This window comes from Poecilia reticulata, chromosome 13 (genome assembly GCF_904066995.2).
Source record: "Poecilia reticulata chromosome 13, P_reticulata-male-v2, whole genome shotgun sequence".
Classification (NCBI taxonomy): Eukaryota; Metazoa; Chordata; class Actinopteri; order Cyprinodontiformes; family Poeciliidae; genus Poecilia; species Poecilia reticulata.
This window is the reverse complement of record NC_088842.1, coordinates 12,979,544-13,121,073: the sequence shown is the minus strand read 5'-3', so window position 1 is coordinate 13,121,073 and position 141,530 is coordinate 12,979,544. Positions and strand designations below refer to the sequence as shown.

At 39.5% G+C, this 141,530-nt stretch overlaps 6 protein-coding genes across 21 annotated transcripts; 2 read left to right on the top strand and 4 right to left on the bottom strand.

Moving 5' to 3' along the window:
• Window positions 1-7,570: 7,570 nt before the first annotated feature.
• On the bottom strand, window positions 7,571-17,513 carry pde9ac (phosphodiesterase 9ac). 5 transcript variants are annotated; one of them, XM_081614492.1, is made up of 20 exons: window positions 17,374-17,513; window positions 17,087-17,212; window positions 16,662-16,838; window positions 15,063-15,133; window positions 14,500-14,577; window positions 13,886-13,929; window positions 13,752-13,806; window positions 13,500-13,570; window positions 13,334-13,421; window positions 13,166-13,247; window positions 13,003-13,077; window positions 12,296-12,382; window positions 12,090-12,194; window positions 11,769-11,851; window positions 11,326-11,482; window positions 10,889-11,002; window positions 10,530-10,634; window positions 10,312-10,440; window positions 10,140-10,235; window positions 7,571-8,009 (listed from the first exon to the last, which is right to left on the bottom strand). In XM_081614492.1, the coding sequence occupies exons 3-20, from the start codon at window positions 16,728-16,730 to the stop codon at window positions 7,962-7,964; spliced, it is 1,557 nt and encodes a 518-aa protein (XP_081470618.1). In that variant the 5' UTR covers window positions 16,731-16,838; window positions 17,087-17,212; window positions 17,374-17,513; the 3' UTR covers window positions 7,571-7,961. The 5 variants fall into 5 exon arrangements, with proteins under 5 accessions (XP_081470618.1, XP_081470619.1, XP_081470620.1 ...); XM_081614493.1 differs by lacking the exon at window positions 17,374-17,513 and having other exon boundaries at window positions 16,662-16,779; window positions 17,087-17,295; XM_081614494.1 differs by lacking the exon at window positions 17,374-17,513 and having other exon boundaries at window positions 16,662-16,765; window positions 17,087-17,295.
• Window positions 17,514-21,045: 3,532 nt separating this feature from the next.
• hepacama (hepatic and glial cell adhesion molecule a) lies at window positions 21,046-32,607 on the bottom strand. Of its 3 annotated transcripts, XM_081615048.1 has the most exons (8): window positions 32,339-32,433; window positions 31,481-31,795; window positions 29,380-29,727; window positions 27,978-28,259; window positions 25,301-25,391; window positions 25,004-25,071; window positions 23,226-23,311; window positions 21,046-22,567 (listed from the first exon to the last, which is right to left on the bottom strand). In XM_081615048.1, the coding sequence occupies exons 2-8, from the start codon at window positions 31,548-31,550 to the stop codon at window positions 22,193-22,195; spliced, it is 1,320 nt and encodes a 439-aa protein (XP_081471174.1). In that variant the 5' UTR covers window positions 31,551-31,795; window positions 32,339-32,433; the 3' UTR covers window positions 21,046-22,192. The 3 variants fall into 3 exon arrangements, with proteins under 3 accessions (XP_081471174.1, XP_081471173.1, XP_008423889.2); XM_081615047.1 differs by lacking the exon at window positions 31,481-31,795 and having other exon boundaries at window positions 32,339-32,607; XM_008425667.3 differs by lacking the exon at window positions 31,481-31,795 and having other exon boundaries at window positions 23,226-23,296; window positions 32,339-32,605.
• Window positions 32,608-37,506: 4,899 nt separating this feature from the next.
• nrgnb (neurogranin (protein kinase C substrate, RC3) b) lies at window positions 37,507-49,654 on the bottom strand. The gene is made up of 6 exons (XM_081614801.1): window positions 49,206-49,654; window positions 49,023-49,102; window positions 48,880-48,929; window positions 43,329-43,353; window positions 41,884-42,085; window positions 37,507-38,475 (listed from the first exon to the last, which is right to left on the bottom strand). The coding sequence occupies exons 1-6, from the start codon at window positions 49,357-49,359 to the stop codon at window positions 38,420-38,422; spliced, it is 567 nt and encodes a 188-aa protein (XP_081470927.1). The 5' UTR covers window positions 49,360-49,654; the 3' UTR covers window positions 37,507-38,419.
• An 888-nt stretch (window positions 49,655-50,542) lies between these two features.
• On the bottom strand, window positions 50,543-54,298 carry LOC145554728 (uncharacterized). 3 transcript variants are annotated; one of them, XM_081615049.1, is made up of 10 exons: window positions 53,861-54,298; window positions 53,470-53,775; window positions 53,334-53,387; window positions 53,196-53,231; window positions 52,982-53,098; window positions 52,847-52,871; window positions 52,716-52,756; window positions 52,583-52,633; window positions 52,392-52,495; window positions 50,543-51,433 (listed from the first exon to the last, which is right to left on the bottom strand). In XM_081615049.1, the coding sequence occupies exons 1-10, from the start codon at window positions 53,952-53,954 to the stop codon at window positions 51,302-51,304; spliced, it is 960 nt and encodes a 319-aa protein (XP_081471175.1). In that variant the 5' UTR covers window positions 53,955-54,298; the 3' UTR covers window positions 50,543-51,301. The 3 variants fall into 3 exon arrangements, 2 of the variants coding, with proteins under 2 accessions (XP_081471175.1, XP_081471176.1); XM_081615050.1 differs by having other exon boundaries at window positions 52,440-52,495; XR_014090714.1 differs by having other exon boundaries at window positions 51,345-51,433; window positions 51,791-52,495.
• Window positions 54,299-54,355: 57 nt separating this feature from the next.
• LOC103474721 (uncharacterized) lies at window positions 54,356-124,333 on the top strand. 4 transcript variants are annotated; one of them, XM_081615045.1, is made up of 103 exons: window positions 54,360-54,909; window positions 55,006-55,117; window positions 55,234-55,321; window positions 55,730-55,918; window positions 56,032-56,137; window positions 56,253-56,486; window positions 56,581-56,682; window positions 56,863-57,054; window positions 57,332-57,442; window positions 59,140-59,332; window positions 59,448-59,584; window positions 60,456-60,680; window positions 60,893-61,034; window positions 61,141-61,264; window positions 61,658-61,849; window positions 61,945-62,082; window positions 63,602-63,784; window positions 64,835-65,029; window positions 65,181-65,329; window positions 65,416-65,584; window positions 65,671-65,805; window positions 66,174-66,326; window positions 67,540-67,741; window positions 67,885-68,025; window positions 68,114-68,299; window positions 68,552-68,623; window positions 69,017-69,143; window positions 69,236-69,369; window positions 69,696-69,893; window positions 70,087-70,236; window positions 70,738-70,917; window positions 74,590-74,706; window positions 75,387-75,536; window positions 75,669-75,821; window positions 76,823-77,038; window positions 77,296-77,400; window positions 77,962-78,106; window positions 78,207-78,418; window positions 78,612-78,830; window positions 78,971-79,074; window positions 79,838-79,991; window positions 80,384-80,483; window positions 80,761-80,933; window positions 81,195-81,431; window positions 81,513-81,700; window positions 81,860-81,980; window positions 82,297-82,447; window positions 82,576-82,715; window positions 83,458-83,604; window positions 83,889-83,999; window positions 85,168-85,323; window positions 86,523-86,639; window positions 86,720-86,881; window positions 87,647-87,865; window positions 88,045-88,215; window positions 89,479-89,619; window positions 90,275-90,490; window positions 92,541-92,719; window positions 92,996-93,098; window positions 93,227-93,385; window positions 94,123-94,285; window positions 94,568-94,671; window positions 95,236-95,415; window positions 95,494-95,715; window positions 95,881-96,060; window positions 96,160-96,351; window positions 96,554-96,703; window positions 96,824-96,927; window positions 97,544-97,746; window positions 99,024-99,244; window positions 99,372-99,518; window positions 99,629-99,793; window positions 100,802-100,953; window positions 101,118-101,286; window positions 101,359-101,467; window positions 101,800-101,936; window positions 102,031-102,156; window positions 103,202-103,381; window positions 104,581-104,805; window positions 104,890-105,016; window positions 105,195-105,394; window positions 105,492-105,704; window positions 106,230-106,375; window positions 106,610-106,737; window positions 106,893-107,037; window positions 108,522-108,654; window positions 109,156-109,308; window positions 109,421-109,547; window positions 109,631-109,842; window positions 109,925-110,087; window positions 111,812-111,900; window positions 112,881-113,041; window positions 113,152-113,266; window positions 115,043-115,248; window positions 115,332-115,380; window positions 115,482-115,628; window positions 116,856-117,188; window positions 117,334-117,431; window positions 117,522-117,628; window positions 117,713-117,786; window positions 120,101-120,129; window positions 120,220-120,348; window positions 121,991-124,333. In XM_081615045.1, the coding sequence occupies exons 1-103, from the start codon at window positions 54,822-54,824 to the stop codon at window positions 122,309-122,311; spliced, it is 16,047 nt and encodes a 5,348-aa protein (XP_081471171.1). In that variant the 5' UTR covers window positions 54,360-54,821; the 3' UTR covers window positions 122,312-124,333. The 4 variants fall into 4 exon arrangements, with proteins under 4 accessions (XP_081471172.1, XP_081471171.1, XP_008424098.2 ...); XM_008425876.3 differs by having other exon boundaries at window positions 54,361-54,909; window positions 116,853-117,188; XM_081615044.1 differs by having other exon boundaries at window positions 54,660-54,909; window positions 115,046-115,248; window positions 116,853-117,188.
• Window positions 124,334-128,141: 3,808 nt separating this feature from the next.
• On the top strand, window positions 128,142-139,988 carry scn3b (sodium channel, voltage-gated, type III, beta). Of its 5 annotated transcripts, XM_081615051.1 has the most exons (8): window positions 128,159-128,391; window positions 128,467-128,774; window positions 128,872-129,015; window positions 130,796-130,968; window positions 131,082-131,301; window positions 134,972-135,110; window positions 137,748-137,831; window positions 139,081-139,988. In XM_081615051.1, exons 3-7 carry the CDS (start codon window positions 128,961-128,963, stop codon window positions 137,809-137,811), a joined length of 651 nt encoding a protein of 216 aa, XP_081471177.1. In that variant the 5' UTR covers window positions 128,159-128,391; window positions 128,467-128,774; window positions 128,872-128,960; the 3' UTR covers window positions 137,812-137,831; window positions 139,081-139,988. The 5 variants fall into 5 exon arrangements, with proteins under 5 accessions (XP_008423892.1, XP_081471179.1, XP_081471177.1 ...); XM_081615052.1 differs by having other exon boundaries at window positions 128,159-128,387; window positions 128,467-129,015; XM_008425669.3 differs by having other exon boundaries at window positions 128,467-129,015.
• The last annotated feature ends 1,542 nt before the right edge of the window (window positions 139,989-141,530 follow it).

Genomic DNA, 141,530 nt, shown 5'->3' with positions numbered 1-141,530 from the left:
CACTGATATATGTAGATGTGAAAGTGGTCGTAAAACTATTTCTAGTTCTTCTGATTGCAGTGACGGCAATTATCTACAAATTAAGAAAAAGTGGAACCTTCCCAGGATTGGTCGGGGAAATTTACTCAAAGATTGCACCAACAACTGATATAAAAGTCCTTAAAAGAATACAGAACAACAAGCAAAGAACTGCAGATCAATCAACAAAAAGAAAGAGAACGGACAAAAACGGCTTCCATGTTTTTAACGATGAAAACTATGCTTTTTCACCGGAGTGTATGCTGCCTATACAAACATTATTCAACAACTAAGAAAGTAAAATTCTAAATAATCTCTTGTTTTGGGATACATGGTGCAAATACTCCTAAAATTATTCATTTTGTAGGTTTTGTTTTTAAAACTGTTGCAAAAAATCCCCGTAATAATGCGAGTACAAGTCTCCCAGAGTAAAGTTGAGGGTTTCACGAGATTATGTGCAACAAATTAATTACAGCATGGCTGTTGGTGGTTTTGCCAACACCCAGCTGGCTTGTTGCATCATTTTGACATTCCTGTCTGGAACACAAGCACAGTCAGAGAAAAAGAAAAAACTCATAATGTCATGCAGTCCCCTTTGGGAATCCCAGAAACCCTGTTGGAGCCTCCCTGTGGTTTCCCCGAGGTTGTTTGGGTTTTTGTCTTATTGCTATGGTTTTCTGTCACAGTGTGCATGTATGTTGGCTGAGATGTAAATTATAATTTTACAATCTGGTAAGATGAGCATTTGTTCAAATGTTCCATCATTAGGCAGCGCCTCAATGTTTTTATGCCATAAATTGACCATATTTCTAATTTTCATGTTAGAACCAAAGTCATTAATGCTGTTTTAGCGCACACACTCTTCTAATAGTTTGACAAATCTTCCACCTTTTCCATTAAATACTACATAGCACAACCTTTGTGTTCATGTATGTTAATTCAGCCAAGAATATAGAAGATATACTTAATTTCTTTAAACAACAACAACAACAAAAAACCCCTAAAAAGTGCATTGATTGTTTGTAGAAGCAGGTTTGGTTGCATTTATAGATGCAAGTCTTTTTTTTTTGGCTATGTCTCCACCATTTTTGCAATCTATCGCCTGAAATGCTTACTTACTTACTTACTTACTGAGATCAAAATTGTACTTTTTTTTCTGCTTTGCAAAACAGTTTAAGCTCAACCAGACAGGATGGAGATCATCTGTGCACATAGGTTTTTGCTTTCACCTTCTTTCATATGTTCTTTGTTTCAACAGAGGCAAACTGTGCATGTGGTAGTTTAGTTTTATTGACTTCTTTTCTTGCCACTCTTTCTTAAAAGGCCAGTTGGAGTGTCAGCGAGATTATTACATTGACAGATGACTTTTGTTGAAAACTTGGGATTAAAACCTTAGCCTGCTTTGCGATTCTCAGCAACTGCTCTATGTTGTTTCGCCTTTACGAAGCGGCTTCTTCATTAATGCTGTCAAAGAAAACAAAACAAAAACCCTCTGAGGCCTAATATTAGATTACGCACAGGCACGCAAGTTTATTTAAGTAGGCGAGGTCCGAAGACGTTTGGTAACATTTGATTCCACTAAGGGAGGTGAAAGCAAATGCATGCCACACTTTTTAGATTTTTAATTTAAAAAATATGTAGAAAATCATGTAAAGTTACCCAACCACTTCACATTTCTGAACACATCTGAACTCTTCTATCATAAAAAAATGAACTGAGGTTTCACCTGAGGGTGAAAATATTTTTTTACACATCACTCCACACCATCCTCCAAGACTCTTTGTTCTCTCTCCTCCACCGGGTCTCGAAGTGCTGGTGCAAAAATGTAGAAACACTGTTTATCCTTTACTCTCCCTTGTGACCTTTGACGTTTTGCCATTATTAGCGGGGATGTAGCTGTCATCAGTAAATCCAGCTTGTGTCCTCGCAGTTTAATGATCAAACAAGGAGCTCGGCATTCTTGGGAGTGTGGGTGTCAGTTCCTGGATAGTTTAGCCATCCCTGCTGCTGCCCGCCTTTGTTTGCGTGATTTGCTTGGTCACGTGAAAACAGGCCAGTCTTGCCGTTGTCCTGTAACCAGAGAACGTTTTGGGTCTTTGGAGCCTAAAGTGTCGTATAAATACAGTAACAAGGAGTACATTTACTGGAGAATATGTTTATGAAAAAGTAATTGTATGTTTGTTGTTAAGTTATGGTGTTAAACTTTTTTTGTTTTGTAAATTTGACAAAATTTGGATAGAAAATATGGCATTCAAATTACAAGAGACCCTGCTTGGTATCGTTTGTTGGAATTTTTTTTAATCTCGTCTGTGTTACAAATAATCGAAAGTCACAACATGTCAATCACTGCATCATCATTTACAAGAAATTACCTGTGCTGTCACACAAAGTGGGTTTTTCCTTTTTCTTTTCAAACGACAAACATTTTATCAGTTTCAATCAGCATTCCTGACTGCGCGTTTCTCACATGCTCTTTAATCTGATAAAGTGTGAATGAAACCAGATAAAAAGGGATTAAGCGTGATCAAATTACGCCCGTGTTTCTTTTTCAAACTCTCTCCTGGCTTTGAGATCAGGATTTGTGAGACCACCAGTGCAGATTTAGAGCTCCATGAAAGTTGTGGGAGGTATGTGACATTTCGGCTCCGAACACTGAAGGTCTGTGGTTTAATTGCCAAATAAAAAAAATAAAAAAAACATGCACACATAAAGCAGCCTCTTAGCTCAGCATGAGGAAATATAAGAAGAAAAAAAAATAGGTGGAAATAAATAACCAGCGATATCAGAAAAAACAGGAAGAAATTAAACCAACAATAGGGATGTGTATATATATATATATATATATATATATATATATATATATATATATATATATATATATATATATATATATATATATGCAGCAAGAAGGTTCTGGGTTCGATTCCCGGCCGGGGGTCTTTCTGCATGGAGTTTGCATGTTCTCCCTGTGCGTGCGTGGGTTTTCTCCAGGTACTCCGGTTTCCTCCCACAGTCCAAAAACATGACTGTCAGGTTAATTGGCCTCTCCAAATTGCCCCTAGGTTTGAGTGTGTGTGTGCAAGGTTGTGTGTCTCTGTGTTGCCCTGCAACAGACTGGCGACCTGTCCAGGGTGACCCCGCCTCTCGCCCGGAACGTTAGCTGGAGATGGGCACCAGCACCTCCCGACCACACTAAGGGACAAGGGTGCAAGAAAATGGATGGATGGATATATATTTATAAACACTCAATTAAACTATTCCATTAAACTATTCCAGATATAATTAATGTATTTCCCTTCATATCCACAAACAGAGCAGCTGAAGTATTGCGGCAGTGTGCTGTTATGTGACGCCCTGCCTGCCTGCTGGCAAACAAAACAGCTACAGAGGTTTAAATATGAGCAGATTTAATTAGTGTTGATTTCATGAAAAACACCAGTCAACAAGTTAGAGACTGTTGTAAAAAAAAAGAGATTGAAAGCTGCTCGCATCTCACCAAAAAACCTCAAAAACATCTCTAACATAAACATGTTCCATCATCTATTTTTAATTAAGCATACCTTAGGCATTAATTATAGATGACTCATCTTATTTATCGGTAGCACTGCAATAAACAGGGCAGTAATACGATGAGATAAAACATAATTTGATTACGACATTCCTTACGTGATAAATCTCAACACTCTGTCACGCTATGTGGTGAAGGTGGTGGGTAATTACCTTTATTCAAGTCCCAAATAAGCTTTTTCTCCTCTTTCATCTGAGCAGCCACTGAAGCATGTGGTCTGCTGTTTTCTCTGTTGTTGCCTCAAGATTATCTCTTTAGTAGCTTAAGTCGGAATAACACTCAAACTGACAGGGAAATGAACACATTAATCAAAATAGATTGCGCGCTGATGGGCTGCAAATGCAGTTTAGTCATGCCACATAAATTACAAAAAATTCAGGCAAACCTTCCACCTAAAGCAGAGCACAAACGTTGTTGATCCGGTGTGTAGTCCTATAGTTTCATCAGATCTACACAGTTGGCATTTAGCGGATGTCAGATGTAGCCTAAGGGTGAAGTAATAACAGAGTAATTTACAACATGCTGCATAAAAAGGCATCCATAAAAACAGCATGAAGTACCCGGAGGAAAACCACCAACGTCCATGTGGCTAGCAGGGAATCTGTGGCAGGAAAAGTGGGTGTGGACCGTGGAGCGGGTTTCCATGAGTACACCTTTGGGTTGTCGTCACTTGGGAAAAAGTAGGGATGAGTTTGACTCATGAGAGGTGTATCAAGCGTTTGCCATAGAACAGCTGAACGAAACGCTCCGGGTAATGATGGTGGGGTGGGAACATGTAGAAGATTTTCTACGCTTTACACGAACATAAAAACCAGCCGTCAACTACGCTCCTATAACTTATTATGCTTTTGCCTGAACTTTTAAATCACTGAGAGCACATGAGTTGTGTATATGACTATTTTGAAGCTGTATTCTGTTGTAGACTGAGAATGTGTTCAGAGAGGGAAAGATGTGAGACATCAAAACATAGGTCTTGCTTTTCTGTCAACAAGACAGAGAAACTGGTGTCTGCTATTACCTTGAGAGGGTTACGTTACAGTGTCACAGTGTTTTTACAGGTAAAAACTAACTCCACCAATGCAGCTCATCCAAAATGTCACCATCAGAGTCCTGACCAATACCGCAAAAGTAGACACTATCAGGGGGCGCTGTGGTGACGCAGGGGCAGAGCACAACCCACATACTGAGGCCCTAGTCCTCGTGCTGGTGGTCACCGGCTCGACCCCCGGCCTGGCGACATTTACCGCATATCTTCCTCCTCTTTCCTGTCAAACTACTGTCAAATAAAGGCCACTACAAAAAACAAGGATACCATCACACCACCTCCTAAATCGACAAAAACTTAACAAGGTGAGGCAGCGTTTTGTTTCGGCTCTCGAAGACATGAGATGTGCAGAAATGGTTGAGTACTTTAAAGTAGGAATGATAACTAAAAATTTGCCAAAGTGACAGACCATGTCTAATATTTTTTGGTTATGTGGAGAAAGGTTTTTAATTAATCCAATTCACAGTAGATGTTTTGTTTATGCTGTATAAACATCGCATTTAAATCCGGTTCTCGAGGCTGGGTGTACCGCAACTTTTAGACGTGTTTCTGCTTCAGCACGCCTGAGTCGAATACTGAGGTCATTCGCTGGACTGTGGAGAGAACTTGACTGTATAATGAGTCATTTGATTCAGGTGTGTTGCGTCACAAAGCTGCAGGACACCGACCCTACTAAAACTTTCCTCTGGGGGGCAGGTCTGGAAGTTATCAGGCTGCTGTCCGGTGGAGCCAACTCCCAGTCTTTATCTATGAGCCAGACACCCTGTCTATTTTTAAGACTGAGCCTAAATCTATTTTATTTAATTTTTTTAGCTAAGTTTGGGTTGTCTTAGCTTAGGACCAGTTTTCACTTTTCACTTTGATTTTGTTCTCCATTAACAGTTGGGATTATTTTTGATCTACTTGCCGCTTCAGGTCTCATATTTTTGTTCCATGTATTTTCCTGCCTGCTTAGTTTTAAACTGGACAAGGCAAATTGCTGCTACTTGAGGTTTTTTTCCTATTAAAGGAGAGTTTATTTTGGCTCCACAGTCACCCCATGTTTTCTCAGGACAAAGGTGCAAATCAGAGTAAAGATTGGATGCGATCGGCTGGTTTCTCATTTTTTTTGTAAAAGCTGTTGACTCTCACTGCACTGCATTAAAACCGGATCAAATTTGCATTTGACATAACTTTATGGTAGTGTTGAAATTAACTAGATTAAACTTGAGATTAAGTCTGTTATGAAGTAAGAGAGTATTCAAAGTTGAGCTGATTTACATCTTAGAGCAGAGAATTATGGTCTGCAGGACCGACCCAACACTGTACAGTACATGATTTTAAGCAAAGTTCTCTAATTATGGTAAAACTAAACACTTTACCATAAATGGATGTTTATAAGAGCTTTAAAAACTTAAGTTTAATGTTTTAACAACAAAAAAAGAAAAAACAATTGAGGCTTTAACTCAACCAACAGAAATGACAAAATTAGAATAAAAATTTGAGTAAATGAATACAACTTTCAAGAATAAAGGTTTTCCTTATTTAGTGTGTGCAAATGCTGCTGTTGTAGCTCTTTACTGTGTAACATCTGGTGCAGCAGGAGGTCCTATAGAGTTGGAGCATTTTCTTATGTCTCCTATATACATTATATTGAACATAAGTACACAGGGCTTGGCAAGTCGCACTGTTTGTAACACACTTCATGCACTGTATTTCACTAAAAAGTAAATGCAAAAGGACAATTAATTAAAAGATGAAAGTATGACAGTAACGTTCTGCTGACCTCAACTCAGGACGTTGTGGGCCAGTGGGCAGAATACTTCGAAGACCTCCTCAATCGCACCAACATGCCTTCTGTTGAGGAAGCTGAGCCTGGGGACTCTGGGTTGGGCTCTCCAATCTCTGGGGACCAGGTCGCCGAGGTGGTCAAAAAGCTCCTCGGTGGCAGGGCCCCGGGGGTGGATGAGATCCACCCGGAGTTCCTTAAGGCTCTGGATGTTGTAGGGTTGTCTTGGATCACGCAACTCTGCAATATCGCATGGACATCGGGAGCAGTTCCCCTGGATTGGCAGACTGGGGTGGTGGTCCCCCTGTTCAAAAAGGGGGATCGGAGGGTGCGCTCCAATTACAGAGGGGTCACACTCTTAAGCCTCCCTGTTAAGGTCTATTCAGGGGTCCTGGAAAGGAGGGTCCGTCGGATAGTCGAACCTCGGATTCAGGAAGAGCAGTGTGGTTTCCGTCCTGGTCGTGGAACACTGGACCAGCTCTACACCCTCAGCAGGGTCCTGGAGGGTGCATGGGAGTTTGCCCAACCAGTCTACATGTGTTTTCTGGACTTGGAGAAGGTGTTCGACCGTGTCCCCAGGAGGGCCCTGTGGGGGGTTCTCCGGGAGTATGGGGTACCGGGCCCTTTGATACGGGCTGTCAGGTCCCTGTATGACCGGTGTCAGAGTCTGGTCGATCTACGTTCCCACCCTCATCTATGGTCATGTGCTTTGGGTCATGACCGAAAGAACGAGATCACGGATACAAGCGGCCGAAATGGGTTTCCTCCGCAGGGTGGCTGGGCTCTCCCTTAGAGATAGGGTGAGAAGCTCGGTCATCCGGGAGGGACTCAGAGTAGAGCCGCTGCTCCTCCACGTCGAGAGGAGCCAGTTGAGGTGGCTCGGGCATCTGGTCAGGATGCCTCCTGGACGCCTCCCTGGTGAGGTGTTTCGGGCACGTCCTACCAGGAGGAGGCCTCGGGACAGACCCAGGATACGCTGGAGGGACTATGTCTCTCGGCTGGCCTGGGAACGCCTTGGGTTCCCCCGGAGGAGCTGGAAGAAGTGGCTGGGGAGAGGGAAGTCTGGGCCTCCCTTCTGAAGCTGCTGCCCCCGTGACCCGACCCCGGATAAGCGGCAGAAAATGGATGGATGAATGGATGGATGGATTTCATTTTAAATGTGCCACTCTGGTCCATTTTATTTCATTCATTTATTTAAACAGCTAAAACTTTGGTAAACTAGAAAACTTGTTCTATAGATTGTGAAAGTACATAATAAATTAAAATAAATTACTTTCTGTTTGGAGAAAGCAACCCCCTCAGACTCTTTTGCCAAAAAAATAAAATAAAATAAAACGAAAATGCAAATGCAAATTTATAGAGGCTAATGCTTTCATGGCATAAATATGCACGGGAGGTCAGCACCTCCTTTCATCATCTGCTGAAAAAAATCAAAGTCAAAGTTCAAGAAATGCATTGCCTAATTTTAGTTCAGCATGCTGCAGAGCTGTGTCGCTTTTATCTAAGGCCCCTGCTTCAGCTGTCATCTTCAGTATGCAGCCCTGGATCTCTTCACCGGGGCCTCACTCACTTTTCAAGTCTTTCTTCAATCGGCTCATGAAAGACGACTCCTGCAATCAAAAAAGAACAGAATTTAGGCAGGCAGGAATTATTTTTGCCTCAAGGACAAAAGTTTATGTTAAGACTGGGTTTTAGATAAGTAGACACCCATTGCCCAGTTCAGATAGCGCAAGACCATTCAATATTGAAAAACCTTGATTGAGGGCCTTACAAAAGTTTTTTATTTTTTGCATTTCGTAACGTCACAACCACAAAGTTCAAGTTATTTGGAGGCACAAAAGCAAATTCTACATTGTGTTCAAAATGTTTAAAAAAGAAAAATTAATTTGAAAAGTGTGGCATCCCCCCTGATTCAAGACTTTGTTGCCATGTTTGCCTGAGGTTATGACTGCAGGTTTTGGGGGATATTTTTCTATCAGGTTTCCACATCAAGAGATAAAACCCCCCCCAAAACTAAATCTTTCCAAAATGGCCAGGTCTTAGTCAAATTTGATGAGGAGAATCTGTGAACAAACACATGAGAAACAGGAAGCCTTATGTGTTGGTCTGTCACATAACATCCAAGCAAAATACATAAACGGTTCTATAAATACTTCTGCAAGAGGCAAAGTTTTAGAGCCACATCGTTAGTGAGGAGTAAATTTATGAAATACATCAAAAAAGTTATGATTTCAGCTCCTCAGAAAAAAAATCATAACTTCAAGGGGGAAAAATAGAAAAGACTAAATACGCAACATTTTCACCAGCTTGTTTTCACCAAAGTCTTTTATATCACATCTGATCTCAAACATGTTTTGTTTCTGTCTTTCATGTGAGCCCTCTAAAACATTTTATGCTTGCTTTCAAAGTGAACAATTTAGATTTGCCAGGAAACTCAATTACATGGGATTATGGGAGCAAATTGATCTCTTAAAGCTGAAATGACAAATCAAATGTGGAGAAAGTGCAGCAACATTCCTGGTTATAAATGTCTCACCGCACTCACACTAAAACACACAAAACACAACTAAGAATTCAGCTGATTTTATTTCACATTTCACACATTCAAATTTTTTTCTACGTTTGCATGTGACGAGAGCGTGTGTTTGTGTGTGTGAACGTTTGAGTGACTTCATCCTGGTACAGAGCAAAACAGACTCTCTACATTATAGCTTCCCAATCAAATCCTCATGCTCTGATCTAATCTGTCAGCAGACTCTAGCTTTGATTTCTGCTGGTGTGTGTGAAGACTCAGAGTTTTTCACAGCCTTTTGTACGCAATCAGGGAAAAGTAGGAAAATGCTTATGGTGTTTTTTTATTTTATTATTATTATGTTGGCACTATGCAATCTTCCTTTTATGCACCATAACTGGTGGGCATGCTTTATTGTCAGAATTAGGAATTATAATTCAAGTTATAAAGTAATTATGTGTGTTTAATGCCAATGAACTTTGCAATCATGTATAACTTAAAAATGCTTGTAAACTCTTATCTTGATCACAACCTTTAATTAAAAGTGTGTGTTGTCAGTGTTGTGTGTTTAGACTTGATGTTAGATGTCACAAGAGTAAGAGCGACATTTTATTGTTTTATTGGATGTAAACAGTAACTGTTTTTGCTCATTTATTCTAGTGTTTACTGTAGCATCGAGGTTATAACTTGGATGCCCCGGAACAACATAGACACAATGACTCTGACTGCTACAAAACTCGAAGCAAATAAAAGCGCAGTTTGGGATGTGATGCAAATAGATGTCTCTGAAAGTTTCACACTGGAACTTTAAAGCAGGGGGAAAAATGTTCTCATTCGTTTTCTGGCAAAGAATGAGGGGAAATAGATTAGTTTTGTGGCTCGGGTTTGTTACAGATTATGTATTAAATATCGTCTGGCTGGAGGGCTGGAGGGAGAGTTGGATGTTTATGAGTGTTTTTTTTGCAAAAAATCACCCCTGCTGTTTCCTGCGTACCCACTAATGTTTGAATGTTGCTGGACTGAGTGAAATCTAGAACAAATGCATCTCAGGAAAAAGCAGTCAGTGCCCTGTGACTGCTTTGGAAAAATGTCAATAATTTGGTGATCATTGAGACTGACAACTGTATAACACAGTGTCTCTCGCACATTGCTTTTTTTTTGTAGCCAAATTGAACTAAATAAGGGGTGCAAAGCAAAAAAACAAAAACAAAACAAACTCAGATCCTACCTCTGTCATTGAGTCTTCAAGCTGCTTCAGTTCCTCATAATGGTCTCGAGAGTCTCTCAAAGGCTGAACCATGATTTCTTCAATCTGAGGGAATAGCTGGTCAAAATACACATGTAGAGTAAACAACTATTTTTGTAGAAAAGAGAGTGCTGTGTTCACATTTGTCCAGTACCTTCATGGCGGTCTCAAACATGGGGATGAGGACAAACTTGATGAATCCAATCTGAGCTGTGGGTTTGGTAACTTTGTCTCGATCCATGAAGGGAGCTACTGGAAGGCCCTCCGACTTCTCCCTGTCACTCTTCAAACCGAAGAGGTCACCGCATTAGCATTTTGCCACGAAGATTAGCTCGTTCTGATGAAAGGAAATTCCCGTGGAGCTTAAGTCACCTGCATGAAGTACTCCTCCAGTAAACAGTCCACCCATGGCTCAGCAACCTCAGTTGGCCTCACCTCGTTGGAAATATCGCAGCACTTGATCAACACCTTCTGCAACTGGAATAATAAACACAAAGCCTGTTCAAACTCAAATTCAACGTGTCCAAGAGCTGAGGACTAAAACAAGTGCAGCTGTGAAAATAATCTGCTTTGCTCATATTTCTAGTTTTAATTTCTCATTCATCAGAAAAGCGTTGTGTGCAACTTTGGCCTCGTTGCGATACGTTTCGTCACAAAAGGCTAGATCCATAAGGGTAGCAGTACAGTAAAATAAACAGATAGGGATTTTGTTGGTGGAAATGTTTACGTACACACATTACGTGCTCTTCGTTTGTAAAATCAAAGTTATCCAGTTTCTGCTTGAAGCCTTCGAGAATCTCGCCATGCCTGGCCATGTCTGTGGCCAGAATAAGGGTGATAATAGCCTGAAAACACGAAAGGAAAGTCAAAATCTTATCTATTTATATTTAGATCTGAAATCAACATACACTGGCATACAAACGTAGTCAAATTTTGTCACATGGATTTATTTTGACTAACTTTTTTGTTGCCAAATACTGAGTTTGTCAGAGAACCCATCATCATGCCACAGAAAAGTCTATAAAAGTTAAGATAAGTTTTTTTTTTTCATGAGTCTGGACAGAAATAAGAAGATTTTTGCTGATTTCTCACGAAACCAGAATCAGAATGATACACAGATTATCTGACAGCACTGTAAAAGATTTGAGTCAAATATCCAAAATTTCACCTGTCGGATCTTTTTAAATGCCTCTGGATCAACATTTGCAAAGATGTTGCACTCAGGAAGCGAAAGGATCTGAAAGGCCACAGCACAATGATGGTTCTCCAGCGGGGAGATGTCGTTGTAGCGCACCGCCAGCTCTGTGCGAGCGTTGATCTGGTATCTGATAAACGGAAGGCATAGTAAAATGGACTTGAGAAGGCTGGATAGTGGGTTCTCATGAAGCTTTTCTGATAAGGTTCTCACCTGCATGAAACTCAGACACAAACGTATCAACACGATTTGCTCGGTGGGAATGTTTTCATACCTGAATTCTCTCCAGGCTGAACTAGTTTCACAGCTCATCAACAACAACGTTGTGCAGAGTATATCAAAACATAACGAGGGTCAGTGGGTTTCTCCAGTGCTGCACATGTCAACAGCACCAAAGACGTAGGAGTGAGTCTTACGTGTTGTTGTAGCCAGGGTGGTCCAGGTCATGACACACTGCGGTTGTCATTAAAATTCCCAGATCTGTGAGGGTCAGCTTCCCCTGCAGGACAATGGATGATGAAACAAGCCTGTTGGCTGGAAATTCACTGGAAATATCGTCTTTAATCTGGTTTTAGTAAATAAGATTGAGATGTGTTCAGTGCTTCGTATCTCTTGAATATTTGTACGTTTTGCCACAATAAAACAAGCTTCAATATTGCATGCATCATACTTTGTTAAAGTTTAGGATGTGTGAATAATTTTGAAAGGCCCAGAATGAGCCCAAATGTCTACCGTACCTGCAGGTTGCAAAGGTGAATCATGCCGTACATCATCTGACTAACACAGAAGCAGTGACGAAAGTTGTGGAAAGGATTGTTGCGATAGTTTTCCTGTATTGCCAGCTGAAAAAGTAAAGAACACACACTGTTTGTATTGCAGAATATTACATTAATCTGTGTTTCGAACAGAAATACGTAGATTAACGGGTGTCTGCTTTATTTACCAGCCAGCGTTTGAGTATGATGGGGTTCATGTTAAACTCCTTCACCAGTCCCAAGTCATGGTACATGAACTCCAGACAACTCAGCATCTGTTGCCACAAACGGAGAAAGAAAAAAATAAAAGCTAATACTTTATTTGAAGGGGGGTGAATAAGACTGACATGACACTGTCATAAACATCACATAACTCCTGTCATGAACATGAATAAGCCTTCATGAATATTTATGACTGTTATCATAAAGCATCATTTGGTAAATCATGACACTTTTAATACAAAGTTGACATTATTCAAAATGTCTTTGTTATGATAACTTGACATTAACCAAGAAATTATTACTGATATAAATTTGTTCTAAAAGTATTACTGATTGCACTTTAAAAATTAGGTAACTTTATGTTATTAAAGGTAAAGTTTAAACAGTAATGATTTCTTGGTTAATGTCAAGTTGTCATAAAGACATTTTGAATAATGTCAACTTTGTATTAAAAGTGTCAAAATTTACCGAATCACACTTTATGACAACAGTCATAAATATTCACGAAGGCTTATTCATGTTCATGACAGGTGTTATGTCATGTTTATTAAAGTGTCATGTCAGTCTTATTCACCCCCCTTCAAATAAAGTGTTACCAAAAAAATATATATAGGCCTTCATTTTTGGAGGTGAGAGGGATAACACTGAAGTGTAATGATGGAAATCACCAAACCTCATTATGTTCCCAGTGCCAAACGTCAAACGTCGGCTTCTTCAGCGCTTCGATGGTCTCCTGAGAAAGTGTGTACTGAATGTGGCAGATTAACGAACACGGTCAGGAAATCCACACACACACCTTTTGTGAACTTCGGAGGATGTGTTGTGGAGAAAAATACCTTTGGGTAAGTGGGGACGTCTCTTCTAGGTGTGACCTTCTTCCCATCTTCTGAGAAATTGAATTTGCATGAACAGCTTACCCTGAGGTCAGAAGTAGACAGAGTACATAAATCTTCTATTGTTGGTGTTATAATGTACTCGGTGTGTTGCCACGTTTGAAGTCTCACCTACTTCCACCTCTTGAAGTCATCTCGTCCCGAAGTTTCTTCAGATCGTTCTTACATTTTTCAATTTCGACTACTTTCAAACCCTCCACTGAAACAGGCCAGGTGATAAATTTGAGTTCCCTATCAGAGTTTTCTAGATGCTTCTCTCTTTTTGTTGATCACTCACTTTCCACTCTCTTTTCCAACGCTGCCAACCTGTTGGTGACCTCAGACTTCAGCTCGCTGATGCGAAAGGCTCTGTGTCAGACAGATAAGAACAAATGAGAAATCAGCTTAGTACACAAGTGATCCAGTTTACCTCTGAGGGCAGCGGAATGGACTGTCGTGGAAGTGCTTCGGTTTCAAGAGCGTTACACAGGTATTTTGCGAAACGGAGACGGGAAAACTTCAGACATAACAAAAGATGAAGACGTGTTACCTGGTGAACTGCTCTGCCACCTGAGACAACACGCTCTGAAACATGTCCTCCCTGTCTGTGGCAGGAATACAAATCTGATGAGCCGTTGAACACCAGTTCAATAATTTCTCATACGATTTTCTTAAATTGTTTACCTCCTGGCTGATCGATAGATAGTGGGACAACTTTGTATAGAAAACTGTTAAGAAATCAGATGTGAACACTTTAGTTAGATTTGTCTCTCCCTTTTCATATCATCTGTCACTTTGAAGTTCATTTAGTGCTCAAAGAGCTGATGAATCCATCAAAGGATGTAACCACATCTTAAAAGGGCGGTATTATGTATTTCCCAGTAACATTGTGCTGTTTTATTGCACAATCAAGTAACTATTTTACCTTCAGTTGTTATTAAAAATGCTGCATGTATAAAACATGACTTAAAAGATTTTTGACTTCATAACTTGACACCTTGAAATTGGGCCTTTGTCTCTTTAAGAAGCTCCTGCTCTTTCCAACACTCTGCCTCCACATCGTCACAACAATGTTTGTTCATTTTATCCCATCTACAACTATTAGGAGTGTTGGACAGAGAAGTAGTTCACATGAAAAGCTCTGCAGACTTGCAATTCCACCAGATGTTTGCTAATTGTTGCTGCCGCTAGTCTGGAGGAGCTGACTGTTTTACGTAAAACCGCCCTTTTTAAGAACATGGAAAGTGAGGAAAATGAAACAAAGCTGTAATATTTCTACAGTATGTCTGGTAAGTTACTTCGGAGAGTTGGCGGGCATCGTGGCATCAATAGAGACCATGGCACCTTCTGGATTTATAACTTTAATGGCAGTGTTCCTGTTGAAAGAGCACAAGATTTGAAGAAAAATGTGAGCATTACATGCAAAAATGTTCAACACCCTTTTGTTTTACGTTTTGCTACATTAAAACCACAAACTTCAGTGTATTTCTTAACACAACCAATCTGAATAGTTTGGTGGGCATTTTTTTTTTCAGCCCCTCAAGTTTATGGTTGTAACATAAAACAATTCGAAAAACTTACATACATACATACATACATACATGCATGCATGTATGTATGTATGTATGTATGTATGTATGTATGTATGTATGTATGTATGTATGTATGTATGTATGTATGTATGTATGTATGTATGTATGTATGTATGTATGTATGTATGTATGTATGCATGCATGCATGCATGCATGCATGCATATGTAAGTTTTTCGAATTGTTTTATACATACATACATACATACATACATACATATGTATATTTACGTTCCTGATTTTGGAATGTGAAACCAAAACAAACAACAAACCTGGGAAGGTTGGATGAGGAACACAGAAGTTCCTTGATGTCACACGGACTGCAGTGTCGACTGAAAACCACCTGAAACGTCGTAACCCAACAGAGTCGGATCCAAGGTCAGACGGCAGAGAGCGTACGGCAAACGATTTGCATAAAAAGCGTTTATGTTACACAAATTCATAACATCGAGGTCATACAATTTATTGTATTTTTTTATTTAAATATCTAAAAACAGCATCTAAGAAAATGAAATGATTATTAGACTGTTTCAGGAATAAATCAGAATAAGCTAAAGGCAACGTTGCTGTGTGGGAACACTTTGATAGAAAACAACAGCTGGAGTGTGAGATTTTTCAGAGCCCTTATAGATGTCACATGCTAACAAATCAGTCTAGTTTACAAGAGTAAGTCAGCACTTGCAGGCTGTGTAATTGAAGGAATGAACAATGATTTAAAGCAACGTTCCAGAAAACTGTAGTTTTCATGGGAGCAGGGGCATTAGCTCCAGCTGTAAGGCAGAAAAACAAACCACATCGCTGTCCAGATCATGGGCTTGAAGCTCCTGTAGCAACGTGTGTCACAGCCAAGCCTCCAGTTAAACAGCGTTTTACATCACCAGATGAGGAGCGATCAGGACATGTCAATAACCTGAGCCAGAAACTTATAGAAGGCTGAACTGGATTTATTTAAACGTTATTCAAGATGTATTAACACTTAGAGCACTATGTTTTTCAAAAATGTATTTCTGGATGCAGGAAGAGACGTGAGCATTGTTAAGGCTCACTGTCATCCTTCAGTGTCTAATTTTAGATCCTCGTTATGGTTCTTGAATCCTCTGGGATACTACGGTTGCTTTTGAACAGGTAACTTATGTTTGGAAGTTTTTGTTTTTCTTAGTTTGTTTTACGGTTATGTTGCAGTAAACGCCCTTTCCGGACAGATTGCTGCTCTTTCTTTCATGTTATTGAGAGTGAACTCATTTAATTTGAAATGACTGAGCTACAATTTGCAAACAAACTCAAAGATAGGGCAAATATGAGAGAAAAAACAAACAAACAGCAATATTAATTTTGATTCTGCTTGTGTCAAAGTTATGTTGCTTATGTTAGCTAGCGCTAATAAATAAAAAAGGATCCTCTGATATATAACAGGTCAAATATATAATGATAAACGTGCATGAAAAACGATATAACAGACAAAAATATTTAAAAAATGTCATTTTTGTTGTTTATAGACATTTATTCTTATTTATTTTGTTTGTATTGGTTCTTGTTATTGCATTTGATGTTCAAGCTTTCTGTCTCTCTCTCTCTGGTGCTCATTGTCTTTTTGCAGGCATAACAAAACAATAAATCCATAAATGAGCTTGTGAACCGCAAAGGGTTTGAGTAACAAAGATTTAGTCTGTTCAGTAATGAAAGCATGCTCTTCCTGATGGTGACAATAACCTTTAATGCTCTTGAATGTGTTTTTTTTTCTATGCTCCTTGACAATTTCATTCATGCATAATCTAGTCTGTGCATATTTAAGTGTGGATCCATTTGATACATAATACTTATCAAGTTCAATACTTCAAACTCTTCATTTGAACATGCACAATTAGTCTCACCTTCTGCACCTTCCCATCAACATCCAGGTAAATGTTTCTGGGGAGGAAGGATGAGGAACTGGACCCCATGGCGCCTTTTTTTTTTGGTCTCCTCTGCTAAACACCTGAAGAGGTTTTGCTTTGGAGACCAAAATAACAACCCTGAAGAATCAAAATCCCTGTTCTGCGTCTCAGGATCTGCTGGAAATAGGTTGATGTTTTGGTATGATTTGCACAGGTAAATTAGCTATTCAAGCAATAAATACAAATCTGATAAAACAAACAAAAAAAAAACCTCAAGCAATAACAACAAACACTATCTCAACAACTTAACACTTAAGTTGCATTTGTAACTTTCAAGGAGACAATGGATGTAATAAATCGATAAAACACATGTAATAGATACAACGCTTGAGTAAAAACCCCAGTGCATGTACTGAACTCACGGTGTCAGCCGTCCTCCTTCTCACCCGTGGAGTCTGGAAACAAAGTCCCAGGTGCAGAAGATCCGGCTTACTCGCATCTCACATGAAGGCGGCGCGTTTAGACGCAAACAACCGCATGCAGGCCCACTGACATACAGTAAAAGAGGAGAGGGAGGCTGTGAGTGATGAGGCTGGTGACGCCTGGACATGTGAAAGCAGTGAATATAAGCAGCACTTGTTGCCATGGGGCTGTTACTATGGAGAAGAAGGAGACAATCATCAGGTCTGAAAGAGTAAGAGGTTTTTACCTGTATGGGTTCAGACGAGGCTGAAGATGTTCAACTATGTTTGCAAATGATTTAGCCTCAGCCAGTTCTTTGTTGCAAAATACCTCGAGCTGGATCGGGTTTTATGAAGAGTGCATTTGAAAAGAAAAAAACATCATCCCCCCCTGATACATAATACGGGAACCTGTTCTGCTGAGTTCAAAGGTCAATTGGAATAAAAACAAAAAATCAGCAATTTAAATAGCATTAAAATAGTATAACAGTGTTGTTAAGATAAGAGACAAAAAGCTATCAAATCAAAGTCAAATCAGTTTGTCTGTCATGCTGCTTTTGGTTAGTTATAATAAAAAAGGAACTATTTGCTTTTGCATTGTGATGAAAATTCAAAATATTTCTTGATGATAAAAAAAAAATTGAGAAAATTCAAAATACCTTTATGCTGCAAGTAAGGCTCCATCAGTCTACCATGATTTGAATAAAGTTATAAACATATTTCAAAAAAGATTTTAAAAAAATAAAATAGTCTTTCTGCAGGGAATTTCAGATTGACTGACTGGTGTCAACAAGGACATCTGCAGGGCGGCTCAAGCGGGCGGCGGGAGGTGATTAATTGGAACTGGAGAGCGTGGATCACCTCCTGTCAACTCCGAGGAAACCTTCCCTCCACACACCTGCAGACCCACAAACACACATCGTCTTTGTGCTCTGAAGTGATGCATTTCCCCCAGAGTCTAATTACACCCCTTCCCAGCTCTCCTGCCACACCAGGAGGAGAAGGTGGAACATGACAGGACAGACCGTGTGACCAGCGTTCAGTAAGTGAGATCACCAGAGATTAAAAGGAGCTCTCCAAAGCACAACACCACTAACCCACTCCTACCATCTGACGACGTTTCACGTCGCACGAGTGATTATTATGCACCACTTTTCTGCGTGTTTTTGTCTTTCTTTGCTGTCATGTGAGGACACCGTGCTGCATGCGTATTCATGAGTGCGAGCGCCAGTGAACAAACGGTGCGCCCATTAATACAAAGACAGCAATGAGCAGATCAAACCGAGCGGATCTGATGAGGTTATGCAACCACGGGACTCGCACCTACGGCGAGGGAAGATCCATTTCGGGATAAAAGCAATCGATAACATCGGGAGGATTTCCATTACAAAACATGTGCAGCTGGACTTCTGAGGAGAACGCTTTATCCTGATTATACTAATAGATCGGGCCTGTTTCAGTTTTTACACATCTAGTTCACATGTAAATACACCTCATTACCAATTTATTTTTTTGTTATTTTTGGCCTGTTTTTACATTTTATGCTATTTCAATGTTTCTTTGGGTACTTGGGAACATAAAGCAGGGGGAAATAAATCATAGAGTTGCTTAACTGCTCCTCTTATGCATGGACAGAGCTGTCATGTTGGGGCAACACCAGACGAAACGCAAGAATGAAGAACGAAGAAACTAAAGACAGAAGAAAGAACATAAGGAAATACTAATGAACTGAGCTTGGCAAGGCCTGTTGAGCAATAATAAAGTGACAAATGTGAACGAAACCCAAAATGCAAACACCCGAGGATATCTGCCTCAAAGGACATATTTGCATAGTGCAAGACTTGTAGCTTTCCAGATAACAGATTCTTTCTCTTGAGCTTTGGTTCTTGCAGCTCCTCTGGAGTTATAGGCCTCTTAGAAGATTGTTTTTCCTTTATGCTAGGTGGAGGAAAATGTCCTGGTAGGCTCTATTCCTGGTCTCTGCCCTTAATCTTCATCATGCAGTTGGTTTCCTAGCGCTCTCTAACAAACTTTAGAAGCTTTTATTGAAGAGGTGGATTCGTGAGATTCAATTACGCCCACTGTGAAGCATTTAGTGATCGGTTCAGGAGGGTTGAATACAATGTTAGATTTTTATAATACATTTGAAGCATGTATTAGCCTGTCCATTATCTATACTCGTTAGTCCTGTGGAAGCTAGTGGAGGAGCTGGTGTCTGACTCCAGAGGGGGAATAGTTAAAGCAGCATGAAAGCTTTTGCATGTTATTTTTACACCAATCAAGGGGCTCGCTGTGTGGGTCTTACATCTCACCGCCCAAGGCAACACAAACAAGCAAGTATTGTGAGCCTTGGAAAAAATAAGTTATCTGTCAGTTGCACCGCAAAGTTGCACCGAGTCACTTCATGTATTGCAGTAGGAGTCAAAACCAAACAACAGTTTGTTCAACGGGAAAACGATAATAAATCTTCTTGATATTGAGCTTTTAATAGCACAGTTGGTAAATTATTCTCTTTAACAATACTGAAGTTTGTGTCTGCTTTCCAATTCACAATCACATTTACTCAACTTCATCTCATTTATCATACGCCGAGTAGAGAATCTTTAAAACGCAACCTGAGATTTATGAAACCTGTTGAGACAGATGTGAAATGTACACATCTGTCTGTAAACTGGTAAAGCCTAGAGTGTTTTTCTTTTTCTATAATGAAAGCAGATGCTTCAAAACATCTTGTATGTTGTTTGGATGGATCACTTTGAAAGCACCAGATATCAAAAACGTCAAAATTAGCTTCGCAATTCTAGAACCTTCTAGTGAGTTTTTCCTGTGAAATGTAGTAAGAAGAGTGTTATTTCCTATGTTTGTTTATTTTACATGTATTTGAACTGGATTTCAAGCCTTTGGAGGCAAGTCAACAGATTTAGTTTTCTTGCTAGTGACTATTTTGAGGTGCGACTGGGTTGTTTATTCGGGGCAGAAAAAAAAATCTGCCGGTGTGACTGCTCACTGCTGCTCGACAGGGACTCACATGCACAAACATGCACACAAAAGGACCCGGGGGCCACAGCGCTAAAGACAAAAGCTCAATTTACAACAGAGTCGGTATACAGAACTCCCTCTTAACACAGCTGATGCAGACGGAGCTGCGAAGAATTGTCCTCTTGGGGATTTCTCCTGTTTTGTCTTTCTTTTTTTTTGGTCACATTTGTTATTTCAGATCATCAAACAAAAATGTAATTTGTAGCAAGATAACTCGCGTGAATTCAACATGGTGCTATCAAATTATTATAATTTTTGTTGGGGAAAAAAACTTACTTTTGAATAAAAAAAAGAGAAAAATGAAAGCTTGAAAGATAACACTGTCACTACGTACAACAAATCATGTCTCAATCTGAATAAACATGAAAATCAATCACTGACATCTATTAGGTATAAATTAGACTACCTGCTTAGAGTTCATGTTTAGTTGCGCTTCTCTCCTAGATGAAGCCACTAAAAGAGCTACTTGTGCTGTTACCTCTTCACTTTTTCTTTAATTAAACAAGTACAAGTACTTAAGGACCAGTTTTGTGGATTTCATTTATTCTTTCCTTTGTGTTTAATTTCTATTTTACTTCTTGTGTTCTTTTCCTCTTTGCATTTTGCTTTATTCTCTTGTAATTCAAGTTTGTTTTTCTCAGACAATCCTGTAAGAGTTGCTTTTCATGCAGCGTAGCCCAGTCGGTTGAAATGTTTTGGTGACACCTAATGGACTAAAGAGGTATTACAACAACATTACAAGCCAGCCAAATTACTTTCAAATTTCTCAGGATGACAAACGAAGGCAAAACGAAATTTAAGATGTTTTTAACAAACATGTCATTGTGTCATATGTTTGGTTGTTTAAAGCGAGCTTCAGAAAATAAAGCAGGAGATTTAACTTGCAGGAGCTGCGGGATTTATTGTCACAAAGTACATAAGAAGATACAACATATAACAATATTCTTTTTATCTTTATGTTATAAAGTGACCTAATGTGGAGAAAAAAATAGAATGTGTGTTTAATGCCTTGAAAGAAAAATAAACAACACAAAGAGCAAATAATTAAAAAACACAAAACTATTGACTACATTTTGTGTGGATGCCGCATTAAGTGTGGCACCCTATCTTGTTCTGCAGTTTTTTTTTTAAATTGACCTTTGATATGAGTGTGTACTTATTCAGTGCTAGGAAATACCTTAAGAAGCAATTGTTAACAAAATCACTAGTGCCAACCCAAACAACTGTCCTAAAATAAATCTAACTGGAGCCATTTTTTAAAATGTATTTATACTTGGAGAATCTTAAAGAAAGAAATAGTAGAAAAACACCTCCACTGTTATGTACGGTGGAGGATCTATGATGGCGTGGGACTATTTTTCTTCCGTAGCCCCTGAGAACTTTACTAGAGTGAATGGCATCACATTTAACATAGAGAAAAATATATTAAATAAAAATCTGGAGAACTTAAAATCTATGAGGTGGAAAAGACAGTTCAGGATTCTGGGTAATGTGCAAAAAGAACGAGCTAAATAATATCCCTCTTTATGTATGATCTGATCTATTCACATGCTATGAGATGAGACCGACAGCAGAGATGCCTGATAAATATGTATGACTGAAACAATTGTTTTGCAACATGGGATTTATTTTCCTGACTGAATAATTACACTCAGATTAATCATTTGGCTTAACTAAACTGCTTAATGTGAGACGAAAATGCAGCAATAACATAAAAATTTAATTTAAGGCTTTTATGGATGCCAATAAATATGGCTGGGACTCTGTTTTGTATATTTTTAAAATTAAAAACTTACCATCTTAAAACAAATAGATCTGCATTTACCAGAACACTGAACAGTATTTAAGAGAGAATCTTCATTTTTTTGTTTTTTGTGCATAGCGATAAAGAAGTGCGTCATAAATACCAACAAATGAGGGAAAAAAAAGAAGAAAAGAAGAGAACCCATTTGCTAACCTAGAGTGTGGAACCCAAACTAAACATGCATTTCACATATCTCAGGGTGAAAACTATTTTCCAGACGGCTGTCAGTGCGGTGAGGAGCTGAGAGTCTGATCGCTGGGCTCCGTGCAGTCCGCCTCCACGGGCAGGTGGCTGACTGGGATGCCCACTGGAGGACGGACCCTCCTCACCGGGCTGAAACTGCGGGGGGACGATCCCGGAGAGCTCGCCGGGGAGCGAGCCGGAGAGCAGACGGGACGCAGCAGGGGAGCAGGCAGGGGCTGAGGGAGAGGCTGTGCCAGCGGAGACGGGCTGCGGGGGTACCGGCGGGGCGTGGACCAGATCGGCCTCTCAGTTCTGTTGGTGGTCGGGGGGAGGACTGGAACATAGGTGGCAGGGATATTAATTTCTGATTGGACAGCAATGTTGCCAGAGGATTCTTCCAGATGCTCCAGAGTCTCCTGAGATAACAAAAGGAAAAAAACATACACGTGATAATTGTGTTTAACTCAGTTTTTTCGGTTAAAATTTAAATATTTTGCCTATTCTATTCTATTCTATTCTATTCTATTCTATTCTATTCTATTCTATTCAACAGTAAGGGACTGAATACAACCACAAAATAAAAGTTTCAGGTTGTCATAAAAAAATAAAAAACATCTATCTTTTGCCTTCAGTTTAACATTTTGTCACTTTGTGTATGTTCATCCTATAAAATCCCAATGGGTCTAACGTGAAAAAAAAAGTAAACTAGTTCAAATAGTTCAGATTAAAACTTTTATTAAACGAATTTAGTCCTAGTTTTCTTCTTATGACTCGGTCTGATGCGGTTTTTCCAAAGAATGTCTGAACAATCTGACAATTAAAATTCCTATGTAACTCTTCTTTTAAGTAAAACAAACAAACAAACAAACAAACAAACTTGCACATCTCTTAAAAAACAATGAGTAGAAATACGCAGCACTTTATGGGTTACACATTATGAATGTACATATTTAACTCAACAGGATGCTGCCACTGTGGGCATGGTTAGATTTTGCTTTATGCTTTCAGTCAGGTTCAGTCTCACAGAGATAACATGAAGACGTAGCAATCCTTGTAAATAAATGAGAGACTTACATCTTCGTTGAGAACATAAAGAGGCATGGGGCTCCTTCGGCCAAGCGTGGTTGGCTTTGGCACCACATCAACTGCAAAAGACAATCCTGTTACATGATTTAGGCATAATCAAGTAATGCTGTTATTTGGTACTTTAGTAGTTCTGGTCTGTAGTTTATCAATCAATCAATCAATCAAATTTTATTTGTATAGCACATTTCAGCAGCAAGGCATTTCAAAGTGCTTTACATAATTAAAATAAAAACAGAAATAATCAGTGTACATTTATCATGTACATTTATGATCTGTACTTTTAGTAGTTTATTTGGTAACACTTTGTTTGAAGGGGGTGAATAAGACTGACATGACACTGTCATGAACATGACATAACACCTGACATGAACATAAATAAGCCTTCATGAATATTTATGACTGTTGTCATAAAGTGTCACTTTTAATACAAAGTTGACATTATTCAAAATGTTTTTATGACAACTTGACATTAACCAAGATATCATGACTGTTTAAACTTTACCTTTAATAACATAAAGTTACCTAATTTTTAAAGTGCAATCAGTAATACTTTTAGAACAAATTTATATCAGTAATGATTTCTTGGTTAATGTCAAGTTGTCATAACAAAGACATTTTGAATAATGCCAACTTTGTATTAAAAGTTTCATAATTTACCGAATGACGCTTTATGACAACAGTCATAAATATTCATGAAGGCTTATTCATGTTCATGACAGGAGTTATGTGATGTTTATGACAGTGTCATGTCAGTCTTATTCACCCCCTTTCAAATAAAGTATTACCGTTTATTTAATTAGGACTTTGATCTTCCTCCTGCACGCCTGCCTGTATTCAGGTCTTCCAAACAAGGCAGCTTCATACCCAACTTGTTCAGCTACAAAATGAAGTTGTCTGTCACAGAACTTTGGTTCATACCTTGAGGAAGTTTTGTTGACTTGGCAAACTAATGATTTGCACGTGTCATGATAAAGTTTTCTTATTTTATACTTTTTGGAACATACTGGATTTGGAAATGTTGGCAACGTTTTTGGAAATGTCAGAGTTAAGGTAAGTGTCTGCGTTCTAGAAGGGGATACGACACAAAGTCGTGTTTGTAGCTGCTGACTGAGGTCATTGTGCTGATTGCTAACACAAGTTTAAACTTTGGCTGCTCCTTCACTCTCGCAGTTCAACGTTGTCTCTTTTCCTTGTATAAATAAATCATAGCCATTCATAGTAACAAGATTTATAATTTGAATTCTGTTGAATTCTGTCTGTAAGTAGAAATGGCTAAAAATTGGTTTTAGGAGGTCAAGGCTATACAAACACTGGAGACTGGATACTGGTCACAAATGTTTGATTGACACTCTTCTCATTTTAGCTATGCTATTTATTTCCTGAATTTATTTACCAGAATATAAAGTACTTATTCAGTTTTAAGATATGTATGAACAGAGCAGAATATAGCACCAACAACGCATACACATCTGCGTATTTACTGTGCAAACCAATTTAAGAATAACTGGGCTTAACTACAACCACTAGATGGCAGTAGAGTACTTCCACTAAGACCCTATTTATCTGTTAAATACGCACCAACAGTAATTACACCACACTGTGTTGTTAAAGGAGGACTCACTGCTTTAACTAACATAGACTCTAGTCTACAAGGAGTTGGGATTACACTGACTGGTTAGTGATGCTTGGATCAAACCTATTTCCAAATCGAGAATAACATGATTTAAATCTTCCTTACATCTTAAAAAAAGAATAAAGTTTCTCACCATCATGGCCATTTTCACTTTGCTCCATGTAGATAGGAGCTCTTTGGGGAACAGGTCGATGCTTCTTTCTGCAACAAACACCAAAGAAACATCCACTTACGCTAAAAAAAATAAATAACTTAAACTTTCTGATAAACTCAAGACACAGCAAATATCATGGCTTTTTTCCCCCACTTCACAGCTAAACTACTTGAAATTCTTGTCACATTATTGTTTGCTTTATCAAAGCCTCTCAGAGTAGAAGAAAAAATAGAGGCAGAGAGGAAAAGGGGGGAAAGATAAAAGAACAGCTCCTACTTGGAAGGTTTCCAGCAGGCACACACTGTCACCAGGGTGATTAGGAGGAATATGCCCCCGGTGGACAGGATGATGTATAACGAGCTCCGTCCTGAACCAGAGTGGTAGACAGAAAAAAGGAAAACGCAGAAAGAAAGAAAGGCATTAATAAAAGTGTAATTAAAGTTCTGCCTTTTAAATATACTGTAGCTGCTGTAATTAAACCTGAAACCTTTCTGGTCAGTTCTTTTGTTGCATTTCTTTTTGTCTTACTGGCATGGCTTGGACAAAAAGGGGAGTCACTCTGAGATCTTGTGTGGCGCTGCTGTGCATGCAGAGGAAGTGTGGGGCATGTCGGAGGGCCTGTAGCAATCTGCTCATGCATCACACAACAGCACAGCAATAATGAAGTCAGAATTACTGAGGCTCACTGAGGCAAAGCGCTCTCCCCACCTGCCTCCTTTCCCGTCTCCCTCCTCACAAATAGCTCTTCGTTCATTGGATTAGACGCTCCCCGCCCATCTCTCCCAGCCTCGGTTTGCAGTTCTGCCCCGGCGCCCCAGAACAGCCGCTCCGAGGCGTCGCTCTTACGGACACAGCCGTGATTTGCACTCGTCGTAAACAACATTGTCAGGGAGGCCGGCATGCATGTGTACTGGCTGCCGTGAGTTGATAATTGCTTTGATGGGCCCCTGAAAAAATGAATGGCTTGTAAACAAAGTACTGAAAGTCCTGAGACTCACTTCGATTTTGTATAGTTTGCTTCTGTTGTAGGAACACTTGTAAAGTAAGGTCTTTCTTCCAGCTTTCTGAATGTTTTATAAAGACCTTACTTGAACTAGGGCTGCTTTTCTACTCAGTCATGTATGTTTTTTGTTGTTGTTTTTTAAATTCAGAGATAATGAAAGGCTTCTGAAGACAGAACTACTTAACATCCATCCATCCATCCATCCATCCATCCATCCATCCATCCATCCATCCATCCATCCATCCATCCATCCATCCATCCATCCATCCATCCATCCATCCATCCATCCATCCTTCCTTCCATTTTCTTTACACCCTTGTCCCTAAGTGGGGTCAGGAGGGGTACTTAAGAACTACTTACCTAAAAATATACAACTCTGCAAACCTTTTCTTAAGCTAACTTAAAAATAAGTCTAAATATCAATATTTTATTTAGCTCAAACTCATTCCTAAGTTGTGATCACCCACAAGTGCTAGTGGTTTTAGCTAGAAGTTAATGAACCAGCATTTAGGAAACATCCTTAAAGTTCATTTATTTCTACAGCCAGTTTGAAAAAAAAACTCATGAGAGCTCACAGTCATGCAGAACTTGTTTGCTTTAAAACAAGTTTTAAAATATAAAACTTGTTTTATATTTTATATATAAAATATAACTTATTTTATATTTAAAATATAACTTTTGTTATACTGCTGTTGCTATAAACCCATTCAAATTAAGTGATTAATATACTCTTCATAAAAAAAAAAAAAAAAAGACAAAAGCTGCCACTTCTGTTCCATACATTTCTGCATCTGGGATTTTCATTTAACTGAACCAGGGAGAGTCAAACATTGATTCTGATCAATTTTGTTGTTGTTGAAAGTAATTTGTAAATATAATACCCAACCAGCAATTATTCTCTCCTGAGAAATACACTGCTCAAAAAAATAAAGGGAACACTTAAACAACACAATATAACTCCAAATAAATCCAACTTCTGTGAAATCAAACTGTCCACTTAAGAAGCAACACTGATTGACAACGGGGACCCTCGTCGGGTCAATCAGTGATGCTTCCTAAGTGGACAGTTTGATTTCACAAAAGTTTGATTCACTTGGAGTTATATTGTGTTGTTTAAGTGTTCCCTTTATTCTTTTGAGCAGTATATTAAAATTTGTTAGTATGAACAACATTGAAAGTGTTAAGCTTAAAATGTTAGACTTCTTATTATCCCTGATGTGTGAATGGGCAGATTTACATTGATAGGAACAAATACAATGTAAAATATTTTAGGGATTTCATCAAGTAACAATGGGTAGTTTCAAAAAGCATATTTTTCATTCGTGTAACATTTCCATTTCTTAGTATTTGCTTATAACCCTCCCGATCCCACTACGGACAAGGGTGTAAAGAAAATGGATGGATGGATGGATGGATGGATGGATGGATGGATGGATGGATGGATGGATGGATGGATGGATGGATGGATGGATGGATGGATGGATGGATGGATGGATGGATGGATGGATGGATGGATGGATGGTATTTGCTTTTGTCTTCTGTCTCACATTTATTCACTCTAATTGTTTTTATGTTGTCACAATTGGACACAAAGACTGTAAAGAAAATTTGTCAAAAACCAGTCACAAGTCAGCGGAAAACTTTAAAAGAAGCTGAAAAAGCCTATTAAAAGAACTATTGATTAAAACCAATATAAGAAATGAAAACAAATTGCATATAAATCAATATTCAGTGTTCAGTGCAACTGCTCAAAGGTGCTGCACTCAAGCACAATACTTCAGATATTTCCACTTTAAATATTTTAGAGCTGAAAAAATGCTTTGAGGCAAGACTTTGATGCGTTTTGGATAAATCACCCAGCTCAACGCAACAGGTTTTGATTGTCCATCATCTCATTCCTCTTGTGATCTTGCGTTAGTAAGGCTTCTGGCAGAGTAACATGTCACCTACTGTAGACGGTGAGGCGAACAGGGACGCTCTTCATGCTGCTGATGGGGTTCTCCACTGTGCAGGCATAGACGTCGTCATCGGACATCAGGACGCGTGAGATGGTCAACACCTTCTGGTCGTGTGAAAGCAGAAGGCGTGAGTCATTGGTCAGCACCTTCCCTCCTTTCAGCCAATTGTACGTGGGCTTTGTGCCGTTATCGTGGGAGCAGTGGAGGTGGAAGTGCTCGCTGTACTCCAGGACGGAAGAAGCCATCATCTGGATGTAAGGTTTTGACACAGGAACTGAGGAGGATAACAGGACCAAAGTACAAGTACAGCACAAAGACGCAGAACATGGTGAAACAGTTTTATATTTTTGGTCACTTATATACAGTATTTTTCAGACTATAAGCCGCTACTTTTTTTCCCACGTTTTGAACCATGCAGCTTACAGCCCGGTGCGGCTTTTCTGTGGATTTTTCTTCAACCACTGGGGGGCTCTATAGCAGGAAGTGAATCATTGGAAGTCAAAATTGGACATCAAAGAAGAAAGCACTAATTTTCATTTAGAACAAGCACATGCTAGCAGCAGGCACCACGGAGAAATTTCTTCAAACTCATATGATGCAGCTTTAAGTTGAAGAAGTTGAAGGCTATGAATGTGGCAGTACAGGAGGGAAGTAGAACTGCTGCACGTAACCATGGTTTGTTACAACCTTTTTACAGTACTTCTAAATATTACAGTGATCACCGTCTTTGTGATCCCAGTCTAATAAGATGTCTGTATAGTGTATTGCTAAATTAGCCAGATTTAGTAAAAATGTACAATTATTGTTACCTTGAAAAGCATGAAAGTTGGTACAGTTGTACATTTGTGGATCCTTTTGCATTTGTGAATCTTAGTCTGTGCATTTGTGAATTATGAGACCGTTTTAGCTCCATATGGCGGAGATATCAGCAGCTTATAGCCTGGGGCAGCTAATACGTTTCCAGTTTTTTTTTTCTTTTTTTTAACTTTGTGGCTGTGGCTTATAGTCAGGTGCGCTCTATAGACCGGAAAGTACGGTAAGTATTTTAAGCCTGTATTTCTTGCAATTTTGATGATTGTGTCTCACAGGGAATGTAGACTATCGTCTATATTATTAAGATCAACTAATCTATTCCACTGTGTAAAATAAGTGACAAAAAATATTAAATTTTTTTTATGATATTCTGTTTTGAGCTGCACTTGTATAGTGGGTTTGAGAGTTAATTTCTTATTATAGGAAAGTCTCTAACTCAACCCATAAACCCATATTGCATTCACACTGTTTTGACGCCGTTTTTTTTCATACACACATATACACATACATATATTATTTAAAAATAAATAGCATGGTATATTATTTAAAACCAATGTGGTGCACAAAGTTAGTCTGAATACCATCCACAGTCAGCTCAATGTCGTGCTCTCCGGTGAACGTGTCGTCTGTGATGGAGATTTCGACCTCATACGTCCCTTCATCTGATAGCTGCAGGTTGTGGAGTAGCAGGGAGCCATTCTCGAACACCTGGATTCGGTGGCGAAACTCAGGCCTCAGGTTTCCGATGATCCCTGTGCCGATTGACTGAACGACGGTGACGGGCTTTACTTTGTCCTTCTTGACCTGCCACTTGATGACAGGCTTGTCAGCGCTGCTGCTGGAGTAGCTGACCGACAAGAGGGCCTCTCTGCCCACCGTGCCCCTCACCACTTGGGTCTGGCTGGTCACGTTCACGCCAAGTGCCTCACCTGGAGGGCAGAGAGACAGTGGTGAGGTCATGAGCTGACGGAAAAATGTGCGGTTGAGAGAGTATTCAGACCTTGTTCACTTCTTAATATATTTTTTTTCACAATAAGGCTACAGAGTTATTCGTTTCATTGGCATTTTATGTGACAGGCAATCGCAACATGGTTCTTAATTGTGAAGAGGGGGATAGTAAACTTTTTTCATTTTACTCATATAATTCCGAAAAGTGTGTTTGTGTGTTTGTGCTGCGTTAAGTTTCATTAAATCAACACTTTGCTGAATCATCTCTATGCGGCTGCTGCTGCAGATCTTTTGAGATGTGTCTCTTATTTATTAAGTGACTGAAAGATTTGGGTTAGAAAATATCTGAAACTCATTCAGATCCAATGGACATTGTCTTTCATAATAATTTGCTATATGTCGTCACAGATTCTCAGTGAAATAATGTAAAAAATGAACATTGTTGGAACTACACCATTTCATTGCCAATATGGCTGAAATTTTCAGGATCATCATCCTGCAGGAATGTGAGCCTTCAGTTTTTCTTCACAAAATAAATCAGTTTTGCTTCAGGATTGCGCTGCATTTAGCTATATCCACGATCTTGTCATGCATGACAAGCCTGCCTGTCTCTGCAGAGGAAACGGATCACCAAAACACCATGTGAGTTCTGGATTTCTACAGCTCCTCCAGAGTCTCTGTAGACCTCCTGCTTACTTCTCTGATTAATGTTCTGTCAACTCTCGAGGAAAGTGACAGGCTTTAGCTGTCACTTGTTGATGAGTAGCACAAGAACCAGCTGTGAATAGTTGGGGGAATGTTGTGCAGCAGAGGAAGAATCTGATCATATTAACTGAGGGAAGGTCAGAAATAATAAAAAGAGAAATGAAAACAGACGGAGCTAAACAAGAATTAAACAGGGAGTTCTAAAGAGAATAAAAGAACAATTGGATTCCTCTGTACAAAAATAGCAGAACACAAGGAAGAGGTAAGAAAATCGGTACAAAGAAACTTTGAAGGGAGCATTCCTTTGGTATGGCTGTTTGTTTTTAATCTGTACAATAGAAACATTCATTTTTCTGAAATATTGTCCCTTTCTTTTGCCCCTGCTTGATTTCAGTGCGTCATATTGCGTTACAGACCCCGAAGCTGATCTGCAAAGTCCAACATGTACTCTAAAGATAGCTGCTGATGGTGCATGCTCCCACACTATCTGAAAGAGTCGCTCGCTGTTCGGTCTCTGTGTTGTTATCGACAGCAAATCATCTACATATTTCTTGCCTGGTGGCAAGTTTGGCACACCTACAACGATGAGCAACTGTCCTGAACTAATTAGTTTACCTCTCGTATCACAAACAACTTTTTTTCATTTTGGAAGGTGGCCAACGTGAGTGGTGTTGGAAACGAGTAATTAAAAAAAAAAGAGAGGATGAAAAGTTTGTGCAGGGGTGAGGAGGGAATGCCATTTAAAAAGATGTGAAACTTTTTAGAAGATCTCTCTTTTTTTGATTATAACAACCTCCTCTTCAGTGAGTGAGGCGAAGTTGCTCCAGAGTCTGACTTAATGACACGCATGCCTGTTTTTATTTGATCCTCTACATCTCAATCGCTAATCTGCTTCTCAGGAACTCGCTGCTGGAATTTCTCATGACCTCTCAGAGAGCGAGAACAAGGCTTGTGCTAATTTTGATTTGTGTTCCCCTGTTATCGCCCGCCTCCTGGGGGGGGGGCTTTATAATGTAAGTCACATTTTACCTTTACAGTGGAGCCCTGTCTGGGAAACCAAACAAAGCAAAGCTATTATGTTCACAGTGGAGGTAGCCATAACTCAGCCGTAGCCGGACACATGGCGGTCCAAACATTGGCTGCGAGCCTGATGGAGGGCATCCTACTGTTCGGCTCCAGTGATGGAGAGATCAGCCTGCGAGAGAGGGAGAGTCTGCGGCGCTCTTTTACAGAGAAGCAGTTAGCAGGGCATCGCCTCATTGCTGTGGTAACCGTTTGGTCCCCTTGACAAGAGTTGCCAAGGCAATAACACAAAGGGCACGATTGTTGCAATGAGTTTCCTCCCTTGAAAAGAGCGAGCGATAGAGAGAGAGAGAGAGAGAGAGAGAGAGAGAGAGAGAGAGAGAGAGAGAGAGGCTTACAGAGAGAAATTCTTTGTCACTGGTGAAGCTGGAGATAGACACAGGATCCAGTGATTCTAACCAAATCTGGCCTGCTTGGGTAAACTGGGCCCATGGTACTGTTGTGAAATGCATTTTACTCGGTTAGTCCTCTGGAACGAGCGCTTAAACATATTAACTGTTCTTTATCATCTCTCTTGACCTGGTATTGTCCTCTTCATATACTCTCTTAATGGCCACTTCAAGTTCCCTTTGGCCACAAAGTGGGAACTCAGCGAACCCATTCAGAGACAAAGCACACGAACACAAAAGGCAAAATCTCCTAGACTATTTTTAAACTTTCGCTTACTTCCATTTGAAGAATGACGATAGGGATAAAAAATGTAAAAAAAGTCAACACCCTTCACGTTTGCCAGGTGACAACTGTTTAAAATGTTCTGTTAGTTTGGTTAACTTTCTTGACTGGACGGCAAATATCGGTACCTACCCGTGAAGAGGAGGAGGAGGAGATAGAGGCCGAAGAGCGTCAACAGTGGAGGAATGTCCCTGAAGTTGCTGAGTTTAGAGGAGGGCTTCCTCTCTACCTTCATCTTGTGTCCTGGGCAGAGTGTTTCTCCCGCTCAGTGAGCATGGTTTATCCACCCCGGGCACGTCTCTGCGGCACAGCACTCTCTCCACTGCCTGCCTGCGACGCTGGCCTCTGCCTGGTCACACTGAGCCCCACTCTCCCCACAGCACCCCACTCACAGCCAACAACGGCCAACTGTGTGTGTGCGTGTGTGTTTGTGAGTGTTCATGTGTGTGTTCATGTGACACAGAGCAGTGTGGATAGAGTAGATCAGCCCTTCTTTTCTTCCTAACTTTGATCTTTAAAAGTAGGGGATGAAAGGAGAACGTGTTTTAAACAGGCCTTATTGTGTTTGTTAGCTTTTGAAGCTCTGTAATCTACAAACAGAATTAAATGTTAATGTGTTTTTGATTTGTGACTAGTTTAAATAAATCAGTAACTCTTATAGGAACATGCAAAGTGCCTTTTTTGGCTGCTTTTGTCTCACTATTCTGTGTTAATTCACGGTATAAAGCACACTGTATGTAAATATGCAGTTAAGCAAAGAAACCATGAAGGCTATTTTCTGCTCCAGCCTTTGACCAGGAACATCAGTGGTATATTACAGAGCCTCGCTAATGTCCTTTTTAATGTGTTTTATCAGATTTCAATCAAAAACATTAATGTATTTTACCATGATTTTCTTGTTTATTTATTTTTCTCCTTCTTTTTGCTGTGTAGCCTATGCGGGAGACACAGCAAAACGCTATGTGGTGTGCAAAACAAAAAGAGCACATAACCCTGAACACACCATCCCCTCTGTGAGACATGGTAGTGGCAGCATCATGCTGTGGGAAAAATATTCATTAGCATGGATGAGGAAGAGAGATTGAAGGATGGAGAAAATTACAGGCCAATTCTGAATAAAACCTGTTAGAGGCAGTAACAGACTTGATACTGGGGCAAAGGTCAACCTTTATCCACCAGGATAATGAACCTGGCCAGTATGATGGAATGGTTTGGATGAAATCATATGCGTGTGTCATAAAGCTTAAATCCATAGTTTGAAATTTACAGCTGCTCTCCAGCCACTTTTTCTGATCTTGAACTGTCTTGTAAAGAGTGGTCAAAAATTGCAGCTACAAATCTGGGAGAAACATCCTAAAAGACTTTTTGCTGTGATTGCAGTGAAAGCTGGTTCTCTGAAGTCTTTGCTCGGGTAATTTTGAATCCAGAGGTAAAAAAAACAACATCTTTTAGATTCTTATTTGATGAAAATGACGCTGAAAACCATAAATACTTCATACACACATATGTGAAAGTTCAAAGGGGATGCATACTTTTGCAAAGTACTGCGCCTGTTTAGTTATTTTATGACAAAATGAGCAGCAAATTACCAAACTACTACTTACTTTGTCCTCTAGGCGGAGTAGAGGCTGCATTAAGACAGCAACCTCTCATTTGAGAAACAAAGTGAGCAGCAGGGGGGGATGCATCAAAAGAACAGCCGAGGCCATGTTTTCACATTAAAGCTGTGCAAAACTGAAGGAAACACATCAAATGCACTGCTGGGGGAAAAAAAAGACCTAAGAAGCAGCAGATGAGGCAGAAAACTTTAATCAAAAGACTTTAACACCATACATCTTTTGCCCACAACCAGATAGGTTTTTTTTAGTTTGTTGCTTTATTTCAGTCCAGATATACAAGTCTCTGCATGTGGTCTGCTGAGTCAGCAGCCATTATAAGTGATCTATCTCTCCGACTTCCGGAAGCTCTCTTTTAATCTGGATTTTGTTGGAAACAACAGGTCGCCTCTCTCCAGAGTGGGAATCATGGTTGTTGAAGAGCTGCAGGACTGTGGGAGCAGATCCTGTTTTAGTCACCCAAACGTTCAGCCCCCTGTGTACCGTGCCATCAAAGTCGAACCTCTCCCCTTCACCTCTGCCCCCGCTAAAAAGCAGATCTCGCCACTCCTCTCATCCCCTAACGGTCTCTGAGTGAAGCGGGATGCTTCTTCTCAGACATGAAAGGCAGAAAGGGAAACAGACTGAGAGATTTTTAGCTTAAATGTTTCATGACTGAAGCCATTGTTGTTCTCACTAAAGTTATTCACCAGACGTTTCTGTAAAATTAACCAAATTGTCACCTATGAAATGTATCAAGGGTGTTTTTAAAAGATTTTCTGTTTTGCTGTTTTACTCAACATGTCTCTGTTGATATGGGCCACAGAGCAGCTAACGTGAGATCTGTTATATCTACGTTGTGATTTTTCCTCCTGCTTAGATTTATTTTCAAATTTCTTTCTTTATAGGTATTTAATTGACCTCATTTGCACCATATGTAAGAATATTGCATGGATTTCAGAAAACTATGGCAATCATAAAACATGTGGAGGCATTTTGAGAAGAAGTTAAGGCTCACTGTGTAAAAACTTAATTTTTATTTTTTTGTCTAAGATCTTTAGTGATTATTTAAAGTCAAACTGCTATAAGAAGCAACCTGGAAAATGTGTTGCATTAAGATTATTTTCAAGTCCCAACTATTATGTCTGCCCATGCCATTGCAATTGGCAAACATTGCAATGGCAGGTTCAAAAGAAAAGGGGAAACAATCTCATTGCTTGAGGATCAGAAAGAAAGATATTCTTGAAGTCTCATGCAAAGATTCAAACAGGAATATAAGTCGATTCGTACCAGTCAAAGTTCTGGATTCCTGTTCTTCCTGTGATGTCATCAACCCAAATACACACAAAGCAGCATTGGCACGTTTCCTCTGCGGTGTGAACATACGACATTTCTCAGCTGTGCTTTTTTTTTTCTTTGACATTTATTAGTGGAAAAACAAGCAAAAAAAAAAAAAAGAACATATGTTGCCAACATTTTTTCTTCCTGATTAGCATCTGGCTGTGACAAAGTGTGTCCTTACAAATCTGTCTGATCTTATAAACTTCTAGGATCATTATCCAGTGCATAGATTTTCCTGTGAAGCAACACAATTAAGATAGTTTTGCTATTTGTGGTCATAACATTATGCGTCTTCATATTTTGTGTCTTGTTTTTGGTGATCAGGAGTAGTTTGTGTACTGTCACTTTAAGGTTAATTTATGTCTTTCCTGCATCTTCCTGCTAAATTATGTGACTTTGCTAAAATAAAAAAAATAAAATAAAAAACAGGAGTACCTAAGATGGTGGGCTAGTGGGATAACCACTGGAAATAATATAATTGCGCCCCCTGCTGTTTATGTCCTGGCTTATTCATTTCTAATTATCACCCAGGAGACTCTGTATCTTTTTTTCCACTGACATACTGTCTAAGAAGTAGAACAAGCCAACCAAGCAGAGCTTTCCTATTTTTTACTCCTAAAATAGTCCAGCTTCAGCTACTCAAAATTTCCAGAGATGTTTAAGGCAACCATCTGTTTTACTAAGTCCTCCTTTCAGTTTCACAGCAATCACAGTTTCTTTCCAGGTTGACATTTTTTTTTTCCCCCTTAAACTATGCCTTTCTCTTCACTGTCAGAATTCAATCTACAGCGCAAAGTGGGTGTTGTGCTATGTTTGGAGGTGTGCATAATATTGATTGTTCACCCACAGTCATTAAAGAGACAGCAGAACGTGGCCATGGCACCTCTGGGACTGAGTAGGAGAAAAGAATAAGTCCAAATAAAACCCGTAGAGGATGTTTATGAGATTGAGGAGGAGGAGGAAGAGGAGCAATGTCAGCCTGAGAAGGAAGTGTTTGCACTCTGCCATTGCCAAACCACATCTAACGAGACGTCGGCTGTCCTATCTCTACAGCTGGTGACACAGCCCATCACTTGCGTGCGTGTGTGTGTGTGTGTGTGTGTGTGTGTGTGTGTGTGTGTGTGTGTGCATGAGAGACGGTGGGAATGAGTGACTCGAGTGTTGATGAGCATGTTAAAGTATGGGCTGTGTTCTTCCTGTGCGAGGAAGCATGTGCAGCTCGGGTTTGTGCAGTGTGCTGCGTGGCTCAGATGTGTGTGGGTGGGCTGAGTGGGTACACAGGGAGACTGAAGATGCACTATCCTGTTTCTCATAAAGTGAACAAGACTGCCTCGGCAGATGAAGAGAAATGGAGGTACACTTCAGCGATGTAGCCAGCCTTATTGTAATAAGTCGTCTATTATTGAAAACGGCTCCTTGCGAAGATATTTATACCACTTGACCTTTTTCCGCATCTGTTGCGTCACAGCCTCATAATGTTAGAGAAAGTAGAGAGCAACTGGGAAGGGTAGGGATACATAATATTCAAAACTTTTTTTTTCCTATGAGTGAAAATCTGAAAAGTGTGGCATGCGTTTGCACTTACTCATCTATGTAGATATTTTTCCAAACCGCCTGTTCAAACTTCAACATTGGCTCTTGTAGAAATAGAACGGCTGTATTTTTATAAACTCACTTTACTCTTGGTCTGCATTTTTATTTTGGGGTGTCAGAGTAAACAGGTGCTGAATATTTATGCCTTGTCACTCTTTTCAAATCTTTGTAGGAAAAAAATAAATGAAGAAAAAAAATAAATGAAGAAAAAAAAATATTGTAGCATTTACAGTTTACTTCTCAATCACGCACCGTTTTGTGCTGCACATAAAATCATATTAAACTACATTAAGGTCTGCAGCTGTAATGTGGCAAAATGTGGAAAAGTTAATAATTTTGCAAGCCGCTGTTACCCTATATGTGAGAAGAACATACATTATCACCGTGTGGAGAAAACATCTGGAGATACAATTAAAGCATCTGTGCCATTTAATCTACGCCGGCTCTGCAGCCATGCAAAAACATAATTACTATAATAAAGCCGTGTTGTCTAATAAACATTATTGCTACCAAACCTGGGAACTCTTGTCTGCAGCTCGAACAACACACATTTATTTCATAAATTATTCATGAGGTTTCTTGCATTAGTGAGCTCCACGGGAGACAGAAAAATGTTTCAGCTTCAATAAAACATGCTTCCTCTGATTAAATGCTCTGCTGCTGTTGCAGAGGAGAACGAGCGGCTGAACTTTTAGCCATTTAATGCGAGGACGAGACGCAGGTGAACATCAAGGGGCCTGTTTGAAACAAACACATCCTCAAGTTTCACTGTATAGTTAGAATGGATTTATTAGTGCAATGCCACGACTCTACACCAAAAGTTCAGGTACTACTCAGTTAAATTTTTGAAGCAGAAGGGCTCTGAAAAAACTTACAGCACAACACAGGAACAGAGCATGTAGAACTATTACCGCAGAAGGTGAAGCTGTACCAAAATGCATCTGGATAAGAGTGTAGATACGGCATGCTTACTGCTCTGGAAGATCAGATTTGTAGAAAAATGCTTGTTGTGAAAAGTCTTATCACATGGTCAGAAAGATACAAACAACAAATAGAACATACATAGCTACTTCTCTTTTGGCGATTTGGATGCTTTAATTGTTTTTGTAAGCAAGTCAGAAAACGGTCAAAATACAAGCACGTCAAAAAACAAAAACAAAAAAACCGTGGCAAATCAAAGGAAAAAAAACAAAACAGAAGCCACTAGTCACAAAAAATGATGCATACAATTTGTATACACGGGATATATGCACTGATCCATTCAAAAAAACAAAACAAAAAAAAAAAACAGCCCTGTTTAGCTTTTGGCAGACATTCATTTTCACATTCACAGATCATCGTCTAAAAACTAGCACAGTACCAGAAATTTCACAAGTACATGCAGTGAGTCGCTGATTCTGGGTCAAACATATCCGTACTGATGAGGCTGCCGCAGAAGCAGGGAGGGAGTGTTAAAGTTCACAAATATTTCACATAACACCCTCGAAACTGTTCATTTTCTAAAGCTAACTCATGTTGGGGGGCAGAAGGGGGGGGGGGGAGGGAGAAAAAGGGATACGATTTTGTTGGGGGTGGGATTTAAAAGGTAAGCCTGCAAACCAGCTTATGCCAGCTTGAGCCACACATCTCTCACTACCTCTTCTTGACTCCTCTCCCTCTCATCATCCAGGTCAGGACAGGGGCGTCACTGCTCCGGCACAGATGTGTCGTCTCTCTCTACTGCCCCCGATCTTCCTGTCTCTAAAAACAGAAATAGGCGAGGCGCAGTCAGGATACGAAGAACCTAGAAGGAACGGTTCCTATATCTATTACCGTCAAGGTTAAAGAAACCTCTCAGACAAAGCGACACACTGATCGTACTAAAGTTGAGGAAAGCTATTGGGGGGTGTTGGGGGGGAGGGGGGGCATCAAATATGTTTATTAATTCTACAAAGTTTTAGTGTACTGTTAATATTGGAGTTTTCTTGAGGGGGACAGTTGAAATGACTGATGAGAGCGTCTCTTGTAGAAAGGGGGTCTACCCCTGCGGGAGGAGCTCAAGACGCTCAGCTCCCCTCCGACAGGTCCATTAATTCTGCTCGGCCGTTTTAGGCTTATACTGTACCTAATGCACCTGCAGCTATAAATACATCTCCTACCTAAAGACACAAAGCATCCAGCAACTGGGTTAGGGAGAATCATTGATGCAGATCCACCATGTTAAACATGCTCACCTGATTAAAAACCGGCCATACTTGGGGAAATAAATGGGCCATACGTGTTTAAAGTTTTATTTTGAGTTCATGGAGATTGATTAGAATTACGAGGAGAGAAGATTGATGGAAAGAATTATCTTTTTTAGTTGCATTTCATTTTTTCTTTCTTTCTTTCCTTTTTTTTGTTGTTTTCATTCTTTTATTTTCTTGCCTGGATGTAGGTCAGTCATCGCCTCACCATATGTAGCTTTGGTTATTCTACGGCCAATGTTTTTTGTACCTTTCCATCTAACTACGTGCCATTTTGAACTTGCAAGAGGGATTTTTATCTCAGCTTTGACAACCAACAATCTAACGTTTTTTTTCTATCTTACTCAAAGTCTACATCAGGTAAATGTGGACTTTACAAAAATATCTACCAGCATGAGGACACTTTGAGTTGTTTTGGTTTGATGAGGAACGTCCAGAGTCTCAAACAGGGATAAAAGTCAGAGCAAAAGGAGATGTAGTGTTGCAGAAACCTTTTAGAATGTAATATACTTGTCAAAATAAACTAAGCCTGTAATTCAAAACTAAGACTTCTTTGAGTATGTGGATGTAATGGGGAGCTAACATACAAAATGAAAGTATGATAGGAAGAGTGATGCAAAGATATGAAATGGAGTCTGAACTGACTGGCCTGCACCGGGTTGAGGATATGTGAGTCATGCTAATTTGCTTGAAATATTCAACAGTTTTCATTTATTTTATGTCATGTTTTCTTTTTTTTTATTAATGATCTTTTTTTTCCCTTTTCTTTTCTGTTATTGTTATTTTGTTTTGTTTCTCGCAGTTGCCTTCGTTTTCAGGCTCCAGGCTTCAGGATTATGATTCTTGTGCCAAGTTCACCCTGATGCTTGAATCAGATCTTGTCTGTCATGTCACTGAGTCAGTAAAGTCCAACATTCAATAAGAATACCTCACTGTCCACAGTGAGGTATAAACAAGTTGGAGTAACCATTTCATTCATCTTAACTCCTAACCCTAACATGTCGTCACCTTTCTAAAAGAATGATGGTGGTGATTGTATTGAATTTTCATTTTCAAAATATCTGCTCATCGCTCCAAAGACACATCCTGCTTTGGTAAAGATCTGAACAGAACGAGAGATTATAACTTTGATGATTATTGGCTCAGATCATTAAGAGAAATTAAGACATTGACAGTATCACCCAGATGTTTTGGAACGGCAAACGTCTTACTTTAAAATAAATTTACAAAGACAGGAAACCTGTTCGACACATTGCTATATTAATCAAATATAAATTAATTTATATCTTTAGCAAACATTGGAGGATTATTCTGTTGGTCAAGCACAAACTGCCTGCCTTTTCAGCTCCATGGTTTCAAATGTGACGCAATGTTTGTTAAAGGAAACATTTCCAAACTCAAGGTTCAACATCAATTAATAATGTTGGTAATTAATTATCAGTAATGTTGATAATAATTAATATCCATAAAGCAGTAGTATTAATCTTACAGTTTGTGGCAACTCTTCAAATCTATAGACTACTAGGATATCATTTGAATTTGTTTTGCTTTTATTTTTTTTATTTAAATTCAAAATTCTGTATGTGAGTTCTTGTCTACATTTTAATGTAGGCAAGAACATTTTAATGTAAATTGTTTCATTTTGTGTTTGTTGTGATGTGGACTAAATATATATATATATTCTATAAAAATGAAAGTAATAATGATTAAAAAACAACAATTTCCTTGGACTTTTGTCAGCCACAGAAATGCTGCTTTGTAAAGCTTAAGCACAACCCGTTAAGTATTTTGTAATGTAATAATTAAATGTTAATTTTTTTCCCCACCTACTGTCTTACATCAAATAGAGACTAGTAAATAGGTGCGAGATGACGGTACTTGACATTTTCCAAGCAAACGGAACCCGAATACCTTCTGCCTCTTGCATCTAGAGGCAGATTAATCTGAGCTCTCGAGGAGAAAAAATGAACTGAGACATTCAGTCATCTGTCGCTATCCCGTGGGGTAATTAAATGAGTCACTCAGTTATGTCTTGCATTAATCACACTTGGTTTAAACCATGAGGGACTTTTAAAAGACAGACTGAATTATGCATAGGATTAAACGGTCGTTGTCCTAATGTTTAAAATTTTATTAGTGTTCCTTCAATATGTGTTTGTCTCAGAGAAGACATCCTGAGAATATCAGATCATGTTGCTTTCATAAATATATTTGGCTTTATCTAAATAATCTGTCACTGTGGTCAAATAAGTTATTTTTGACCACATTGCTTTTTCGGACTATAAGCCGCTACTTTTTTCCTACGCTTTGAACCAAGCGGCTTACAGCCCGGGGTGAATTTCCTGTGGATTTTTCTTCAACCACCAGGGGGCGCTTTAGCAGGAAGTGAATCATTGGAAGTCAAAATTGGAAATCAAAGAAGAAAGTGCTAATTTTCATTTAGAACAAGCACATGCTAACTAGAGGCACGACGGAGGAATGTTTTCTAACTCATATGATGCAGCTTTTAAGTTGAAGGCTATCGATCTGGCAGTACAGGAGGGAAATAGAGCCGCTGCAAGCTAGGCGTGAACGAAACCATGGTTCGGTGTTGGAGACAGGAGGGGCAGGAGGGTGGGGGCACTGCGTCCTTAATAAAATCCAGCAGGTTTATTAGGTTCTTATGGAAAACCGAGAGCGGCGGAGATACCAGTGGCTTATAGCCCGGTGCGGCTTATATGTGTACGTTTCCAGTTTTAGTTATAGTATGGTGCGCTCTATAGTCCGGAAAATACGGTACTTCCCCATCACTTACCTTAAGTTATCTAGGGTAGTTATGACGTGATGAGAGCCTCTCTCTCACCATATTTACAATCGCTAACCATAATGCCCTCTTTGCAGCATTATGGGACTTAGTCTTACCCCTTGGCTCTACAACACTGACCTGAGCCCCCCTGGCTGCTGTTGAGCACATCCCCAGTGCTGCTCACCTCCTCCCCTTCGGTTTTGTCCTCTGGCTTCATCTTCTTACGGGTCATGTGGCCGCGGAAGCCAGCCTGGATCTTGGCAGCGGCTCTGTTAGCCTCAGGGTCGTCCAGGGGGATGTCCAAGATGTCCTCCTCCTCCTGGGGTCGGCTGCACTCCTCCTGCTACGAGGACAAGCGAGTTTACAGCAGTGCGGGGAACGGACTTGAGGATCATGCCATGGTGTTTTCTTTCCATGAAACACTTGTGGGAGTTTTTCCACCGATAACAGATTGCGAGACCATATTTTGCTGGGTTAACTGTAAATGCTTAACAGTTGTAATTTTTTTTTCTTTTTTTGCCTAAAGCATGTTCGATTTAGCAGCTGTGATCCGTGTTCTCAGTCTGTCAACATTCAACTTTTTCCAAGTCTACATTCTGTTTTTGTCAATGAAGCAAATCGATTAATTTCAAGAATTTCTATTTTTCTGGGTTTTGTTTTATTTGTTTTTATCTTCAAAAAAGGTGAGGAAAGAGTTGAATCTTTCCTCGTGAGAAACTAACAATGCCCAAGATTTGAAGAATGCAGATTGAAGTTACTTTGCATCATTCCAAACTTGCCAAATTCACACCCAAAGACGCCTGTCAAAGAAATAATAAAAAAAACACCTTCTCTGCAGCATTCCCCACCCCCTCCCCACAAAAAACAAGACGATCCAGCAAAAAAAAAAAAAAAAAAAAAATTGTTGCAGTCCACGACAGCCACTCAGAATCCACTGTCCCAGAGGAAAAGCGGAGTGGGCGGGAAGAGAAATTCCTGCTGGTGACAAATTGTCAGTGAAAAAGTGCCACGGATATTGATGAGTTATGTAAACACCTATTCAATTCTTGTGGAGACAACAGATTTGCGCGTACGTCGTGCTTTGCTTGTGGTAACGGACTGACATTTCCCACTAAGACAAAAAAAAAAAAAAAAAAAAAAACGCAGCCCACAGAACGGTCCCACTGCCATCCCGCTATCTCGGCGAAGCAGCGCATCATGTCTCCAGTGAAACCCCTTCTAAGTGTGGGAGTGTGACCACCCACCTGTTCGGCCAGCATTCATTAGCCTCTCTGTCTGACTGCTCACAGAGCAGCCAGCATCCAGCTCTTTCACAGCAGGACAGAGGAATACACTGCCAAACACATCTATTGTGTAAAGTTGGAATGTTTTCTATCTTCACAACATATTCGCTTCTTTTAAAGAATTTAGCTTTGAAAAAAACAAACAGAAAAAGGACAAAAAACTCCCCCCCCCCAACAATTCCAGCTTCTGCATGCAGTTTGACATTCCCAGTAACAACCCATGGGCATCGTCTGTAAGTAGCAACAGATTCATCCAAACAGCTAAAAGGCGTTAAAAGTTCATCGGAAGCATTTACTCACATTGTGACAGTCCATTTCTTTTGCTCTGGGACGACTTCAGTCTTCAGGTGAGCTGATCTAGTTTAACTCGAGCGCCTAAATAAATTCTGACTCGGGCCCAGGAGGACGCTCTTTAAACGGGTCTCTGATACAATACAGATGCCTTGACTGGCTCTCACTAACAGGCGCTGTATGTTCAGTAACAGTCGCTCACGCACAGAGGGAGAGGGAGAGAGAAAGAGAGAAGCAGGGACACAGAGAGAGGGAGAAAGAGAAAGAGAAAGAGAGACCTCCTACAAACATAACAGCATGTGTTTCGTCCTTTCGGTCTCATTAGGGTTGCTGACCTACTCTGCTCACTTTACCCTCGCAAATGTCTTAACACATCCACAAACTGCGACGTTAAAAATGGGAATTACACACCACATGAGCGAGTTTAACCCTCTTTGCGTAAACAGAAAGCCGGTTCTGCACGGAACCTGTATTGTTAAAATTTGACAACTTTCTCCATCACAGAAAGGAACTTCACAATTAAGAAAAAAAAAAAAAAACAACAACAAGTGACCAGCCCGGACATACTAAAGTCCAGATGGCAGTGAAACAATAGATTTGCCCCCCCCCCCCCCCTCACCAAAAAATAAAAATAAAAAATCTACTAATAGTGTGAAAACAAAAACTGTGCAAGCATCTTGGAGCGGGTTTTTTTTTTTTTTTTTTTTTGCGCTGGGAGGTGTTATAAATTTATTAGAGGCAGAGAGAGCTAACAGTCCTCTCCATCCCTCTGATCCCAGCTGGTGCGGCCGCCCACACTCCTCTGCAAGCCTAACAGACAAGACGGGGGGGAGAGAGGGAGGACCAGAAAACATCCATTTATCCACGTTATATGTCAAACAGCAACGCATCGATGCCAATTAGCCGAGCGGTTCATCGTGGTAATTGCGGCACATGCCTCACAGCTCGAAGCCGAGTTGCTCTGATAATTAATAGATCAATATTTAGAAATTGGAAACGCATTTAAATTGGTGGTAACGAATCCCCGTGTAGCTAATCTGCTTAATTTGTAGTGTAAATATTGGTATTTTAAATTGAGTTGGTGCAAAGTAGAAAATATAAGTCATAATAATAATAATAAAAAAAATACGTCGGTGTCGCCATAGGTGTCTTAATGTCGCCAAAGTGGCCTCGTTTTAACTTATGTTAAGGGATCTACTTTTTTACTCGGTGAGTTAGAAACTGCTCTAAAAGGTACAGCACTGATACAGAGGGTGCCTAGCAACTATCAGCATCACCATCTCCTATTAAATCCATGACGATACGTGGATGGCGAGGGAGTTACCATAGTAACATTCTCAGTGCCCCTTCCTACACTCCCTCCCTGTATGTTTGGAGAGGCCTGGTTGGTCCAGACAAACCAGATGGGGGTTTTACCTGTGACAGCACTAGAAATGTTTGAGAAATTGTTTAATCGTCCTTTTAGAGAGATTTCATAGACCGGTTTCACTCTCCCAGGAGGAGACTTGATCTAATCCAGGAAGCTTTTTTGTTGTTGTTGTTTTACAACAGGCATTGATACAGAGTGAGAAAGACCACCTAGTCAAATGAAATCTTTTCATGCCAGAAAAGATTTCATTTAAAGTATCAGAGGGAAAATTACATGTCATACAAAGAATTAAATGTTTTGGAGACATTTCCAAATATTTCCCTCCAGAGAGAGAATTGCGATCCTGTATGGATACCTATAAATCTGAGGTTTACAAACACCAAACACTGATATTTATGTCACAATAATTTTGAGCTTTAAATAATTTATTTGAACGATTCTCTACTTGGGAGAGGATACACAGAATATACAGGATTAAACATATCTGGATACACATACAGGATTAAATAAATACACAGTATATACAAGATTAAATGGATACACAGTATATACAAGATTAAATGGATACACAGTATATACAGGATTAAATATATGTGGATACACATACAAGATTAAATATATGTGGATACAGGATTAAAATATAATATAATATAATATTGGAGAAAAAGTAAAAAAAAAAACAAAAAAAACAGCACTTATGTAGTCATTAGCAACCTTCCGGCATATTCTGCAAGGCTAGTTGATCCATCTTCTGACCCAAAATGGCGGAGTTCATGTAAAATATTTATTTTCCTGGCACAAAGCCCATGAACTTTGAATGAGGTCGAGGCATGGGTCATTCCAGAATCTTCAGGCCTGCAGATATGTTGAAAATATGGAAGCATTTATTATTTTTGTTGCTTTTATGTTTAATTAGTTAGTTATCAAAGTGGTAAGAACAAGGAGTTCTTTCTGGCCTGGAAATTTTCCTGCTTCACGAAGACTGTGCACAACTCCTTTACAGTGCCGAAGTCCTACGCTGCAGTGTTGATTTTTGTCATTTTCAAATTTCTGACCAATCTTGTGTGAAATCACACACAAAAAAAGTCCTGCCCAGAATATGTGCCAAGAACAAGCCGAAAGAACTCCTGAAGGAGCGTTGCAAAAACAGAATGACATCTTTATTTCCACAATTAGGTGGTTTCTATGCAATAATGCTTACTCAAATATTATAGAGGGTAATATAACGTTCACTTTGAGTTCTACTCAAGTTATGGCAGTAAAAGGAAATTGTTTATAGAAATTGTGCAAATGTTCATTTTACTGCAGAGGAAAAGTGTGAAATGCATCATAACAGAGACTGTATAGTTTCTCAAACAACCAGGATTACCTTGTTGCTGTTGTTTGCGCCTGCTGCACTGTCCTTCTATTGCTCAGCAGGCTCTTCCTCTTCCTTGGAGTCAGCAGGTGTCCCATCAGAACTATCAGAAGGACTCTCCTCATAATCTGTCTCTTCAAATTCAAAATCAAATTCAGGAGTAAAAATTTCATCTTCATCTTTAAATGTCACCTGCTTTCCTTCCTTGGCGCTACCGAAGGACTTCTCAGAGACTGATGGACTTCCACTGGTTTTCTCAAGAGAAACTTCATTCTCAGTTATTTCCTTCTCTTTTTGAGTTTCAGTTATTTCCCCCCCACTTGGAGTCTCAGTTATTTCCATCTCTTTTTGAGTCTCAGTTACTTCCTTCTCTTTTTGAGTCTCAGTTATTTCCCCCCGACTTGGAGTCTCAGTTATTTCCCTCTCACCTCGAGTCTCAGTTATTTCCGTCTCTTTTTGAGTCTCAGTTATTTCCCTCTCACCTGGAGTCTGCTTAATTTGTAGTGTAATCACAAATTTCACTCTGGTTACTCCCCCCTCACTTTGAGTCTCAGTTACTTCTCTCTCACTTTGAGTCTCAGTTATTCCTCCCTCACCTTGAGTCTTCGTTATTCCCCCCTCACCTTGAGTCTTCGTTATTCCTCCCTCACCTTGAGTCTTCGTTATTCCTCCCTCACCTTGAGTCTTCGTTATTCCTCCCTCACCTTGAGTCTCAGTTATTTCCCCCTCACCTTGAGTCTCAGTTATTTCCCCCTCACCCTGAGTCTCTGTTATTTCCCCCTCAACTTGAGTCTCTGTTATTTCCCCCTCACCCTGAGTCTCTGCTATTTCCCCCTCACCCTGAGTCTCTGCTATTTCCCCCTCACCCTGAGTCTCTGCTATTTCCCCCTCACCTTGAGTCTCTGTTATTTCCCCCTCAGCTTGAGTCTCTGTTATTTCCCCCTCAGCTTGAGTCTCTGTTATTTCCCCCTCAGCTTGAGTCTCTGTTATTTCTCCCTCACCCTGAGTCTCTGTTATTTCCCTCTCACCTTGAGTCTCTGTTATTTCCCCCTCAGCTTGAGTCTCTGTTATTTCCCCCTCAGCTTGAGTCTCTGTTATTTCCCTCTCACCTTGAGTCTCTGCTATTTCTCCCTCACTTTCAGTCTCTGTTATTTCCCTCTCACTTTGAGCTTCATCCTTTGCTTCTTGTTGGTTGTCCGGATGAATTTTATACTGATTTGCAGGCAATTCGACAGCATTTTCCTCAAGCTGGGTTGTTATGGTTTCTGTCTCTTCAGCAGAATATGTGTCTTCTTGAGAAATGTCATCTTTTAATGTTGCTTTTGTTTCACCAGACTCTAAAGCAGAGGAGTCCACTTGAAGAGTCAAATGTAGAAGGCTCTGAACTTGTTCTGATTCTTCTGAGCCAACAGTTTCCTGCTCTTCAAATGCACCATCCTTATATTCCTGATCCTTCCACAGGGCGGAAGATTGTTCCTCCTCGCTTACATCTGAAGTATCGTCGGCTGGCAAATCCGAGTCCACCTGAATCAAGCTCAGGTGTAGTAGGTTATCATCTACTTCACTATCTAGTCCGATAATTTGACTAGGTTCAGCTTCGGTAAGCTCATGATCTTTGTCTATCCCACTCTGTTCATCTGCTTCAGATGTCTGTTCTGCATGTTGTAGTTTAGTTTCTTCAGCTGAGTGGCGTTGTTCTTCTTCAGTTTTGGATTCGCTTGGTTTTTCTCTAAGAAACAACAACAAAATGGAAACATTTTTAGAAATATTACAGATTAAAGCAATGCTTAGAATTTATTAAATGCATCTTTCAAACTCAGCTGCAACCTGTGTATGTTCTCTGCTGCTTTTAGTCTCAAGTAGTTCTGTTCCGCCATTTCCTCTCGGCCATGACAAAGAAAATCTTCTTTTTTTGTTCTTCTTGTCTCACTTAAATGTTTTAGGTCATCAAACAAATTTTGATATTGGGTAAAGACAACCTGAGTAAATACTAAATAAAATTTTCTACTTGGGTGGGGGGGGGGAGTCTATCCAATCAAACCCTACCCTATGTGAAAAGGTGGCCACATGCGTGACTCTCTTGTTAAATCATGAGTTAAAACCATATTTTTTGGTTTAATTTCACAAGCCACATTTACTAAGTAGTAAATCACTAATCAAGAAATCACCTGAGTAGAACTGGGCCAAAAAAAAAAAAAAATGACACATCATGGCCTGTTCTAAAAAAACATCAAGAAAACAAAGCAGTCAATAAGACCACTGTTTCCCAAACGTGGTTTATTATGGGGGCACTGCAGAAGCTCATTATTTCTCCATAAACTGCTTAAGTCTGGTTTGTTGAAGCAGACACACTTCACAAGCAGAGTGCTTTGAGTTCCAAGGATTTTGGACAAAATAATAATAAAAAAAAAGATAGGTGCAGTGTTTCTGTACATATTTCACATCATAAATTCTAATTGGATGATCAAATCAGCTGAATTTGCTGGAAATGCATCAGGATTTCTCTGAAATCTTAATATGCATAATTGTATTACACTAGTATGAGTTGGATTGATTTTGTTCTATTTCAGTATAAAGGGATAATAACAGAACCTATTTGTCTTCAAAAGCACCTTGAGACAACAGTGGTTGTAAATTGGCCCTATACTAACTCACTTAGTTGAGTTGAAAGGTCGATATAAAAGATGTAATAAATGACAAACTGAGTAAGGTTTTTATTGATGAAAATGTAAACTCCAATGTAATTTCATCAGAGCACATTTCTATCTTTTCCCTCATGCTCTTCCTCTCACTCTCCTCTTGATCGTGCTTGCTGCACTTAAAGTGACACTCACTTGGAAACGTCGGCCTCCTCTGTTGCTGTTTCCATTTCAGGACTAAAAGTCTGGAAAAAAAATAATTAAAAAAAAAACAATAAACTAACATAGACTCAGTTTAGTTAGACATGTTAAGAACTGTAACTTCAAAAAGTGTGTACCTCTGTACTCTTGAAAGCATGGTTATTGTAGAACCTGTCTTCCAGCTTGGCAGCCCATTCAGAAGGGTCCGCCCCACTTTCTGTGAGGAAAGAAGGAAACACCAGTGACAGAAATTTTCCTTATTAAATGAAATCTGAAGTTTTAATAAAGTACTGTTATTTTATTTTCTTCTCTTCAGTTACCTTCTCTTTCTTTCAGAAGTTTGTCAAAATACTGCGCTGCATATGCAGGGATGTTGTCCGGCTGGTCCCGGAGAACCTCTCGGGTCAGTCCCTCTAAGAGGGCCCCAAATCCCCGAGGTACCCTCAGGTGAGTGTTGGAAAAAGGCACTGACATTTTCCTGAACTACGTGCCTGATTCCAAGCTATAATAACAGCAAGAGGTTTCCGGCTTTTCGCAAGTGAAATGTCACCACTAATTTACCATCTTTAGTTAACGGACTTTCTAAATACTGCTTACGTTCGTAATTAAATTTCGCTGTTGAATCAGTTAACTGTTTAAATGTAAACCATCTTTCTGAAAACTCCGTTCTAATGCAGCGGTTTGTGGTAACACCTGTTACCTGGAAGCGTTATAAATCGACCTTTACCGAAACGTTTATAGTTTGCTAGCGCCACCACTACTGCTGTGGCTTGTTGATATCTGTTACCTAGCAACGGTTCCAAGTACGGAGACAAATAAGGGTCATGAAAGACGCAACACATTCCAGCATAGTTCAATTAAAAAAAATCTTTATTTTAGACATAACATGATAACACAGGAAATACCCTGAAATACCTATAAACATTTTTGTATTTTTTAATAGACTTAGGAATAAAAATAAATGATACATTCATAAAAACATTTATTTAAATAAATGTGTATTAAAAAAATCAAATAATACTAAAGCGTATATTACAAAAAATTACTTTCACAGTTGTATAAGATGAACATAACATAGCTTTTTATGAAAAATTGATTATTGATTATCCCCATTTTCTTTTTTTTTACTGAAAAAGAGAAAATTAGTAATGTAAAATTTTAAACAATAGGTTACTACAGTAATCCTGGATTTATTCAAAGAACATCAAAACATAACTAAGCTGCTCATAAGGGAGGATCACATCTAGGCAAAAACAAGTTGCTTTCTGAATGTTTTCAAGTTTTCTTCTACAAAATCATCATGTACTTCATTTTGATTAACATTTTTTTTTAATCACAGTTTGCTTAATTAGAGGCTTTCAAGTTTGAAAAAGTAAATACATCTTATCATAAATATTGTGAACTTTTACTACGCATAAAACACTGCATTAACGATGTGCTATACATGTGGATTTCATCTGCTGGAACATTTAATGTATTTATATCTATATTCTATTTACAGTCAGTTAGTTTTTCTTGCAGTTATTCAGTTACCAGATCAGCACAATTTTGTTTAAAGAAACCTTGATTATTTTTACAATCCTGATTTTTTAAAATTATTTGCTCAATTTCTTTATTCAAGTAGTTTTATTTTAAGCTCTATAAATAGGTTTCTCTGTTTTGTTTTTTTGCACAAGGCTAACAAGAACATTTACAACATCTTAACCAGAGAAGATGCATTCTCCATCCTCCCTTTACAGTAAACCTGCACAATAAGCCTCTACTGGGTGCTGAAATAGCTGTGTGTAGGCTAATGCATCCCTGGCATAGAGGTTATGTGAACAAAATGCTGCTTCTACAAAATCCCAAGAAAAGACAACTTCAGAATTCATGTGGATTGGCACAAACATATTTATTATGTTGTGAGTATTTTAGGGGCTTAATGCAAGATTATTTTTTATGTAACATTTTAAAGCTCCAAATCAGCAAAAAAGGGATTTGGTCTATCAACAATTTGTTCACGGATTATCTTTTAATTGAAACAATTTTTCTCAAGTCAAATGATTTGTCCCTTTAAAATGATCCATTTGAAGATAAAAAGAATGCATTAAAACTTAACTGTATCAACTATACACTTAATGCATGTTGTCCATATGCAGGCCTGCTGTTGTCAGAGTGAAAAGGACCAGCAAATCAAGAAAGCACCTGTGCTTTGTTGTCCATGATTTCTCTCTATTTGCATTTTAGCACCTTTCCATTTTAAGAAGCACTTAATGGAACAGACCTTGAAAAAAAGCATTAACAGGAGTATTTACATAACGGTTTACAAAGTTTAAATGTAAGTTTCTGAAATGTGATTGGAACATTTTACCGAGGTGTACGGTGGATGCTTCCTGGACCACACGGTCCAGTGAAAGACAGGCTGAAGTGCTTGTGGTCAGGCGTATGTGATAACCGCATACTCAGAGTTGGTGCTCATCTTGCGGCTGACCTCTCTGGGCTGGGGAACGTGCAGTCTGTCAGCTGAACGCGAGGCCTGCAGGTGGCATCTTGGTTCATCTCCCCGCCACTGCAGATGAACCGGAAAAAGAAAAAAAACAAAAACCTTTGTTTCACAATTAAGTACTGAATCTCTACTAAAAATCCCGCAAATACACACTAAATTAAACGATATATTTAAAAATCACAACCGCTTAATAAAGACAATCTACAAGTTTCATTGACTGAAAAGATTACAGACCTCTGTTTTACAATGAAAAAAAAAAAAGAAATTAACCGTGAAAAAACAATTGAAAAACAGACAAATACTCTACATGAGGTGAAAAATATGTGAAATAAAAAAACTGCAATAACTTGAAATCATATCGTTCAGTTGATACTTTGTTAGAAGATTCAGTTGTTTTTTGTTGGAAGTCGATAAGCTTACCGCATATTGACTTTAAGATACCCACTCTAAGTCAAACTGAAAGTCCACAGGCCTCTTCGGGTGAACCCAAATTGCTCTAGGTTTGGCTAGGCAAACCTTTTTCTTATCACTTGTCATATTGTCAAAAAGGTCTTGCTGATTTCCATCCATGCTTGGATTAATGTAGCTTAACAACTGATGTAAATTTCTGAGCAATTTGTACTGCCAACTAAAAATGCACAATTCTAAAATGCATAAATATTTGGAAAAAAACAAACTAAGACACAAACTAAAACATTCCTTCTGAAATGTCTTGCATGCGGTAAGGTAGATAAAAAAAGCATGAATATCTGTCAAATTCTCTTATGATTCTTGTAGCTAATGACACATCTAAAGTCGCAATAAAACAGCTAATATAACAGCACTTCAGCACTAGATAGCAGGAAGTAAGCATGTTTTTGCAAAAGCCTAATTATCATATAGAGATTATATTTAAAAAAGAAATAAAAAAGCAACAAAAAAAACACTACAGGTTTTTTGGTAAACCCTCCTGTGCAATAAAGACGGAGATGGAATGACAGGTGAATTGGTAGGTTTGGGCTTGTCTTGCTTTGTCTCTCACCTCTCCTGTTCCTAAGTAGCCAACTTTAGTGAGCTCGGGTGTACTGACCCCTCGGACGGTGATCATTATGTCCGCATATGGAACCTCTGTGTCCCCCTCATTATCTGGGTCAAACAGAACAACGGATTTTACTTGTAAATATCAGCCAACATACAGACTACAATTCAGGTGGTTCTGCGTGTTTGTCTTACCGGGCGGCGGAATTCGTAAGGTTATTTTCTCACTTTGTGTCGATAGCGTTCCTGGATGGAGAAGATGGCAAGCGTTAGCTGAAGAGCTCTTTCTGTATGCTCTTTATTTATCTGATATTTTTTGGTGTTTTACCTTTTACCGGTAGGAGGACAGCATTTGGGGACTGAGATGAGCTGGAAAAATTAAAAATAATGCTGATTTGTAAAATTTAAATCACAGATTTCACCGTTAATTGTGAACAAATATGAGCTTAGACGGCTCACCTTGATTTGGACACAACCGGCTGCCCTGGAATGAGAGGCATTGCTGTCAGACTACATTCAAATCTGTGCATTTTTCTTGCTATTCATCTCGGATTTACACTTATTTTTTGCAATAGAATACTACATTGTAATCACCTCTACCCTTCCAGATCGGCTTGTTGCGATACACGCACAAGAAGACGGCCAAAGCTGCAAGAACCATGGCCACTGTGACGGTTACCGCTGCCAAAACCTTCATTACATTAAACTGTCCTGTTGTCATAAAAACAGATGTATTAAAATTTATTAAACATAAAAACTTTTTTTTTAAATATCATTTAGAATGTTTTTGTTTTCCATACTGCCTCACCTCTGTTTGAAGTCCCCAATTCAGTAGGAAGCGATGCTAAGATAATTAAGATCATTGTGTTAATACATAAAGATGAATCAAAAACTGTTCAAATAATTGTTTGAATATTTTGTATCAGACATTAGAAAGGCTTCTCACCATTTTCAAGAAGAATGTTTGGGCTACTTGTCCAGTTTGGGACAGTGTCTTGAGCTACAAATTCGAGAGAAAGGGTGATTCAGTGCTTGCTTTGTTACACAACTTGTCTTATATATTTATATAGAGTGTTGCATACCTTGAAGTCGAAGGAAAACAGTGTGAACTGTTGTTTTTGTGAGCTTAGGGTCGTCTGTGTCTTCTGTGTAGCAACAGTAGTTCTTCTCTGTATCTTGAGTAGAAATGTTTGACAGGCAGATGGACACGGTGCAAAAGATGCCATTACTTTTAGTTGTGTTACAAGGAGCGATATCAGACTCTGTCCTCCAGGAGCCACGGACGAATTCAGATGAGCAGTTATAGGTGCAGCTCAGCATGAGACTTTGCCCCTGTCTTACCATCTTGTAATCGGTGGGTGCCTTTGCAATTTCAGAAATCACACTTCCTGCAACGAGAGGATAATTTAGTTACATTGGAGAAAGAGAAGTTATGTTAGCACAAAGATGAAACATTAGGAATAATTGTTTTACCTTTTAGAACCGAAAGGAAGAGTATAATCAAGTAGAGTAAGACCTGCATTGCAGCTCCTTGTTTCTTATTTCTTTGTTCCTTATATTCAAACATAAAGTACCCTGTGTTCTTGCAGCCTGCTGTTGGTTGCACCTGCACATACCCACATATATGTTTCTCCTCTTGAGTTCGGGTACAGGAAGTGGTGTTCAAAAGGATTCAGGGGTGTGCAAAAATAATGCACAACTTTCCATACATCGCATCTGGCTTCCTGTCAGAAAAGTGCTGTTAAGAAACAAATAGGGTAAACGCATCATGGAACACAATTATACAGTACTGATTTTTTTTAAAATGTTTTTTTTCTTTTTTTTTTTTTACTGAAGATAAAGTTTTTCATTCGTGGAGTAATACTATGTTCATGCAGTTGACACCGAGCTTTCTAAAGGCCACACAGCACATGCTAATGCAGGAAGGCTGAGGGTGTCGTTTGCTTTTGTAGCTTTCTGTCTGCTGTAGTCAACTTTTAATGCTTCTCTATATTTGAATTATGGATTTTTCAATTATTTTCCTGGGAAAACAAAAGTGTACCTTGTTTGCATCCATTTATTCCATGCAAATAAATGACTTTGACATATTCTGTCTTAAATCTCCCTGCTTACAGTGAATGACAGCTCATGCGTAACATAAATAATTTGCTGTGATCCACGATAACAGAAACAACTAGGCTAGTGTTTGCACTTGCTCATGCATAATGAAAGTCACAGATACAGTTACAGAACCTAATTGCACATCACTGTCAGCTTGAGTCACCACCTGGGAATCAAATTTCGTGCTCATTTCACTTTCAGGCAAACAGGCCTCTCACTTTTTTTTGTCTTGGCTCTAAACATTTATCCGTGTAGGATTAGACCAAAAATGCTGTGCTCTGGAGATGGAGAAAACCTGTAATATGCTCTTGTACACAGGATTAGACATCCAGATATGATGTGTTTGGCGAGGGCTATGTATTTGCTGTGTGTTTTAGCTCCTGGGGGTTTTCTGCTGCTCATGCAACCTGGAGCTGCTTCAGGTAAGAAAAACAATCTTAATGCTTTTATTATTTCCTAAAGTACATTTATCAACATAATGACCAATTTCTACATTCTCCCTATTTTGGTGTGAGAAGTTCCAGAGGGGAGTGCAGAGCTTATTCTCAGTGAGGAAGTGTATGTTGGTGTGTGTCCAGAAGGAAAGTACTTCAACCAGCAGCTTTGTTTGGATTGTCCTTCTGGTCACTTGTAAGTCGTCAGGCATATTTGAAACTATAGGACTGTGTTTTATTTATTTATTTTTACGTGGGATAGAAGAAATTAATAATTGATGATGTTTCGCCTACTTCATTTCTGCTCTATAGCTGCCCTGGAAATGTATCTGCACCTAATCGATGTCCAGCAGGAACATTCAACCTCTACACAGGAAAAATCAGCATCGATGACTGCAAGGTAAAACACTCTTTTACAAGCCTCTGATTGATTAGGCCCAAATGTATGATTTACATTCAAATTGCCCTTTCACAACTATTTTACTTGTTATAACACTGAATTAAAAATAATCAAGGAGAAACGTTTTCCAAGCATTTTGACACCGAAATGTTGTAGTTACAGCTTGCAGTGCTTTCAAATATTCGGATGCTCCTTCAACTTCCCAAATTTTTGTTACTTTACAATCACAAATAACTAGCTCCTGTAATGGCAGCAAAAGGCGGTTATGCCAAGCTTGAACTCAGAAAGCTGAATATAAATACAAATCTTTCTATATTTATTTAAATACGTATCGCCTAAAGTCATATTTGTATATAGGCCTATTAAGTGCCTTTATGTGAGCTCACTGCTGTTTGCTGTGTGTTGCAGCCTTGTATTCCAGGCCTGATCAGTTCAGAGGACAGAGTGGATTGCCGGCTGTGTCCTGCAGGCTTTTCATGTGACGTCACCAATGGAACACTTTATTTATGCCCAGCAGGACTACATTCACCCGAAGGGGTCCTACAGTGTCTGACCTGCCCTTTTGATTCTGTTTGCAAGTTTGGGCTTCCTTATAAGGTCACCATCAACTATTAAAGACATGAAAAGAATTGAAAACGCTTTTACAGCTTGCTGCACAAAAAGAAAATTTACTTGTATTTTTTTTTTTTACGGTTTTTATGTGCTCACAGTGTGCACCTGGAAAGGAGCCCGACGTGGATCACACTGAATGTATTGACTGTTTCCCGGGTTTTTACTCCACTGTTTGTACGGCTCTGTGTCTACAGTGTCCCGCAGGTAGTGCTTCCAGAAAATATTACTTCTCTTCAGCTGTTGCGTCTGTTCTATTTGATAGTTGAATGTCATAAATGTGTGCCAGAATACCAAAGATTGTGCCTTATGGCTGCTGTAGGAAATTACTGTCCAGACAGTGGGATGTCGCAGCCGCTCCCCTGTCCTGCTGGTTGGACCTCCACACCTGGACAGACTTCCTGCCGTAGGTGTAATGATACATCCTTGCTGTGTGGGGGCGCTGTGGCTCCCCGCTGGAGCCAGTCTGTGCACAGATCTGGCCAAGCCAACACCTGTAGACCGGGAACCTACAAACCTGTAAAGGAAGATGGAGATTGTATTGCCTGTCCAAAGGGTTAGTGTTAAATATTGCTTTAATATTTTAGTAGGGTTTTTTTTTTTTTGCTCCCAGAAAGAAACCAAATATGAGTCGTTTATCTCGTTGTTAGGTCATTATTGTGTGGGAGGTGTGGCTTTACCCTGTCCTGCAGGGAGTTATGGTCCTAAAGAAGGTCTGCAGAGACTGAAAGACTGTGCAATCTGCCCTGCCGGTACATCAAGCTCTCTAAATGTTTTCAAGTCCAAAGATTTGCACAGAATCTGTGGGCTTTCTAATTGCAGTTCCTCAAGCCGAAGGAACTAAGTGTTTTCCATCTTTATAAGTATCATCTTACCATACAGGCTGTGTCCTTTACAAAATGTTCTTCTAATCTATAAATACTTTTCTCAAGGGTTTTACTGTCTGGAAGGGAGCTCACAGAGACCCACCTCCCAGTTCATGTGCCCACAGGGCTATTACTGTGAAGAGGGCACCGCCACCCCTCATGGGTCACCTTGTCCTGCTGGTACATCAGGGGAACAACTGGGTCAGACAAGTAGGGCAGCCTGTAAAAGATGCAAAGAGGGACGCTTCTGTCCCGCAGGTTAGTCTTTGTTCTGATAAAACTCACTTCACTGGAGCAACAGATACTGAAATACAAATAAAACATGTCCCAGAAAGTAAATGTTTCTCACTTGAAGAAAGAAAAGCACACACACACACATGCATGCACACACGCACACACAGGTAGTTAAACGTATCACCAACAGACATTGTGAACAGAGTTCATTTTGTAAAATGCCCTGTACTTATGAAAGACTTCCTCAAAGTTCAGTGAGATTTTTCCAAACGTTTCATGCTTCGTGTTTGACCTTAAACAGGGTCTTCAGGTCCAGGTTTGCCTTGTGCTAGAGGAAGGTTCTGTCCAGCTGGCACAGTGGAGGAAGTGACTTGTCCATCAGGCACCTTCACCCCTCACCAAGGAGCTATAAGTGAGTTTTCTACATGGGCAGTTTCAGACAGAAGTGCAGATGCCATAAGCATGTCATGTTGATTTTGGACTTTATTTAAACTGTGGTTCTTCACAGTGTTGAAGTTATGCACACAGGCTCAAATATTTTTCATATAGATCTCATTTAATTGAGTACCGTATTTTCCGCACTATATGGCGCACCGGATTATAAGGCGCACCTTAAATAAATGGCCTATTTTAAAACTTTCTTCATTATAAGGCGCACCGCACAGACGCTTCAGTTTGGGTTGCCAGTTTGTTCCGTACTCTATTATTACACATCCACATTTGTAAAGAAGTGGTCACAGAGTACTTTATATAGTAGTCTGCCCCAGTCATTGTTTCACTCACGATGTTGGTGTTGCGATATTGTGCCCAACTGCTTTCTGGGTAACACAGACCAACCGACACGCTGCCGCCGCAGTCTCTGTCTCTCTTCCCCGCCCCTCTGCCCCCTGGCTTTAAATGTATTATCAAACTTTATTAACAAACCAGCGTTCTGACAACTATCCCAGCATGCACCGCACACTTCTTCTTCTACAGGGGAAAATGAAGTCGGTGGCTGCTTACCGTAGTTGCTAGACCTGTTGTGGCTCAATATTGGTCCATATATAAGGCGCACCGGATTATAAGGCGCACTGTCGGCTTTTGAGGAAATTGAAGGTTTTTAGGTGCGCCTTATAGTGCGGAAAATACGGTAGTATGCTCTTTGAAGCTATCAATAAGATTGTGGCATTATTCTGGTTTGATATTTAACCACTATTATTAGGGAGTTTTTTATGTTAAAACCTTTCATTTCAGGGATGGTTAACAATTAAGAGCTGAGGTCAGGGTCTTTCAGCAGACCTGGAAGACCTGCTGAAAGGTCATTCGGGTTGGTTTGGGACAGCTGGTTTGTTCCAAAACCAATCTTAATAAGTGTTTTGGATCAAAATATCATTTGTTTCAACTCTTTCAGACTCTGACCTCAATATTGTTGACAGTCTGTGGACCATTTTAAAATGAGACTAACTACAATATTTAACCAAATTGATGGAGATTTTATGATAGTTGGACAACAGCTGTGGTAATGGTACATCCTGTGGGGGTGTATGAAAAGATTTGTTAATAATTGTTCTGAACAACAATAGAACATTTTCCCCTAGAATAAAAACAGTTCACATAAAATAATTAAAAACTCATAATTAATGAGGTATCCAAGTACATTGGGATATGTAAACACCAACCAGAATTGTTTATATATACATATACTCATTTTTGTTGGAAATTACATAAACAAATCACATGTTGGCAAACCTTTTACTGCAAATGAAAAACGTCTTCCACTGTTGTTTGGTTTTTAGATGTCTATATTTTGCTTACATTTAATTTAATTCCATCTTTGATTTCATTTTCTACAGTTTTGCAAACAATAATTCAATATTTTTATGCTAGTCCAATCTTTTCATGAGGTGAAAGGCTCACCGATTGCATAAATTACTCAGTTGCTAAAGGTTCCCCTGAGAAACCACAATATCTAGATGGAAAACCGCAATGGACAGATGCCAAAGAGGGCAAAAAGTAACAAACTGATTAAGAAGAAAAAAGCTAATGAGAAAAAACTCACAACTTATCATAACAAAGGAGGTTTATGTAACAGACCTAGATTGACTTCAGTATTCTAACTTTTCCTTCCAGGTGTGAAGGATTGTCTTAAATGTCCACCTGGTTTCTACTGTCCAAAGGGGACCAGCGACCCGATGCCCTGTCCAGCAGGGTCCTTCAACCCCTTAGAGGGGCAGGATGAGGTGGCTGATTGCAGAGAATGCTACCCGGGGAAGGCCTGCACACAGATAGCGCTAAAGGCTCCAGATGTAGACTGCATGCCTGGGTAAGCAACCTGTTCAGAAACACGAAAATATTTCATCAAGAATGCTTCCGTATACTTCTGGTTTTGTTACTTTAAGTATGATGAGAGAGCAGTTCTAAGGGATTTGTCTGCATAGGTTCGTGTGTCCTCCTGGCTCATCAAAACCCAACGCACCAGCCAACGCCTGCCCTCCGGGAGCGTTTAGCAATCGCATCAACCTTACTGACCGCTCACAGTGTCAGCTGTGCCCAGCACAATACGCCTGTCTGAGAGGTTACTTTTTCATGTTCAGCATCTTCTTTAAAAGGATTTGCATAAGGAAAAACAAGATCTGTTTTTATGCCTTACATAGATTGGTGACATCTCATTCTAATTTACAGTGTGTTACAAAGTATTCATGTCGCTTGAAATGTTCCACTTTTGTTACAAATGTCAATATATTTTCTTTTGATTTGATACACAAGTTTAATTATTGTAAAGCGTAAGACACAGGATGTAAACATTTTACCCATAAAAGTCGTGGCATTCATTAAAGAGTACAGCCACTTTAATTCTGGTTACTCCTAAATAAAATCTATCAAGGCCAATTTCAGAAGTTAACTAATTACGAAAATAAGAAAAAAACCTGTACCACCTGTAGGTAATTTGATTTCAGCATAAATTGAGTTGTTTAACAAAAAACTCAGATGTTTGTCAGAGAACATTAGAAAATAACTAATATTATGGAGAACAATCCAAATGGAAATCTTTGGTAAGATCTGTTTGAATTGACCATAAGCCTATCAGTAAATGGGCAAACAATTTTGAGTCTAATTTTGAAAAGTTGGCAGAAATTTGCAAAAAGACTTTCAGTTTTGTTTGCAGGATTTTTCTGAAACATTTTAAAAACTAGATATTGCATCCTTCTTCACAGATGTACATTATTTTGTGTTTAAAAATATAACATTGAAATTCAATAAATTATATAGAATTTCGTAGTTGTAATGTTACAAAATCTGAGAAAGTTTGAGAGGGTTTGAGGCACTGCAAACGCATCAACAGCAATACTTGAAGATTTAAGAATGGATTATTTATCTTTTCTGCATAACATCAAATTTTTCTTATTGTATTGGTGACTCTTATTTTTTCACTTCTGCTGTTTCAGGAACAGGTGGTATTCAAAGGCCGCCACTTCTTTGTTTCGCTGGACATTATTGTCCCCCTGGAACGATGTTTCCGACGCAGTACAAGTGTCCAGTGGGGACATGGAGCAGTCAAAGCGGACTGGAGGCTGAAGCAGAGTGCCAGCCGTGCCCTCGAGGTTGGTACTGCCTGGCTGGGTCTGCAGCGCCATCAGGCCGATGCAACTCTGGACACTACTGTCCTGAAGGTAAAGATGTACAAGTTGAAGGCACGGGAAGAAAAGTATTTAATTTTTTTTTTTTATTTCTGTCTGACTCTGAAAGTTTTTAAGATTGTATGCAAATGACAAACTTGCAAATTGTCGTTTAAATATCTTTACAACACACTGCAAACGTTTCACTCGTGCTGTAGTCATGAGTCACTCATTCGGATGTAATTATGGGGATGTTGCTTTCTCAGGGACGGCATATGGCACCCAGCACCCTTGCCTTGCAGGCACCTACAGCATCCAAATGGGCAACAGATACAGGGAGGACTGCTTGATTTGTCCCGAAGGGTCATTCTGTCAGCTGGGCACCTCCAAACCCTCACCTTGCCCTCCGTGCGTAAACAGAACCTCTGAAATAAGATGTGTGCTTTTTTGATAAGAGAATAAAGCAGGTGCAAAAACTGTGATTCAGTAACTGTGTCTGCTCTGTCACTCTCAGCTCCTCATTTCGCCGCCTGAAAGGAGGTCGAAGGCTGGAGGACTGCTCCCCTTGCCCTGCTGGCTATTTTTGTCCCTACTCGGCCACTATCAACCCGAGAGTCTGCGGAGCTGGCAGCTACTCTGTAAGACCCCATTAAACACAAGCCAGTGTGACTGGGCAACTGACGGCACCAGTGGAAACCAGCGCTGGTGTAGTCCCATCACTCTGGAAACGGTTTTGATTGTCCTATTTTTAGATTACATTTACCACCCACATGCATTCGCCTTATATTACTCACCTACTGTGTACATCTGTAAATGCCAGCAGGAGGTGTAGTATAGTGCTTTTGATACATCGTCTTTTTTCTTTTGTTTCCTCCCAATTTGAGGCCTTCTTAACGTTCCAGCATTTTTCAGAGTCAAATATTTCTTTTTCGCAAGTTGCCAGTGTGCGTTTCGCCGTCTCCCACCTCCATACCGGTTGATATCTTTAACTTCAACTCCCTGAATGTTTCTTCTCATTCTCTTGTGTGTAGGATGAGGGCTATGTGGAGTGCTCTCCGTGCCTACAGGGGCATTACTGCAGTAACGAGACCACCAGCGAGGAGGCCATGCTGAGTGTCATGGTGTGCCCACCTGGTTTCCTCTGCTCTCAGGGTTTGGCCAGAGACCCACAGAGATCAGCCACACTGTGCCCTCGAGGTTTTTACTGTCCCGGAGGAGGCATTGTGAGTCCTGGAGTAGGGAAGCGGATGACTGTAGCGAATATAAATAAAAGCACACCGCATCTTGAATTAATCTGCCTGCAAATTTAAACACACAGGACCCAAACCCCATTCCATGCCCCAACGGGACATACAGTTCGTCTCCTGGTCTGCGTGACGTGTCTCAGTGTGTCCAGTGTCCCGAGGGGAAGTATTGTTACACCCAGCAGCCTCAGGAGCAGCCTATCACCAGGCCTGTAAGAAAAGAACTGAATTTAAGATGAAACGCCTTATTCACTTTACAAGCTACCACACGGACGAGGGCAAATTTGTTGGCTTTACTGGCAAAGGCGTGTGAAACAAAAATATATATATATTTGATTACATGATCTCATGCAGAATTGAAAAATCCATTAAAAAATTTATTCCAAGACTGGGTGGGAAGAATTAAAAGTGAAGAAAAAAATATTAACAGTCACCAATGGTACATCTGCTGGTAAACCAAACAATCCCTTTCAAGTAAAACATAAGCTTCTACACTCCTCTAATTAGTATTCACTGATATATAAAAGTGACACAGTGGCCCATTTCCCTTAACAGATGGAGTAAAACAAGAAAACAGGTGTTTTGTGTAGAGGATGGTAAGAGACATAAAGAAAAACTTCTTATCTGCTGGAAAAGTACAGCAAAAAGAGGAGTCCTTGGGTCACTGATTCTGCCATTTCCAAGGCTGTAGAGTTATGTAAAAAGATGTGTAGGGTGAGCAGAAGAGAAGAAAGATCTAGAGAGGATCCAGTACTCTAGACAGTTTAGAGCTGTGATGCTCAAACTTTTCGCCACACTGGGAAAAAACATTTACGGAGAAAGTCCATTTTTGTGACTTCTTTTTATCTTGATCTAAAAGTACAATATTTTAATGAAACAAAGTTGTCTGATAGGGGATCTGTAGGTCATTTGCCTCACAAAAAAAGCTCTGAAATTTTGTAGTTTGCATCTTTCCAGAATTGTGGTAGTGGGCCAGACAGAATCCTTCTAGTGGCTGCAAACAGTGTCCACCCTTTTCTAAACCCATGATTTATGGAGACTGAGCATAGAGGAATAGTGAAAGACACCCTAATTTTAATCAGCAAGTGCACATAAATTAAGTTTGGTTGGGAATTTTTTTCAGTGTGGAGTTATACCACTATGACAAAATATGTATTTTTTTTTTGCTTAAAGTTGCAATAGGTAACCTTTATACAAATATGTGTTTGTTTATTTCTTTTTTAATTTTTTTTTAACATATTTGTTACAACTATTAGTATGTCCTGACTCAGGACAGTAGAATATTAGATAGATGTGAAAAAGATCAGGCTTCTCTGGCTCCCTCCAGTGGTCCCACTGCTATCTGCAGAAATGCCCTGCTCTTCATCAGAAACAACCAATCAAAGCCAGGAGGAGGGACTTAGCACTCACGCTCTTGCATGCGCTGCCCCATAGTTCATTCTCCATGTTTTAATGGTGGAGAAACAAGCTTACTTTACAGGAAAACATTTTTTCCAGCCATTTTTCTAGCCTGCGCATACACCACAGGTTCCACTGTGGGAGAATCGAATTTTCAAGGTTTACTCACAATTCCCTAGTAGTGCATCTTTAAGGTTTTTTGTACATTTTTTTTTTTTACCAGCAATGCCAGTAAATCAGTTAAGGTTTATAGTGACTTGTGCATGTATAAGGTTTTTCAAATCTTTATTTGTATTTCACTGTGAATGTTTTGTGTGTATTCTCATACTAAAGACAGAGCCATGTCCTGATGGGCACTATTGCCCCCCAGGGACCGGCCACCCCTACACGTACCCCTGTCAGGTTGGCAAGTTCAGGAACAACACGCATGGTCACACTGGAGAAGTCTGCATTTCATGTCCATCCAGGCATTTCTGCAGCCAACTGGGAATGGATCTGCCTTTACTCTGCCCTCAGGTGGGACCTGAAGGGATCCACAATAGTTGAACGTGTTGGCCTAAATATGTTGTAATTTTCCAATTAACTGAAACAATGCTGTTTCTGACGCATCAAAACTCATAATTCAAAACAATTCGTATCTTTTGGTATGTTTTTCCTCAATGGAGGTTGCCATTTTTTCACCTGCGCTATACATGCTGGGTTGATGACGCGTTTCAGCCTGTTCTGTAATGGAATCTACACAGGAAGGCTAACTTTACCCGAGTTGTTGTTTATCATGTTGCTTTTGACTGGTGTAAATTTAGACAATGCCACACTGTGTCGCTGTTGACTGTAATTCAAAAAATAAAATAATGAGGCGAGTTTGCGTCGCTTCCCACATGGAAACCCCCATGGTGGAAAACAACCAAACACAACTTCTGAAATACCCACACTTGAGTCTCAATATTTCTCTCCAGAAGACTTTTGATCATGTGTACGAGCAAAACTTGGTTGTTATTTTTGCAAGCTAAAACCAAATGCCGTGCCGACAAAGCAACTAAACCCCCTTGCCAGCTAGTGAGCGAAAGACGTTGGGAGAGACATCAGAGACTGGCAATACTGGAAGCTCTATTTTAATGATAACAGCTTTTACTGCAGCTCTTATCGGTACTAAATGTGAAACCAGGAACCCGACAGCGCACCGAAAACTGAATCCTAAACAGATTTTACTGGACCGGACACAAAGCTACTTACCAGATCACACAGTCCGACCAGAGATATGTGTCATTTGTTTCATTTATGAAGCTTGCGTAATCGGACCAAGTGTACGTCATTTACCGAGGATGCATTGCACCATAAACAAATGTATAACAACTTAACAGCCTACAGTATTATTATTGTATTCTTTTTACATCTAAAATAAATATTTCTCAAATAAAGTCTATTGTTAGAACTAATCATGGATCCCTTTAAAACAAATTCACTCGTTTCTCTTTAAAGACAGAAATAGCAGATTCCTAAATTGCTCTCAGATTACATAAAAACGCAATCGACATGATATGTCATCTCATCCATTACTCATTTCAGGGGTCTTACTGTCCAGACGGCACCTCCACTCCTAAGCCTTGTCCCGAGGGAACCTACAGCTCGCACTCTGCTCTCAGTGAGCTCTCACAGTGTGCCCCTTGTGGCGGTGGACAGTATTGCAGCGGTGTCGGACTGACAAAGCCTTCTGGAAGCTGCAAAGAACGTTTCTACTGCAGAGTGGGAGCTAAATCTGCAGTACGATTCTGTTATTGCTGTGAAAGAAGCAGCAGTGCCTAAATATTTTACTCCACATATATTAGGAAATCTTTTTTTATCCAGAGTCACTTTCAGAGCCAGTGGATTTTTGCTTCTTTTCACATGGGGTGCTCTGTTTATTTATGTCCAGACTCCAGCCGATGGACCAACAGGAGGTTTATGTCCCCCTGGAGGCTACTGTCCTCTGGCTTCAACCTCTCCCATCCCCTGTCCGTCTGGCACTTTCAGCAACAGCTCTGGCCTCAGCAGCCCTGAGGAGTGTGTTAGCTGTCCGCCTGGGTAATTCAACTCAAACTAAATCGCCATTTTTGAGAGCAAATACATTATTTCCATGTACAACCACATTCTCACTCTCCCTATCTCAGTTTTTATTGTTTAGGCTCCAACAATACCTCACCGTCAGGACTTTGTTTTCCTGGTTTCTACTGTACTGGGGGATCTTCATCACCAATTCAGAATGAAGTAGAAGAAGGCTTTTATTCCTTGGTAGGAGCAGCCAGGCCGGAGCCATGTCCTATAGGCACTTTTCAGCCGGTAGGAAGTAATAAATACATTAAATCTGATGGTGCCAATCTTAAGTTGCGACGCTTATTTTACCTAAAAATACAAAAACTTCCCAGCGTCGAGGTGCAGGTTCATGTGTGGCATGTCAGGGAGGCAGGCTGTGCAATCGAACAGGCTTGTCCCAGCCACCAGTCTGTCCCACAGGACACTACTGTCCTCCTGGGTCCTCTACTGCACGGCCCTGTCCTTCGGTCAGTATCTTCATGTTTTTTTCTCTTTGTGACGTTTCTGTCTCACTGCTTCGATGTTGCTACAAAAATATAATTTTTTTTTTTACGAATTCCTTGTTTACCTGATAATTACAAATGCTACTGTGTGAATGAGTAGAGATGAGAACCCTTAATGCTCAAAACAGTCTCGGCTCACTTAGAGCGTTAAGAAATCTGATCAGCATCAAACTTCCTACACTTTTGCTGCCTCTGCACGGCTGTTTTCTCATGAAATGACTAGTTTTTTTGGGCAATCTAAAATGTACCATTGCGTTCATCAACTATATCAATAACGCTGACATTCTGAATGCAGTTTATGCAAATGATGGTGAATAATTCATTTTTTCCAGGGCACTTACTCTGACCAGCTAAGTGGTGAGGATGTGAAGCATTGTCGACCATGTGAAGCAGGTTCATTCTGCAGCAGAGCCGGCCTCTCCAAACCTCAGGGTCTCTGTGACCCGGGTCACTACTGCACTTCTGGAGCCACCACAAGCTCCCCTGTAGGTTCTGGTAAAACATCCAAAACAATTCGGATGTGCGCTTTTAAATCGAATCGTATGCGTCGACTTGGAAAAGTATTTCATGACAGAAATTCATGTCTGCGAAGACATCAGAGGTTTCACTGAGGACATTTGTGAACAAACAGCATCATCAAGACTTTTTTGATTTAAAGCAGAGTTAAATTAAGAACCAGTATGTAAAGCTTTAAGTTATTCTTTAAATTCTTTCCAAATTTTGTAATGTTATGGGGTAACTACAAATACATCCACATATGGCTCTCTATTTAAGATGGCAGGAGGAATCGGTCAAGGAAGCAGCACCTATGTTTGCTCTAGAAGAACTGCACAGATCGTGTCTCTGGAAGAATAATTTCTGAACATGACTGTTGAGTGAAACCACATAAAAACACTGTTTGTGGTTTTTTACAAAAAATATAGCAGACACAAATCAAGCCATAAAAAAGTGGTTCAGATGGTTTAATCCAAAGTATCACAAGGCATGAATTCACTTGCTTCACTTATTTAAACCAAATCTTGAAAACCATCTATTGTCTTTCTCCCTTTTTACAAATACATGCTACACTGTGTAGAAAATGCTTCAAACGTTTTGGTGTCTTGAGTTGTACCTGCTCTTTCCTTCTTGTGGGTAAAAATGTTTGACAAGCAGTCTGCCAGGTGCTTGTTTGTGCTTATAAATCAGTTTTTGCTCGAGTCGGGCAATTTGTCAGCATGGTGCCACGTATGAGCGGGGGAGGGACCTGAGGAAGGGAGAAACAGGATAATTAAAGAGGGAGAAATGTCCTGATTTTGTTTTTTTTTTTTTAATGAATTAAGCTGCACACGACTTTCACGTTTAAACGCACTTTTACGCAGTTATTTTCATGTCAATAGCGCGAATACAAACCCAGAGGAATATTTTGTTCCTTTCTATTTGGTAAATAAATAACTGCAGATCTTCATTTGGAAAAGCCGTTGATGGTGCGTAGGAAATGAGTGACAGGCACCAGCCTCGACTGCCCACATGTCTTACTTTAAAGAACATTCGAGATGAAGCCAACGTCATGTTTTTGACGTCCAAGAATATTTATCTAAACAAAATGTTTAGTTTGACACCCTGAGGACACCTAGTGCTCTCCATTCTTTTTTGCTGCAAATTAGGAGAGAAATTAACATTATTTAAGAAGTAGACTGATATTTGATTTAATTCCTACAGGCAGCTGTTGCTACCGGTGACGTGTGTCCTGCAGGATACTTCTGTCTGCGGGGGACAAAGTTCCCACAGCAGCATCCCTGTCCTGTAGGGACCTGGAGTATCTCAGCGGGAGGCCAGAACCTGTCCTCCTGTTGGGCCTGCCCACCCGGAGTCTACTGCAACAACACTGGACTCAGTCAGCCGTCAGGATTATGCGACACAGGTGTTTCTTTGTCGATCAGTGATGCGTCCAATTCCCAAAAAAATTACAATGTTTTGAAAATGAAAGATGCATCAACCACGCTGAATTATTTTGATCAGTTTAGTTATAATTTCTGGTGTAATGTTGCTTTATCTAATTTATAGGTTATTACTGTTCAGGAGGAGCAAAGTTTTCAAAGCCATCTGATGGTTTAACGGGGGACATTTGTCCAGCTGGACACTATTGTCCCCTAGGGTCAGCTTTTCCAATCCCTTGCCCTGATGGGACTTACTCAAACAGTACAGGTATAACACATTCCTGAAAAAGCAGCTTACTGGGTGGGTATCAGAGATGTGCACAAAAACGTACATCTCTTTGTCTTCTTGACTAAAGGGTCAGAAATGTGTGATGAGTGTCCATCGGGGACGTACTGTCTGTCTGGAGAGGGCGTCCAGCCATGTCCAGTGGGTCACTACTGTCTTGGTGGGGGGGTGGAAGGCATCTTGCCTTGCCCGCCTGGCACATACAGCCCTCGGTTTGGTCTTCGTCGGGTAGAGCAGTGCCTCGTTTGTCCAGCAGGTGGGAGTGTTGTGGCATCATTTTTAGCACTCATTGGTATTCTGCACATAAGAACTGCTGCTGAAATGGATTTTAATTTATTAAGCTGTAATTTATTTACTGGATGGATTGAAACTAATTGATAAAAATTAAAGGCAATAATTCACAGTTTAATTGTATTTAATGAACTAAATGAGAAATATATTATGATGTGATGAAGGCTTTGCTACGAACACTTTTCATGCATTACAGCAACTTCAATGGTTTCTGCAGGTTTCTTTTGTGACGACTGGGGTCTGTTTGAACCTACTGGACTCTGTCAGTCTGGGTACTACTGCATAGCAGGTACAATGCATGCCTCAAAAAATATTCAACCACAATCTGATGGGATTGTGTAGTGGAATTTCATGGTAAATGGAAATAATAAATACAAATCTGGAAAGCGTGGCCTGCATTAATTTTAGTTCCCTGTTTACTCATCTGTTTTTACAAAACAGCTAAAGCTCAGTTCTACTGGATGGACAGAGTGATTTTGATCGTGAATTTCCCACCTAGAATCCCAACATAATATAATTAAACCTTTGGTTACAAAATGTGAATCGCCTCAGCAGTATGACAGCATACCTAGATGCTCACTATTATTTATTACTCAAACTAAAAGGCCTGTTGCTGTACAAACACTGTTATGACAAAGTGAAACCACTGAGTACACCTCACTGAAATGCTCGTCTTTGCAAGGTGTGAACTTTGAGAATCCCGATGGGAACTTCAGCACGGGAATCGGAGGAGCATGTCCGCAGGGAAGCTATTGTCCTGAGGGCACCAGTCTTCCTCTGCCCTGTCCACCTGGCACTTACTCTGACAGGTTTCATTGACCTACATAGTAAAATTAATACATTTTTTTTACCGACTTTAGATAGTTTACACTGACGGTCTTGACATTTCCTCTGCTTGCAGACTTTATCTGACAGAAGCCTCTGGCTGCAGTCCATGTCCAGCAGGTCAATACTGTGGCACCACAGGACTCACTCATCCATCTGGTCTGTGTCAGGCAGGAACCTATTGTCCAGGTGGAGACACAGCAAGCACAGGTAGGAAGTAGGAATACTGATGTATCTGAGTTTTTTTTTATTATGTCTCCTTGTCTGATCAGTGAGGAAGAAAGAAGGTGTCTTTCTCACCTTTGAGCTTGGAAACATGACGGATTAAAATCATACTTTTTGGATTAAATGAATCTTTAGAATAGAAATATCTTAAATGACCATCATTTAGGGGAGAAACACGCGAAACTCAAATGTGTGAGTGTGAACAAGTGATTACAATCTTGAAACTTTAAGCAGATTCATCACATTAAAGGCTCGAAGCAGTGATCATTTCAGCATCCTTCCATCACGTCTAATTTAATTTTCCTCTTCAGGCTCTGAAGGAGGACTTTGTCCATCAAGTCATTATTGCCCTGAGGGGAGCTTCAGCCCAGTGGCCTGCCCAGCTGGAACCTACAGCAACCTCACAGGTCAGGCGGCGTGTTCGCGCTGCCCGGCAGGATATTACTGCCCGGAAAAGACCGACAACTTCTCCAAGTTCCCCTGTCCCCCTGGGTTCTACTGTCCTGATGGTACTGTCATCCAAAAGGCTTATCAGTCATATACATCTTGAGAAGTGGCCAGAATAGCAGGCGGAGATATTTTTAGCACTTCTGTATGGTGTTTGCTTCAGTAAACCTCCCTCCTCAGCTTTGCTGCTTTGTAAATATCTGAATGAAATTAATGTTTGTTTTATTTTTTTTATTTTTTTTGCTAAATGTAAAGGAACTAAGCATGCCACCCAGTTTCCTTGTCCTCGTGGATACTACAACCCAGAGCCCATGACTCAGAGTCTGGACAGCTGCCTGCCTTGTCCTCCAGGACACTACTGTGAGAAGGAGCGGCTGACCAAAGTGTCTGGAAAATGCAAGGCTGGTGAGTAATGGTGTCTTTGTTCATTTCTTCCGAGCTCACAGTCACGCAGCCTAGTTTCCCAGTGTCAGGACTTTGTCCTCTGCGCCAGCGTGTTTTGGCTTCAGGGCCGGGCCAACCTGTCCGAAGCAGCCTTTAAGACTTTGAAGAAGACAACAAAGGCTGCGCATGAAGCATGAAACACCGCAACCCAACAGAGGCAGCGTCTCAGCTGCAACAAAAGCTTTTGAATAATTTTCGACGTATCATTTATTCATGCACAAAGATGCACAGGAGAATGGCCCTATCCTCAGTCATATATTACCCACATCTCTAAGGTTGGAGCTTGAAGTACGCCTGTCTGGTTTATTAAGTCGTCTCCTTTCTCAGCAGTGACTCATCCTTCCCACCTTGCCCTGTGCTGCTTCCGTTACTGCAACATTGGATTTCATGTTTTAACCCACGCTGAGAAAGTCGTCACATGACGCCTGATTTGTGTCGTTTTGTGCTTTTTGTTCCTCTCAGGTTGGTTCTGTGTGTCCGCAGCGTGGAACTCGCAGCCCTTTGACCTTGATAATTACACAAATGCCAACTGCCTGTGCCCAGCTACATCCACAGGGGGGCGCTGTCAAGTTGGCTTTTACTGTCCTCTGGGCAGCTCTGAGCCTGTACCCTGTCCTCCGGGAACCTTCTGCAATAAATCAGGTATTTAGATTCTAAAAACCATAACAGCTTTTAATTTTTGTGGGGACCGGCTGTTTTCTAATACATTTCTGTCTCTATATGCTTTGAAAAAGTATTCCTACCGCTTCAAATCTTTTCACATCTTGTCATTTTGTAGTCTCAGATTTTAGGGCATTTTATTGGAGTAAAAAGATTGGGATCTCTGTCCTACTGAAAAGTGAACTATCACTCTACTCTCAAGGCTTTCGCAGCCTGTTAAAGGTTTCTTTTCAGTGTTTGATGATTTTTTTAGCTTTGTTGATCTTCCCATCATCATAAAGCATCCTTCTACACCATGATGCCACCACCATTGGTAATCGTAGGGATGGTATTTGCAGAGCGACTATTAGACATGGCGTGTTACTTTCCTCCCTCCCTGATCCTCTACCTTCTGTTGAGTGTCTAACCAATTTCCTGACTATCTAATATTCTGTTAAATCTTGCTTATGTTGTATGTTTTTATGACTGAAAGTGGACCTAAAACCTCTTACTACCTGACAAAAAACATTTTGTAAAAGGGAGTATTAATCTCAATGGTGGTTTTCTGGCTACTTGAAGGTGAGAATAATAGTTTAAAATAAAATAAACTTTTTTGTGAAGTGCACAAATGTCATGTAAACAGATTCTTCCACAAGAAAACTTTCGTAGTTTCGGTTGTTCTGAGAGAATCTGAAAACCTACAAGCTACCATGAGCTTCAATAAACTCTCTACTGCACTTTCTCTTTCAGCTGTTGTTAGCATAGAATTTGCTGCACTATTGTATCCTCCTTTGTAAATTACTTTGGATTAAAGCTCGTCAGCTCAGCTCTTTCAAAGTTCTGTGACACCTGGGAGGATTATCTGATTAATGTTGTCTCTGCCGGGTCTGTCAGTAAACCTGATATATTGGTAGGTTTGCAGATGCGGAGTGCAGCAGTTCACTGTAAGATTTTTTTCACCTCTGACGCCATAACACGACAGCTCTATTTATATGGCCAGACTGTCTTTTCTAACTAGTCGATTTGTTTCTCTGGAACTCACAACACACTCACATCGCATTAAAAATCTTGGTTTTAACAGTAAAATGTGAATTCATGACAAATGCAGTAATTATTTCATTGTGCGATACAGTTTTAAATAAATCTAGCTGCAGTGGTACGTCATCTCCTCTTCACCAACACCCTTCTCTCTCTAATTTTGTAAGGAAAATCTTACAGCATTCTTCCTTGTTGTTGGACTCCAGCTGTTCAGCAGTGCAAGACTTCCTTTGTTGTTGTTTTTCATTTCAAAGAGCTTTCCATTGGCGGCAGCTCTGGACCTCAGGCATGCCAGTTTTACACATAGTTCCAACAAAATTGCATCTTAAAGCTTTAACACATTAGCAAACTGCATATCTCCTCTTGCCTGCCTCATGCTTTCTGCTTTAAGCTCTTTGTTTTCATCGAGCAGAACGGCCATTCACACACAAGTTTGTGCATAAAAATCTCTTTCAGAGCTGTAGCTTTTCTGTAACTTCATTTTATTGAAATACTTTTATAAATAGATCAACTATTTTTTTGTAATGTTTTTGTGGAGTTCAAGACATCCATTTTTTTTTTCAGAAGTTGTACTTTACGCCTCTACCTGTGTTGCTTAGGGATATAAGCATAATGTGGAATTCCTTCTTTTTTTTATTCAAGCAAAGTTTTCTGACTTGGCATTGCATGGGTGCCTGAATTTGTTGCTCCGGAACATAAATAAATCAGCTTCAGTGATGCCTTCATGGCTGTGGCGTTAGGCCATGCCCTGTGCACAAATGCATCAACATGCATCATTGATTCTTGAGCAGAGTGCTGATAAGAAGTTTAATGATCCCTCCCCCTCACACTCTGGGCTACAAAACATGCCTCTAAGCAATGGCTTACATTTTGATAGATCAGACTTCTGGATAGTTTCTCACTTCATCTTATTCCAGCTAAAATGAGAAAGTGAGAAAGAGGTGGCAGCAGCGATGAATCTTTGTCATAAGTATTTATTTTACTGGATGGTTTTCACTGATTGAGCATCTTGTTTTTCACCTAGTTAGTTGGTTAACTCATTTTTACATTAAAGACAGCCGGGTAATGATCAGAGATTAGAGATATGCTGACACTAAGATCCAATATGATACTATTTGAAAGTTGATTAAAGTATATGGTTGAAACCCTAATAACCTCAGAAGACAACACTACATTTGAGCAGTATTTCATCATCTACATTGATGTTTTGATCATGCACTTCTTACTCAATCACTGACAATCCAGTTACTGTGGTTTCTGTTTTCCTGACTTGTCCTAATTGGAGTTCCTGTGTTAAAATGCTTCTCCAACAGAGTGCTAACTAGACCCAGAGTTCTTGAACTGTCTTACTTAGGTAATGGTACTCAAGTGGTACTCCTGTAGTTGCACACAGGAAATTGTAAAATCTAGTTTTTACATGTAAATACGGTGATAAATAATGGCCAAAATGAGTTGTAAGCGGTTTTTGTCTTGACACAGAAACTATAAAGAGAGCTTCGCTGTACAAGCAGACAACAACAATGCAAGTATTAGGTTCTGTATTTACCTCTGAAATTAGGATGTGCATCTAGCAATGATGCTAGACTAAACTTAACCAATATCCATTTGCAAATTGCAAATACAGCAGGATGCACTAATTGCTGTGCCCGGTAACAAGCCAACCGCTGCAGTACTGGCTAATAGCAGTGTATTATTTTGTGTGTGTGTTATGTATTTACGCACAAACTGAACATGTTCACATGTATACTTTATATAGTACTGTGTGTGAAAATGATTTAATGACCCAAACACCATCAAATATCTTTAAAAGCATCGTCCTAATTAGGACGAGTTAGGACGAGTGAAAAAGTTTTTAATTTTACCTATTGCATTTTAACCTCAGAGCATCTCCTGTCTAATTTAGGAAATTTAAAACTCTACTTCTGCATAAAACGTGAATGCACAATTAAACCACATCATTCAGAACCTGAAGTCATGGCTGAAGTCATGTTAAGTTACTATTTTAAAGGTGCAGTAGTTAAAAATACGGTTTTTGCCTGTTTCTGAAAGCTGTCTCCCTGGCACGACAGAATAATATGAGTCCGATAATTTGTGAAAAATGTGACTTTATCTGTCTCCTGTCTGTGGCCCTACTGCCATCTGCAGAAATACACACCTCCTGGTCAGAAATAATGTGCATAGTTTTATACTTGCTTCTAATCACGTTTCTCCCTTTACACCTAGGCTTACAGCTACAGTCCTTATTAAACCAAAATCTCTTTTCAGCAAAAACTGTTTGCTAAAGCACCACACTTACTCTAGCAGGCTTAATCTCTTTGTTAATATAACTCCTATTTCAGTTTTGCTATTTTTTTTAAACTAAGTTGTGGTCTCCCACTTGAAAAGAGCAGTGTCCTTGTTGCTTTTCATTTTACAAATTAAAAAAACATCCTGCCATCAAACCTTTAAATGAGCAAATTAATTGTAGACCACATCATTCAATTCATTTTGTTTTTATTGTCAGTATTTAAAAAAAAAAAAAATCTGAAATGATTTGAAAGTCTCTGTTTTTAATTGCGTCATTTCAAAACGAGCTGGTTGCATTAAGTCAAAAAAAAAAAACCCAACAACAACAATGTTTTCATGTTATCCAAAAAGGTTTAGCTTTGCCAGTGGGGCCGTGCTCTCCCGGGTATTACTGTGTTCAAGGAGCCACTGAGAGCAGACCAACCGATGGGATAACAGGCAACATCTGCCCTCCTGGGACGTACTGCGGTGAGACCCACATAAGCAAGCTAAAAACTATGTGAAGTTAAAGTGCTCTAGTAGGAGAATAGATCTATGGTGCATTGTAACATGCATTTAACGAGGTGTTGAACAAGGACAATGATAAATTTGTATTACAACAACCATTCCAAATAGTAATGGACCACCCAGGCCAGAAAGATAACACTTTCTTTTTATTGATAAAAATCAGTGTTACATTCCTAAATAAGGAGTGCAGCCTGGGTGGACACACTGAAATACATAACTTTTATAAATTGTTCTTTGTAGCCAAATAGAATAGAGAGCAATAGGGTACTTTTGAAGTATTGTTTTTTTTTTTATTATTATTATTATTTTTATCTTGATTTTATCTTTCCACTTTCACTTCTCGAAAGAGAAAGTGGAAAATAAATTGGATGGGCTGTAGACCTGAAACAATCCAACAGATTTGGGTAGATAAAACTCTTAAATTACCTGTCTGTGTCTGTGTGACTCGGTTTATTTCATTGTGTGTTAGCTTGCTCATAAAATGCCGAAGCATATGGAGTTTTGCCCATACATTCAGCCAAGTTTATTTAGCTATAAATTATCTGCCCCTCTTCATTACCCTGCAGAGGCAATTGATGTGCAAATAAGATGAATGAATAGAAGAATGACTTGATGACTTTTTGACCTCTTTCTTTGTCTAGCGGAAGGATCAGGACAGCCAGAGTTGTGTCCACCTGGAAGCTTCTCCTCTGTGTCTGGTCTGACTAATGAGGCTAGCTGTCAGCCATGTACGGCCGGATTCTACTGTGGAGAAGCGGGACTTAGGACTCCTACTGGACCTTGCAGCCAAGGTCAATCCACAGTCTTGTTTCATGAGTTTATTGTTTGTAAAAAAAAAAAAAAAAAGTTTGCCATCAATTTTTTTTGTTAAAACTCTCCTTTTTTACTTTGATATTTTGACTGTGCTCTATTTAATGCCTCAGGATATTGGTGTCCTCCTGGTCAGAGTGTTGCAACAGCTCTGCCGTGTCCTTCTGGCCATTTCTGCTTAGAGGGGAGTTTAGCTCCAGAGCCCTGTCCATCAAGAACGTACCAGGACAGAGACAAACAGGGATCATGCATGATCTGTGACGCTGGTGAGCGGGACTAAAACTCTTTTTAATCTGAACAAGTTTTATGAATTTTTTTGTCAGGATCGTGAGTTGGTTTGATTATTTAATTCTAGTGTTGGTCTCTTTCTTTGTTTAATTCAGTCTCGTTTAGTTTTACTCGTTTATGTCTCTTTCTTTGTTTAGATCAGTCTCGTTTATGTTTTACTTTAATTCAGTCCTTCCTGAGTGTTTATACTTTATTGGGTTCATTTCTTGTGTCTCGTTATTCTTTATTACTCTAGTTTAATTCTGTTTCTTAAGTCTAGTTATTTATTATTATTGGATTCATTTCCTAGTCCCTTTTATACTCTCACTCAACCCCCTTGTGCCATTTTCTTTCTCTCTGCTCAGCCTGCTGCTTTCTCCCTTCACCCCTGCAACCCGTTAGCTCATCATTGCAGGTCTTTTTTCCACCATTCAGCCTCACAGTATTTAAACCCTTCTTTTGCGCACACTCCTTGCTGGTCGTTCCTGTTATATCCTGTTATTCTCCCCGTTTCTTCCCCATGTTCCTTTGCTTTCTTATCCCTTGGATTTATGTTTTTTGTTCTGCTTTGGCTCCCTGTGCCCACTGAGAGTTTTTGTTTTTTAATTTTTCATTAATACTTTCTACATGCTCCCAGCTCCTGTCTGCATTTTGGTCCATCCTCAAACTCGCACGTCACGACTGAAGGAAAGAAACCAAGCAGCACAAAATAATCAAGCTAGAATTAAATAATCAAAACACCAAAACAACTCAAGAGCTTAACAGTTTTGCTGATTTTTAAAGATTTAGCCATTTAGCCATTTATCGCTGTTGTCCAACTAAAATGACAACTTTCAAAGGTCTACAAATGTATTTGTGAAATCAGATTTTTTAAAAATAATAATACGAGTTTGAATAGATTGTATGCAGTACAGAAAAATGACAGACAGATATACAAACATCTCCACTTTTCATATGTACTGACACTTAATCTAAAAATAAGCATTTCACCTCTTTCAAGGGTACTACTGTGACTTGAGACTGGGTCCTGTCAATGCCTCCTCTCCCAGGCCCTGCCCTAAAGGGCATTACTGCCCTGCAGGTACAGCCCTGGCCAACCAATACCCCTGCCCCATTGGCTCCTTCAACCCAAGTGAGCGAACAAGCAGCCCAGCAGGGTGCGTCCCCTGTCCTGCTGGACACTACTGTCCTTCCGTTGGACTGTCGGAGCCGACAGGTGAGGCGGACACAGTTGTCCTGGCAACAATCCAGCTACCACTGTTTAGATGTATTATGTGTAAAGCCTTTATATGATCTGGTGCATTTTAGTTTTACCAACAAAACTTTCCACAGCAGTTGAACTGTTGGATTAAAAGCAACTCAATTTGTGTGATTTACTTGTTGAATGAGGTCTCTACAAATCTTTAGAGGGCTGTATGTATGTACTGAATAATAAAATTACTGAAAAAATCTGTTATGCCCTTTCATCCGTAGGACCTTGTCATGCTGGATATTTCTGCAAGCTTGGGGCATCTTCTCCTTCCCCCCAGGATGGATTCTCAGGCTCCTTGTGCCCACCTGGTCACTTTTGCCCCTCAGGTTATTTGCCAGCCTTTTCTAAAATCAGCTTGTAGCTGTTTATGCACTGCACATTGTTAAAGCGTTGCTGTTTTTTTTAATACAATGCATATAAACATCCATATGATAAAAGTGCAATGTACACAAACAAATAGAGGAGGATGTTATTACCCTTTTGGCCCATTACACTGTATGGCTGTAATGTATTATTCATGCTAATTACCATTTGGAGGCCATTAGCAAGTTCTGACAACACGTATCTTTCGGCTTCTGCTTTCCTGATGTCTTTGAAATAATTCCAACACATGCCCTCTTTCACTTGGCTGACCCATCTCTTAGAAACCCTGCTGCAGGGCAAACTGATTTGTTGTGAGCAAGCCAGCGCTGCACCCAACACTCGTTCCTTCATAGGAGTGTCTCACTTGTACTCTCGCTCTTACGCTTTGATCGTACCGTGCGAAACATTGCCACGCTATATAGTTTTGCCAGACAATGTGCATGCATAATTTCAACATTATTTTATTATTATTTTTTTGTTCAAACTCCTGTTTAATGCAGTTTTTCTTACTGTTGTCTTTACAGGCGCCGGAGCCCCCAAAGCCTGCCCTGTGGGAAGTTTGTCAAACAGCTCAGGCTTGCATAGACCGGATGATTGTAAAGCGTGTTTGGGGGGATTTTACTGTGACTCTGCTGGCCTCACTAAGCCCAGCGGGTTCTGCAGTAAAGGGTACATCTATTCTGTGTTTTGTTTTTATTTAGTTTGAGTCAAAGTCATTCAAGTCGTCTCGTAATCAAACCGATTTTGTTTTGCTGCGTTACTTACGCAGATATTACTGCATAGAGGGTGCTGTCACATCAACCCCCAGTGATGGGATTTCAGGAGGACCCTGTCCTGAGGGTCACTACTGCCCCGAGGGAACTGTTGAACCTTTGCCCTGCAATCCAGGGACTTATGTGGCTGTAACACATGCGATTCAGTGTGAGCTTTGTCTCCCAGGCTGGTTTTGTGTGTCTGGCTCTCTGTACCTCTGTCCTGAAGGTTTGTTGTTTGTCCTTTTGTTTGCTTGTTTTTCTTAAACCTAAATTGAAAAAAAAAATAAAAATCTTATCCATTAAATTATACCACAACATTGGTGCCAAAAACAGGCACAAAAAAGCATAGAAATGCATCCAAATATTTTTTTATCTTTTCATATTTCTCCATTTCCATGATTTCTGTTTTTGCCTTGTAGGATTTTATTGTCCTGAAGGGACGGGATTTGCCCTGAGAAGCTGTCCAGAAGGAACCTACGGTCCAGATCCTGGCTATTGGTCTGTCTCCCAGTGCAGACAATGCGACGGAGGCCATTACTGTTCTTCCAGAAATGCCACAGCTGTCACTGGACCGTGCCAGGAAGGATATTACTGTTCACATGGAAACGTCTCTCCACAGCCTCTTTCACAGGCTGCAGGTAAACAAATGTCTTTACACAAATGCTCTGCAAAATTACACATTTACTGTAACTGATCCCAGATGTTGTTATGCTAATGTCTTTGTCAATTTGGTAGTGATTATCTGTTAGTGCTCTGTTTGAGACATGTCTCTCGCCAGAAGGAGGACCTTGTCCTGTTGGACACTACTGTCCTCAGGCCACCATCCATCCTCAGCCCTGTCCACCTGGAACATTCTCCATCATCACCAAAGTGGCCTCCGAGGTTACGTTCACTCTGCATGTGATTTTCTTGTCCTCTTTGCAATGACAAAGCTTTCTTTACTTTTACAAAGAATAAGAGGCACAGAGGCAAAAAGTAAAAGTTTTAGACACAAGTCAAAACATAGCAGCATCATACTATGTGAAAACCTATGTGAAAACCTTTCTTTAGCTTTTCTTCAGCTTTTACTTAAAAGCACACATAGATTTTCTTCCACTTTATAACTACCTTATTTTTCGGACTATAAGTCGCTGCTTTTTTCCTACGCTTTGAACCATGTGGCTTACAGCCCGGTGCGGCTTTTCTGTCTGTGGATTTTTCTTCCAGCACCAGGGGGGTCTTTAGCAGGAAGTGAATCATTGGAGGTCAAAATTGGAAATCAAGGAAGAAAGCGGTAATTTTCATTTACAACAAGCACATGCTAGCAGCAGGCACCATGGAGAAATTAGAAACTACAGAAGAAGTTCATATGATGCAGCTTTTAAGTTGAGGGCTGGGTCCTTATGGAAAACCGAGAGCGACGGAGATACCAGCGGCTTATATACGTTTCCATTTTTTTCTTAAAAGTATGTATGGTGCTGAAAATAAGGTATTTAAACCTTATCATGTTGATTATAACATAAAGCCTCAATAAAATATATTAAAGCTGCTGGTGCTACGAGTGTAAGCGTTTTGAATACTTTCTCAATGCGTTGTATAAAGTTATCAGAAAAGTTACTCCCAGAGTTTTGGTCTGAACTAAAACAGGCTATTTATCTTCTTATAGGAAGATTGTCAGCCATGTTTTCCAGGTCACTACTGTGACTCAGCGGGGCTCTCGGCACCTTCGGGAAAATGCTGGGAAGGCTTCTTCTGTGTGGAGGGTGCAGATCGTCCTGACCCTCCTCTTAAGGACGACCGTGGAGGTCCATGCCCAAAAGGTGCTCAAGTACTCTTGAGATATCAGCTTTAGTGTCTTCTTTTAAAAAAAATTAGTGGCTAACAGATTATCCTGGGGAGGAAATGAGCTACTGAGGGAATAATACAAATGTGGTCATAATTAGGTCAGGTCTGTATTGTTGCTCGAGCAGCAAACCTCAACACAAAACTATGTTTTTAAGACATTTAACAAGCAGCACATACAGGGATTTTTAAACAAGCGATTATGTTTTTTCATTTGCATAACCTGAAAGCAAGCTCAGTCTACAAGTAAACAACAGCCTCTTTCGAGCTTAGCACGCCAAACAGAAGCAGCTGACGGGATCAGAAACCAAACCCTGTTTCTTGTGGATTGTGTGTGTCTCTGTTTCATGGCACTTGTCTGCACTAGCAGGTTATTACTGTTCAGAGGGTTCTGCAGCTCCTCAGCGCTGCCCCCCGGGAGCCATCAGCACAGAAGACGGCCAAGCCAGCTGCAGTGTCTGTCCCCAGGGGTATGCTTGCTTATCAAGACTCACACGGTCTCCATGAACTGTAAGCCGACACAGATTTTCACAGGCATACACAGCAGAAGGTGCAGGACTTGTAAATATTCCTGTGGCGCGTGTAAGGAGTCTGCTTTTGATGGCTTTGAATGCAAGTCATTTGTAGTTTAGCTTTGTTTTTCCTATTAGTTCTGCGTAACGAACAGGAGCACAGGACAATCATCACTCATTGCATTCAGCAGACGCCAACAACTAAATTATTATTTTTCCTGTTTTGCCTGAACAGATTTTATTGCCCTGGCAAAAGTAACACTTCTGTGCTGGGGAGTTTTGAGTGTCCGCCGGGTCATTACTGCCCGACCGGAACCCGGTCCAAATACCAGTTCCCGTGTCCAGCTGGAAGTTTCAATCCTCGCACTCGGATGACAAAACCCCTGGACTGCCTGCCATGCCCTCCAGGTCACACATCGTTTACTGCTAATGATTAATTAAAGATTCAGCAGTTGACCCAGGGTTACGTTTTTGTTAATGAAAAATGAACAAATTAAAAACTCTGCTGCTAAAATAGTCCACTTCAGAGTGGGTTGTTAAAATGTCTAGATTTATGTATTTTTGGCCGTAGGTTCATAGATTTTACAACTCTTTTTATTTTATTCCAGGATATGTTTCCAGGGCCTTGGAAATTATATTTTGGCTTCTCTTATTTTTTCTTCCAAACAGGCTCATTCTGTGCGACTCCCGGGAAAGACGTCGCATCCGGCCTGTGTGATGCAGGTTACTACTGTGTCTCTGGTGCTCGGTCGCCCACACCAGAGGATGGAGGGGTGACGGGTGATAGATGTCCTGAAGGACATTACTGCACTCAGGGCTCCTCGGCTCCGCTTCCCTGTCCTTCAGGGCGTTACAGCAACAAGAGCAGAAACAGTCATATCTCCGACTGCCTACCTTGTCCTCCAGGTCGGAACTAATTTGAATTATTTGGCAGTAATCCTAAGAAGCTGCATCAGTGGCTGCCTAACAAATGTTTCTGTTTTGTAGGTTTTCTGTGTGTCAGCAGAGGGCTCTCTTTCCCTCCCCATGTCTGTCCAGCAGGCTTTTACTGTCCAGGCACAGAAAACGGCAACCTACAGAACTCTATGACCTGCTCACCAGGAAGCAAGTGCCCACCTGGATCTGATAGACAGGTGCCCTGCTTGCCTGGGACATATCAGAATTTGCCGGGTCAGGTGAGGAGGAATTTTTTATTTTTTATTTTTTTTTGCCATATTTCAGAATGAAATACAACTTAACAGCATATGTCAAATAATCTAAAGCCCAAATAATCATAATAAGCATATTAAGTGGATGTACATTCAATAGTTTTCTTCTATATTACTTCTTTACAGGCAGTCTGCATTGAATGTCCTGCAGGATTTTTCTGTCCTGGCTTGGTCAGCGCAGATGTTGACCAGGTGACTGGAACTTCCACTCCTGTGCCTTGTCCAAAAGGACATTACTGCCCACCTGGTGAGCTACGGTGCATCGTATATAGCAACACATTCATGACAAATGTACAGCCTCACTGCATTACGACGTCACCGATAAATGTGACACAGGTCGTGTCGCGTTCAACCTCGGTGAGATTGCTTGTCTGAATGCCGCAGAGTGCTCTGCTGAACTTGTTTTATTTGCACTCCTCAATGAATGACTGTGGCTCTGAACTGCTTTCCAATTATGCAAATGGTTATTACGGAGCATAATTCGGATAGGCACAGTCACCATGAAACGTTCTTTGATGTTCAGCCCTCAGCCATCTGTAGATTCAATACATGTTTATCTACAGGAACCCAGACTGGTGTGGCGTTCCCATGCCCAGCTGGCACTTTCAGCAGCCAGATGGGATTGTCCAATAAGTCTGATTGTGAGCCCTGCCCCCCTGGGAGATATTGCAGTTCTTCAGGCCTGGCTACTCCCTCAGGGTTCTGCTCTCCTGGGTAAATAAACACTCTAATGTTTGCAGAAAGATTGAAAACTCTCTCTGTTTGATTTGATCTTGCTTCTCCATTATTTGTCCATATATTACCTCAGTTTAGCTCTGCTGTAATGACCTCTCTCTCCTTAGTTACCTCTGTGTCCAAGGTTCTCTTTCGGCCCAGCCAGAGGAGGGTCCAACAGGACGGCGGTGCTCTGCAGGGTCCTACTGTCCACAGAGCACAAGCTACATGGTTCCTTGCCCCGCAGGCACCTTTAGCTCCATAGATGGTGACAGTAAACCTTAATTTAAAAAAAAAAAGCTCATACATTACATACAGAATTATGCAAATAAATAGTCAACTATGGCACTCCAAGCAGTCATTGCATTAAAAATTGTTTAGCCTTTAGGACTGCCTATATTTTCAACAAAGTTGTTAGTGTTTATTTGTCAGTTCATATAGCTAAGTAAAAAGGAAAAACTATTGGTAAAAAGAAGAATCATTCAACTACAAAGATGTATTTAAATTCTGAAGAAAAATGAATTGTATAAAAAATTCATAAATGCTTTGATAAAATTACTTTGACAAAAGTAACTTATGTTTATCTAATATCTCACTGAGGAAAAAAAAGCACATGATAGATTTAAGTTACTTGAGGTACTCTTCATCAAACGCCCCAATAGAAATATGATTTTTAAAGTTAAATAAAAAGTTACAATTATATTAATTTGATAACTCGCCAAAAACCTAATTCAATTTGGTACATTAAATTAAGTAAAGTAAAAATAAATAAGAAATAATTACTGATTGATGGAAACAAACAATAACCTGAATGAAGACTTTTAAATATTTTGTTGCCTGATCTATTGTGTTTTTTTTTAATGATTCAAATGCCACTTGCTTTTTTTCCCCACAATGGGACTAATTTTTGTACTGAAAGCATGAAGCCTGGATATATTTGAAATTACAACATCATACCATACCTTATTTCTTCTTTCAATCAATAGTTTTCTTGTCTTGTTCAATATTAGGTGCAGTGTCTATAGAAGTATGTCAGCCATGTTTGCCAGGCCACTACTGCGCTAAGCCTGGAGCATCTTCCCCGTCTGGACTGTGCAATCCTGGTTTCTACTGCAGAGAGGGATCGCAAGCTGCATCACCTTTGAGAAATATAACTGGTAGCATTTCATTCACGACTTGACCTTTAAATAATGTTAATAAATGCATTGCAACATTCTGAGCAGAGATTTTGTAAAGCATCTTCAAAGTCAAATTTCAAATTGCGTAAAAGAAATTGAGATTTTTGTTATTTCTCTTGCACCTTTAATATTTTTCTAATAATCTTAATAGTTTTATTTATTTATTTATTTTTTTACAAAGGTTCGTAAATATTTTAGTCTGTTAGATAACTTGCCAACAAAGCCAGTAAAGGCATCCAATAAAGTTGAACTGTTTGTTCCAGGTGAAGTGAAATCTTCAGCCAGATTGGATGGCGATTCAGTCCATGGGGATGTGTGTCCCGCGGGACACTACTGTCCAAAAGGCAGCGCAAAACCAAGCCCTTGTCCTCCAGGTAGAAAGACTGGATGCACAGACAGAGCTGATGAAGAAAAAATACTAACATTTAAAGTCAGCCGTTCACATAAAGGTCAAAAATCTTGCCAAATATTTTTGATTTAGTTTTGTAGTGCAAATATCTTACTGCACTTGAAAAAAGACAGAATTAACATACAAGTGACATTTCAGCAAGAAATGGGAGCCTGTTTTAAGTCGGTAATTTCTTAATATTGATGAAAAGTATTAATTTGATTGGCAGAATCACTTATAACATGGGGAAAAATGTCTTGATATAAGTGAAATAATCTGCCAATTCAACTGAGGTTTTTTTTAATATTTCACTTTTTTTAAAAATCACCCAAAGTTGTTTTTTTAAAAAAGAGAAACATCTCTTTTAAACTTGAAATCTGCTGCTGGGCTTTTTACCAGCTCAAATCTAAGAGAGATTTTATAGTCTGATGAATGTTGTTATTGGGCTTAAGTGACAAAATATTCCTATAAAAAGACACTGCACCACTGAACATGATACTGCATCATATTGAGTTTTTTTTTTCTTCATTTTTCTTTGCTCAAGAGGTATTGGTGAAAAGTATATGGAATAAAGGTGAAGGATGAAATCACCTCAAATTATTCAAGTTCACCTCTAATCAACAGGTGGCAAGTTTTAGACAATGAATTTCACCTCTACAGGACAAGGATTTAAAACACAAACTAGTTTTTAGACCACCATTAATCATCAGGAGCTTTTTATAACATTTATGATTACACTGTGTGTTCATGAACTCCTGGCAAGAACTGTGGGTGTTCTGTCTTTTGCTACAACTGCGTTGTTGACGAGGCTCCCACAGAAATGGTTTGTCACGCCCACACATGAGCAATGCTTCTGACCTCACACATTTCTTCAATAGGTACGGCGAAGGGCTATAATTCCCCCAAGAGGAATGTGTGATAGGTTAATGTATCTACAACATTATGGGGAGATGTAAAACCTAATGGGAGTCCAAATAAAGTTGTCAGAATGGTCAGATAGGTACTTAATTAGGTGAATAAATGGAGCAGTGGAGCACATATGACAATTATCCCATACCCTTTCAAGTCTGCATAGATATATGTGTGTATGTGACAAAAGGGAGCAGGACTGTTAATCATTTTTGCATGTAGGGTCATTTATCTTCTTTGAATAGGTACTTTCTTGGGGAGGACTGCAGCTCACTCCGAGGACGATTGTGAAGCTTGCCAGCGAGGGTTCTACTGCCCTTCATGGGCTCAGACGTCCGCAGACCTCATCTGTCCCCCAGGATGGTTCTGTCCAACCGGATCGCCGTCTGGACATCAGCCAGGTGTAATTCACAACATCGTACAAATCATATCTGTGAAAAAAATACAAATAAAAAATCTCTTCTGTGAGCCGCAGTTTCCAGGCAATTAGAAATATTTGTAGGAGGCAGTTGTTCAATAAGAGCGTAAAGAATGACTCATGAGCCCCTTTTTGAAATGAATCACGGTGGACGAACTGCATAATGGAAGCAGTAACCAAACAGAATGAGCTCTAATATGAAGAAGAGAATATTAGAAAAGCTATCAAATTTAATAACAGTTGACATAATTATTGTAGCCATAAATAGCTCATGCTCACTGTAAAATGATACAGCAGTCAAATTATAAAATATCATGAAACAGTTGCTATAATTTGTCTAATTAGAAATTCTGTCCACAATGCTTATTAACATGTGGAGTTGATAACTTTATTTAACCCAATTAGAAAAACAAAAGTGATAGCTGAAGAATGCAGTGCTGGATGACTTAAATAATTGATTTAATATTTTTTTCTATTGAATTCAAGCTAATTGCATCCACTTCTCCTGCATGTGCATGTGGTGATAAAGGACTGTAACTTGCATTGGGATGCTGACTTTGCCTCAATCCTTCATACTGACCATGTTTTCAGTGACAGGATACAAAGACATCCGTATTAATAGGAAAACAAAACCTCCAGCAGAACCAACTGAGGGTTCAGTAAAGCAAAGCATGCACACAAAATATAAACACAGAGGCACTGATCAAGTTGTACTTACTAAGGTAAAGAAAACAAGAGCGTAAATTGAAGTAGAATCTCCTGTAGTGATTCAATCAGAGAGAAACCCAAATAAGCTCTGAACCTCTTTTCAGGTCTGTGGGTAGGTTATGGCTGATCTCCATATTGTATCTAATGCATAAATGCCATAGAAGTGATTAAATGTCCCAGGTGAACTTCCTGTCTCCTCCTATATTACATGCCAGAGAGACACCAAGCTTCCCTATTATAACATTTTTCTATTGAGGATTTGCTCTGCTTATTATTGCTAATATTTTCATCATTGCATTGTTTAAATTGTGCTGCACTGCATGAATTAAAAACACTGGATAGTTACCACATTGTTGGATTAATACATACATATACTAATTACATATTTTTCTCACCATGTAACTTTTTTTCAAAATGTAGCCACTGTGGAAGCAAAATAACAATCTGGGGTTTTTATGTCTGATTATTTAACAGAACACCAGTGCCCACCTGGCTATGCTTGTCCAGCCGGTAGTGCAGAGCCAGAGATCTGCAGTCCAGGCTCGTTTCAGGCTTTGTCTGGACAGTCAGTTTGTGATACCTGTCCACCTGGTAAATTAAGTGTTCAAATGTGTTTATCTGCTCTAAATTTGTACATATTTTTTTTCATTTTGAGTTTTTTTTTTCTTCAGGTTTCTACTGCCTGGAAGGCTCTTCTGTTCCTTCTCCATGTCCGGTGGGTTATGTCAGTCGATTAGCTGACAGGATGTCCCTGAGCCACTGCTCTCCTTGCCCCTCTGGCTACTTTTGTAACAGCGATGCTCTGACAGAACCGTCTGGACCCTGCAGCCCAGGTCTGTCAGCTCACAAGCTGTGTATCAACAAGCCTAGCTAGTAAAAGTTATTTTTGAACAAGAACATTTTGTGGAGTCAAGTTAGAGTGATAAATACTTGGTAAATGTATGTGAAAAAGAATGAGAGAGAATTCAGTGAAAATATAGGATAATTTATAGGTCCTACATCCATGATAGCAGTATGTACAAGAGATAAAATTATAGAAACATAATAGTTTTGAATTCTTAAGTCTATATCATGAAAGTTGGACTCCACTAGCACTTGAGTCTTATCGCTTTTATTGCCCAACGTGATAAAAGTAGATTTTCGCTAATTTGTCATAAGCAAACTAGATGTATAACTGGTAAGACAAATTATCTCAAAAAGCAAAAGAAAAAGTTAAAAGTTGTAATAAAGGAGATAACAAAGAGGACTCTTTATATCTGTTTTGGCTTTGGAATGTACCTCAACTATAAACTTATCAAACCTGAGCAGAGACTGAATATAAATTGAAATTTAAAGATTAAAAAAAGCAGCGTTAAAGTTGTAGATCTATCTTCAAATGCAGGGGAAATTAGGTGTGAATATGTTTAGAAAACAATGTGTGTGTAGAAAATATTTTGTTGCAATCAGACCAGGCCAAAATCTTATTGGATGTCTTTTAGAATTAAAGTTTAACATGATGTGTTCATTTCTGTCTGCAGAACACTTTTTGCTCGTGTGGTAAAATTTAAAAATATTTCAGTAATCCTTAGAGGGATGTTTGTCCGTATTTTCTACTACAGGACATTTTTGTTCCCAGGGTTCCACCGAGCCTTCACCTGTCTCCCAGCCGTACGGGGATGTTTGTCCTTTGGGACACTTCTGTCCTCAGGGAAGTGGGTCACCCAAACCTTGTCCTGTTGGCAGTTTTCTTCCAGAACCTGGAGCTTTATCCTTCTCTCAATGCCGCCCTTGCCCTCCAGGGAAATACTGCTTCATTCCCGGAGCCTCACAGCCCTCAGGTGGGGAACTTGCTTTATTCTGACTCTCTATGCTTGCATTGTGTCAAGTGTGAAACATTCTTTTTCCTTTTTTTTCCAAGGCTTAAATCAAATAATTGCAAAAAACAACCACATATTTATGGGTTTAACGACAGATTGTTTAATCCCATGTCTTCTGAATTGATGCCTCTTTGTGCTAGGTTTATGCCACGCCGGTTTCTTCTGTGCTGAAGGTGCTGATAACCCCACACCGCGAGCAAACTCTTCCATGTCAAAATGTCTTGTGGAAATCCTGGACTCTTACTCGATGGAAATAGACTTGGTCTTGTGGATGTACAACCTGTCCTGCTCCAACTTTTCTTCTAAATCTGGTATTGTTTTGCATTTCTTAACATTTAAGTAGTGCAGTGAATGTTTCTCTGCTTAGTAGGACATTTTACAACATTTTCTGTTCAGTTGTATTATATTCATTTATACATACAAATTAGAGAAACAGGGCAGCACAGTGGCACATTGGAAGCACTGCTGACTTTTAGGAAGAGGTTCCTGGGTTCTGGTTCTACCTGGGTCCTTTGTATGATCTTCCAGTGCATGCATTGGTTCTCTCCTGGTACACACAGTTAAAAGGAAAGTTAAAATACAAACATGGCTCATCGGGCTCATTCATTTGGCTTTGGTATTGAGAAAAACATTTGGTAACGTGTGATAATTGATAATGTTTTATCAAAACAATCCTTAGAGCTCTGACTTTTTGACTGATAGAGGTCCGAAAAGTAAAAACCATTGTAAAATGGCAAATTTCTTATCCGAGAAACTTTACACTTCTACAAAGCTATTGTTTTTATGTCTTGCCAACGAACAGCCACAAATTTGTTTAGCATATTCCTGTTATAAAATGTGCTACATAAGTAGAATTGACTAGAAAAATATCACATTTTTGGCAAGAACAAAATGCATTGTTTATGTCATTCTGCTGTTACATACTCATTTTTCAAATATTATAGTAATTTTTTGTTTTAGAGAGGCTTATCACAAGTGGCTCTGTTTTGTGTCATTAGTGGATATTATGTAAAATTGACTTTTTTGAGCTTTATATCATATGGGACGTTAGTTGTTCCAAAAAACAACAACATATTTGGGTTGTTGATTTGATTGAGATGCGAGCGTGACTGACAGTGCAAACACATTCCTCCTGACTCTGATTGGTTGTTTTTGACCTGGTGCGATGTATTTTTTGCAAATGACATTCAGACCACTGAGCAGGCCTGTGAGCTATTTTTTTTTATTTCAAATTACCACTCTCAATTTATTTTGTCTGGACAAAGAGACAGTTTTAGCAAATATGTAAAAAAATATTGTTTTCTGAGAGTTGTCTACTGCAACTCCTGAATGGCTGCCACAAGAGATTCATAGGGTTTTCTTAAACATGCACGAATAAGTTAAAGCAACATTCCTGGTAGGTTTTTGCTGAGGGAATGACATTATAACATGCAGTACAGCTAAAAAAAAAAGTCAATTTTGCATTACCTTGCCCCCTTCCCTGTAAGAAACAGACAGCTGTTTCTGTTTGTGTGCTGTCCATTTGATAAAAGATGTAAAACCAGCAGTTTTTTAGCTTTGTCTGCCATGTTCAGCTGCAGGGAGAAACGCTACCTGGATCAAAGTAGCCGCGATGCCTCTGGCAGATTCTGATCACAATGTGAATCACTCAGCAGAACATCTCAAGAGTCCACATTATGCATGTTCCACCTACCGAGGAGATATATGTCCTAAGGGTGAGTAAATCCTGACAGTGAAAGTGTGATCTGATATGACTTTATCCCCTCTGCCATGGACATTCTCATCTTATGACATTGTCACTATAGTTGCTGTAACATGCAAGTTCTTTCAAATGCGTGTGTCTAAGATTCAAATGTCTAAGATTTGAGCATTTTTAGATATTTAAAAAAATAATGAATGTAGTGACAGAACATTTTACAGTAGTTATAGAAAGTGTTTACATGCACTTTCTGTGATTAAACGATCTTTGCTGTCAATCAAAGCAGCAGAAGATGCTGATGGTTATGCAAAGTGAGCTGCCTTCTCTATCCGACGCGCCTCGCTTTCCAAGTGTCCTCATATGAAGATGTGAAAGTCTGAATGTCATATTGTGACCTCCATCTTCAAAAGAAGCCTGGTGGTGGTGACGATGTGCATGAAGGCACTGTAAAGTAGTTGCTCATATCAGCTCATAAAAGAACAAATTCACATTCCTGCAGCAAAGTAATTAGTTTTCAAAGAAGCTCTCTGGTAGATGGAAAATAAAAGATTCAGTATTTGTGCCTGTGTGCGGGGCGAGCAATGTGTAAAAAAAAAACGATCATCCTCACGAGTTTCCTGCTTTACAGCAGTTGAATAGTTCTATTGACAGCTTTTGTTGTTGTTTTTCAGGTTTCTATTGTCCTTTGGGATCCGCTTATCCTAAGCTCTGTGATGTCGGATTTTACTGTAACCAGACGGGTCTAACAGCACCAGCAGGGCCGTGCCTGGGTGGCTATTACTGTCCCTGGGGGTCCTCAGACGCTTACGTCAACCCGTGCCCCTCTGGACACTACTGCCCAGTTGGAACTCCTCTTCCCAAGCCATGCCCCCTAGGAACCATTAAAAGTGAGACATTTTGGAATATACGTAGTTGAAATTACTAAATTACTTTGATAAGTTTTCTCTGAAGAAAACTGCTTGTAAACAATGTTTGAACACATGTGTAATCCCTGTCCATTCTGAGTTGGAAACGATGAGCGTTCAGACACAAACCGGAGCTGAGATAAACAGGACCCAATCCTCTTCTGCTATCATTGTCAGTTTTGTTCCCCCTTTTGTCCTCGAATGAACTGAATGTCTGTTTTTGTGGGTCACTGATGTGGAAAAATATGAAAACATCCACTGAAGCAGGTTTTTTTTCTTTCTTTTTTTTTACCTCCCTTGGGCGCTTATAAATAATTATTGTTGCAAAATGGTTTAATCGTGTAATTATATTCTCGTCTCGCTGCAGACAACTAGAAGCTCATTAATGTGTGCCGAAGCTTCTTTGTGTGGCTGTGAATTAGAAACTGATGAGGGAGCAGGTACTTTGTAGTTTGCATTCAAATTACATTTTTATCTGTTTTAATGCTTTAATTATTTAATCTCACATACTGATTTGATATTGTTTTTTTAAATATCCAAAAAAGTAAACAGTGCTGCGTATTCTTTCCTCTCTTTAATGTGGGCAAGGTGAACTTGTTTTATAACAAATCATGGCCATCTGTGCTTACCAACTCGGGATCTGTTTTCAAAAATCTTATTTAGTTTTGCCAATGTATAAAAGCTTCATGGGCATTTTAACACCTGTATACCACATATGGCAAGTAGTGGAAAGATGTTTTACCTTCATGGGGTTTTAGAAAAACATCTCCTTCGATCCAATTGAAGTCAGTTTGTGTGGACACATCTTTTTATCTCTTTAAATATTGTAGTAGATGTAGTAGTCAATAAAATGTTTGATTCTCTATGAGATAGAGGTCTGGAGGCTAATACTTGATCCAAGGTTTCCCCCAGAAAACTCACTAAGCCTGATGGGTGGGGCGCTCGGCAGTCATTCATCCAGCGTGTTTTTGAGTTAAAAATGTTTTTAAATTCACAGGAAGTTTGAAAATATCACTTGATAATTATGTGTTATTGAAAGATTGGGAGATTAATACTTGAACACTAACTATGAAGCCTTAAAAAATGCTAATATTTTAAAAAGATTTTAAAAAGTAAGCAATGCTAAGCCTGGTGGCCCACCAGGTTTATAATACACTTAGGGAAACCCTACTTGATCCCTGCTAAGATTTTTTTTTTTTTTTACGTAACTGTAACATTTCTTTAAAACTAGGTCATCATACCATCCATCTTTAAGTCTTTTTCATCTGTCCAAATGCTCCACAGTGCTGTAAATTTTTTAACAACTGGCTGTAAATGAGACTCCTTGAGGCTGAAGGGATAATAACTGCGGTTGTGCCAGAATGTCATCCTATCACGAGGTTTTCTATTAACCGTGGTTGTAAAAAGACTACATTTATTTAATTCACAGAATGAAACTGATTCATTGCTGCATTCCAAGAAAAATGCAAGCTTAGACATAAACTTGTACTCTTCAAGAACAAGATTGTGCTTCAAGAGTGCACACTTTGAATATATTATCTATATATTAAACCAACATTTTGACTTTGGCTCGAAAGGATTATTGTGATAAACATGGCCTTCAAGTTTGCATTAGGTGCACATACATTACCCATGGCAAGGTCCTTTACCTTGATGATATAAAGAATATTCAAATCTTAAGTATTTTTTTATGCAACATCAATTTTGCAAGACCCAATGAACCTGTAAAGGTCTGGAAGATTCTCCCAATCAGAAAATATACAAATGCCTTTTAAACCATCTTTCTTGTGAACAATAAAGGCTGACATGGTGTGAAATGAGCTTTGAAATGTCAACAATTGATGTTTTGTGATGAAGGAAACCATTGTTATTTTGAGGTAAGATGGAAGCTGAATAACAAGTGGTTTAATACACAAATCATATCTTGAAAAGGGATCTTTGAAAAACTTAATTATGCGTAACTGTGGGCAATCGGTTAATTTCTTGTTTAACATTTCCTTCTGCTGGTATGTTTATTGTGTGTTAACCCCAGGTTTCCTTGGTGGGTCCACAGTGGAGACATGTCAGCCGTGTCCTCCGGGTCACTACTGCGATCAAAGAGGCGGGACTGAGCCAAGCGGCCACTGTGTGGAGGGCTACTATTGTCCTGAAGGACAGACCTCTCAGAGACCACAACTCCATGTCTGCTCACTTGGACATTATTGTGAGAAGGTCAGCCATGCTCCATTAGTCCTCAAGCTCTTGTCAGTCATCGCTGCTGAATTTTGTATGAGATTTCCTCACAGCAGAGAGCTCTGGTATGACAAGCACATTACTATATGCTGCAGTCAATTAATGTCGTCTCCCAGACTGGGTCAAGACTGTCTCAGTCTTCACCTTGTGCTGTTGTCTGTCTCCATTTTTATCACTGCTCTGCAGTTATCACAGTTGATAGCTGCTGTTCCCCAGGTGTAAAGTCTTGTAAAATCATTTTAATTGTCATTTCAGGGCAGTGCGAGACAGACACCCTGCATTCCTGGCAGCTACCAGCACAGACGGGGCCGAGGGACCTGTGAAACATGCCCTCCTGGCTTCTATTGTCAAGATCAGGGTAAATCATAGCTTGGACAGTGACTACACTTTTAGCAGATGAAGAACTGAATTTTGATTAGCCTTCTTTCATGTCGTTTTTAATGAGAGCAAAGGAAATGTTTCTTTGGGAATTCTGCACTGACACAGGAATGAGTCACCCGCTTCCCTGTGAAAGAGGACATTACTGCCCCTCTGCCTCAGCAAGTCAACGTCCCTGTCCATCAGGGACCTACGGAAACTTGTCAGGACTTGCAGAGCAGTCCCAGTGCACACCATGCGACCCCGGCATGTACTGCAAAGGAGCAGGTAACGTGGAGACATTCCTCAAAGTGTAAGGGAATTACACTGTGCAGAAAGTTTCCAGTGTCAGTCAGAAGTTCACAGCCATTCATCACCAGCATGAGTGTCATATTATTAATGTAATTTATTTGAGATGCTTCTTTTTCAGAGTGGAATGATTCAGAATAGAATAGATTTACTTGAAGACTTGCTTTACTCTAGTCAGTAATGCTGGATTTCCAGCCTCATGAAGTTTATGAACACTTATCGTCAGAAACCGATCAGAATTTGGGTTTGATGGTCGAGACCTCGGCACAATTGACCTGGAACATTAGAATTGGCTTTTAATAAATGAATAACAAAGACTAACATAAACCTTTTGGGATCTTAACCACATTCAAATGTGTGTGTTATGCACAGGAGCTGAAGCACTGCCTGAAAACCAACATTTTGATTAAGGTCCACCAATGCTGATTTAGAGTGGACAAATATGCACAAAGAATTATGCCACAGGCTTGCTGAAGGCTATGAAAACAGCCTTTAAAGTTCATTTCCAATGTTGTAACATCCTCCCATTTTGGAGAAACACAGCTTCAAATTAATTGTTAAAAGCCTAAAATGAGTATAACATTGATCCGCACAGCGAATGTCTGACAAATTCAAACAGACTCGTGGGATTTAAATAAAGTGCTAAAACGTCAGAATGATCTTGGTGCTGTATTGTTCCTGTATAACAAAACATTCAAAGTGAAATGTCCTTCCAGGAAGGACTTTCCCCAATGGGCTTTGTGCTGAGGGGTACGTTTGTGTCGGCGGCGCCTTTGAGCATTCGCCATCAGACAGTCTGACAGGATTCCCATGTCCTCCTGGGTATTACTGCCCCATGGGGACTTCTGCACCAAAACCATGCCCTAAAGGAACATACAGGTGCAAATTGAGTTGTATCTCTTCAACCTTTGAATATCTTTCCTTGGCACATACTATGTTATCTGCAAAATATGACTTGATGTGAAATTTAATTGATTTTTGAGGTTCTGAAAACATGATAACCTAGATTTTTGCTAAGTTGTTTAAGTATAAAATTACATTTCTTTCCAAGTTGTCATCTTGTTAGTAAGGTTTCTTTTTACAAAGATACAAGTAAATTTTCCTAATTTTCCTGCGTCTTATTATCTATGGCTCGTGTGTTTTTTAAACGTTTTGTGACAGTGAGCAGAGTGGGCTTGGAGACATTTCTCAATGTCTGAGCTGCAGTCCTGGTTTTTACTGTTCAGAACCTGGTCTCTCTTCAGTCTCCGGTCCCTGCCTCCCAGGTAAACATAATGCCTCCCAAACATATTTACATTTTTTGCAAAGATATGTAAAAAAGAAAAGAAAAATTAAAATAAATGTATCCACCAAAGTCCTGGATCCTCTCTTTTGCTCCCTTCTTGTCTGCTCACCCCACAGGTTTTTCAGAGGCTGATTTGTGTCTGGAGAACTTTTTTTACTTTCTATTTTTCTTCATCCTCTTAAGAAAACAATGTCAGCTCATCGCATCCATGTGGAGTATTTGATGCCAAAATAGATCATGTTTGTCTTCTCTAGCTAAATGCATGTTTAGAAACAAGCAACTGGTTGTCTTTTAGAGAGCAAAGACGTGGTGGAGCAAAGATGCCGCTTTTTGATGCTGTTCTCTAACAGTTGGCTGTGGAGGTTGTTGTTACCTGCTGCTCATTCTGCGTGGTGGCTACAAAAGTTGTGTTGTTTTATTCCAAATGTTTTAATCTTATTTTTAAATCTTAAAGTTGTACAAATTTACTCCCATCATAAGGTGCTGCAAATTGATATTCATAAGGTACCTGATTCAGTTGGTTAAACTTTCTTTATGCCTCCAGGTTTCTACTGTCTAGAGGGCTCTCAGTCTGCTTCTCCAGGATCGGGTGACTTTGCAGGTGTTTGTCCAGCAGGCCACTACTGTCTAGAAGGCACCAGTGTTCCCTTACCCTGCCCCGCTGGTTTCTACCAGAATAGTCCTGGAAGCAAAGGCAAAGATGACTGTAAACCCTGTCCACCTGGTAATCCATAGCAAATTCTACAAAACCTCCCATAGTAAGTGCCACGAATTGATTTTCCCGTAATCATGCTTCCTCCAGGGTGGTTCCAGGATTTGCCGGGGCAGACAGAGTGTATTCCCTGCCCTGCGGGATTCCACTGCCAGCCTCTGAGTCCTGGTCCCACCAGAGGGACTTCTCTTGGAGTTTCCAGTCCTCTGCCCTGCCCAGCTGGACACATCTGTCCCAGAGACAGCCTGGACAATCAGCCTGTTCCGTGCCCTAAAGGAACATACAGCTCCAGGCAGGGTCTTATCTCTACAGGTGGAAATCAGATTTTCCTTTATTATGTTTTTATTAATCACATTCAGCAAATTACAGTTATCACACCCCAAACACTTTTAACAGCACGTCCGCGCTTTATGAGGCAGATCGCTTGTTTTGCTCTTTGGCAGCTGATATCGCAGCTGCCGGTCTCTTTGTTTGCAGGTCAGTGCTTAATGTGTCCGGCAGGCCATTTCTGCGGATCCGAAGGTTTGGTGGAGCCCTCAGGATCGTGTGCGGCAGGTTTTCTGTGTCTGACGGGTGCAAAAGTGCCAAATCCAAGCGACAACATGACAGGATCGCTCTGTCCGCCGGGGATATTCTGCATACAGGGGCTTAGAGCAGGTAGATGGAATCTAATTAGGATAAATTGAGGATAAATAAAAAGTTGTCTTTTTTTTTATATCATATTTGAATAAACCAGCAGTGAACTCATTTCGTCAGGTGATTGCCAGGCGGGGTTTTATTGTGACTGGGGGTCCACCAAAGCAGACCAGGCTGTGTGTCCAGCCGGTTTCTTTTGCCCCAGTGGAACAGCAGTCCCCTTAGCCTGCCCTGCAGGAACGTTCAGCTCCGAAACGAGCAACACTCACCAAGACAACTGCACCACCTGTACACCTGGTTACTACTGTCATGGTGAGAGTCAACTCATTGTTCTAGCACAATCTGCAGCAAACAAAGCAGTCAGCTAAATTAAAAATGTGATTACAGAGTTTTTGTCTTGAGTTAAATGGATGGAGTTAGTCAATGTGTTGTCTTTTTATAGAAGCAACAAAGTAGCAAGTTCTAAGGATGCATTTGGTTGAGCAGCTGATGTTTTCTTTCTGGTGTGTCTCAGATGAAGGTTCTCTCCAGCCTGTACTTTGTCCTGTTGGACATTACTGTTCTGCGGGGCAGATTTTAGGGCATGCATTCCCTTGCCCACCTGGCACAGTACAGAGGAGGCTTGGAGCGTCCAGTCCTGATGCTTGCAGTCCCTGTCCTGCGGGTTAGGGAACAGTTTTTATAAAAATAGTTTCTCCCAATCATCAAATCAGAAATATATTTTGGAAAATATTTGTGTGCGTCATGGGTCATGTATACTATTTAATGCTTCTTTGTATTGCAGGAATGTTCTGCTCTCAGTTTGGTCTGTCACAGCCCTCAGGTCTGTGTCAGGAGGGATATTTCTGCCCTGCAGGATCAACCAGCCCAAACTCCACCGAAAGTCAGGTGTGAGGATTTTTAGTCTATTTTTTTGTTAATTGCACCTTTGTTTAACTATAGGTCTCATAAAATGTAACCTTGCTACATTAAAAAAATCCTATCTTTAAGCTTGAGTAGTTTGATGGGATTTATTGTTAAAAGGACCTTTGTAATTTGCTCTTGTGTGCATCCAGATTCTCCACAGTGGCTCTTAAAACGTAAACACACAAAAATGAGCAACACTTTTACATATAAAAGCTATGTGGCTCCTTCATTATTCTACCAGTCGAAGCATATTTTGTTATTTTGACTAAATTAAATGTAGCTTGATAAGTTCAAAACAATAAAAAAGCTAAAGTGCAAAGCTAATCTTTTCACCGATGGAAAGTAGGTTTTATGGCTGCAGAGAAATTTCATAAGTAGGAGAGAGGGTCAAAAGGACTCTTTGGATCTTCAGGCCTGCTGTCTGAACCTTGCTCTATTTGTTAAATTCATTAAAATTTTATCCACTGGCAACATTTAATGTCAGAGTATGTAAGAAACATAATAAAATAAGTTAATCTATTTACCATACCAACTGTTAAAGTTAAAAATCTTGCTGTTATTAATAACTTTGCTTACATTTTTCTAATTTTTCTTCCAGAGTAATTCAACCAACCACCATCTTTGTCCATCTGGCCACTACTGTCCATCTGGCAGTGGTCATCCTCTGCCTTGCCCTGTTGGCTCTCTTGCCATTTCTCATGGACTAAAAGCGGCAGAAGAATGTCCGCCCTGCCCTCCTGGATTATATTGTGACAGTCCTGCAATGTCTGACCTCTCCGACGCTTTGCCATGTCGCGCTGGGTAAAACTTCCTGACCTTATTCATATTTTAAAATAGTTGGTTTTTAAATGTAATAGAGTTAAATTTCATTATGTATGTGCTGTGAATTTGTAGATCTGAGAATTTTTTTTATTAAAACAATCTTGTACAAATTGTAATGCACATTGGCACTATTGGATAACCTGAAATGTGAGGTCTTTAAGGTTAAATCAGAAGCATTTAGCACACTGGCTCGCATTTATCAAAATATCACTTGGCAGAAAAATTGTTGTGGAGCTCAGCTGGGGCCTGACGCTCCGAGGAGGAGCTTTGGGTAAATCGGTGGAGCATTGTGAAAGGCTGCTGTGGGAGATTCAAGGATTTCTCAAACATGAATGAGTCAAAGCAATACTTTGAGTATGCTTTTAACCCTTTCATGCATAGTGGTCACTACAGTGGACAGCTATCTAAAAGCCCTTTTCTTGGTGCTTCTTGTGGATTTTTATGCTATAAATGCACACAGACCACTGAAGTGGACACTAACGTATCATAAAATACACTATGAACTACTGGCCATCAGCTGCAAATGCAAGAAATTGTTTTTGTTAAATCCAATATGACCGACAGACAAAAAAGCACGCCAATCGACCCGGTCCCTCCTTCTACTGTAGACAACTCTTACAGGTAAAAAACATATTGTGACATCAGATAACCGCTAAAGACCAATACTACTGATGTATTTTTCAAATAACAACTTTGTATTTGGAGAAAATTACAATTGATCACCTAAAGAAAAATATAAAATATATGTTTTTACAAATTGTTTTTCCTACCGTTTTTTTTTTTTGCCTTAAGAAAATACAAAAAAATTTGAAAAAAAATCCTGACACAAAGGATCATAATTCATGCATGAAAGGGTTAATGAGGGAATTACATTATAATATAATTTTGCATAAAACCACTCATTTAGAAAGCTTAAGCTGTTTTTCAGAGTCAGTTCTTAACACTCATTTCTTTAATTTGAGCCTCATTATATCCCTCAAGTTCAAGAAATACAGTCGGTTTTTGACAGATAATTGTAAATTCACCTTTTTATTTATTTTTTTAATAAAGCTTTCGGTGTTTGAGGCCCACATGCTCAACCAGAGAGTTTTACTGCAGCCAAACCAATAATTGTAATGATCGTCATTTGAAGTGCTTGGCACAGCCTGACACCTGTCCAAAAGTGTTTCGCCGACAGTCTACTCGGCTTTACTAATGGATGCTTCCAGTAATCTTTTATTTCATATGAAGTTTGTTTTCTTTGTTTACGCCTACAGATATGTTTGTTTGAGTGGAAGCTCCAGCCCCTCTCCTTCCGACGGCTCCCATGGCTACCCCTGCCCTGCTGGCTACAGCTGTCCTGTTGGCTCAGCGAGTGAAGTGCCCTGTGAAGCTGGCACTTACAGTCCTGCTCCCGGAGCAGCTCGCTGCTTGGCCTGCCTGAGAGGAACCATGTGTCCCTCTTCAGCTACTCGAGAGCCCTCTACCTGCCCAGCCGGTAAAAACTCATTTTGAATCAGCAGTGTGGATTCTTGTGGTTTACTCCTTTGGGTGCAGGTGCAATATGTTCCAGCCATCCAGCTCTTATTTCTCCGCTTACAGTGTATAATTCCATCTTTTCTCAGGCCATTTTTGTCCTGCTGGGACAGTGGTGCCTCAGGCATGCCCTGTAGGAACTTTCAATAACCAAACAGGAGCTCATTCTCTCTCTGCCTGCTCGTTGTGTCCTTCTGGGGTCTACTGTAGCTTACGTGGAGCTTCTGCTCCGCAAGGTAAACGCACACTAAGATGCTCACTGATTTTATTTCAAACTCATGCTGAAGTCTGTTGATTCGACTTGCTAGAGGATATCAAGCTGTTGGTGTTGATGGGTTTTGTGTAGCTCCATGTTTGCAGGGCTACTTTTGCCAAGGTGGAGCTACAGTGCCAACACCCGAGAGCTCCGAAACCTTCCTGAGGAATGGCCTCTGTCCGGTGGGACACTACTGTCCAGCAGGGTCTCTTACTCCACTCCCATGCCCCGCTGGGAGTATCCGCAACGCAACTGGTACACGCCTTTATTACAACACCATCTAAATTGATTTTCAAGAATATTTATTGCCCTGGATTTTTTCTTTTCTTTGTTGTTTTTTTACTCATTTCCTGTTGAACTTTTCTTTGAACAGTTGCAAGTACCAGCATGTTTACATCCTTGGACAATTGTTAGTTTTTCGTGTCCATTTTTTCCTATTTTCTAATAAACTGACCCTCTTGAAATCTCAGTTTACATATCTGTGTTTTTATCATAAATATCGCCTCCACAATGCACTAATGCACTGTCACTGGTTGTTCCTGCTTATAATATATCTTGTGATGACTTTCTCACTTTTTTTTTTTTTACCAAGTATTCAACTTCTTTTTGTAGTATGTCATGTGTAAGACACCCCAAATAGAGTGTCCTACATGTTCTGAGTATTTCTTCTCCTATTATTCTTTTCAGAGTTAGACATTTTTTACGCATTTTTCAATCCCACAATGAAACAAAGCTTGGGCTGTTTTGCAAAGAATTTTGACTCTGGATGTGAAAAGCTGTTTGAGCCACATCTCTAAAAGACTGTTGTTGTAGTGAAATGTGGTTTAAAAATCATTGGCCAATCCCTGGTGAGGTGTTTGGGGCTCGTCCCACTGTGGGGGAGACCTAGAGGAAGACCCAGGACACGCTGGAGGGATTATGTTTCTCGGCTGGCCTGGGAAGGTCTTTGGATTCCTTTGGAGGAGCCCAAGCGGCTGGGTAGCAGGAAGTCTGGGCCTCTCTGTTTAATCTGCTGCCTTGGCTCAACCCCAGATTAAACGGATGGATGGATTGGCTGATTGCAAACTTTCCTATTGACATTCAGCTAAAGCTTTCCTATTGACATTCAGCTACTGTCTGCAATAAATCCTTTTGCAAAGCACATTATGAAAAAGCTGAACATGTGATAAATTCAGTTATTCAGCTGCCGTCCTTAGTTCAAAGGCAGTTTGGAAATCTTTATTGTGTCACTATGTACAGCAAGTACTTTTTCTCTGACTTTAGGAGGCGTTTCCATGGAAAGCTGCTTCGCCTGTCCTGCTGGCTACTACTGCTCCTCCGAGGGCCTCGCTAGCCCCAGTGGTCCATGCTCTGCTGGTTTTTATTGTCCATTTGACTTCTCCTCAACTACTCCATATGCCTTCCTCTGTCCCAAGGTACGTTTATTTATGTATGCTTCAATTTACACTTTTGCTTTTTTTTTTTTTTGTCCTCTTTTCTGTCGTTGGATCTGAATACGCTGCATCGTTTATCATTAATGCTCTGCCAGATTAGATGCGTCTCCTCGGATGTGCCTCTTATTGTGTTCTTTTCATCCCAGGGCCACTTCTGTCCTGAGGGATCAGCGTTGGCCTTGCCTTGTCCTACCGGAGAGTACCAACCGAACCCGGGCTCTGAGAACTGCGTCCCGTGCCGACCTGGATTCTTCTGTGAGGAGGCCGTGGTGGGAGACCCGTGGCCCTGCCCCCCACACTCGTTTTGCCCTGCAGGTGGGATATGGATAGTTTTATTCCCAACAGGAGGAATGTAGCTATTATTTTACTACTGTGACTTTTTTTTAGGGACAATGGTGCCGCAGCCCTGTCCTAACGGGACGTACACCCATTCCAACCAGACTGGGCTACAGGAAGAGGAGGAGTGTTTGCCTTGCCCTCCAGGGAGGTTCTGCAGGTCCTCTGGAAGCATCTTGCACCATGCGTTGCACGTGTCTCACTGTCACACTATATTTAGACCAACACTCCACTCACATTATTTGGCACATTTACATCCTACATTCACCAACACATGCTGAAAGGCTGACTTCATCTTTCACTTTACAGGCAGACAGCAGGAAGTTATATCATATTGAGAAATTTAGCCGTGCTTGTTATGCACTGCTATTATAACTGAAAAAAATGATGCTGTTAGAAAACAATTGTTTTAAGTACAACCCTATTTATTTAAGTGCACATTTTAGTACCTACCAGTGGTTTTGTGTGTTTGATTTGGTCATGTTTTCACAGGGCTGGTAAGATCCAGGGTGTTTGCTCTGCAGGATATTTGTGCATTTCTGGGAGTGCAGAGTTCACCCCTCAGGGGTCAGTGTCTAACATGACCCACTGCCAGTGGGGTGTGCAGTGTGCTGGCCCATGCCCATCAGGTATTATGCATCAATAAAAAGTTCCTCAGTTTCTTTTGGTCCTTGAAGTTCCCAGTTATTGATCTTAAAAAGAGCTTTTTTTTTCTTTATTTAGGCTTTTATTGCCCTGAAGGTGCAGCACAGGCGCAGCCGTGTCCTGCAAACACAGTCAGGAGCTTCGCAGGAGCAGTGAGTCTGAAGGACTGCTTACCTTGCCCTCCGCAGTATTGGTGCAAACCTGGTAAGTGATGGCATGCATGCTGGAAAAGATGTTTAGTGTACAATCAAAATGTGATCAAAATTTACTGAGATTTTTAGACTAATAGAAAACAGTGTGTACATTTAAAGTGGACTGAATTGGCTGTATGCTTTACAAACCTGCTTGCAAGTTAAATCTGAAAAGTGTAGAGTGGAGTTTTATTCAACTTCTTTGGAGTTATGTCTGAAATGTTTGGGACAAGCAAAAAAATAAAAGTTCACTTAGTCTTATTTGAAAAATTGTTCAAATGCCTCACACAGCATGTGGATAACCACCCAATAATTAAGTTTTGTTATCTGAGCAGAGCATGTTCCTCCACTTCTTCAGTGTCCTCTCCATCACATGTGGCAAACTGACAATGGTAGTTCTTATTCTATGGTAATTTTATAGTTGCTGTGAGCCTCTAGAGTGCTTCTCTAATTGCTGCTAGCCTAGCCGGTGAGATTAGGTTGGGGAGCTTTGTCTTGGTAGCTTTCGGTTGCCAGATTAATGGCACGTTTTGGCTGATGGATTGAACAGTTCTCTGTGAGGAGCTCAGGGTGTTGTTTTACCATCTAAACATGCTTTAACTTCACCACAACTTTATCCCTGACCCAGTGAGTTTTGGTCTTCATGATGCTGTTTGTTCACTAATGTTCTCTTAACAAACCTCTGAGACTTTCAGATGTTCTATGATGATTCTGAAGTTACATTGCACACAGATGGACTCTATTAACTGTTTGAAGACAATTGATTGACATTCATTTTATGGAATCAGAATATGAGATACAATACCCACCACACTTTACAAATGTATACATGTAAGTTTCTGTTGGTCTATTCAACACAATCCCAATAAAACTGGTTAAATTATTCAAGGGTTATGGTTAATTTTGCTGAATGCACTGCATCTTCTTGCAGTATTGATTGGATGCTTGCAAGAGGAACTTCATACGTCTTACATGAACCATTCAAACTTAGCAGCAGCATCAGTTGTACCATGAAATCATTTTTGGGTGATTACTGCCTGAGGTTTCGTTGTTTGCAGGAGATCCAGTCGTTCACCTGTGTCCACCTGGTCATTACTGTGACGGTCTGCCCGGCAGTGACTTCAGCGGTGGTACCGGACCCCGGCCGTGCCCCGTATTTACTTATCGAACTTCCCCAGGAGCGGGCAGCAAGGGTGACTGCCTGCCCTGTCCTCCTGGTTCACACTGCAACACCACAGGTACCATGCAAAGACCCTTTAGCAAATGATTTAATCAAACATGCATTATTGTTTTTATTTCCCTTACTTCTATCGTCTCTGTTCTAGTCACAGTAACAAAGTGAAACTCACCTTGTTATACTGTCATCTGATGGACTTGAATTAGAATTTTAATATTTTAAATTCATTCACGGCAAATTTTTCTGCAGTTATTTTCATATATGTGCATATATATATATATATATATATATATATATATATATATATATATATCTCACTATAATACTTTTGCCTCTGCCACTGCCTGAGATAAGAGTGAAGGAAATGCAATGCGAGGGGAAGCTCTGAATTTAAAACTTGTCACTTGAGGCCACAGAAATAAATGAGTTGTGGAGTTTCAAAGAAAAAAAAATCTTTCTAATCCCCTTTACAAAAGCTCGAGGCTTGAAACTAAACCCTATTGTAATTTCAGCTAATGGATAATGCTCAGCAGATAGTTTCCCTCCCCGTTCCTCTACTGGTTTGAAACGACCTCCCTTTTTATAAATAATGAGAAGCAAGGAGATTCACGCTTGAAACAGTAATTTTAATATGTCTGAACCCTGAGGGGTACGTTACTTAATTTTAAGTTCTGTTGAACGTGTGAGGTTGATGATGCTGCAATTTTATTCCTTCCTCGAGGGGGTTTCACTTAAATTTTATGTTTTTTAATTCTTTCAAATTTAACAGCCAGGCAAGTGCTGCAGTTGCCATCCCCTCAAAATAGGCTGGTTGATGACTGGAGTCGAAAAAATAAAAAAAATAAGTGCACATTTCACATAAAACATTAAGTGTGACAGGAAAAAAATAAAGAGGAAATCTCTAAGGCGGCAAGCACATTCCCACAGCACTGCATGTTTGTAGCAGGTTTCCTTTTTTTCATTTTTGCTTTTCACGCTGTTATTGGTTTCCTTCCTGAGAGAAAATTAACGAATTTTAACGGCTGCCCGTCTGAAGCCTGTGCATATTGAACAAGGTTTGACTTGGGGGAGGGAGGGAAGAGAGAACTTCAGTGACAAAAACTTGCCAGTCATTGTAAGAAAACTAGATGAGTACAAATGTAATACGCCAATTTGGTGGAAAACAATCTTATTTTGTTAAAAAGTCTACAAAATTCAAAAATCATTTACAGGCTGGCCATTGTGGAAATTAATGTCCCTCTAACCTTTGAGTTTCTCTAGGACTTACAGAGTACACCAGTAGTCCCTGCCCGCCTGGCTTCTGGTGCAGTGGGACCGGACCCCCCATCCTCTGCCCAGCAGGGACCAAGAGGCCGCTTCCTGGAGCCGCTGCACCCAAACAGTGTGAACTGTGTGCAGGGGGAACCTTCTGCCCAGACCCTCGCGTGACAGGAAAGCCCAACGTGGAAGGAATCCCCTGCAGGGCCTCATATCAATGTCCCGTTGGTAGACGTCTCTATAAATATTGACTTTCTAAACTCATCCAGACGAGGTCCTGGTGTTGTAGTGAGCTTTTTGACTGCTCTCTAGGTGCAGTTTCAGAGAAGTTATGCAGAGCTGGCTCGTTCTGTGGACCTCAGACTGCTGAGCCTCAAGTGTGTCCAAAGGGTTATATTTGTCCCGAGGGATCGTATTCGTACGACACCCCTAAACAACTGTGAGTACGTGAAGGATCCATCAAACTAAAGTGTGTGTTCAGACCCAAAAGCACCCTGTAAGTTTGATTAAAAAATAAAAATAAAAAAGAATCAATTGTTAAAATGTGGACTTTAGTTGATTCTACAAGGGTTGGATGAAAGCAGCTTTATAAATAAACGTTTTGCGTCACCCCACAGATGTCCGTTTCCCTACTACTGCCCTGCCAACAGCTCTGCCATGAAATCCTGTTCTGGAGGATCCATGCCTGTCAGCACGAGCGCTCTCAGAGGGTCACACAGCAGCAGCTGTAGCTTATGTGAAGGCGGCACTTATCGTCCGTATCGTTCTCCGAGTCTGCAGTGCCTCCCATGTCCACCGGGATATTACTGCCCTCAAGGTGCTGAAATAAAGAAATTCAAAATTATTATCTTTTGAATTTCCAGTATTTGATTCTTTTGTTGTTGTTGTTGTTGTTGTTGCACAACTTCATAAAGGCACAGAAGATTACAAAGCTCATCCCTGCCCTCATGGACATGTATGTGGGCAGGGCTACGCCCAGCCGATGTCCTGTCCACCAGGCACGTTTGGTAACCGTACCCGTGCAGAGAAACTGGACGACTGTCACCCTTGTCCAGTCAACACTTTTAACCACCTGCCTGCCCAGAAGGCTTGCTTTCCTTGTGGCAGCTCCTCCTTCTCAACACCTGGTTTGTTAACTAAATAAGTATAGAAATAATATTAATCTACTTTTTTCCCTACATTTTATTTTATTGTGACACATTGTGTACAAAAGCACAGTACTTTAAAATTGGATTTTCTTGTTTAATTGAGACACTTAATCAATGTTCAGTTGTAAAATGTATATGAAAAAGGGAACTGATGTGAAAGTTGTTTTTCCTCTGACAGGCAAAGTTGTCTCAGCAAGTGTGTTACAGAATGAGAGTTCAGCCTCAGGACTGAAGGAAACTCTTGTAAATGAGATTTTGTTTTTTTTTGTTTTTTTAGTGTCTTTACATATTCACAAAACACAAAAATTGTTTTTACATCTGGAAACAATTTAGTCATTAGCTTAAGAGTTAATTAATAGTTAAAATAAGCAACTTCTGCTTTTGCCGGATTTCAAAATACACTATCTGGACTTTATGTAGTGAAACCAGTTATTTCTTTCAAATTAAAAAAAGTTGAATTTTTATCATTTTACACTATTTCTTTTTCCAAAATAATATTTTCAGGTTCCGTCTCGTGTACCTGCATCGGGAAGAACCGGGCTTTCCAGTATTCTGATGGATCGTGTCTGTGCAGAACCGGTTTCATCTACTACAACGAGCTGGACTTTAAAAGCTCTACATCTGACAGTGAATTAGACTGCCAGCCTGAGGCCAGTAAAATTACATACATAGTTTATGTTGAATATTTAATAAAGCTTACAGAATATAGCGTTGACCAGAACACTTGCATTAAGGCCGTCATTTGTGTTTAAATGTATTGTTTTCTAAGGATCCAAACAGAAGTGATGCAACAAACAGCAACATACTTGTGTTTGAAGCCAACTCAGATGTTGGTGTCTCTGATTTTTTTTTTTAGTGTGTGTGTGTGTGTGTGTGTGTTTCAGGTGAGCAGACGGTGCAGCACAGGAGAAATTCGAATAGCAGCATCCAGAGAGTGTGTCTCACCCTCCCTCCACTCCTGTAATATCACCTGTGGATCGCATGGAGGAATCCTGGATGTGGAGATGGGCATGTGAGTCTTATTATTTCATACATTTTTTTTCTGATTTAGTACTGGTTTAGTTTACCATGCAAAACCTACTCCAGCCTGTGTCGCCCAGGTTTGAAATTTTCATCTTGATATGTCTGATATTTCCCTGTCTCCTGTCTTATCTGCGGCTGTCCCAGCTGTCGGTGTGAGCGATATGTGTCCGCCGAGGAGATTTGCAATGCTTCCTGCCTCTTCAGGCTGCCTCAGCTGTCTGCCGAGCTCACGCAGGACGGCGACTTGCAGCTCAGCCTTAGGGAAAGAAACAGCAGGGTCTGGGCGAGGGTGAGAGAAAGCTGGCAAAATGATGATCAGCTACACCTTAAAAGCACAGCAAATCATCCCATCCAGTCCAGTTATTTACCATGCATAAGTCTGTTATCCTACATGTGCGTATATAACTGAGAAGGATATGTGAAAGCTGCTACTGGGAGATAAAAATAGTCACAATGCATCATCAGGATTGTAATGATGGAGCAGAGTTATTTTTCAGACCGTATTGTTTGCTTGGAATAAGAATTTTTTTTGGAAAGCTCTGCACAAGAAGTATTAGTCCCACCTTATTATTTACTGGATTAAATAACTTGCAATTTCAAACTTTTTTTAATTTTTTTATTTCATTTGATTGTATCTGGAGAAATTAGGAATAATAATTTATTTTTAACAAAAAGAAAAGGAAAAACTGTTTAGTTTCAGATCTGTAATCGGTGTCTCAACATGTATAACGGTCCACATATTTTTTACAAGGTAAATCTAGCACCATGTTGGCTTATAGGGAAGGTTTTGTATTACTGTCAGAGGTAGTAATACATTCAGTGTGTGGATCCAAATGCGCAACTGAGAAAAAAAATATTGTCACAAGAAGCAAAAAGGGGAATTCATTTTGATAGTTGGCCTTTCTATAACAATACAGGTGACATAGTTACTTGATTGTGCTGTAAAATGGCACCATGTACCTGGAACCTCCTTTAAACAAGTAAAGTTGTTAGAAGAAACATTTAAATAAAATATTTTGACTGTCAACATGTCACAGCTCTGAAAATCTCCAGGTGAAGGTGCCCAGGAGGCTTCCTGATGAGATGTCCCAACCACATCAGATGACTCTATTTGTAGGGAAAGATTAAAATTTTCTCTACGATCTTCCTCTAGATGACTTTTCTCCTCACCTGAAGCTAAGCTTAACCACCTGGAAAAAGTTATTTTTAGCCACTCGCATATGAGGTATTTTCATATCAGTCAAGATTTATAGCCATAGGTGAGGTTTGGAACGATAGCGGAGGTTTTCACCATGACAGATCAGAGGACTGCCTGCATTACTGCAGACAAGCCGCAAGCCATCTTTCCACGTAAAACCGTTTTCAAAGTAAAATCTGGCAACACTGTCAACCAAACATGTTGCCATTGGGTCTAATCTCAACATTAAATTTGGCGAGATTACTTTACAAAGTGTCACGGCAAACATTCAGGTAACTTTCAAATATCTGATCAGCAAAATTGATTAAATATTTTTCTTCTCATAGCACTGGTAAAAATATAGTATTGTAGTAGAAAGGCGATGGTATCGCTTCTCACACACATTCTTATACACACTGATAAAATAGTTTTTAATAGCAGTACAGTAATGCAAATATAATTTTAGAAATATAGTTAAAGGTGCAAGTCTTAAAGAAAACAATTAAATTATCTTTTTTTTCCCACTAAAAACCATATTTATAAAATGGTTTTGCAGTGCCATTCTTGTGCAGTCGGTTTTTGTTTTCTACTTTCAGAAAATAGAAAATGTTTTGGGTCCTGACATCCACGCACAGACATCTGGAAGAGTTCACTTAGTGCAGTTTACCTCTGAAGGACTCTTTGGCTGGATTCCCCTCCAAAGAGATCTTGTCAAACTTTTCCTTTCAGGTATGTTCTGGTCAGAAGTTTAGATACACTAGTCATCAGCATAAACATCATAATTAGTCTCAGGCATTTTGTAATGTATTTCAACAATTAGTCTTCCAGGCAGGAATGATGGAATAACATGCAACTTAAGTGAATTTGAAAAGAGAGTAGGCATAATTTATTGTAGATATTCTTTTATCTATATTGGTCAACATTATACTTATAGATTTAAGTGCCATCTTTAATATTTGTAATGTGGAATTTCAAATTATACTTTCTTGCAAATTTCCTGTGTAAAAAAGAAAGGATTCTTCTGTTTTACTCTAAATGTAATACTCAGTTGGTATCTAAGTACAAATTGTAAGTATAAATTATTATATTTATTGACATAAATGATCTCTCAGATTCTGTTTTTGTAAACATTGAAGTTATTGATCTGCTTGAATATTTCTTTAAAAAAAACAAGATCAGTTCAAAGTTTGTCATCTTCATGAAGTGTGTATTTTTTTATTTTATTTTTAGAACCAATTGATATTCTAAATACAAGATCTAGAAAGAGGAGAGACGCTGAAGATGACGAGAATAAGGCTGATGCCCTTCCTCGGATCCCGAATCCTATCGCCTGCCTTTACTTGGGTGACATGCTGGTTTTTCATCTTACCATCAACCACACTGGTATATTGTATTTTATTTACTTTAACAATCATTTGTCATAATGGTGAGATTGCATATGTTTATTTTAGCTATAACAATGATATTTTAAATGTATTTTAACTTAAATCTTTAGATCGCCCTCTAAGCCACTTCCCAGTGTACCAGAAGGACCACCTGTTTAACAGTAACCCAAGCTGGGACTTTGGAGCCTTCAGACATCTGCAGATCCTCATGAAGCAAACAAAATTCAACTCTTCAATGTAGAGTCACACAGGTTTTAGCTCTTTCAAATTTGCATTTTGCAAACAGTTTTTAAAAAAAAAACTTTTCTCCTCCGTCCCAGGTTTGCCCATGTTTTCTCAGAAGCAGGAAAGTATGTGTTTGTGGACAGTGTTGTCCCCGAGTGGAGTATTGTAGTGGTGGTCAGTGGGGAGGGGACAGAATGTGACACCAGGGCTGCCGCGTTTCAACCCATGACTCCAGGACACTTGGTCAAATATGGCATTGTAAAAAATCACCGCCTCAACCTTCTGCCTGACTGGGGACTCATTGTTGGCAAGCTGTTTTCATTTATCTTTTAATGATTGACTTCATTGAGTAAAGTGGTACAGGATTATTAAACACTGGCTGTGTGCAGGGATGCTGAGTCTGCTGTTGGTCCTAGTTGTAGTCCTGACCACAACTGTGCTGGTTCTGCGACCCAGCAAAGCGAAACTCGTTCCCCACTGGAAGTTAAGACCAAAGTGGCGCAGCCTCGGAGAGCCTTTTTGCCCAGCTGAGTGTGTTTGCAGTAGAGAAAGGTGTGTTTGGGTTACAGATACGCTAGAGTACTATTCAGGCAGTTTTTTCACACTACGTTTTTAAAACTGCTTATAAAATACATTATAGATACGGTATGTTTATTGTCATTGCACAAAGACACAACAGTGAACTTGGCGACAAAATTTGTTGCATGGCTACCAGAGTACAGAGAAAAGAAAATGCAGAAATAAGTGACAATATATACACATGGACACATTTATGCATATATTTTCATACAAATGTTTCAGCTTCAGGTACAGAAACAAGGCTGAGGCTAAAGCCTTTTATAACACGTTACAAATTAAAACAGTTTTATAACATGAAGAAAAAAAGATTACTGCTTACTTTTACACAACCCAAATTTTCTTACTGCAGCCGTTTTTATTTTTATCCAAACATGAGATATTTATTTTACTGCATAAATAATATATTGCACCATGTTAAGAAATAATTCACATTTAACTGTCAAAGCAGCCAATATTGTCATAAGGTGAAACACAGAGTTGGATGAGAGGTACAGGAGCTCTTTAATAACTTGCTGGGGGACTACATTAATATTCGCACACACCCAGTTTCCTATTTAATTACAATTGGACACTCAGGTCTATTAACATTTTGTTTCCCCCGCTTTCTAACTAATAACAAATACAGAATTCATTCTTTTTAATTCTATTCTTCTGTACAATTCCTGCTCATTATATATTACCCACCGTTCAGTTTGAGTTTTTTTTGTTGGTTCCAAATTATAGATTATACTATTAAGATGATAATCAAATCAAAATTAGAAACCTCTGGGAGTTGAGTCGTTTTATCAGCTAGAGTGAAACAGAGGGATTTAACCCTGTGGTGTCCAGAGTCAGTCCTCAAGGGTCGTTATCCTGCATGTTTTAGTTCCTTTTCTGGTACAACACACATGAATTAAATGATGGTTTATAAGCAGGTTTCTGACAAACACCATTACTTGCTGAAACAGAGACACGTGTAAAACTGCCAGGACACCCGACCTTAAGGACATCTGTGATTTAGGATTTTTTTCTTGCCAAGAAACACAATTATGTCTCTGCCTCTCCGGCTGATTATGTTGTATAACTGCCTCTGAATGGGCTGAATCTTCTTAGTGTAAGCAAGCTTATCACCGTGTCACTAGCATGTTAATGAGCTTGCAACGTGCTCTGTTTATGCATAAAACGGAAATTGATTAACGGGTTTAAAGTAGACTGATCTGTTTAGCGTTTCTATGCACAATGTTTTTTCAGTACAAAATTTGCTCTACATTACATACAAAACTGGTACATTCTAAAAGATAAACTCGTACACAGTTGTTACTTAGCACTATTTTATTTCAAGCATTTTTCTGCGGATAGCCCAAGAAAATAAGCTCAGAAAATAAGACACTTATAGTTATCTACAGACTTTCCTTCCTTCCGACTATACTCCATATATTCTGGAAAATAAAATCAGCTTCTCGATGAGCTTATAAGAAGAACTATTCTAATCCCACTATTGCCAACTTTGAGACTTTGTTACTATATTTTTCAAAAATTCTGACAAAAAAACTTCTGTATCTGACAAAACTGGTATTGGCAGGTCAAACTTTAAAAAGGTTGTGATTGGATAGAGAACTGCAGTTGGTGCACCTGTAGTCATATAATCCTTAATCAAAGCATCTTGTGAAAACATGTGAGAGATTTTCAGAAATCTTTCCTTTATTTGTGTCTTTTAGCACAACTGTCCAGAGTCAAGGCGGCGTTCTCGCCAGTCGAGGTGTAGGCGAGGGAGCAGAAGCTGAGGAACCTGCAGTCATAAAGGGAGGTGAGCTCCGTTTCTACTGAAACCTTTTTCATACAAAACCATTTAATTCTTTCCTTAATCTTTCTTTAAAGCTGCAGTAGCTTAATAAAAATATTTTTTTGTACATATTTGCTTAAAACTGCCACAATGTCAGAACAGCGTAGTATGAGATGGATGCTTACTAGCCTGCATGTTCACACCAGGAGCTGTAACGATGCGGAGAGCAAGGAGGAGGGTGTGAGCGCCACATACGGTGTGATTGGTTCGTTAAAACCCTCCTCCTGGCTCTCATTGGTTGGAGCCGGTGTATTTCTGCAGATGGCAGTAGGACCTCAGGGACGAGACAGAGGAGCTTGATTTTTTTATTTTTTTTCCCCCGCACAGATCATCTGTCTCATATCACACTGTCAGAACAATGTGCTAATTTTACTTATTATGTAAAAGCATATTTTAATTAAAAAGTTAACTATGCACTCTTCAAGACTAAAATGTCTTTTAAGAAAATATTTAAATCTCTAAGGCGGGGTTGTGGGCTGGCTTATCAGACAAAAAAACAATGGTATTTTGATTAATTTCCATTTTAATTAAGAGTCTTCTGAAACACTTCACTAACTTTTCCTTCTAACTTTTCCTTTAGTGTTTGTTCTCTGCATGTGTAATCATTTGCTGTTATGCTCCGCTGTCTGATAATGGTGCTGACCCTAATGTTACTCAGTTAGTGCGTATTGCATTATTCATTCAGCTTCATAGGGTGGTTATAATGAGATCATCATCCATGACAGCTCCTGGTTAGCAGCCTATTCTGAATTAGATAGACAATGAAGAAAATAATGGGTAATGTTAGACTGTAATGACTGGTGCTTATATCATTTACATAAAGAGAGAGAGAGAGAGAGCCCAGTGAATCGACATGTGGTCAAATTAAGCAAAGTTTTTACTTCAAGATACAGCCATATGCGAAGATCATTTCACAATCACTGATGATTAATTCTCTCATATAGGAAGTGTGTCAGGCTGCCTGGATCTGGAGGAGTTTAATGTGAAGACTCTTTACGACAAACTAGAGGACCAGAACCTCCACATCGCCGCCCAGCTGGCCAGACATCGCAAAGACATGCAGGAATTTTATAGGAATATATGCCAGCAGGCTGAATCACTGAAGGTTTAGTGGCTTTTTTTGTTTGTATTTTTTATTTTATTTTTTTTGCAAATAGGTGGACGTACACTCAAAATATATTGGTTATATGAAGAAAATTGTACATTTTGTTTCAGGATGTGTTTGAAAATATGGATAGTAAAAACCTGAGTCTCCTTAAAGAGATTCTAGTCCACAATGTGAGGAAGGAAGTGTTGTCACACACTCATCTGGGCGAGGGAGACAATCAAGGTGAGAATAACTGCATGTATTAAATAATTAGTTAAGCTACATAAATCAAAAAATGTGAACTTTTTTTTTTAAACACAATGTAATGTTATGGTCAAAGAAAGATAAATGATGTACTTTGGTATTCATAAAAGTAGATGGACCCCTTAATAACAAGATGGAAGCTACAACCAGAAATTATAGTTATTATTCCCATTATGTTGGTCTTTGTCCAGCTCTGAGGAAGCTTCTGGATCATCTTATATTAAAATAATAAGGGGGAAAAAAAAGAAAAAAAAGAAATCTTGTTAAATTAGCGTTTCGTAATTTCATTCAATATCGGCTGAAGGGATGGACGAACAGATGGACAGATTGTTTGCTGATGCCCTTCACTGCAGTTCTGGCTGCTGCTCTGAAAACATGGGCCGTCTCTTTGTATAAAATATGAACAACACTTTGGTGCAGTTTTGAGGTTACTTGGAGTTTCACCGCAGCACATCGCAGCATTCGACCATCTGTTGTGCGTAATCACTGCAGTCCCTTCTGCCTTACTCTGATTGCTTAGTTAACAGTCTGTGTCTGACTGTCTGCGGTCTGAAAACCTGAAGATCAAGAAACATTAGTCTGTGCTACAAGAATTTATCATTAAAAATAAGAAGCAAATTTAACAGAAAATAAAAACAACTGAAACTATATATGCTCTATGATATTAAAAATTCTGTCTACCACTTTGAGTGTTTTTTAGACTCATTTGGCAGCATTATGCCATGGTCTGTGTGGGCACCAGTGGTTCTGTTCAGTGGGTCGTAATATCAATAAAATGGAGAATGTCTAGCTTTTTTCAGCACACCTCAACTCCACAACTAGATGCGTACAACTTGGACAGTTTAGAGTATTAACTTAACCACACTTAACTTAATAATACAGATAATCTAAGTTGTTTTTATCAGCCCACTTCACTCTCGCACTTTCTCCTAACTATAGGTGTATTTAAAACTATGATCATAAACGTACAGTATGTGGTGCATCAGCATCATCATCATCATCATCATCAAGCAGCAGGCCTGCTGATGTTTTTACAGAAAATTTAAGTAAGATGCTGAGCATAACGCATCAAATTTTCAAATCTTTAGAATAAACATGAATAATGAATTGAACACAGTGCTTTTATTAGAAAAGCAATGAATGCTTGAACAAATTTTGGAGGAACTTATTCAAATTATTCAACTCTAATAAAAAAAAGTGCTGCAGCAAACCAGAGTAAAAATTAATCAATGTTAACTGCTCTCTCAAAAATACAATCCATCCTTCTCCTCTCTAGTCTTTCAAACAAAACAAGTTTAATTGTTTCTCTGATTACCTTGATGATCATAATTATATTATATTGTATTATATTATATTATATTATATTGGATGTGGATGGATGGAGAGAGGTTTATGTCAAACAAAATCTCTATTTTCACTTGATCAAATATTCACAGAGAATTTGATTGAAATACCATAAAATCAGCATAACATTGCATTGTAAAAATTATAAAACAGTTCTTCAGCACCAGCGGATATATTTAGCCATATTTTTGTTTATAAGTTCCATCCATCCATCCATCCATTTTCTTCCGCTTATCCGGGGTCGGGTCGCGGGGGCAGCAGCTTCAGAAAGGAGGCCCAGACTTCCCTCTCCCCAGCCACTTCTTCCAGCTTTATAAGTTCATTCTGATTTTTCTCTATATTAACTATTTTGCTTTAAGAGCTTCACATTTTTAAAATGCCTTTTGTATATTCTGTATATTTTCATGGAAGCAGACATTTCCACCGGCCAAGCTGAGGCCGCCGTGTCTTTGCTGGGAGCTGTTCTCAGATCAGTCGAAGCTCTTTTATGCAAGCTGACAGGAGAAGCTTGGCAGAAGCAGGATCTGCGTGGTCTTCCATATTGCCATGGTTCAAGAGACTCTGAGGCTCAGGTTGGATACATGCAGCCTGGTAACACCAATATGTGTTTTACACAGGTAATATAGACAAATTTGCCAATTGCTTCAAGCATATATTGAGAATGTAAAAGCTTTATTCCTTTTTCGTTTGCTTTCTCCAGTGCTCATCAACGTCTATGAATAAAGGAGAAGCTATTTCTCACGAGACAGGTCAGAAACAAATCTTTAAAAGTTGAGCTTTTTTTTTCTCTTTTGAATAAATCAGGATAAAGTAGTACTTGCTTTAAGATGCGGTTTTCTCTGTTCTCCAGACTGTGCACAGACAGGTGCTCCTTGTTTCAGTGAAGACGATCTATCCAGATTGGTCACCGTATCTCCTTTGTTCAAAACTCTGCAGGAGATTCAGCAGTCTTTACTGCAGCTTACCACAGATGAGTCACGTCAGCATTCCCATACAGGTGCAAAAACAAAACTGTGTTTTAGCTTGAAAGTAAAATTCACAATGAACTACGTACAGTGCCTCGCAAAAGCATTAAACTTCACATTCCTACCAGTGAGTACTTTTATTTAATCAACCAATGCAAAATAGTGCATTGTTGTAAAATAGAAAGAAAATGGCAGAGTTTTAATTTTGTATTACCTCCATTTTCTGCATTAGTAGAAATCTCTAAGGTTACATGTCCACTTGCTTTGCAAATCTACAGAATGAAGCATCTCCCTATTCTTCTTTCCAAAATAGGTAAACATCAGGAAGAATGTTGGGAATTAATGTAAACACCATTTCTAGCACGTTAATGTCCTTAAATCTAAACCTTTCCACTGTACTTGTTGTATTTTGGGAGCTGATTTTGGACTCGTTAAGACTTTTCCTTCCCCTAACAAGTTTTCTTTCGACGTTGCCCTGCATTTAACTCCATCTATCTTTCCCCAACACCAAACAGTTTCCACATTCCTGTCGTTGAAAAGCGTCTCCACAGCAAAAAGATACCATTACTCTGCTTCAGAATGGGGATGACTTGTGCAATCAGTTAATTGTTTGTCCACACCCTATGCTTTGCACATTGGCTTATTGGAAACTGACAAAACAGGACTTCACATGGCTTTCCTTAAAATGTTGCTTTCTTTTTGTCTCTTCCCTAAACCTGAGATTTTCACAATAAAAGTTGACAAATTCTTCCATCTGAGTTACCATAACTCTCTTAATTGCTTTTCTGATAGCAGCTCTGCTACAGTTTTATAATGTTAACCTGCACTAAAGTTCACCACAGAGTTACCACTGACACCACTAGTCTTCATGATGGTGTTTATTCATTAGATCACCATGGAGTGATGGACAGTGATTTTAAAGCACTATGCAAGTACAGGCCATTTACCATTCTGAAGGCCGTTGGTGGCACTTAGTTGTTCTAGGGGTTAATGAAGAGTTGAATTACAAATGAATGCCAACTAGATTGTTTGGAAAGACGTTTTTTTTTTTTTTAAAGAAACCCACAAATCATTTTCCTTCCATGTGAAAATGATGTACTACTTTTACTGAACCTGATGAAATGCATTTACTGCAAGTTTGTGGCTGGAATGTAACAAAAGACTGTAAACAAGGGCTTGAATACTTTTTACAGTGCGAGGCACTGTGTCATAAATTCCAATGCATCAACAACTGATTCACCATTTCTCTGTTTTAGCAGAGACGGGGCCTTCGGTCCAAGAGAACCACAACGAGCGTCTGATTCCCACTGCGCTGGACAGCCTGTCTCCACAGCACTCGGCTGTTTACCTATTTGGTTGCCACGTGGTGCAGTGGCTCGCAGATTCCCCCATGTTCCCCTCCGTGCTTCTTTTACTGGCAAAGTCGGTTCCCTTTTACTCATCTTCCTCTAATGAGAATCCCCTGGCTCTTTTCACTGGGGACTTCTATTTTGATCCGACCAATCAAATCCTTTATCTGTCAGAGGCAAAGCTTCAGCATGTGGGACATTTTATTGCTGTCATCCTGCTGTCCATGGCCCACATAGCAGTAGGTAATAAAAATAAAGTAAAAGAGAGTCCTGAATGTCATGCATAACATTATAGCCTGGGCAATCATCTTTGAGCAGTAACTATGTAATCTTCTTCGGCAGCAGAAAGATTAATTTGTGTTGTTTTTTAAAATTTTTTTATACCCAGGATCCAAACCCCAGAGGTTTCTGCAAGCTCTGCATGAAGCCATTTCAGCTGTAAGCCTTCAGCTGTTCAACCTTTCTTTTAAATGGAGCCCAGCAGAGGTGTGTGAGAGCAATCTGAAGCTCCACTCATCATCCTCACGCAGTTTGAAATGTGGGCTGATAACTTTTTATTGCTTCTTTTTTTCCCAGCCTAATTTTGATGCATTAGGTGGGCGGCATGGGGCATTAGTGGAGCAATTTCTCAATATCAGAGTTCCCTCTGAAGCGCGCTTCACTGAGTCCCTGTTAGCTAGAAGGTTGGTGTGAAAAACTAAAAATTACAGCGGAGAATGCTGGATGCATTTATTATAAGTAACTTTTCTCATCTTCTTCTACTTTAGACTTGAGAAATATAAGTATTTTAAACTGGAGGATCTTATCTGCAACCTCAAACAAAGATCAACTCCAAATGCAGGTATGGCAGCTTTTAATGTTCAAGTTATTTTGTCGGCTTATTGTTTTCTTTACACTTTAGAATAAACAAGTGCAATATAAGGCACGCCAAGAACTTGCAGAGGACTTTGAAAACATTTAAAATTTGTCTCTCTGCCATAATAATTAAAAATATTAAGTCTATTAACAGTTCAGACAAATTCAGAATAGGCAATATAGTTTAAAAATGCACAACAAAGTCCATCTGTGGTCTGCATTTTTTTATCCATCGCTCTTTAATAAGAGGAGGTAAACCTAATCATAGACTTTGTAGAGCTCAGCAAATAGAGCATGAGCTTAACAGAGCAGAAAAAAAAAAAAACAGCTGCTGAGATACTCTCACATAGCTCCATTCAAACAAAGATGGTGTAAGCCTAGATGAGCACACAGCTAGTGTGATGATAAACGTCCTCCTGATGCTTGGTCTGAGAAATGAGCTCTGCCTCTTCAGGTTTGTGTGTCTAAGCCTAATTCATAAATTTAGTGGTACGTAGTCAAACAAATGAAGCATAGTATCAATCAAATGTTCTTTAAATATATCTTAAGTCATTAGGATGCCACTACTTATAAATAACATTATTGATTATTTCATAAAACAACATTTTTATACCTGATTAATCCTTTAGAGCTCTGCACTCATGTAAACTCTTAATGAACAATAATTCATTAGTAATTACTACTAACTAGTAATTACTAATCCATGTCAGAGAAAACGCAGGCATGCATGTTCATTCAAAAGCTGGCGCTGCACAATAAAGCCAGTATTCAAACTCATGACTTGATGGCAACAGACCAACTGTGTCACTGTGTAGCCGCTTACTGAAAATACTCGGTAACACTTTATTTAAAGGGGGTGAATAAGACTGTCATGACACTGTCATAAACATGTCATAAACACCAACAAAGTTGACATTATTCAAAATGTCTTTGTTATGACAACTTGACATTAACCAAGAAATCATTACTGATATAAATTTGTTATAAAAGTATTACTGATTGCACTTTAAAAATTAGGTAACTTTATACTCGAACTCTAGTTGGAACTGGTCTTAGACCTTCAAGGTGTTGCAATTGCCTTGCAGCAAAAATTTTTGATATATGACTCAAGATATTATTTGCCAATTACTTGCTTAGGATAGCCTAAAATGAAATGTAAAAAGAAAAAAAACGCAATGTACCACAATGTTTTTTTCCATCCATCCATCCATCCATTTTCTTTACACCCTTATCCCTCAGTGGGGTCGGGAGGGTTGCTGGTGCCTATCTCCAGCTAACGTTGTGGGCGAGAGGCGGGGGTCAGTCTGGACAGGTCGCCAGTCTGTCACAGGGCCACACAGGACAAACAACTATGCACACACACTCACACCTAGGGACAATTTGGAGAGGCCAATTAAACTGACAGTCATATTTTTGGACTGTGGGCGGAAACCAGAGTACCCGTAGAAAACCCATTCATGCAAAAGGAGAACATGCAAACTCCATGCAGAAAGACCGGGGGCGGGAATCGAACCCAGAACCTTCTTGCTGCAAGGCATCAGCTCTACCAACTGTGCTACTGTGCATTGAGCTTAGTTTCATGATATTTACAGAATTGTGATTTTTATGCATTTGCTAACTATAAAGAAACCAAAAAATAGAGAGAGGATATTATAACAGTATACATCAGTGTGTTTTTATATAATTACAGCACTATGAATAACCAATGCTCTGTTGCTTTAAATAAAAGCAATAACACTGTGTTATTTTTTTCAGTTTTTTTGCCTTTAGCAGTCTACAAAAAAAAAAAAAACAGAAACAAAAAAAACAGACCATCCTTAAGTTTACTTGGGAGAAACTACACTTTGAATGGTCAATACAAACTTTCTCTTCTGGCGCAGATTACACTTAAAATTACTGTTTAAGATCTTCAGAACATAATCTATTTTGGGTCCAGATAGTGAAACAATTAAGTTCCATTAATCTGCTAGAATAATGTGCCTCATAGATAAATGGATGAATCCATTTGCCATATCAGACTCTCTTTTTTTCTCATTTCTCCACTTCCACAAGCTATAAACATCATTAAACAATTGTGGGGTCTGGAGAGAAAGTCAATTATTGCCTCCCTAATGAGTTTAGAGAGCTTTTGTTTATGAGAAATGACCCAATATCCCAGCACCAGTGAGTGCTGAAGGAGTGCACACAGGGGCTGTTGTGCTAGAAAAGCAACTACATACCGCTCTGTTTATTAATTGCTTATTTCATTATTTCATTTTTTTTTACCATAAATTTAACAACGTATGGTTTAATTTCCTCAGGCTTACCACCAAGTGGAACACCAGTGCAGGTAATGAAGCTACATGGCATAGATGGTTGGAAGAAAAGAAGCAAAGATAATTTCCTTTATGCCTTGCATAACATGATCCTTTTTCCCCAGATGTCATGCGTAGAGGAAGAAATTGACCGCATGAGTGAATCTTTCCTGCAGCTAAGCATGCAGATGCAGAGGAGATCTCAAATAAGCACAATGTTAAAGGAGAGGGAGAACGGTGCTGCAGAAAAGGCGGTAATTAGAATGATTGGTTGTATATTTAAAATCCTAAAATTATATATGATTTGTACCTTATTGTTTAAATTGAATGATGTTTTGTCCCACTCATAAGTGATTTCTTTCTGTCTTATTTCCTGTGTGTTTTGAAGTTTTTGTCACAGATTTGTTTTTATTCCATACAGCCAAAATTGTTTAAATTCCCTGAACCTTTTCAATGTTTTAACTTTACAGTCACAAACCACTTTTTAACCCTGTCATGCATAGCGGTCACTACAGTGGACAGCTGTCTAAAAGTCCTTTTCTTGTGTTTCTTGTGGATTTTTATGTTATAAATGCACACAGACCACTGAAATGGACACTAATGCATCATAAAATACACCATCATCTACTGGCCATCAGTTGCAAATGCAAGACATTATTTTTGTTAAATCCAATATGACCGACAGACAAAGAAGCACGCCAACTGACCCGGTCCCTCCTTCTACTGTAGACGACTCTTGCAGGTAAAAAAATATATTGTGACATCAGATAACCCCTAAAGACCAATACTACTGATGTATTTTTCAAATAACAACTTTGTATTTGGAGAAAATTACAACTGATCACCTAAAAAAAAAAATAATAATTCTACCTTTTTTTTATGCCTTAAGAAAATATTTTTCTTTTAAATCCTGACACAAAGGATCACAATTAATGCATGAAAGGGTTAATAAACTCTTGTTATAGAAAAGGCTACTTCTGGACACCAGTCACATTGTAGTGCAGTTTTATCCCTAAGCAGCTCATGACCACTGTATCTTAACATTTGTTTTGCTTTTATGGATCTAACAGTGAAAACAAAAAAACAGACATAACAGTCCTAACAATGTTTTTAGTTTTGGGGATTTGGAGTTTGTTGTAGTCATCTTAAATAAAAATTCTCGAGAAGATTAAAAGGACAATTTACGATAATAGTACAGTAATCACACATCACTACTATCAGCAGGTTCTCCAACCTGAGCTCTAATTTCTGCAGCTCATCCAGAGTTACCATAAGAATTGACCCAGTGAATAATAATAATAATAATATCCTTGCCGAACCTGTTAGTTTGGGTGAACAATAATTTTTTTTAGTAGATTTGCAGTTTGGATAAACTCTTTTCATTTCCAGATGATGACTCAACAATTCTGAGACGGGATACAGTAACTTGGATTATTGTTTCATAACCCTGCTTTGAACATCTCTGGTCCTTTCTCCCTAATCTGTTTGTGTTCTTTGGTTTTCATGATACTGTTAACAGACCTCATAGCTTTATATACTGAAACTTAAGATATTTATTCTCGTTAAATTACACATTGTTGTACTGGATTTGATTTATGTATGAAAGTAAAACAGACCGAATACAAATATACTTCTTAGTTCTTCACTCAACTTTATAAAAAACAAAAACAAAATTGTAACGTGACAAATTTTGAAAAGGTTCAGAGAGTTGACTATTTTTCTAGACCCTGAACAAATAAGAGACACATTGCATTGATGTTAATGGGAATAATTACTTGAACAAATCCCTCCTTCATGTCGACGTAAATGTGCTCCAAGTCATTCTTGACATGGAAGATAAAAGCTCACATTAGGGTGCATAAGTATGATGAGTGAACGAGTGGTCTATTTTTGCAGAGGGAAACATCAACAAGCACGCCAAGCCTGAGTCGTAACGGAACGATCCTGTTGGAGCTGAAGAGATGTTACGTATCACAGCGGCTCGACGAGCTGCACACCACGTTAAACCAAATGAGACGTTGCCAGCTGCGTGGCGGCGAGCCGAGAGACGGAACGAGAGGCCGCGAGGAAAGCGATGATGGCTCCGTTCGGCACGGAGAAAAGGAGCATGATCCTGCCACGGAGCGCCGCAGTCCTCTAGACCGCCAGCGGAGCGCCGCTCTTTCAGCTGGTCAGAAACTCAGCCCACGCAGCCCGGAGAGAGCAGAGGTCTTTTAAATGATAAAGCGGAGAGTTACATTTCCGACCAGCAGAGAAGCGGCTCTGTTCAGACCAACAATCCTGACATCTTAATGGATCAAACTTTCCGGCGCACCAAAGATCAACTCCATTAAAAAAAAAAAAAATCCCCCAGAGAAATCTAAAGCATAATAGACAAACCTAAAGGAAAATAGAAAAGGACACAAAACTATTACGAAAATATATTTGATGTTTTGCTTTTCATTCAGATGGCAATGTCATCTTCTTTATTTCAGAGGCTTCTTTTTCTGTAGTATTTGGCCTCTAATAGCTTTGAGCTAATACTGTACAAGATAATACATTTGTCTGCTAAAGCGTGATTCCAGTACCATGCAGTTCAGCTGTGCCCTGTTAACTACCAGCGATGACAGACAGGAATATATTCTGGCAACGAGCCGCAGAATGACTCAACCTGTAACATTATCTAGACAGCGTCTCTGTCAGGAGGTAATAAAGGGGAAGCACTACTGCCTTTAGAACAACCTATGTTAATTGTAATAATCTAATTTAGATGACAAACTAAAACTGAATTGCATTTTTTCTTGTTTCCTGGTAACAACTTGTCTTTGTTTATATATTCAATAAATAAAAATCCAAGTTAGGATATTACTTGCTTCTGCCATTCAGAGGTGGACTTGCTTGTTTGCTTTGGATCATTGTATTGCTGCAAAACCAACATAATGCAATCCCATCTTGAGCTTGACCTCAAGGTCACAAACTGATGCCTGGAGATTTCTGTTAGAGAACAAAAAAAATGATAGTTTACAAAAAATTATCCTCCAGGTCCTGTAAAAAGCAAAGCTGCCCCACTATTACACACATACCTCTATGTTTCTATATAAGCTGAAATTGTTTTAGTTTAATGTCAGATTTAATGGACGCTCAAATGTTCAAAAACAAGTTCTCCCTTTGTCACAGAATATTTTCTCAAAAGTCTTGAGGATTTGTGGAGTTTTTTTTTTTGTACAGAAGTAATTTGCCCCCCTGCAACTCTTCTCTAGGTGTTTACAGTGCTTTACATGTTTTTCTGGGTTATTTTTTTTGACTAACCTGATGAGTTGCTAACACTCTCTTGGAGTAATTTTGGCCAGTCTACCACTTTTGGGTTCCATTTTGGTCTTCCTTTGTTGATAATAGCTCTCCCTGTGGTTTGCTGGATTTCCGCAGCCTTAGAAATGTCTTTGTAACCCTCTCCACATCATGAGTGCCAATCAGAGGAGAAACCTAAGCTTCATAACCGCTGCTTTCTTCTGGGCCAGCGCTTTATCTGACACGCAGGGTTCTGGGTCTTATAATAGAAAGTCAGTATTCCTACTGGGGGGGCTGTGAGCCAAATCAGAAGGTCAGATGGAACAAGTCTTCACTTAATATCAGTGTTAGCTTTCAGCTCCATGCCAAGTCCCCCTTGTAGAATCCAGCAATGCCCCGCAGCTACGTGTGGGTGCTTGTTTGTGAGTATGTGAGGTGTTGTTTAGTGATTGACCTGAGATTATGTGCTTATCAGTTAGATTAGCTTCTTTTGCCACTGATCTGACCTGCACGTCTGCTTCACAGTGCCACAGACGCACAGCAAACTGCTGGAGGAGCCCGCGTGTGTAAATCTGTGGGATGTTTTGCAGTTGTACCACATTATACTTGCTCTAGTTGTTTAGATCGCAACACATGGGTTATTTCGGGAAGATTAACTTCATGTGACATCTGTGTGGGTATGTTTTCAATCGCATGTTTGTAGGCTGCAAACTGTGCTCCCTTTGAATTTTTCCCCTCAATCAAGTCACGGTAACTAATCAAGTGCATGCGGACCTAATCTGTGTTTGTTCATTTGGTTGAAAACATTTTATGAGTAAACTACTGCTACTACAAAGTGCTGTACAGATCAATGAACATTTGAAATATGGAAAAGCCAAAAAAAGACAATAAAATCAAACACGTTTGCTCAAGATTTAGATTAAATGTATGATTAGAGAAGAAAACAAAATGTATCTTTATTCTTTAACAAAATCGACATTATCTTTCAACCACACACACACACACACGCACACACCCCCACACACACACACACACACACACGCACGCACGCATGCACGCACACACACACACACACACACACGTTTCTTTTGATATTCTAAGTGAATAACTGTGAAGAAGGAAATGCAGAGAAATAATGTCCTCAGAAATCACCTAATTACTAAACAAAGTTCACAACATTAGTGCCAGAAAGCCTAACTGAACACACAGTGTCCATGGTGATGCATGGCAGTGGCAGCATCATGCTGTGGAGATGCTTTCCTTCCACAGAGGTGGGAAAACTAGTCTGAGCTGATGGAAACATGGACAAAGCTAAATACATGGCAGCTCTGCAAGAACATAGATGCAACAAGAGGCTATTAAAATGAGTGACTGTAACATGACAAAATATTGCAAAGTACACTGGGTACGATTATGTTTGCGAGACGCGCTCTTCAGACACGGCGCGCAACAAAACAGTTAATCGTGCCGAAGGATGAGTGATGTCTGGCTCTAAAAGCTGCAGCTTTAAGAGGTTTTTCCTGTAAGACACACATGAGGTTTACATCTCAATTTCCTCATGTTTGATCCATGACTGCCTGCTGTAATCATGTTATAATCTTGAAATCCTTCCAAATCCCTGGAAATCTGCTCTATGGTCCTGCAAGCACTCTCACACACAAGCCATCCTGGTAGATATGAACCAGCATATACACTTCTGACCACTTAAATTCCTCCATTTTTGAGCGCTCTCTCGATTTTAGCGTCATGAATATCTGCTCTCACAACGACTTCCTGTTTGAAAAGTTATGTCAATATATGCAGCAATCGTATGTTTATAGGCTGCAGCTGTGCTCCCTTTAAATTTTTTTATATATGGCACTGGAAAAAACGAAGAGCCCACTGCACTGATCCCCTTTGAAAACCTGTTGGTTATTCCACCAAATATTGATTTCTGAACTCTTCCTGAGTTAAAACATTAGTGTTGTTGTTTCTAAATGAACATGAACTTGTTTTCTTTGCATTATTTGCATTATTTGAGGTCTGAAAGCGCTGCATCTTTTTCATTATTTTGACCATATCTCATTTTCTGCAAATAAATACTACATTTTTGCTTTTAATTTCAGAGACATGTCAGAAATTCATAGATTAGAAAAAAAACAATGTTCTTTTTACTCAAACATATAGCTATAAAAAGTAAATTCAGAGAAACCGATCATTCTAAATGGTTTTCCTGAGCTGCATATATGCACATCTTCTTTAAAGAGCAACAGTGTAAAACCACATCCATTCACTCTACACAACGTTGGTTTTTTTGGCTTTGGTTCTTGCAGCTATTAGGTCTGCATGTAAGGAAGAGAAATAGTTCTGAAGCTTCCTGTAGGCTTATATTGAGTTTGCAGTCTGTCACTAAGCAGGCCCTTAGTCACCATGGCGCTGCGTTACTGTTGCTATGGTTTCCTTATCTGCAGGATGTGGTTCAACCAGACCTGCCATATTTAGTCTGCTTCTCAGCAAGCAAGCCTGCTGCTGCTGGATGCACTTAGCATCCCTGGTTTTTTTCACTGTGTGAAGTGGCTCTGTTGTGTAAATTTTTACTTTTGCACTTTTAGCACAACAGTAACATCATCAACACCATGTACAATTACATAGAGGGGACTGGTAAACCAGAAATTAGACTTCTTTATCTTTGAAATTACAAAATATTGAATAAAATAAGGCTGGCGAACCTCACCGAGCCTACATTCTTGTTTTGTTTATGTAATCTGCTTATAGTTCCAGATACAAGATCTGCAGGATTAAATACTCTGAGATTATTATCTCTCTTTAAGGCTTTATCACAGTCTGGTCTGAACCTGCCAGCTACGTCTTAGTGCAGTTCAGGACAAGGTTGGAAATGAAGGAGTTGATCAGCCCTGGGGACTAAAGTCGTCCTCGTCAGCCGAGTCCTGCAGCAAGGACAGCGGAGTCCGAGTCCCGAGGGAAAACACTTCAACACTTGGAAAGCAGTGAAGGTTCTGTTAGGATCCTGGAAGCTCATTTAATGATTTTCTTTTTCCAAAGAGCTTCAGCAGAGACATTAGACATTTAATGTCTTTAATGGAAAGAGGCGCCTTACTTTATCTTGTTCTAAATCTATACATTATAAACAACTGATTTGAATCTTTGTTTCCCATTTAAATCATTGCTGAACATGGCTTTGTGGCAGAAAAAGGAGCAATGGAGAGGAGAAAGTGGATAAATGACAACTAAATGAAATTCTTTACAAAATAAGGAGACCATCAACTGATGAATCATGAATTGCAGTTTTCAGTTTAAGACCCAACTCTTCAGCGGACGCAGACCGTTTCCAACACTGACACTAATGATGCACTTGCCAAGAAAAATCAATAACGGTGTTCAAAGTTTTAATTATTTCCCATAACGATGATCTGGTCGTCTGGAGGCTCTGGGATTTGTACGACAGCAGTAAACGTGCAAGGAATAAATCAAATTCATGAAGTGAAGTAGTGTGTGCATCATCCTTTTTCAACTAAATAAGTTTGACACCTCAGACTTGGTGAACTTTCCAAAGGCTTTCAATTTATCTTAAGTCTCGAGTCGAGAGCTTTTTGTTTTTACCTCATTAAAGAAGTCATCAAGTCATTATTTTTCGTACTGCCATTAAAGTTGTGCAGCTTTACTTTGGGAAGTTCTTAGACCATTAAATGTACACAATGCTGATTATAGATGGCTAACAATTTAAACTCTTCCATTTTAGTCCACTGGTTTAATTATGCTCTTTGTACATTTCCATATTTTTCTATATTACAATCTGAAACTAAAACAAGTGGAGCATGACTAAGAAGTGGTTAAATAAGTAGACTAGTGCATTACTTTTCACCACACTACATTGCCCCTGTGTGACCTTTCAAGGTCTCCTAATTTTCAAATAAATCCCATGTGTGTAAATTATTCTTAGCATAATAATAATTATGCTGCATATTTGTGCAGACCGCAAAGTTTTGCTAAAGAACATCAGTGAAGAAAAACAATGACGATCAGGGAGCACAGTGGACAGGTCAGGGATAAATCAGGGTTAGCTTATAGAACAATAAAGATATGAACATCTCACAGAGCACTGGACAATCCAATTTAAAATGAAAGGAGTGTGGGACGGCTAAACCTTTTAAAATCAGGCTGTCCAGCTGAACTAACAGCCAGGGGAATAGCAGCATTTATTGGAGAAGCAGCCAGAAGGCACAAACTGTAGTCTCTGCGTTTTCAAAGCTGGTTACAACATACCTCAGAAAACAAACAACTGTACTTACAGCAAATGAGTCTGAGTACATGTACTGCTACATACATGGCTATTCAGATAATTATACATGGCTTTGAATTGGTCCATCACATTCTAATAAAAGACTTCAAAATAATTGGTTATAAAGTGACAAAATGAAAAAAAGGGTGGGAATACTTCATTTTCCTGTTATTACTTAAAGGCTTGACCATCTGGAACATGTTTTGTGCCTTGTTATGATGACTGGAGAGGTTGAAATAATGTAAGGGCTCAAGTGTTTTTTTAAAAAAAAAAAGGAAATGTCATGAGTGGGCTTCTCTAAACCTTATGTAACACATGACAAACTGAGGAACCCCCTCCTCTTTCATACTTCTGTTATGCTTTTCTTTTTTTTTCCACTCCATTGATTTGCATCAAATGTCTGCAAGCTATTCTAGGAGCTGCTCGGATTTGTTTTCAGTCAAATAAAAACAAATTAGTTGAAGGGGGAGCCTTCTTAGGCAGGACCCAAATGGCTATAACAAGATCATGCACGTTGTGTTGTGGGTGGGAGTAACTCACGCATGCGTATCAAACCCTCTCTTCCTGCCAGGCGCTAAGTGGAAAACAAAGAGTGAGCAGCGGCTAGGAAATACGGTCAATAGCTTTTTTTTTTTTTTTTAATGAAAGAGATAGATTTGAATTAATCGACAATCTTTACCGTATGTCGTGTAAAATAGGAGAAGTGTTGCCGTTTGGGTCTACTCAAGACTTCAAAATCTCGAGGCTGTATGTGAGTGAATCGGCTTTGTTGTTATAGAATCCACAGGTTCTGGTCTAAGATTCTTCTTCTTTTTTTTTTCTTTAGAAGAAAAGAAAGGACTTTTGTGAATGGATCTGGACTGAGGTGACTGCATTTGTGGGCGAGGAAACTGTTGCATCACTCCAGTTTGCGTTCGCACATCACGGACCTGCTCATTCCATCCAAGTGCCGGGGATGATGACATTTCCTGTCTGCGTGTAGATGAGAAACTGCGAGCCGAGAAGCCGTAAATGCATAGATGGGCTCGTAAAACTGCTTAAAAAAAAAAAAAAAAAAAAAAAAAAAAATCAGTTCCCCGCACTTCTGCAGAGCGTCACTTGACTTGTCGCGCCTCGCGTCGCTTCTTTCAGCAGGTGGGTTTTCACTCGTGGGGCAGAGAGAAGTTTCCTGCGCTCGGGGCGGCCGAGGAGAGGCGCTGTCTGTGGTCCTGAACTCGCATATCTCACCCAGGAGTTGGCCTTGAAGACAACTTCAAAACGGGGCTGGAGTTGCAGCAGCGGTTGTCCCACCAGCAGCTCCTCCTCCTCATAGGGCTGAATATGCCAACTCTGCACCGAGTTCAACAGCAAACGTTGCTTCTGTTGTTGTTCGTCGGTAAGTGTTACATTTTGAGGTTGGCTTATACATTGTCTGGTTTAAATGATCAGCGTTGAATGCTGTGTGTTTGGCCGTGGCGCATTCACGGTTGTGAACATTTTCCAGAGCTTTCCGTTCGTTTCGTAAAATGGGTAAACTGGAGGAAAGAAAGCGATGTTGGGCTGTGTCCTCTTATTTCCTTCTCGTCTCCCTCTCTGTCCTCTTGTTTGTCTTCTCTCCGCCCACATAATGTTTTTTTTTTAAAATAAAATAAAAAAGGATGAGATAAAAAATCAATGTTGTCACTGTCTGCCCAGGGCAAGACTCTGGTTATGTAACAGCAATGGGCCTAACATAGTCACATAGACATTTTGTGACATTATAAGCAACTATAAACCATCATTTGATAAAAGAAAACATATAAAGTTTTATGAATATACAACTGTCTGTTACCATATGAATACAACTACATACCACTAATTTTGACCACTTGATTCTTTTATTTATGGAAAATAGTTCATTTAAAAAAAAAAGCATAATTTGAAGCCTAATGTCATTACCAGACAGAGCAAGACAAACAATGTCTGTTGTACCATTAGTGTTTTTCAGTGGTGCAAATTTTGACATACATCTCTTGATAGAAGGCCTAAACAATGTTTCCTCGTTCTAAGGAGCCACAAACGAGGGAGTGAAGGAGTTATGTTTGCAGACTCTATGCATTTATAACCACTGCATCATTTGCCTTTTTTACTCAATTCCCTCCCCACCTTATTCAATTAACTGAAATGCAATTATATTCCAGCCTTCTCAGTTTTCTCACAGTATGTTAAAAACGCCTTCAAATGCTTCCCATAGTTTCTGTGATCTTTACCAATATTGCAAAACCAAGAAAACTTTACTTGGCAGGAACCACAATATTTTCTTTGTCAATCTTTCATAACACAGAACTGTAAGTTTAAGTTTATGCCTGTGTTTATGTAAACTGAGTTCTGCGTCTGGCTTTGTGTTGGATTGGACACGAACAGATTAATGGAGATTATGAAACTTTAAAAAAAACAACAAAAAAAAAACCCTATCACTCATGAGATTATTTTTTCTTTATTAAAAAACAAACAAACAAAATGTTTGTATTTGTTGTCGAAGTTTGAGTGGCTCTACAAGACAACAATCAGTTACTTTCTTGTAAGCTGTGTGTTTAAGCATTTCCTTCTGGAAATGCCCAAAATAAACACCATCAATTTTGGAGCCATTACCGTCAGACTTTTTTTTTTATTACCTAAAAGACATCTAAACCAATTCCAGTGTCAATAAATTATTTATTGCTTAAATATCTGCTGTTTGCGACGGTGGTAGGAGTTCAACCTGTAATTGGTGGGTTGATGGTTCGAGTACCCACCGTGTCTGCTGGTGGCGGTCAGAGGCCGTAGTGGCGTGGGTGCCTAGCAGCTTTGCCTCTGTCAAACTGCCAGAGCCACAGCTACTATATTGTAGCTGTGGCTACAATGTAGTAGCTTACCACCATCAGCGTGTGAATCCAGTGTGAAGCGCTTTGAGGTCCTCAGGGCTTGATGAAGCCATTTATCTCTCATTTTATCAAATCTAGGATAGATACATTCTCCCTTCTGCTCGTTAGCTCTTTTACTTATTGGTTTAAATTATTTTTATTCTTCCAGATCAAATACAGAGGAAAATGTTCAAGACTCATTAAACACTTTCTTGAAAGTTGATGAATTTTAAATATGGAAGTATGAGTCAATTGTGGACATAAATGTGTGCGATATTGATTCTTTTTTTTTAGTCCACTTGAGCAGGCCAGTATGTGTCGATGTGGCGTCCGACACCGACGCAGTGCTGGGAGGCTCCATGAAGCTGACATGCATCTCCTGTTTGAAGAGGGAGGAACTCAAACCAAACACAAGTGTGAATTGGTATTTCACGTCAAGTGAAAACACCACATATGACAGAATTCATGTATGTTTCCAGAACAGTGTTGTGTACGACCCGTACTTTTGAGTTCTGTGCTTGATCGGTTTAGACTGTTAGTGTTAAAAGTTGTTTTTTTTCTTCTTCTTCTTTTTACCTAGATTTTTGAAATTAACAAAGGAGGCCTGGATGGACCCTTTAGAGACCGTCTGGTCTGGAATGGTAGCAAAGACCTGCAAGACGTCTCCCTTTTGATCCTAAATGTCTCAAAGAGCGACCGTGGTACTTATGAGTGCCACGTTAATCGCACTTTTGACTTTGGGGTCTATACACCATCGACACAGACAGTAAAGAACATCACACTGACCGTGAAAGAAAAAGGTACGGTTGTGTCCATTGTTTTGTGTGTAAATACAGCAGAAACCAGATATTCAACTCACTGTGTGAAAAGACACCCATTTTTTGTCTCAGTTAGTGATGTAGCATTACACCGCCATTAAAAAACAAGCAGAAAAAGAACAACCAATTACTCACCCTAGAAGACTGCATCGCCTATAGCAACCAGGGTCAACCATACTTCCTCAGTAAGATGGCAATTTCTTTCACTCCCAATACCTGACGGAATCACTCTTAAGATACTCTTAAGACTTCTTGACAATCATTTTTGGGCTAAGATAGAAGCTCTCTGAGGGATCTGAAAATCCTTCTGCACACAGGCTCTGGTGTTCAGCTGAAAGCTGCTAAGCAGTTAGAATGTTTTATTTTAGAGCTGCCTGAATCAACACTGCACTGTTTAGATGCAAAACTGCTGGCCTCTGTGCACCTAGCCCTGTCTCTGTGCTCTGCCTCCTCTTCATCTGATTTTAAAATGTTTATCAGGCCAGCATGACTTGCTTTGTAATTATAAACCCAACTTTTTGTCTCTGCTAAGTGATGCATTAGTGTGAAAGCACTCTGCCACTAACAATACCTCTTCCCTTTCCCCACTCTTCTCTATGTTGTGACTGGTTTGAAAAAAAATAAATAACAACTGTGTTTTGTTTTGTCTGCCTTTATTTTTTTTCCATTAAAGCTTTCTTCTATTGTCTGTGAAGGGCTTAATTCAAACCAGCTACTTTGCTATCTGTTTAAAACTGGGTAATGTATTATGCTTCCTGGATGTTTGGCCTGCTGAATGTTTCATCTTCCACCTCAGTCGAATATACAAATCAACGTGTATATTTGGAAGCTCCTAATTCTGTTGCATTTCTTTAGATTTTCATTTTCAATGCCTGCATTTGGTAGAACTTTTAATAAGATGCATATACACGCAGAATGCCGCAGTCAGATTTCTTTCTGCGCAAATATCAAAAATCTTCCTTCATATTTCATACAACAGCGGTATCGAGTTCCAGAAAGCCTTTTCTGCAGCAGCCACTATACAATATGTTCTGATAATGATTTTCATGGTAACAAAGTGGAAACGTTTGCCTTCACTGGATCTGTGCTTTCTCATCTAAGGGATCATATTACAAAAACAGCCAAATCAAGTTGGACAAACGCGGTTCTTCTGAGAAGGTTTTCTGGAATTTGGTACAAACAAACAGGTTCACAGTGGCTCAAAAATGTTAAGATTTTATATACAATTTCCAAACGTCAGTGTGTTGTTCTCAAGACGTTTTAGTTCCCAAAGTCCAGTTTCATGTTTGAATCGTCTGTTAAGATTCTCCTCCAAATGAAGTTTAATTGTGATTGATGGGTGACGTTCAGTGCTTCGCAAAAGCATTTATGCTTCTTTTATATTATTAAAACTGTCAGTACACCAACGCATTTTATTAGGGTTTGGTGTTATAGACCAACAAAACAATTCACAAGCAGTTAAATAGAAGGAAAGTAATACGCAGTTTGCACACTTCCAGCTGAAATATTGAAAGTGTTGCAAGCATTTGTTTTGTATCTATTCTCAACTTTCCTGCTTGTCAAAAAAGAAAAAAACAAAAGATAAATATTCCCATGGGATGATAAGGCCATGCCATGTTTTGCCATGGGAAAGCGCTATTCAAGGTGATGTGTGGTGTTAGTTTTCCATCATCTTCTGTTTGGCTTCAACATGCCTTGTGACAAAACTTTAAACTGGGCGAATTACATATTTTCTTCTCGGAAGGCTTTGTTGTTTTTATCCACTTTAGAGATCAGATTTGGATAGTTTATGGCTAATAAAGGCTTGCTGGCAGATTCTACCACCTGAGCTGTGAACCAGCTTAGAGGATTAGGGCTGAGAAAGCAGGTCAAACTTTTCAGTGTTTTGTTTATAAATAATAATAGTAATAATAATAATAATAATAATAATAATAATAATAATAATAAAAGTTGAAAACAATTTTTTCTCAGTTCAGAATTATGCACAATGTTCTGATGGTCGATTACATAAAGACCCAAAAATACACTGAATTTTTGGTCATATGTGAAACAGCTTAAAGGATATAAATACCTTTGCAAAGCACTTCAGTCTCCAATGATTTTTTAAAATCTTTTACTACAGCTAAGTGAAGAATTTTAGAAAATATAAACACATAGAATAGTGAAAACTCTGTTTCTTATGGATTTAAAGATAATAATTTGATGCTATAATTGTTTTCAAACAACAAAAAGAAATGTCTGAGCCAAGAACCACTGTGAGTTTGCACCTCCATTTTATATCATACACAACCCTGTGGAGCTTTCACAGTTCAACAGGCAGGTTTGCTCTCTGCCTGCATGTAACTTTGTGAAATCTCTGCAAGGCACCTTCCCTTTCACATTTTTAGATTCTAATATCATCACTCAGTACTTATGCCCATCATATTTACCTGTATATTGTTAGCTTGATCTAAAAGGTAATGCATCCTAAAAGCATGAACTTATAAGAAGAATGTTTTTTTTTAACAGTACTTACTGTAATTGGTAATCAGACAGTATCTCATTACTCCTAAATATACATAAAACAAATGTTTTTAGTAGATTAACAGAAAGTGGGATTTTTCATCTTGTTAACAAAATGTATGTTGCATGGAAACCATCGTGTTTTGGGTTTTTCATGTCTAGAGACAAATAAAATATTTTATTTTTGAATAAACCAAAATACAAGTCAAGACAGAATGTGCTGTTCCAGGCTAAGCTACAAAAGTTCAGTGAAAATTTACATTTCAGAATAAGAGAACATAAACTTGGTTGTTGTGCAACAAAGTTGTGTGTGTGTAGCTCAGCCGTTCAAGGCTGCCAGCCTGTCCTGGTAAGTGCAGATTTCTTCATTGAATATCATCCAATGGTTATTTTGCAAGTGTTTCTGAAAATGTGCTGATGGCATGAAAATGTGCTGACAGCAGTCCTCTTCTAGTGCATTCATTTCTGTGGCCATTAGCCTGGAAAACATCCGGAAATTGTTTCCAATAAATTCAGTTTTTTTTTTTTTTTTTTTGCTTTTGCATTTTGCTGTCAGACTGGATTGCATTTGGCAGTAGAATATTTAGTGAGAAATTTAGTTTCATCGAGCCGACTTGCTGCCAAGAACATAGAGAACAGCAGGTTTATATTGTTTTGTCATTATCATTAGGGGCTAGTGCAATATGAAAACAACCTTTACTATTACTACCGCTTTACTAAAAAACATATTTTCTGGCTAATAATGAATAATTAATGCTTTATGCTCTTCCCACTGCCTCTTTAAAATGACAAACACCTTCATTTCTCAATCACTTTCTAATTAGCACCAAGCTAAAAGATCCAATGTGTAAAATGCTCTATATTAATAACAAAGTTAGCAAGGAACGCATAAATAAAAATACAAAACAAGGAATAAACATGAATACATAATACTTAAATTGAACGTTTTATTTAGTCAAATAAGTAACCTGCTGATATCTCGTCCTCTTCGTCATAAACGACGTGAGATTTTTTGCCAGCCGTGTTCAACGAGCTCAGGACATTTCCTCAGAGCCGCAGCAGAGTCTGTTTTGTTATTCACAAAAAATGGTGCAGAAAATGAAGGTGTGCTGAATAAAGCTTGTGCCTATCTGCTGTTTGTGCTCCGCAGCCTCCAATGACACCACCGCAATCTACTCTGAGATCATGATGTATGTCCTGCTGGTGTTCTTGACCTTGTGGCTGCTGGTGGAAATGGTCTACTGCTACAGGAAGATCTCGAAGTCTGATGAGCAAGCGCAGGACACGGCGTGAGTTTCGCACGTTTCCATGCGCTCAGATCAGTGCGAGCTAACGACAAACACAGTGTTCTGATGTGTGATCTGTAGCATATCAAATGGATCTAATCTGAAAAGGATGTTTTGCACCTGTGGATCCTTGAATCTCGTACTCTTACTCTATGCTCATACAATTCCAGACATCAATGGCTGAGATTTAGCAGGCTGTCAGACAGAGAGCTAGACTGAAAAGGTCAGACTAACAGACAGATATGGGAATAATTGAAAATTGAGTATGTTCCCTGCTCTGGTTTTTAACCCTCTTACATCTTTAATCTGTTTTTTTTTTTTTTTTTCCTCCACGGAAGCCAGCCAGCCAGACACACCTGAATTATTGCAAGCTCTGCTGACTGTTCGTCTTTTGAGCAACCTTTTAACATCCAAGCTGGATTTTCAGCTCCATCGTAAACTGGCTTTTTGTGTCACCTTGTCTCAAAGCCACCTATGTAGTCAGCTCCCACTGGATTTCCACAACATTGACTCTGCCAGCCTATGCCTGTTGACAGCTTTTTCTTTCTTTTTTTGAAAATCATGAGTCATATTGAGTCATATTTTGAAAAGTAACAGATAATGCACAGCACCATGGTTGATTCACCATTCTTGCAATGTGAATAGAGTCCTGCAGCTGCAAACTAAAATGCGGTGTGTTTTAAAGATTCCTTATTTCATGGGGGAGGAAATGTGCAATGCAATCGCAGACTCTGTGAAAATGGTGGCAAATATCTAATGTCACTGTTCGTGCCTTTGGTTAAATGTCATATAGGTTCTTTTTTTTTTTAAATCTGAAACCTACGGAAGAGGATTAGGGCCACTGGGAAAAAAAATTCTGACTTTAATCTCAGAATTATGAGAAAAAAAGTCAGAATTCTGATTAAAGTCAGAATTGTTTTTTTTTTTTCCAGTGGCCCTAATCCTCTTCTGTAGAAACCTCCCCAGAACTCTTTTTCTTTTTTTTTTTAGCTCTTGTGGCCTTTATTCAAAAGTAAATGGTAGGTGGTGCTGCACTTAGCGCTGTGAAATAAGAATAAGACAAGGAGCAAATGGCTTGAACCCACATGTTATAGACAACAGCCTCTGTACATGTATTCTTCACTAACTGAGCCCCTTTTAGTCAAATGTGTACCGTATTTTTTGGACTGTAAGCCGCTACATTTTTCCCCACGCTTTGAACCAAGCGGCTTACATCCCGGCGCGGATTTCCTGTGGATTTTTCTTCCACCACCAGGGGGCTCTTTAGCAGGAAGTGAATCATTGGAAGTCAAAATTAGAAATCAAAGAAGAAAGTGCTGATTTTCATTTAGAACAAGCACATGCTAGCAGCAGGCACAACGGAGGAACGTTTTCAAACTCATATGATGCAGCTTTTAAATTCAAGGCTATGGAGGGAAATAGAGCCACTGCATGTAACATTGGCGTGAACGAAACCATGGTTCGGCGTTGGAGACGCAGGGCTGCGTCCTTAATAGCAAATTCATTAAGGAAGCAGCCCTCTGTGGAGACACCAGCGGCTTATAGCCCGGTACAACTTATATGTATGTTTCCAGTTTTTTTTGTTTTTTGTTTTACTTTGTGGATGCGGCTTATAGTGAAGTGCGCTTTATTGTCTGGAAAATACGGTACATACATAATTGCAGATGTGATTTATATATTAACCATTATTGGTCTTTAACTCATTGCATAGTGTTAAGGTTGGCAATAGGCCAAGAAGGTGAAAAATCTAGGAGCTTTTTGTTAGCCTGTTTTATGGTTTTCAAATATTTCAGTGACTTCTTCTTCTTCTTCTTCTTCTTCTTCTTCTTCTTCTTCTTCTTCTTCTTGCAACTGAAGCAGATTAGTTGTAATTCTATGATTATTATTGGGAGGCCTTTCTTATAATATTCCAGGTCAGCAATTATTTTAAAGTTGTGAACCTTGCTGTGTAAGGTTACCATGACTGATATTTGCATTCCAAATAATTACCTTGGGTAAAGCAAATTAAGCTAGATGGTACTTTGATGAAGCTGTTAAAGCTTTGTAGAGGCTTCAGCCCTTATTAAAAAACACAAAACTGAGCAGCACAGGGGTATTTAACTTCTATTATGTTGGACTCAATTTTTATATGCATTTAACACTGTAAGCTTCTTTAGTCTTTGTAGTCGAGACAGTGAATTAGCTCTAATATCTGAGATAATTGTTTAAGACTAAGATGGGAAGTGACAACAAAAAGAAAGACTTGGTCAAAGATTTAGATAACTTTTCCTTCCTAACATTTGCTGACTGGCTAACAAAGTTCATTTCATTAATATAATTCTTGTTTAGTCTGCAGAGAAGTGGTGTAGGTGCACTGCATGTAACTGCAAGCATTTTTAGTGCTGGGATTTTAAGAGCATGATGATAAATACTGAATGAGTGTGTCAGTTCATCTGGATGTGCACTCGCTGTCTCAACGCTGCACTGATTGCTTTGTCTTTTACGAACTCCACATGGGACATGTGAGGAATTACTTACATGTGACTTGAAGGGAAATGTATGTTGCAGCCTTGTTGTTCCAGACTGAAAAGAAAACTTCTGCCTTCCAACAGGAGAAAACCAAGGCACTCTTTTTTTAGACGCTCCTCTGTTTTCCTGCAGGACAAACTACCTAGCCGTTCCGTCTGAGCAGAAAGACAATCCAGTCGCTCCAGTTACCGAATAAAAGCGCTTTTCAGTGACACGGTATTTCACATGTGATTTCCTCAGCCTGAACCCGATCAGTGAAATCATCCCCTTCCTTCTTGAATCCATTGTTTGTAGCTTCAACACTCATAACTCTGCAGCTTTGTAGACTCCCGTTGCTTCAACCATCACCGTGTCTCATCCTTCACACACATTTTTTAAAAGCACCCATTTCTGTCCTTTTTGGACTCATCTGTTTTTCAGTCACTCTCTTTGATTCTTATTTAGATATCTAATATGTCTATAAGTAGACATGATGCATGATTTTGTGTTTTAGTACTTTGAGGTTATAATGTGTGGCTATAATGTGTGAACATTGTAAAAATAGCAAACTAGTGAGTGTGATGTTTGCATGTTAAGTAGCACTCCATTCTGTTTTCAGGCGAATTAGATGCATTCAGTAGTGCAGAACCTTGCAAAAACCTTGGAGATACAGCGCCTTGAAAAGTTAATTACACGCCTTGAACTTTATCATATTTTGTATCACAAACGTTATTGTATTAATGGGGCTTATAAGTGGCAGATCAATGTGTAATTATAAAGTGAAATACAAATAGACATGGTTATGAAAAGCAAAAGGACATAAAAAAACCCTGTTTGGCCAAATTGATATTCACAGCTGCTTTTAGTCAATTGTAAGACATTTAAGAATGGAGAAAGAAAAAAATTGCAATGAGGGTCATAACATATTTATTTTTAACTTTGAAAACTTTCATTTTTATTATTTCAAAAAAGTTCAAGATATTACTTTTGCAAGGCACTTTATGTCCCATTTATTTATATTTTGCTTCCAGTAAGTCTTTTTTTTTTTTTTTTTGGTCAGCTTGTAAATTATGCTTCCTGGAGGCCTTTTCAAAGTATTTCTTTTGATTTGATTTTCTTTAATCATGTTTAGTCTCACTGGTTCTATGAAAACCAAGCGAGAAGGCTAATGCTTCTCACTGGTCGTGTCGATCCTCGCTGAATTTTCTTGTTTCGTGAAGACATGACTATGATCTGCTGTTGGTAGTTTTTCAGGCCTCACAACTCTCCTTTTGTTTCACACATTTGCAATTTCCCCTAATTTTCACTAAAGGCCTGAACAATTTGTTGCCATCAGTTGGTACAAAGACTTTTAAGCGTTTCTGAACATCTGGCTCAGTGGAAGCAAAGAATAGGGAAACGATAGATGATTTGAAATAACACGTTATTGTCTTTAAATGAACCATTTCAGGTTTACTGAGGGAACCATGTTCTCTGTTCTCTTCAGATATTAACCACTCAGGATGATGGCACAGACAGCACAATCCCGTCGGTGCCACCATGAAGAGGTTTCTCTCAGACGGCGACGTGAATCCCGCCAGCCAACCTTCCCTGTGTATCCACTGTGTCTTATAACAGAAAAGTGCTACATATATATTTTTTCCCCTTTCCCTCTTCTTTATGAAAGCTCTGACATCAAGTGCTTTTACTAATGCAGTAGTTCAGAGGGTAAAACTGTCCTGCACCTATTATCCGATCAATATAGCCATACTGTAGACTATAAGGACCTGCTGATGCGTTGATGTACCACCCATTTCCAAACAGCTAGTGTTGTGAGTTTTGTACCTCGACATTTAATGCTTGACCTAAGGAGAGAGTCTGCTGTTTTAAAGGCTCTTAAACTTGCTCTGCCATGTTTATTTTTCTAACCTTTTTTATAGACCTTGTTGTGATTTTTCAGGTCACAGAGTTCTTTGTACTGGCCAGAAGTCTTTCTATGACGGTCGAACTGAAAAGCTTTTACACTCGTACGTGTCTGTGTACTCTCTGCTTTCCGTTAAATGCTTATAAACATGACATTCTGTAAGAAAAAGACTGTCTATTCAGCTGAATTTTATTTGAAGGTTTTTACTCGCCGCTGTATAAATCTTTAATCCGCATTCGGCTCTGATGTCAGCGTATGCTCAAGGTCAAGTGGTACTGCACTTAGTGCTCTTAAATGTATTCTTGAAGCTTTGACTGTTCCTGAGTGTTGCTATCGAGACCCGGTGTGTGCCTCCTTCAACGATACCAAACTGTAGAAACATCTCTGACTTGATTCCATCATGTTCGGCCATTTTCGTTCTGTTGCAAATACAATAATTCATCTGTGAATTTTACATTTTTAACTTAATAAATATACATTCCACAGTGTGATTTGGCACGTCTCTGTTATTTCCAGAAAATGCCCTCAAATCTTTACATACATAATAATGGCAAGAATTATTTTTTATGAATAAATTGTACATTAGCTACACATTTACAGAAGAGACTGCTTTTTATTAAGTCTCTGCTGAACTAAAGTCAGTGTTGGAGCTCTTCCTCCTGAAGTGAAGGAAAGAAGTGCTCGATTGTGGCTCAGTGGTCTCGAAACCATTTTGCAGATCAAAGTACATTTAGCATTTTTTTTTTGGAAATCAAGGTCCCAGACTCTGAAGGAAAAGTGGAGAGGCGGCACAAAATCTGAGCTGCTTGAGGTTCAGTGTGAAGTTTCCACAGTCGGCGAGGATTTGAGGTGTCATGTTATCTGTCTGCGCTGGTCCACTGCTGCTTTATCCAGAGTCAAAGCAGAAAATTTTATAGCACTTCATGTTTCCCCTCTGCTGAGATGCTTTGCGGCGATTTTTTTCCGAGCAGGATTTTATGCCATCTCATACTGTTAAAATCTACTTTAACGACTGCATTATCACTCTGTTTAATTGGCTATCTAACTCGCCCAACCCCACAGCATCTATGGGACGTTGTCAAGAGAAAGATGAGAGACGCAGCAGCGTCCAAACAGCTGAAGGTGAATATGATATCAACATTGGCTTTCTTCCAGGCAGTTCACCTCCATGCCACGCTGGGTTGATGCAGTCAGTATAAAGGAGTCTCTGCGTACAGAGTGTACATACGCTGGTGTATTTTAGAGAATTTCTGTATAAAAAAATATTTTATTATATTGCTCTTTCATATTATTTTAATTGTGAGGAACTCAGGTTTGGGATCTCATTATCTCTAATCAATAAATATCAAAATGAGCAAAAAGTCTTGACGTATATGTATCCCTCCGAGTAATGAATCCAGCTTTTTGAGTTAATTGAGTAAATTTACTTTATGAATAAATATGCTATAATATTGACTCTCAGCAACGTTTTTCCCCCCCTCCATGTTCTCCACTATTATACACGACTGTTGTGTGATTCAAAGCATTGGAGTAGATTTAGCAACTACACTGAAACCCCCTGCTGTTTTCGACACTCATTAACGCTGCAGAAAAGCGGCAAGCAAAGCACGGTTCGATTTGTTTCTGCTCGACTGTCTGCATTTTGTCAGTCGTCTCGCTGTAAACAAGGCAGTTTTTTCCCCCTGTTTGTTTTCATCAACAAGAATACTGCCTCGGCTCACACAGAAAGGCAGATGTGGAAGACAAAGACAGCAAAAAGCTGCGGCATATTATGCACAGGATGTAACGTACGTTGCTCTTTTAGCTTAACCCAGAGCCAGAGAGTTATAGCTGCGACTGTTGTTATAGCAACTCAGGCATGTTTGTAGCAAAGCAGGCGACGCCATGTCATTTGTGAGACATTCATTAGGGTTCAAAGTTGGTATGCGTACAGAAAAGGACGATAATTGCAGGATTTGGGCAAATCTCGCTCCAGGAGAAAGTTCGGAGGGTTCACACAAAGGAGCAGCTCGGCAGAAATGACTCCGCACTTC

Coding starts and splice junctions, on each gene's coding strand:
- pde9ac (XM_081614492.1), bottom strand. CDS start 16,730: ATGGGGTCCAGTTCCTCATCCTTCCTCCCCAGAAACATTTACCTGGAT. Junction 11,852..12,089: donor TTCACCTTTGCAACCTGCAG/GTACGGTAGACA, acceptor ATTGTCCTGCAG/GGGAAGCTGACCCTCACAGA. Junction 10,236..10,311: donor TGTTTGAGACCGCCATGAAG/GTACTGGACAAA, acceptor TATTTTGACCAG/CTATTCCCTCAGATTGAAGA.
- hepacama (XM_081615047.1), bottom strand. CDS start 32,441: ATGAAGGTAGAGAGGAAGCCCTCCTCTAAACTCAGCAACTTCAGGGAC. Junction 25,392..27,977: donor TGTTCGCCTCACCGTCTACA/GTAGGTGACATG, acceptor ACTCTGGTTCAG/GACGGAGCTCGTTATACATC. Junction 23,312..25,003: donor AAGTGAAAATGGCCATGATG/GTGAGAAACTTT, acceptor ATCATGTAACAG/GATTGTCTTTTGCAGTTGAT.
- nrgnb (XM_081614801.1), bottom strand. CDS start 49,359: ATGTCAGTGCCTTTTTCCAACACTCACCTGAGGGTACCTCGGGGATTT. Junction 49,103..49,205: donor ACTTCTGAAAGAAAGAGAAG/GTAACTGAAGAG, acceptor CTTTCCTCACAG/AAAGTGGGGCGGACCCTTCT. Junction 38,476..41,883: donor CAGCAGCCAGGGGGGCTCAG/GTCAGTGTTGTA, acceptor TTCTGTTTTTAG/AGACAGGAAGATCGGGGGCA.
- LOC145554728 (XM_081615049.1), bottom strand. CDS start 53,954: ATGTTTGAATATAAGGAACAAAGAAATAAGAAACAAGGAGCTGCAATG. Junction 52,634..52,715: donor TGTCCTCCTACCGGTAAAAG/GTAAAACACCAA, acceptor TTCTCCATCCAG/GAACGCTATCGACACAAAGT. Junction 52,496..52,582: donor CTTACGAATTCCGCCGCCCG/GTAAGACAAACA, acceptor TGTTTGACCCAG/ATAATGAGGGGGACACAGAG.
- LOC103474721 (XM_008425876.3), top strand. CDS start 54,822: ATGATGTGTTTGGCGAGGGCTATGTATTTGCTGTGTGTTTTAGCTCCT. Junction 59,585..60,455: donor ACAATACGCCTGTCTGAGAG/GTTACTTTTTCA, acceptor CTGCTGTTTCAG/GAACAGGTGGTATTCAAAGG. Junction 65,585..65,670: donor CTATAGGCACTTTTCAGCCG/GTAGGAAGTAAT, acceptor AAAACTTCCCAG/CGTCGAGGTGCAGGTTCATG.
- scn3b (XM_081615052.1), top strand. CDS start 128,961: ATGCCAACTCTGCACCGAGTTCAACAGCAAACGTTGCTTCTGTTGTTG. Junction 129,016..130,795: donor GCTTCTGTTGTTGTTCGTCG/GTAAGTGTTACA, acceptor CTTTTTTTTTAG/TCCACTTGAGCAGGCCAGTA. Junction 131,302..134,971: donor ACTGACCGTGAAAGAAAAAG/GTACGGTTGTGT, acceptor TGTGCTCCGCAG/CCTCCAATGACACCACCGCA.